Source organism: Lissotriton vulgaris, chromosome 12, assembly GCF_964263255.1.
Source record: "Lissotriton vulgaris chromosome 12, aLisVul1.2, whole genome shotgun sequence".
Taxonomy (NCBI): domain Eukaryota; kingdom Metazoa; phylum Chordata; class Amphibia; order Caudata; family Salamandridae; genus Lissotriton; species Lissotriton vulgaris.
This window is the reverse complement of record NC_141700.1, coordinates 80,410,483-80,554,661: the sequence shown is the minus strand read 5'-3', so window position 1 is coordinate 80,554,661 and position 144,179 is coordinate 80,410,483. Positions and strand designations below refer to the sequence as shown.

The window sequence follows — 144,179 nt, the reverse complement described above, 5'->3', positions numbered from 1 at the left end:
TCAGTTTCAAAGCTACCATATCGGGGCCACTGTAGAACACCATCTTTCCTGGTATACTTAATCCATACCTCATTATACGTGATAGGGCCCACACCGTGTTTTAAATAGAGCTCATAGGTCAGAGCTCCAATCGGAGGAACCGGACACGAGTCCTCCAATCGGGAATCCCTATTACAACCACAACAAAATATCTTTCCAGGTCTGCTAAGACCAGGCATCTTCGCTCACTAGTCTAGCTTCAAACTTCAAGGGAATATCAAAGACGATAGCCTCGCGAATACACGAGTCCCTCGTCTTTGGGGCTTGCAAGTCCCAAATCAAAGATCCCAAGGGGCTACCCAAAACAAAACTAAGGACTGGGAGACGCTCCACTCATACTTAACTGAAACGCCGATGGCATCACCAGAAGACCCGTCTATTGCCTCACACTACAAATCGTCAAAAGGCTACCAAGACAGGGCGACAGTCAGGGCAGCAGTCCTACATAGCCGTCGGAAAGCGGGGACCCTCGCAGCAAAGACTTTCGAACCACGACGACATACAGGGGTCAATGAAGTGGCAGGCCTTCCTCCGGAATTTTCACACGAAGCTCCTCACGATTTTCAGGCTTGGACCGGTACCGCTGAAGTCGCCCCACGTGGGGCACCAAATGAAGAACCGTGTTTTAGAACCCAGCGGCGCCAGGGAAAACGCCCGATGTCTTCGAGTTCCCCTGCCTTGGCAAACAGAGACACGGGACACTTCTCGGTGACGTCAAAGACCAAATTTAATGGCTGCAACTAAGCATGGGCGAATTTTGCAAATCTGGCATTCGCGAATTTGCGTATTTGCGAACTTGCAATCTGCAAAATCTGCGAATTCTCGCGAATTTGCGGATTTTTTTGTTTTTATAGTGTCCGCAAGGATTTCTGTCAGTTCGCGAGGATTTTGTACCAGTTCGCGATTGCGAACTTACTTGTCGGTACGCAACGGTCGCGACTATGTTGTTTCTACTTCTGGTTCATCATCACAGGTTCACAGCACCCTCTGTTTCAACACTGCCACCCTCTGTTTCACCCATGCCACCCTCTGGTACATCAATACCACCCTCTGGTTCATCATCATCACTGTAGATTATGGGGGGAAAAAGCAAGCACACCTGCCCTGCTTCAACTGACATGAATTAATTTGGGGTTGATTTATTAATGTGTCACTGTTTTAAAATTCCAGTCTGGCACCTGCTTCCTTATCTGTAATTTGCTTTCTGTTGCAGTGCAATTTTTTTTTCCAGGACCTTTTAGGCCTAATTGTAGCTATTCTATGATCCGGCTGTGAGGGTCAGAGCAGGGTCATACAATTGTTGCAACTAGCAACTGAACTCTGGAGGGGCCCCAGTCAGGAAGCACTACAGGGAATGGTTACTAATGATGAATTTGAACTTTTGCCCCTGCTGCTGAGTGCTTTCAGTTTAGCAAAACTCGTTTTTCTGCAGAACAGCAAATGTAATGCCCCCCAAAAAAAACGTACTTGTGAAAGTTTATTTCTAATCCAAAAGTGATCCAAAGAAAGTCAAAAGGCCTCAAATCCAAAAAAGGGCAGGCAAATGTCAACCTGAGGAGTTATTCTGATAAAAATCATCATTTTCAGAAGGTCTATGCTGCTTGCTAGTGGATTTCTTGTGCAGAATTGCAAATTTTGTAATTTCGCGAGTGCGAGATTGTTGCTGCCCGCCACATCTACAAGTTCGCAATTGCGAACTTACACCGCATGCCGCAAAATTGAATCACCAAAAAAAAAAAATCCGCTGCGTGCGAATTTGCGGATTTTCAGTAAATTTGCGAGCGTTCGCGGATCGCGAATTTAGTGAAAATCCGCAAAATCCACGAGCGTAACGGATTTTCCGCCCATGCTTAGCTGCAACCAGGAACAGAGGTCTACGAAGCACAACACGGGTGGTTCGCTAGAGACTGCACAAATACATAGAGCGAGACATTGTCTTTTATGCCAGAAATCACATTTCTGAATAGCATCAATTATTTACAAATGGACCAATCGAACAGTGACATTTCAAACGTATCGCATAACGACAAACCCACTTTCGGTTGTCCAGCCCACCAGAAATGACTAGGCAAAATCCAACATTCTTGCTCGGACAGGCCAGACGAACCCATAATAAAAGGACCTCAACCCAAACCATAATTAAGTCATAAAAAGGAAGGAACAGAAACAGATGAGAAGCAAGATAGAACGGTGTGTGCATGTACCATAAACTCAGCAATGTCCTGCTCTTTGATCTCTATCTGACCAGCTGCCTAACAAGGAACTGGCTCAACAAGGTCAGCTTCGGGCAAGGGAGTCAGCTCGTTCAGGTCACACAAAAGTCAGCTAAAGGTGTATGTGTCCCAAAGACTCGTTCGGCCGTGGTCATCGGCCTATGTGAGGGCAACCACAAAATGGCTGCCGTACACAAAATGGAACCTGAAGGTTTGAACGAAATCCCGGAATACGTAGTGTTCCCATTGATCCATTATGACGAAAACACTCATACATACCGCACTCGTCATTTGCGGTCCGCTGATACCAAAATAGTCTAGATACGACGACCTTTATTGAACGGGTTCAGAATCACAGAACCTCAGTAAGCAGACATGTATTGAAATATAGCACAGAATGTAAAGCTTTAATTCGTGCTGAGAAAGGAACACATTTTTTGAAGAGTGAAGAGGCAGTACCAATCATGCAGGATCTGAACAGTAGGTGCAACGTGGGTCCCGTGCTCACTACACCACTGGATTCAAGCTAGCCTGGCTGATAAAGGGTGATGCCCAGAAACCGGTCGCAGGATGCTTGTTTCCAGTCCAGGGAGGACCTGGCTTGGCAGTTCGGGCTGGACTGTTCCCATAAGGAACAGGGTCAAGACTGATTGGCATATGGTTGGGTCCAAACTGGGGTGGTGTGGTGAGCAAAAGAATGATGGATTTAACCCAGATCCTTGTGACTGGGGGTGAATGTTTGCATTGTTCAGCATTCCGTCCATCAATTGTCTCTTTTGCATATGTCTCCCTAAGTGGGAAGGGTATGCCCAGACTTGGGTCCCGTGCTCACTGCACCACTGGATTCAAGCTAGCATGGCTGATGAAGGGTGATGCCTAGAAACTGGTCCCAGGATGCTTGTTTCCGGTCCAGAGAGGACCTGGCTTGGCAGTTTGGGCTGGACTGTTCCCATAAGGAAAAGGGTCAAGACTGATTTGCATATTGCTAGGTTCAAACCGGAGTGGTGTGGTCAGCAAAAGAATGTTGGATTTAACTCAGATCCTTGTGACTGGGGGTGAATGTTTGCATTGTTCAGCATTCCGTCCATCAATTGTTTCTTTTGCAGTAGGTGCAAAGAGTCATGAAAATCTTGTGGTAAGAGGTATCCAGTCTCAATCGCAATAAGTAAATAGCCTATAGAAGGTTATGGAGGATAATCAAGGGGTACATACGTACATATGTACAACTGTTCCGAACTGAGAATAGGTCCACCTGACATGAAATAACTCAGAAGTTGAGAAAGAGATAATTGACAGGAGAGGAAGCGGATTGGCTGTCTCCTGCATAGACCCCTAGATCGTCAGCACCAGCCAAAAATGACACATTTATTAAGACTTCAAAAGCCGCCTCCTATGCCCTTCTCTCAGGCAGGTCTCAAGGCTCTCAGGAGCATTCCAGCTGCCAGCAGTTGATGATATCATCATGGAATAATGAAAGTGGCACCTTTAGGGTTTGAGAGTGCATCAATCGACCAGAAGAGGTGAGTAAACATCATAATAAAAATGAGTTAATACTTAATAACTAAAATAACAGGTACTGTACTGAAAGCTGCTGAGATCACCACCCCCAATACCACTAGCATTTTTTCGGTCATCCCAAAGGGGGAATAATGTGGACTCAGTTTGACGATGGGGTTCGAAACCATCTTTGGCATCTGACACGAGATCCTTCCCTTCAATGCACAGGACTAGTAGATGTTCCTCTTCCATTCTCCTTTTTCCTTAGGTCTATAGTTACCTGCTTTCAAGAGGTCTAGACTTCACCTTTCGAGCATACATCTGATGTAGGATGTTACGAGAACCCATGGGAAAAAGTCCCTTTCGAGCAGAGCTGCTGATAGTGGATATCTGATGCAGCAAGTAGAAAGACGGGTCCAGGAGGAGAAGGGTTTTCTAAGAATCTCAACTAACTTTAGGATGTTGTAGGGTATGCAAATTCAGCCACTGAGCAGAAGGAGAGAAAGGGAAGAGGACAACAGCCAGGTGTGTCGGTGCTAAGGCAGTTTGTGGCACCTGAGAAAAGTAGAACATAAAATGACATATCATACCCTGTATTTATAAGGTACTCGAGAACAACCGTGAATATAAATACTGCTTGTTTTCATTTAGGTTCACCAAACATATTAAAGTATTAGCTTTATATGCAATTTACAGTCCCAGCAAAACACCTGTTTTTTTTGCTAAATAGAGCAATATAAATAATAATTTGAAATCAATAAAAGTTTGAGAAAGTTATTGACAACAGAATGATAAAACTGAACAGCTTGTCTGGCTTCGAGGTTAAGCTGCTACCTGTCAAAACCATAGGATGTGGGTTCAAGTGCTAGACTCGATACATTTCAAAAATATTTTCCAAGCATCAAAAAAAGGATGTGGCAAATAAGCTACAAGTACGTTTTGACCCACTGAGAGGAGTAAAGCGGGGAAAAGAAGCCTCTGGGACAGCACGAGCAACAAAAGATGGCGTGCAGGACAGAGATGCTGCTGTGGCAACTTCAGCCACAGAAAATTGCAAGGATGTCGAGTAAGGTGAAAAACTTTTTTTTTTAAACATAAAAAAATTAAAAAGCAGAGAAAGAAAGGAGACCAGTCAAAAGAGAAAATGGAGTAAGTATCTATTTCTAGGTAGATGTGAACAAAAACGATGACATCAGTCAAAGTAAAGAGATCAAGTGACCAAAGTGGGTTGACTCATTGGCCCGTGCGGTATGTGGTGGTAGGCGGAAGTCATATGTGAATGTCAGTTTAATAGACCAGTGGATGAAGACCGAAGGCAATTCGGTGTATGTCTTTTTGCATTTTTATGTGTGAAGTGTTTGTTAAAAAAAACAGTGTGGTGTTGAAAAGCCCAGAACTAAAAGCAAAAATTCACCAGTATAAATAAAGCAGTGATGAGCATCATGAAGAGATAAGGCCCTGCAACTTATCTCACTGCCGCTTCATCTAGAGTTGTGTCTGCTTCCCAAACTATTCTCCTAACCTTCATCAAGGAGTTCTCATGGGTTTTAGATGCCATCAGGCACAGGCACACCACCTGCCAAGCAACTCCAGTGGCACAGTTCAGGAGGGTGCGCCCAGCTGCCATCTTCAGTGAAGTTTTGGGGTACCTTGGTGGACATCCTGGTTCCTGAGGCTGTTTCTAATGAACTTCAATTCCACCACAGCTATTTATCAGCAAAGTCAGCAATGGTTGTTTATGAACCCATGACAGTGGTCATGGTGATGTTATGGTGCTAGGCTGCGGTCAGGATCAGAGGGTCCACACTGTGGGTTCAAACTTCTCCACGCCTGAATTGGGGACCAATCTCTTAGATATAGGAAGAGAAAAATTGTAAAGAACAAAAATTTTAACTTCCTCTAAAATCATAGTTCAACTCAAGGACTATCCAAGTGACAAGCTGAGTGTTTGTATGCTTGATGGCATTTGCATCAATTTCTTAGGCTACACTTAAAATATGAACACAGACTGCTGTTAAAACCCATCTTCAAGGCCAAGGGGATAAGAACATGCAGGCAAGCAGTGAGAGTGTGTTATGAAGGTAGAGATATTCGGCTGATCTGCCATTTTGTGCGGTTCATGGACACAGTGGGAAAAATCCTAACTATCAGCATTTAATTGTTTATAATCTTCTGGTCCTGCAAGTGAAGGCTCTCAAAAGGTACTGATACAGAAACGACCTGCATCTAAGTGGGATGCCCCAGCCTCCTCATATATTGGCACAACCCTCTTGTTCACATTGCACATCCCACAGCTGAAACACTGCTCACACCCAGGGTTTATGAGTCTGCCGATACCATTTGTATGCATTGGCTCCTTCATTCTAAGCCTCATGAACACTTACTATGAACAGGAGTTAGAGACCCATTGAATTTGTGGTAGAACTCTCAGGTGTGCAGCTTATACGGAACACTATGGCCCATGGGCGCTAAACTACGACCAATCCATTAGGACGCTCCGTGAATATTTACTTATTTATTTTGAAAGTTTTATATAGCGCGAACAAGATTTTTGCAGATAACAGAGCGCTTTACATAGGCAAGGGGTAAGAGGTAGGGTGGGTACACGAGGGAGCATAGTTAGGAAGGTAGGTCATCAATGCAGGTAATACAAATAGGAGGGAGTATGAACAATCGGGTAAGGTCGATAATACAGGTAAAACACATGTGCAAATGGATCAAACAAGAGTACAGATCAACGCAAAGTCTTAAAAGATCAAAAGTAGTAGTTCAAGTGTATTTAGCCATGAGGATAGCTTTAACTTCTTTCTTAAAAAGAAAAGTGGAGGAGATGAGCCTGGTTTCAGGAGGGAGTGAGTTCCAGATCCTAGGCGCCATTCCTGAGAAGGAGCGTTTGTAAGTTCTTTCCTTCCGGAATCTTCGAGGCTTCAGCAGAAGATTCTTTGTGCTTCTGGTGGTTCTGGAGCCGCCGGAAATTATCACCTTCTGAGTGAGGTAGCCAGGTGAGTTCAGGTGAATAGCTTTGTGCGTCAAGCAGGCAATTTTCAAATGTATTCTGGCTTCAAAAGGCAGCCAGTTCAGGGATTTAAAGTCAGGGGAGATATGTGAGTGTTTTTTTCGATCCAGTGATGAGTCTCGCTGCCGCGTTTAGTGAAGCTCTTAGGGGTGCAGTTGTAGTTAGGGGGAGACCGCAGAGGGCGATGCTGTCGTAGTCTATGCAAGGGATGATTAGTGCTTGTACAGCAGTTTGGAAGTCTTTGGCTGGGAGGAAGGGTTTAAGTTTCCTCAAGGTATTCATTTGGAAGTTCGCTCCCTTGGTTGCCTTGCTGATATGCTGCTGCATGTTGAGATTGGCGTCAAGTGTTATGCCTAAAGATTTTGCTGAATCCACGATGGTCGGTTGGACATTGACTGCAGTTAGGTGTTTAAGCCAGGTTTGAGTGGTAGAGATTTTCGCGGGAGGTGAGATCAGAAGGAACTCAATTTTCATAGCATTGAGTTTGAGGTGGTTATCGGCCAGCCAGGATTGGGTGCTTCTGATCGTTAAGTTCAGATGCATGATATCTTTGGGGGATTGTAGTCTGAGATATAGTTGAGTGTCATCGGCGTACATGTGAAAGTGTACATTGGATGCTTGTAGCAAGGTGGTGAGAGGTTCCATAACTAGGTTGAACAAAGTAGGGGATAGGCAGGATCCTTGAGGGACACCTAACGATACAGGTACTGGGGAGGACATCAAGTTGTTGCTCTTGAATTTCTGAGACCTGTTGTGTAGAAAGGAGGTGAACCACTGAAGAACATCCCAGAAAGACCCATTCTTGTTTTTAAGAGTTCGAGTAAGTTCTCATGTTTCACAGTATCGAATGCTGAAGAGAGATCAAGAAGGATGAGGAGGCAGGTATCATTGTGATCTAAAATTTAGAGGGCGTCATCAATTATGTGAGTCATAGCCGTTTCGGTACTGCGCCCTGCTCGGAATCCTGGTTGATGAGGGTTGAGGAGATCAAACTGTTCTATGTGCTTTGTCAATTGTAGTTGAACGCATTTTTCGAACAGTTTGGCGAGAGTGGGAATGTTGGTAATAGGACGGTAGTTGTTTAGATCAGTGGGGTCTGCTGTTGGTTTCTTTAGTAAAGGTGTAACTTGTCCAACTTTGAGGGAGTCAGGGATGGTTTCTTGTTGAAGTGAGCTATTGATAATTTTAGTCCAGAGTGGGAGGAGCAAAGGGGTGCAGTCTTTTACTGCGTTAGCAGGAAGAGGGTCATTGAGGTGATTGGATGGTTTCAGGGTGCTGAGTAGACTGTCAATTTCTTCTTCAGAGTATGTGTCAAAGGATGACCATGTCGCATTGTTTTTTGGTTCATTGGGTGTTGTGCAGTGATGTTTGGAGTAGAGGCTTGCGTCAATGAGGAGATCGCTCCTTATGTTGTCAGTTTTTTGTTTAAAGAAAGCAGAGAAATCTTCACAGGAAGGTGCATTGCCCATAGTGTCGACTGCTTGGGGTTGTTCTTTGGATTGAGATCGAATTAGCTCGAACAGTTTTCTTGGACGGTTTTTTGCTTGGTTGAGCTGGAGTCTGAAGAAATCTGACTTTGAGCGTTTTATTTTCCTGAAGTATGCGTTTCTCTTTTTCTTCAGAGTTTTTAGGTGCAGTGCCGAGGGAACAGATCTCCAGGTGCGCTCTGCCATTCGCATGGCTCGTCTGTCTTCATTGAGAGTCCCGTCGTACCAAGGGTTGAGATCTTGGTGGAGTCTCTTTTCAGTTGCATCGGTGCAGCCTCATTGATTATTGAGGTCATAGCGTTGAGATAGTGGTCAGTTAAGCACTGAACGTCAGTAACGCCGGTAGGGGGAAGTAGGAGATTGCAGCTGTTAGGGGGTAAAGAGTTTGGATTGAGTTTCTTCAAGTCTCTTTTCCAAACTTTGGGCTTGGAGGATTGGACCGGGGTACGTTTAACTTTTTCATTGATGAAGAATGTGACAGTATGGTGATCAGACCAGTCACAGGGTTGGATAGAATCAAGTTGAATAGTGCCTTCTTTGGAGATGATAAGGTCGAGGATAGAGCCTTTGTCATGGGTCGGGCTGTTGCAAATTTGGGTGAGGTCAGAAGCGTTAAGGTAATTTTTGAGGCTATTGACCACTGTGTCACTACAATCATTCCAGTGCAGATTGTAATCGCCAAGGTAAATTTGTGTGTTTTGCCGTCCTGAGTTGATTGAGATTGTGTCCATGAGTTGTTGGGAGAAGGTGAGGTTGTCCCCAGGTGGGTGGTAGATGATGTGTAGTGAACAAACAGGTTTGTTTTCACTGATGACATCAAGGCAGATGTATTCACAGGAGGCAAGGGAGGGAGCGGAGACTTTATTAATTGAAAGGTTGCTCTTGTAAATGCATGCGATTCCACCGCCTGTCTTCCTGGGTCTGTCAAGTCTAATGATACAATAGTTGGGGGGGACTAGGATATCCATGATAGGAGTAGAAGATTCAGTTAACCATGTTTCAGTTAGGATGGCTAGGTCAAGGTTCAAAGAGATGATGAGATCAGCGACCTCCGAGGAGTGTCTTTGGGCCGATCTACAGTTGAGAAGTGTGCATTTGAGTCTGGGGGTGCAAAAGGAGGAGGGGGGATCTAGAGAGAGGGGGACTTTTGTGAGGTTGTGGGGGACGGAGCCTCTGTTGTTATGCGTGGGGTGTCTTAGAGGGTTGGAGAGAATCGTAGGAATGGACAGCTGTGTGGTGGCTAAGGGGTTTTGGCGAGCCGGGACATATGTGCGGAGCAGGGTGTGTATGTCGAGGTCCGAAAGAGTCTTGATGGTGTGTCAAGGGCGGTTGGAGGTATTGCGAGAGGGGATAGAGGTCCACTGTGGGGGGTGAGTAGGGTGTGAGGTTGTTAAGTTGTTAGTTGGAGAAGTGGAGGTGGGAGGGGGGTGTCTGGGGTGTGTGAGGAGAAACTCTTTGAGGGTGTGGAGTTCTTCTCTCACTTGGAGGAGGGTGGACATGATCGTGTCCAGCGTGGGGTTGGGTAAGGGGTTGGGGGTGGGGATTGATGGCGAGCAAGTGTCTAGATTACTGGAGAAGGGGGGAGAGGGGTGGGGGTGTTAGTGAAGTGGTTGGAGTTGTAGTTGGGAGTGCTAGTGAGTGTGTTGCTGTTCGGGTGGTAGGGTGGTTGGGGGGAGTGAGAGGATTAGTGATGGTGTTGGTGTTATTGGACAGGGAATCAATGATAGGGAGGGTGAGGCGATTGCGGGACGTGTGGAGGCTGGGCGTTGCGGGGGTGACAGTGTGGTAGAAGGGAGTGAGAGTGGGAGGCGAGAGGTTGAGGGAAAAGGGAGGGCTAGGAGTGGCGGGAGTGCAAAGAGTGGGGGGGTGATGGGTTGGGAGAGAGTCATGTTGTGTTGGGTGCTGTCAGGTGAGGTTGGTTGTTCTGAGAAGCTAGTCGGAAGAGTGGGGTTCTGGTTAAGTGGGAGTGGGGTAGAGGGGGTGGGGGTGTTGGTGGCGGAGGGGAGATCCGCGTCTGGGATAGAGGAGTGTGATGTGTAAGTAGCCGGGGGGTGATAGAGTAGAGTACTAGAGGGTGGGAGGAGGTGCGTGTTAATGGTAGGAGGTGCTGTGATGTCGAGGATGTTGGGATTGGGGGCCGGGTGGTGTGGGATCTGAGCGTTGGAGATGTATTCTTTGAAAGTGGGGAACAGGTTGTCAAATAGGTCGAGGTTTCTGTCTGTGGATTGAATTAAGATAGTACCGTTATTGTAGATAGTGATGGATGCTCTAGCTGGGTAGAGTTGGGATGGTGTGGTGGAAAGTGTTATGCCATGGGCAGTTTTCCTGGTGGTCGATATGGTGAGTAGGGTGAGGAATGCTTTTCTCCATTGTGCTCTGTGTGTAGTGTAAAGAATGATATCGGCGCTCTTAGCTCCATTGCTGAGGGAGTAGTAGATGTCTAAAAAGGGGCTTTCAGGGTGGGACTTTAAGAGGTTTTGCTTAAAACGTTTTGCGTTTTTTTTGGAGAGCTCTGGGGGGTAATTAATTTTATATGTGTGTTTGCCCGTGGGTTCCATGTTGGACAAAGGGGAAGAGGCAGGTGAGGGGCGCTGTGAGGGTAGGTGTAGGAAAAGAGCTATGGTGTGCGCAGGGGAGGTGTGGGAGAAGAAGTTAAGAAGTGTGTATGGAGGGGTGGAGGATTTGACTAGCCTAAGATGGCCGCATCGTTAGGCATAAATATAAATACTGCTTGCTTTATAAATACTGCTTGCTTTCATTTAGGTTCACCAAACACATTGAAATGATAGCTTTATATGCAATTTACAGTCCCAGCAAAACACCTGTTTTTTTGCTAAATAGAGCAAGATAAATAATAATTTGAAATGAATATCGCAATAAGTAAATAGCCTATAAAAGGTTATGCAGGATAATCATGGGGTACATACGTACATTTGTACAACTGTTCCGAACTGAGAATAGGCCCACCTGACATGAAATAACTCAGTAGTTGAGAAAGAGATAATGGACAGGAGAGGAAGCGGATTGGCTGTCTCCTGAATAGACCCCTAGATCCTCAGCACCAGCCAAAAATGACGCATTTATTAAGACTTCAAAAGCCGCCTCCTATGCCCTTCTCTCAGGCAGGTCTGAAGGCTCTCAGCAGCATTCCAGCTGCCAGCAGTTGATGATATCATCAGGGAATAATGAAAGTGACACCATCTGGGTTTGGGAGTGCATCAATCGACCAGAAGAGGTAAGTAAACAGCATAATAAAAATGAGTTAATACTTAATAACTATTATAACAGGTACTGTACTGAAAGCTGCTGAGATCACCACCCCCAATACCACCAGCATTTTTTCGGTCAACCCAAATGGGAATTAATGTGGACTCAGTTTGACGATCGGGTCCGAAACCATCTTTGGCATCTGACACGAGATCATTCCCTTCAATGCACAGGACTAGTAGATGTTCCTCTTCCATTCGCCTTTTTCCTTGGGTCTATAGTTACTTGCTTTCAAGAGGTCTAGGCTTCACCTTTTGAGTATACGTCTGATGTAGGATGTTACGAGAACCCATGGGAAAAAGTACCTATCGAGCAGAGCTGCTGATAGTGGATATCCGATGCAGCAAGTATAAAGACGGGTCCAGGAGGAGATGGGTTTTCCAAGAAGCTCAACTAACTTTAGGATGTTGCAGGGTATGCAAATTCAGCCACTGAGAAGAAGGAGAGAAAGGGAAGAGGACAACAGCCAGGTGTGTCGGTGCTAAGGCAGTTTGTCGCACCTGGGAAAGTAGAACATAAAATGACATATCATACCCTGTATTTATAAGGTACTCGAGAACAACCATGAATATAAATACTGCTTGCTTTCATTTAGGTTCACCAAACACATTAAAGTGAAAACTTTATATGCAATTTACAGTCCCAGCAAAACACCTGTTTGTTTGCTAAATAGAGCAATATAAATAATAATTTGAAATGAATAAAAGTTTGAAAAAGTTATTGACAACAGAATGATAAAACTGTACAGCTTGTCTGGCTTAGAGGTTAAGCTGCTACCTGTCAAAACCATAGGATGTGGGTTCAAGTGCTAGACTCGATACATTTAAAAAATATTTTCCAAGCATCAAAAAAAGGATATGGCAAATATGCTAAAAGTACTTTTTGACCCACTGAGAGGAGTAAAGCGGGGCAAAGAAGCCTCTGGGACAGCACGATCAACAAAAGATGACGTGCAGGACAGAGATGCTGCTGTGGCAACTTCAGCCACAGAAAATTGCAAGGATGTCGAGTAAGGTGAAAAACGTTTTTTTAAAACATAAAAAAATTAAAAAGCAGAGAAAGAAATGGGCCCAGTCAAAAGAGAAAATGGAGTAAGTATCTATTTCTAGTTAGATGTGAACAAAAAAGGGGACATCAGGCAAAGTAAAGAGATCAAGTTACCAAAGTGGGCTGACTCATTGGCCCGTGTGGTATGTGGTGGTAGGCGGAAGTCATATGTGAATGTCAGTTTAATAGACCAGTGGATGAAGACCGAAGGCAATTCGGTGTATGTCTTTATGCATTTTTATGTGTGAAGTGTTTTGTAAAAAAACAGTGTGGTGTTGAAAAGCCCAGAACTAAAAGCAAAAATTCCCCAGTATAAATAAAGCAGTGATGAGCATCATGAAGAGACAGGGCGCTGCAACTTATCTCACTGCCGCTTCATCTACAGTTGTGTCTGCTTCCCAAACTATTCTCCTAACCTTCATCAAGGAGTTCTCATGGGTTTTAGATGCCATCAGGCACAGGCACACCACCTGCCAAGCAACTCCAGTGGCACAGTTCAGGAGGGTGCGCCCAGCTGCCATCTTCAGTGAAGTATTGGGGTACCTCGTTGGACATCCTGGTTCCTGAGGCTGTTTCTAAAGAACTTCAATTCCACCAAAGCTATTTATCAGCAAAGTCAGCAATGGTTGTTTATTAGCCCATGACAGTGGTCATGGTCATGTTATGGTGCTGGGCTGCGGTCAGGATCAGAGGGTCCACACTGTGGGTTCACATTTCTCCACGCCGGAATTGGGGACCAATCTCCTAGATATAGGAAGATGAAAATTGTAAAAAACAAAAATTTAAACTTCCTCTAAAATCATAGTTCAGCTCAAGGACTATCCAAGAGACAAGCTGAGTGTCTGTATTCTTGATGGAATTCGCATTAATTTCTTAGGCTACACTTAACAGCCAGCCGGGAAGAGAGGAGAGCAAAGGAGTGCTGAGGGCCCTATATATGATACTGTGCATATGTGGAAAACTAAAATATGAACACAGACTGCTGTTAAAACCCATCTTCAAGGCCAAGGGGATAAGAACATGTAGGCAAGCAGTGAGAGTGTGTTATGAAGGTGGAGATATTCGGCTGATCTGCCATTTTGTGCGGTTCATGGACACAGTGGGAAAAATCCTATCAGCATTTAATTGTTTATAATCTTCTGGTCCTGCAAATGAAGGCTCTCAAAAGGTATTGATACGGAAACGACCAGCATCTAAGTGGGATGCCCCAACCTACTCATAAATTGGCACAACCCTCTTGTTCACATTGCACATCCCACAGCTGGAACACTGCCCACACCCAGGGTTTATGAGTCTGCCGATACCATTCGTATGCATTGGCTCCTTCTTTCTAAGCCTCATGAACACTTACTATGAACAGGAGTTGGAGACCCATTGAATTTGTGGTAGAACTCTCAGGTGTGCAGCTTATACGGAACACTATGGCCCATGGGCGCTCAACTACGACCAATCCATTAGGACGCTCAGGATGTATTTTTCTACTAATATTTGCCAGTCACCATCTCTCTGGTTATCTAGAGCACTATTTTGCACACTGGTAACTTTGCACAATGGTCCGCTGATCTTTAACCTCTTATGTCCCGGCATTCTGGGAACTTCCGTTTCTAATAAGCTTAATTACAATCTTTTTTTTTAATGAGGTTAAAACATCTTTTAAAAGCTTTCTTTTTTATGTGGTTAAAATACTGTATTGACTTTTGGCACAAAAGCAAATTGCTACTTTTTGTATATAATTATGGTCTTAGCTCCGGAGAATTTACAATATCACTGTTTTAGTATTGCAATGGTTTTAAGTAATTGTGCAAAGAAAGATATTTATTATTACTATAAGTGAGTAATTTGTGTTTAGCTCAGGAGGAATCGAAAAATAGAAACATTGCTCAAACAGATTGGTACTCTGAGTGCAAAGCACACAAAGTGGGCAGTGGTAAATGTACCCTTGTGCCTGCAATTGCCCCAGAACACAGCATCTTCCACCAGGGCAGCCCTGGACCTGCCTCAATAACAGCTTCCAGATCCCCCCTTTTCCTGCACCCTCAAGATCAACGTGAAGTTGTTCCAACACTTCTAGTCATTAATAAAGAGTTAACATAATCTATGAATGGTATTTACCTTAAGAAGCACTTCTTTTTTGTTGTTTTATCTAGATCACTATATTGAGGCTGAACCTTTTCCTGTACGCAAATGGTCATGTATTAACACATTTTCTGCTGCTGCTCACCTGTTGTACACTAAACCAACAATACAAATGCCAGTACTGGACTAACTTAATTTCTAATAGCCGAAGATCTGTTATGAATAAAGCATATCAGTCTGATGTAACATTTGTTACTAATTTATTCAAATAATTTTTCAAAAGTTTTCTTATTTTTTCAAAAAGAATTTCTTGTGCATATCACAAATATACACAAAATATACAAATAAGTACAAACTTTTTACACATTTTTACAATACAGATCATAAACCACTCTACAACACATCCACACTGATACTTTCACACCCCAAACATACCACTTATATTCCTATAAACAAAACAAATACCTCTGAGGTATGGGTCCGTGTCAATATAAACATTTCATTAAATCATATGATACAATATACATTGTCATTTATAATGTTGATAACACCAGTAATTGGACAAGACAGATCGTATTATATTTAGCTCAATACTTTGAATTTTTCGACTGACACTGGACCTACAAGGTCGATGCGTTTCGAACCCCCTAGTTACGGGGTTCTCCTCAGGACCAAACACGAATTCTACAAGACAAAAGACGTTTATACCAGATTAACCTATCTGCGGAACCAACTTGCGTTTAAAGAACAGCCACCAACCGGCTTCACACCACCTACCTTAATTCTCCTGTGTATGGTGTCACAGTCAGGTGTGGACAAGTCTACACATAAAAAAACGAAAGAGTAACATATATGACAATCTATGGTTGATAAGTAACTTTCATTGGGTGTGTACTATATCAGAAGATAAGCTCACCTTCACTCTTTTGGGTGTTGGCTTTAGGTACCTAAATAGAAGGATGGAGTCAGTGGTGTCTATTTGAGGTATAAGCTTAATGTGCTTACTTGTAAAAAACATTTCGAATCGCAAGTGCTTACCTGGTCTTGGCGTGGTTGTCGATAAGCCAGGATTTTGCATGGCGTGTGTGGAAATCAATCGTTGCTTCTATGTAATGGTGCACGGCGGAGCCTACAAATAAACTGCACAAAGTATCGGAGTTTAGATAGACTGTCACTAAGTTGTCGGCTTGTAAATGCGGTAAAGTAAAACGGGAGCATTCTCACTTGTACCGCCGAGCGTTCTCCTACACGAATGAAGACAGCGCGTCGTCAATAGGCAAACAAGCCTACTTCCTGGAACTGATCTTATGATCGCGTGACTTCTTAAAGGGCCCAGACCTTTTAGCAAATGTAATCACTTTGTGAACCGATTATATTGGACAAAAGTGTCTAGATGAGTGGTCTACCATTAAAACGGGTCGTCCTACTGATTCTCTTACAAAGTGCAATGTATTTCCGACAGAGATTGCATATATATAAACAAACCCTGCACAAAGCATTGTGGTTATGGTAGTGCTGGTACGCTAGCAAGGAATCATAGATATTAACAAAGTCCACACAAGCTTTATAGTTGTGATACTGTGAATGAAGCATAATGCATTGTTAAGCAAAAAGATATTAACCAGGGGTCCCCTGTAAATCTCAGAGATTTCATTAAGCCCTGTTGTGGCTGTATTGTATTTCATTATTAGAAATGATTCTCATTGAGCTAATTTCGATTCCATATCACCTCCTCGTGAATCATATTCAATTTTGGAGATGATTGTCCAGCGTAAGTCGCTTTCTTTGTGTTCATGTGTAGACCAATGATGAACCAAGGGTGCATTCGGTACCTGTTTTCTAGTTATTGACTTGTGCTGGGTAATTCTCTGTCTTGCCTCCTGTGTTGTTTTCCCAATATAACGTTTTGGGCATGGACACCAGATGCCATACACTATATTTTTTGTTAAACAATTAGTGAAAGTCGAATGTTTCCAGTAGATTCTGTCAAAACAGAAGGCAGTACCTTCTTCCGTTGATTCACAGCAGGTACAGTTCCTGCATTTATGGTGCCCGGTCACTGGAGGTAAACCCATCATGCCTTTTAATGTCAATTTCGGTTCTCGTGGCAAAGCTGCCCTTACGATATGATTGGCCACACTTTTTTCTTTTTTATATGCGAACAGAGGAGGATCCAATAATTCGCAATGGAGATCTTTCACCAGATGCCAGTTTTGCAATACCAACTTGCGTAATTGATGTGTGTTAGGGCCAAAGGTTGTGACGCAAACAATCCTTTTCAACTCATGTCGTGTTTTCTTTTGCAGCAATGTCTCTCGAGGGACCCACCAGGTTTTTTTCAAAGAGTGTTTTAAAAGTTTTTTAGGATAACCCCTATCTAGTAAGCGGTCCTTTAGGCTGTCGGCATGTTTGAAATATTCCTCCTTGTTGGAACAATTCCGCCGAATTCTTAAAAATTGGCCGAAGGGTAAGTTTTGCTTAAGGCTCCTGGGATGATGGCTGGTAAAATGTAATGCCTTATTTCTGTCAGTGGGTTTACGAAATAAAGTTGTGCCCAGTGTGCCCTCTGTAGAATATACTTGGACGTCCAGAAATGTGATGCTCTTATTAGAAGCGATATGGCTGAATTTTTTTGTCTTCTGTCCTCATATTGAGCCATGTCAGAAATTCTGTTAACCAATCCTGTGTTCCTGACCAAATAAAAAAGACATTGTCTATATAACGCATGTATGCTGTGATGTATTCAGCGAATGGGTTGTTATTATATATGAATTTATCTTCATAAATGCAAGTTGGTTCCGCAGATAGGTTAATCTGGTATAAACGTCTTTTGTCTTGTAGAATTTGTGTTTGGTCCTGAGGAGAACCCCGTAACTAGGGGGTTCAAAACGCGTCGACCTTGTAGGTCCAGTGTCAGTCGAAAAATTCAAAGTATTGAGCTAAATATAATACGATCTGTCTTGCCCAATTACTGGTGTTATCAACATTATAAGTGACAATGTATATTGTATCATATGATTTAATGAAATGTTTATATTGACACGGACCCATACCTCAGAGGTATTTGTTTTGTTTATAAGAATATAAGTGGTATGTTTGCCTATTGACGACGCGCTGTCTTCATTCGTGTAGGAGAACGCTCGGCGGTACAAGTGAGAATGCTCCCGTTTTACTTTACCACATTTGCATGCCGACAACTTAGTGACAGTCTGTCTAAACCCCGATACTTTGTGCAGTTTATTTGTAGGCTTCGCCGTGCACCATTACATAGAAGCAACGATTGATTTCCACACACGCCATGCAAAATCCCGGCTTATCGACAACCATGCCAAGACCAGGTAAGCACTTGCGATTCGAAATGTTTTTTACAAGTAAGCACATTAAGCTTATACCTCAAAAAGACACCACTGACTCCATCTTTCTATTTAGCGCCAAGATGCTCCTTTCAGAGCGAATGTCTGCGCTCTATAAATACCCATAAATATCAAATATCAAATTAAAATATCAAATATTTAGGTACCTAAAGCCAACACCCAAAAGAGTGAAGGTGAGCTTATCTTCTGATATAGTACACACCCAATGAAAGTTACTTATCAACCATAGATTGTCATATATGTTACTCTTTCGTTTTTAGGTCTCGCCTGTCGATGCGCATGCGCATCGAGCTTGCGAGACTATGGGGGCTTAAACAGACTTTAACCAACTTGCAAGGAATCGTGGCGATTCCTTGCAGTGCCCGTGAAATTCAAGCTCAATGCGCATGCGCATTGAGCTTAAAAGCGCGTGCACATGCCCCCAGCCGCCTGCGTTGCATGTATTTTCCCTCAGGCGCACTCCTCCCACACCCCCGCTCCGCCCCCTCCCCTGCCTGCCGTGTCGCATTTCTTCAGTTCCCTCAGCCGCACTCCAGGCCCCTGCTGCTTTCACACCCTCTCCCCGCTCCGCCCCTTCCCTCAGCCGCACTCCAGGCCCCTGCTGCTTTCACACCCTCTCCCCGCTCCGCCCCCTCCCCTGCCCGCCGTGTCGCATTTCTCCTCCCCCCTCCCCTTCTCTGCCTTCCCTCCGTCTTGTTTTTTTTTTACCCGCTCCGCCCCCTCCCCTGCCCACCGTGTCGCATTTCTCCTCCCCCCCCCCCGACTCGCATTTCTCCTTCATTGAAGGTGGGGATTTAATTCAATCGACTGCATGTTTGAAATTTCACTACAGGGGCTTAAAAGTGGAACATGCGTTGGGTGGAGCAAGAGGCATATAACTGTTGTTTGTCCTGTGTTAGCCAGGAAGGACGAGGAAAGGCTCTTCTATTTTCTTTAACATTTTGAACCAGCACTCTCCAAAACAGCTGTGATTTCGTGCTTTCAGTTTCAGGAGCGCTGCATGACTCGCATTTCTCCTTCATTGAAGGTGGGGATTTAATTCAATCGACTGCATGTTTGAAATTTCACTACAGGGGCTTAAAAGTGGAACATGCGTTGGGTGGAGCAAGAGGCATATAACTGTTGTTTGTCCTGTGTTAGCCAGGCAGGACGAGGAAAGGCTCTTCTATTTTCTTTAACATTTTGAACCAGCACTCTCCAAAACAGCTGTGATTTTGCAGGAAATGCTGACAAGCGCTCATGTGCTCTGTGATACCGCCCTGCTTTATGTGGAACTTTTTCATCGCTGCGTACATACTTTTAAATCTCTACCAAAAACTATACTTATGTCGCAATGCTAGCGTTGCAACCAAAAGGGGCATTTATATTTCTATAATTGGAATGCTTGTTTTTAAATTAAGTAGCTCTTGCCGCACAAAGCAACTACAATGGACAAATAAAAACACGAGGTAAATTCCGAAAAAGCTGCTCCTGTTCTCTCCGCTCTCCCACTTCTGAAGCTGTGGAGTTGTGCAATTGTACTAGTTCTCTTTGCTCTTGTGGTTGGTAAAGGGCGTGGCTGGCCTGCATGCTGGATCTTTGGTGTTCAAATGTTTCTCAGGAGCTGGAGGGAGCGGTACAGCCTTTGTGGTAGTGGATAATAGGGTTTAACATTCCGAGCAGCTTAATTTAATAAAAGATAGATTGTTGTTAATTTTTTTCTTCGTTCATGCCACCTATATTTCAGTATGCATGGAGCCTTGCTCCCGCCTATCTTTCACCCTCCCCGGCACCGACGCCAATCTCCCTTTCCCCTTCACCACTGACCCCCTCCCCACCCCCCTTGAGCACGGGTTCAGACTGTAGCCTTTCCTTTCTCCGGTAATGGTATTTTCTCCTCTCAATTTTTTTGCACTTACTTTGATTTTTTTTCTCTCGCCCTGTTCTTCGAGAACCTCCCCCCATCCTCCAGCACCACCCCCCTCCCACGCCCGCCATCCAGGAGTAGCTTGCTGTTTTTTCTCTCTTCCACATCTCCAACACCTCTATTCCCCCTCCAGCCACTCTCTCCAGCACTAGCTCGCGCTCCTTCACCCACCCTTCCCCTCTGTCACCACATCTCCAGCCCCCCTCACCCCGACCAGCACCTTGAGCACTGAGTCTCTCTCCAGCACGTATACTCTGTGCACCCTGCACTGCTCTAGCTTACCCTTTCTTCTCTTTTGAACAAATTGGCCACATGCCGCCCCCCGTCTCCCCTCAATCACTGTCAGTTATTTTCGGCCAAATCCCGGTACTGAACGATGTCATTGATGACCTGCAGGGTGGGGAGGAGACTGAAAAAATGCTGCAACTCCGGGCAGAATTATCCGACAGCGCTATTATGTGGCTTTGAAAAGCAAATTATATGGTACATTGTGAATGAAACAAATTATGCGCCATCTTTTCATCCACCACCACATCCACCACCACCACATCCACCACCACTTCCACCACATCCACCACCTCATCCACCACCATCACTACCACCACCACATCCACCACATCCACCACCACCACATCCATCACCACCTCCACCACATCCACCACATCCACCACCACCTCCACCACATCCACCACCACCACATCCACCACCACCACATCCACCCCCACATCCACCACCACCACATCCACCATCACCACCACCACCACATCCACCACCATCATATCCCCCAGATCCACCACCACCACATCTATGTGTGTGTGTGTGTGGCTCTGTGTGTAGGTGCAAATGCAATCTTCTTGGATTTTCGTCACAATAAAATACACTGAACATAATCTTCACAAAATGTATTGACAAACGTTTAAGCTATTGCCATTATAAATTACAATTTTTTTAATTTAAGTATTAATTATTTATAAAATTAAAAGCCATTGTTATTTGTAATATCAATACATGTAAGTCACGTAAATACAACACACATTGCATTACACATGCTATAGGTGTCACATTTGCGAAAGTTAAAACTATTGACATTGTAACTGACGAAGCTATTAAATTTGATATTTTCAAAACCAACACATAAATAAAAAAAAGTGTCATTTACAATACCAATCGCTCACACTTTCCTAATGCGAGACCTATTGCATTTCCATTGCTTGTTTTATGTGTAGACTTGTCCACACCTGACTGTGACACCATACACAGGAGAATTAAGGTAGGCGGTGTGAAGCCGGTTGGTGGCTGTTCTTTAAACGCAAGTTGGTTCCGCAGATAGGTTAATCTGGTATAAACGTCTTTTGTCTTGTAGAATTCGTGTTTGGTCCTGAGGAGAACCCCGTAACTAGGGGGTTCGAAACGCGTCGACCTTGTAGGTCCAGTGTCAGTCGAAAAATTCAAAGTATTGAGCTAATTATAATACGATCTGTCTTGTCCAATTACTGGTGTTATCAACATTATAAGTGACAATGTATATTGTATGATATGATTTAATGAAATGTTTATATTGACACGGACCCATACCTCAGAGGTATTTGTTTTGTTTATAGGAATGTAAGGGGTATGTTTGGGGTGTGAAAGTATCAGTGTGGATGTATTGTAGAGTGGTTTATGATCTGTATTGTAAAAATGTGTAAAAAGTTTGTACTTATTTGTATATTTTGTATATATTTGTGATATGCACAAGAAATTCTTTTTGAAAAAATAAGAAAACTTTTGAAAAATTATTTGAATAAATTAGTAACAAATGTTACATCAGACTGATATGCTTTATTCATAACAGATCTTCGGCTATTAGAAATTAAGTTAGTCCAGTACTGGCATTTGTATTGTTGGTTTAGTTTACATTTGACTTAGCCTTGCTGGTTAGGAGTCAAGACCCAGTTTTGTTCTCATGGCTCACCTGTTGTACAGCGCTCTGTAAACCTTCTATAAGGTTGGAATTCTACAACATTTTAAATAAAATAATAATAAATATGAATAGGCAACCTAAAACCAAAGAAATGCTACTGCCCATGTCTCACGCAGAGACACAGTTGATGAACGGCATCCTAGCGTCATTCTCATGTTTGTCTCAATCCACAACCTTTTCTACAGGAGGAGCTTGGGGTGGGGCCGCTGGGCAACCAGGGAATCTCATTACAGGCCCCTTCTTCTCTTCTATGACTATGTGACTTGGGAGGGGGCCAGGAGGCTCACCTCCATTGTAGCCCACAGCTCCTATTGTGTGATCTGATTGCTGTATATGCAGTCCTGATACTGTTGTAATGAACTTGGACTGGTTCCTTGACTATGGGGTATCAGTTGTATGTTGCTGCCTGTATCTCACCCAATGAGACACATGCCTGTACGTCCTTCTGCCCTCTAGGGGAAAAGGTTTGGGGGTACCTGGACAATCAGGTGCTTGCATTATCTGCCCTTTTCTGCCCTTCCTGGTGTTAGGTTACTTCCAGGGTTGGGTCAGGAGACTTAACCTCTATTTGAGAGTCTCAGCCTGAGCCGCTCTTCCTATCAGGAGATGGCTAATGTGCGTGCTCTTTGTTAATGGTAGGGTTCTTGTTGTAGGTACCACCACTAAATGGCACCCCAAATGCCTCTTGAGAGTCAGGGTACATGCAACATACAACACAATTGCACTAAAAGGAAACCCCTGTTGAACTTACTTCGAGAGGTTGTGAATGAATGAATCACATTGATAAATATCCTGGGCCACTTACCCTGCGAAGCACGTAATGGAGCAAACCAGTAAGTCTCTATGTATATGGACATATCGAGAAAAGTACACCATAACCCATAAATCATTTGTGAATTTAACAAAATGTATGTATAACGTACGATTTGGTGACAGTGACAAAGCTTCTCTGAAGCATCAAGGTCCTGACGAAAGCTAGGGAGTTTCTGCCCCGTAAGCTGAAACATGTCGACCATAAGAGAAGTGCCATATTTCAACTGTTCTTGATTTTTTTCCTTCACTGTTTTTAGATAGGAATACATATATGAGGCCACACTTTTTAGTAATATTGACACTTACGTCTCCGATGCGTATCCTTTTTAATTCACATTTCTGTTTTTCTCTTTTTGCACTGCACTATTTACTCAAAGGAGTCTTGTCCTCCTATACTATTCTCTTGTAAAAACAACTCTACAAAGAGGATACAACTATTTTCTTATATCCCCCTCCTGACTGGATGTATGGTGAAGTATAGTTATTTGGTAGCCCAAATGATGATACTGGACACGCAATGTGTAATGATGGGACACCAATGATCCCTGGCAGAGTTTTTTCCTGTTTTCTTGTTTTTTGAGGCCATCCAAATGTTGGTCGCCATTTCTGCAACTCTAACTTGAATCTGAAAAATTCTTTCTGTCTATCTTCTATGAATAGATGTGACAATTAATACTTTTGAACAAAACATTTCCCTCTGAGAAAATTAACACCTTCCATGCTCAGGACGGCTCCCGGACGTCATGAGTCACAGTAGGCGTGTGCTCATGCCGGCAGGGAGCCGTTGCTGCTCCGCCCACGTGTGATTAATTCCCCGCCTGCACATGCCTACTGTGACTCATGACGTCCAGAAGCCGTCCTGGGTACCCGAGCGCCCCTCCCAGCCCCGTCCCCCTTCGCACTGTGGCAGAATTTGCAGCGCGGTAAAGGGATTTATATTTACTTTGGGAGATTTGGTGCTGAAACAGGTTCAAGTGATCTTGCGATTCTGGACAAATTACTTAATCTGTGCATTTCTTTAAAAAAATAGGTGAAATGTAATCTTTTTTTCTATAAATCTTTTTATTAGCAGGGTAGGTAAGTACAAATGCAGGTGACACATCACTGTCATGAGTTCAGCATTCTGATATGTACACATATCTTCAGTATCAGTTTCAACAATTAGACATTTTCATTTTTATCCAAACAATTCCCTAGAAACCCCCCCCCCCCACCCCTTCCCTCCCTCTCCCGGCACTCATAGGCAATTGCATTCAGACTTCTTGATACATGGCTCTACCCGTCACAGCCGAATACCTCTGCTGGCCTCAACACAGATCTCACAGGGACCATATATACAATGGTTGCGTAAGGTTTCTATTCGCTGCACCTAGAATTGTCGTCTCTCATCTGAGTGTGGGGTAGCTCCATCTATATATTAATCTACATACACCACAAGCACATCACCCTTGTCTTAACCGTCAGTGGATGATGGGGCGGATTCGCTGCCCCCTTCTGCTTCGAATGCCCCTAGCGTAGTATACCAATCTAAGGAAATTGAGGTTTTCCTGAGTCCCTTGCGCTCTTCGCGTTGCAACATTGCACCTTCTGCCTTACCCCAGCGCACCACCTCAGCCCTCCATATCTCTGGGTCTGGCGGCCTAGCCGACTTCCAACGCATTGTTATTGTGCGTTTCACAAGTAGCAAGGCCAGGTCAGTGAATCCAGTAGCTACACTTTTTTTGCCCTCCACAGGCCCCAGCCCTAGTATGGCATATTATAGGTGTCAATCGGCTTGGAGGGAGCCAGGTTAATCAGCGCCTCATGCATTGTTTTCCAGTAGTATCCTAATTTTGGGCAGTCCCATATCATATGTAGTAGCCTTGCGTCATCCGCTCCGCACCGGGGGCAATTATCAGCTGTGTTAGGAAACATAGCATGTAGGCGGTGAGGTGTAAGGTATGCCCTATGTAGAATCATCAGTTGTATGAACTTAAACTTCGGGTTTCTTGACGCTTTCTTTGGAAATTTTAGTATACGTTCCCATTCCTTATCCCTGACCGGTCTGCCAATGTCACCCTCCCATTTTGCTCTTAGGGGTTGTAACGATGTCGCCTTCCCTGTTCTGATGCTATTTGTAAGTGGTTCAGGTGAAATGTAATCTTATGAATCATGTAAAGCCTGCTAATCACCTTGAGCCAAGTTTGCACTACATCAAACTCCCCCCCCCCAAAAAAATGAAAAAATATTTGGTACTACACAGAAGCTGGTCTATGGTTAAGTGGACTAATGGATCAACCTTAGGGATCTGTATTTGATCCCTTGATCACAGGGTTGAAACTGGTAGTCCACCCAGTCTTTCATCTATTTGAGGCCGATAATATGAGTACCATAGAATTAGGTAACCGTAAACATCTGTTACTACAGCAAAAAGCGGCCCAAGTGTGAATATGCACTTTGCAAATACATGTAATGTTACTCTTGCTGTGCTTCTGGTAGTGGTTAATCTTGTTCGCTATGTAGCACACACCACATACAGTTTTGTTGGCATTAAGTAACAGATTTTGTGTATATAATCACAGTAAACAACAATGACCAGTAACCTCTTTATAAACCGGTAACCTTAGATTCTCTCTCTCTCTCATTTCTCTCTCTCTCTCCCTCTCTCTCCTCTCTCTCCTCTCTCTCCTGATCAGTCCTTTACGAATTCATTCCTTTGAGACATCCTAAAGTTGTCTAAACCCTAATGTGACATCCTGAGCATGATTGAAACATAAAACACAATGCAATGCAACACAAGAGAACACAACACATAACAATAAAACCCATTATACCAATAACATCGCAGTTGCCACATAACATGGCTGGCGTATTTCGGGTGCAAGTGTTGCCTCCATTAGGTTGACCTGTGGCAATACTGTGGGGTGGCAAAACCTCTTAGACATCAGGAAATAGAAAGAATGAGACTGCCATATCTAAATCAGGAGAGTACTTCTCGGGGGAAAAAAATCATCTTTTGTACTCAGTAGATATAATGCCCCCTTCATCTCAAGCCCTGGTCAGAGGTGGTCCAGGCTGGGGGGTCAGTGGACATCTAATGCATTCCCTTCAGTAACCTGGGTTTCACCTCATGGCCACGGGTTTGCATCCCATAGGGTTCACTCAGCCCTTCATCCTTCTGAGGCCGATGAAAAGGGTACCACTGGCTGTCAGGCAGATATACAAACATTTTCGTAAATTGAAACAAATTTCTTGATCCTTATGTTTTTTTAGATTTGGGGTCTTTTTAGCAACCTGATGACTTTGGAAACGCAGAGGATTGCGCGTCAGTGGGCTTTACAAGACCGTCCGGAGAAGCTTCGAGTCTCTGGAATGATGTCCCCTGTGATTGTCGACGCAATAGTGCCCACACCGCCATCGCTCGCTCCACCTTGAGCCCCATACCACTTTCATACCAAGGAGACTCATGAGACAGAAATGTGGAAAACGGTGGTGCAGGTTTATTTTGCATAACAAGTAGCAGATAAGGTAGGTCATCTTACAGGCGATCCAATGCGGCAGCCCCTCGCTGACCCGCATGCCTAATTAGCCATCTTGCACGGTAAGTCGATGCTCTTGACGGTGCAATACGTTAACAATTTATTTCGTTCTACTCCCGCCCCCCTGTCAGGGCGGAGCGATGAGGCACACCCCCGGTAGGTTCAGGCCCCCCGACCGCCCGAAGGACTAACGGGGCACCGACGCTGTTTCCTGGAACCCCCTCGGCTCCAGGTTCTTGGCTCAGGCACCCCTACTGTGCCAGGCAGAGGTATTGACTGTATCCTTCTGCCGCAGAGGTACCCTTACTGTCCATATGCTTCCAGATCGCCCTGTGACTCCGCCTGCAACACAAAACAGACCATTAGTTGTTCACAACTCGCCTGCCGCTCTGCTGCTGGGTCAGGGCCAGGGTGGGAACAGCGCAGAGCAGCCCAGGAAACGCGGCAGGAAAAGACAGAGCACTGCTAGCTGTGCTAGATATAGGTCTCGTGAGTCCGCCTCCCGCTTGCTCAGTATCACCACTCATTGGCCGTTAGACAAAGGGGGCGGCTCCCGGGCCGGCGCGCTATCGTTCTGCTCGCGCGGCATGTGGCACTAAGACGCTGTCTCGCTTTAGCTCCCCTTCGCGTCGCGCGGCCAGCGGCATTTCATCTGCGAAAAAGAGGCGGAGGACAGGAAGATGGATTTCACCCCGTGAATTACAGAGCCAGACAATGGATCGCCTTTAGTAAAGCCCCTTTATGTTAACAAACAACAGGCCACATTTGCATACAGCGACTGAATGCACAATTCTCATGGGGCACCAGGGGTTACTTTGTAAAAATCTGAATATTAGTGACGCCTAATTGCCATGTATATGAGAAAGAGAAATATTTTTCTTAACTAGATTTCTAGAATGTTTTCTTTAGAATTTTGCGTTTGTAGAAACAGTGAATGCAATGTATTGTAAATAGATGAAAAAATGTTTAAAAGAAAAGTCTTCTAAAGGCCGGAACCGGTGATAGTGTAAATTATGAAGAAACGAGGTGGGAGTTGAAAGAAAAGGCCCACTTCAGTAAGTTAAATAATTTGCAACATTTTTGATCTGAAGGAGTGCTTCAGGAATTATTATGTAAAACAGTACAGTACAAGAAAGTGTGTTATCTTTGGAGTGGCATTCTCAATGTACATCTTCAGTGTATGTACTTGGGCCTCCTAAGCAATAATTTCACATTTCGCGAGAAAATGTACTGTGCTTTTACTACTTTTGAGGTCTAGCCTGGGCAGCGAATGCGCTGGTCTGCGGCATGCTGTATTAGAGTATTAGAGTATGGAATAGAAGCCCCGCCCAATCCCCGCCCATATTTGTCATTGGCTTGTGTCATTGCGCATCGTAAATGCTGGCTTCTGATTCGTTAATAGGCTTGTTAGTCCGCCTTGTCTTCATTTGTAACCTCCCATGAGGACTGGCCCTTTAACTTCAGTTGTTACACGGTACGTCTTATTTAGTCTGAAAGCACTAGAGTTTCTCCTACTGCAGGCACGACCTGCTTTCCTGCAGCATTCAGCGCGCCATGAGTGCGTTCAATTTCCATGCAGCCCAGGATCATGGCGGCCGCTTCTTTGAATAGGTCTCGCATTAACAAGAGTTTGAGCTATTGACATTGTAAATGACAGTGCCTTTTACCTACGTGTTAATTAGCAAAACAGATACATATAAGGCATTGTCGTTCACAATGCCAATAGCTTAAACTCTCATAAATGCGAGACCTATTGCATTGCAAATGCTTGTTCCCTTTGTAATGGAGAAGGTTTGTGGACGGCAATGGTACCTCGTCGATCTCCATGTGTAAATTCTGAATTCAGGACCATTTTCTGTGACTAATTCCAGTTTCGACCTCTTCTTGTATTAGAGCATGGAAAACTACTATATTACATGTCATTTGGAATCAAGTAGAAATCCTGTTGTGATCCAAATCGGCATAAGACTAGAGTGGATATTAGAACCAAGGCCTGAGTACCTGGCAGTGTGAATTAATTGTTTACATTGGTACAATTGGTCATTGTCAGCATTATGGCCGTATAACAGGCATCTTTGTTTGGACTGCAACTGGGCTGCGTCTCACGCAAAAAGATATAGGTTATGAACTGAGATATATTTATATAGCCGTGTGTCGATACTAAATACCTCTGACAATTTCTAAGTAACTGTTATCCAAAATAAACACAGGATACACTTTTAATATTTTCACTGTAAGGCAGAACCTATGGAAGAGAGAAGAACTTCATAGGTGATAAAGTCTCTATGGTGTAATGAGAATATTCTCAAAAACAGGCCTGACTAAATCATCAACTGGTTATACAGCAATCTGAAATATATGTCTCTTTGCTGCAGGGGAATTGCGTCCATGCCTCTTAAGAATGGGTCACACCTGAAAGTTACTCCCAACAGTGGTATTTTGATGTTGAATAAGTGAACACTGACCCTCTGATGCTTGAGAAGCGTGGCCAACGATTACGATGAGTTAGTACAAAAATAGAACTGGCATTAAAAATGTGTGGTAGAGCTGGGAAAGCTGGGATATTTTATGAAGCCAGTCCTCCATAGAAGCAACTGAGGCGAGGATTTGACCAGTTGAGAACATCTTTAGTGAAAAGATTGAACAAAGAAAAATACAGGACTTACTTGGTTTTCTGACTTGTAAAGAAAAGAAGGAAAACTGCAGTGTTGTGCTTTGCATATGTACAGCAGGAAGTTTTTAGGAAGGGGTGTAGCGTGTGCTGAGGCATGACATCTGGGAAATTAGTTCAGAGGCGGACATCATTCTGCTTGACAAAAAGACAATGTAGTGAAACACAAGAAGCACAAGGAAGAAAGGAAGAAAGTGAAGAAGAACAAAAGGAGGAAAGAGAGAGTGAGAAGCAGGAGGAAAAGAATGAAAATAAGGAGTGTGGGGCTAGTAAGAGACAGAGGTGAAGAAAATGGAGGAGATGAAGAGAGAGAGAGAGAGAAGAGGAAAAAGAAAATAGGGACGTTGTAGAAGGTGGAAAGGGAAATGGGGAGTGATGTGGAGTGGAAGCAGGGGGAGGAATAGATTGAGAGTCAGGGGGAGAAGTCCGAATTTGAGAATGAGATTGGGTTGGACAAGAATAAAGAGTATAGGGCAAAGGTAGAACAGTGAGAAAAAAATGAGGAGGAAAGTGAAAACAGCAGAAGGGGAGGGAGGGATAAGAAGGAACAAAAAGTAGAGTGGGAGAAAGAGGAAAGCAAGAAAGAGAGATACATTAGGAAGAACATGGCAAGGGAGAAGGAGGCACAGAATACTAAGAAAAAGAGAGGAAGAAAAAAGTGGGGGAAGGCAAATATTGAAGCAAGGATGAGAAATGGAGAGGGAATAGACGGAGGAGGGAAAGGAGAAAGGGAAGGATAAAGGAAAGAAGGCAGAAAAAGAAGAAGCCAAAGGAGAAAGTTGCGATTGAGGAAATACAGAAATGAGACTATGCAGAGTAGTAGAATGAAAGAAAGGAGTGAATGTAAGGGAAGCAAGAGATGGGTGGAAAAATAAGGGAATGGAGCAAAAGCAGCACAGTCGATCTGAACGCTGTTGTCCTCACAGCTACTCTAGCGGCCGCCATCGCCGCCGGGCTCGCTGGCCACGCCCCCACGAGGCCACGCCCCCCGCCCTGTTTATAAGGCGCTGAATACAAGCGTCCTTAGCATCCTTTGATCCCACTCCTGAGGCGGAAGCCGGGAGCTGGAGGTACGCATAGCACCTACGTTTTTAAATCTTTGATAGTCATCTTTCTTTGTGTAAATTTTAAAAAGGAAACGAAGCATACCTCATTGACTGTATCTTGAGGCAGAAGCCCTTTGACACTTAGCGCACAGCCGATCTGAACGCTGTTGCCCTCACAGCTACTCTAGCGGCCGCCATCGCCACCGGGCTCGCTGGCCACGCCCCCACAAGGCCACGCCCCACCGCCCTGTTTATAAGGCGCTGAATACAAGCGTCCATAGCATCCTTTGATCCCACTCCTGAGGCGGAAGCCGGGAGCTGGAGGTACGCATAGCACCTACGTTTTTAAATCTTTGATTGTCACCTTTCTTTGTGTAAAATTTAAAAAGGAAACGAAGCATACCTCATTGACTGTATCTTGAGGCAGAAGCCCTTTGACACTTAGCGCACAGCCGATCTGAACGCTGTTGCCCTCACAGCTACTCTAGCGGCCGCCATCGCCGCCGGGCTCGCTGGCCACGCCCCCACGAGGCCACACCCCCCCTACTACGTTAAATATGTGCTTAGGTAGGAAGCGCAGCGGACGAGCGCAGCGGGAGCGCCTAAGGCAAGCCCGTCTGCGCCCGTCCGTGCCAAGATCGCGCCACGCGCAGGAAGCTCTGGACATGAACCTTCCACTATAAGGTACCAGCCCGACTTCCTTCATAGTCTACGCATAGAAGATGGTGTGGTGATCTGTATTGCTGTGATGTCACTGATTAGATTCTTATGTATTGAACATTCCTCCCCGGTGTTCCCTGTTTCGGCAGTTGCTGCTGCTCTGCCTTTCCCTCAAGCTGGACGTCTCTTTTATCCTGAATAAACCTCCTGCTGCTGTAACTTGCTTCCGCCTCATCTTTACACTGGCGACGGAGGATGGGATGCGGTTCTTCAGCTGCTGTTCCTAAACAACTACGTTAAGAAAATTCAGGATTTTTTTTTTCTTTTCTCGACTTTCACGGCCATGTGAGTACTCTTACAATTACCTCTGCAAGAGCCGTCGCAGCGTTTGAACTCTTTCCACCTTTCTCTGCCTTACAATTTCTACCATTTGAACCTATTTGCGCATTTTCAAACGGAACCTACTTGCGCATTTTCTAACGGCGCTTCACCCGGCTCTGCTCTATCTACTCTGCTCCCTGCGCCAGCCCGCACTGTTCTTACATAACTCCCGCAAGACCTTTTTGCCACGTTTTGCCACCATTTGGAGACTTTCCTACCTCTTCCTTCGTCCTCTCCACGCTGTGTACTCTCCTTCCGCTGATTCTTCCGTTGATCCTTCCTCCTCGGGCTGCGCCTCTGAATGATGACGTGGTAGAATCTCCACGTCGAACGACGTCAAGCAATCCAGCGTCTTCACGCTGCTTGTCACCATGGATACTTAGACGCTCTTCTCTGCTTGTCCTCGACGTCCCACGTCTCTACGTCACAGAGCCTTCAATTTCTACATTCCAGCAGCCTTCATTATCTTTGCCGGGTTTCTTGTTTCAACACGTCACAAAGGTCTCCGTGTACAGCAGATCAACTATTAAGCCTCAGTCTCCTGCAACTTTATCCATTCACGCTGATGTGCACAGCTTGAGCACACAGCGGTCTCCTGCAACTTTATTCATTCACGCTGATGTGCACAGCTTGAGCACACAGCGGTCTGTACAGCGTTGAACCAAGCGTATTTTAAAGTATGCTAATGTGCTAATGTGCTAATGTGCTCAGTTCTTTTACATGAATAGAACTTCAACTTCGCGCTGATGCGCACAGCTTTTACTCCTCTTACCTTTACCAACGTTTGCACGCTGATGCGCACAGCATCCAATGCGCACAGCCTTTATTCCTTCTACCAACGTTTTCACGCTGATGTGCACAGCATCTGCACACTGACGTGCACAGTATCCACAACATCTGCACGCTGATGTGCACAGCATCTGCACGCTGATGTGCACAGCATCAACACACCACCTTTGCATAATAGTGTGCACATCATCGTTGTCTTACTAAAGTGCACAGTTCCTGCACCCCATTGTTTTTTTTGTGGATTCAAACTTTTCAATTTCAAGGGGAAAATAGAAGACATCACAATGCAAAGTGTTTCTCCTCCAGCTCCATTCCTTCAGACTCCCGGAGATCCTCCTCTTGAGTGGAAACTTTGGTTGAGATCTTTCATGGCCTACTTAGGTGCAATTGACGGCCTTAGGTACCGTGCAGAAAGAAAAAAGAGCTTAATGTATTACCATCTTGGTGTAGAAGGCCAGAACGTTTTCGACCATCTTCCTCCTTACGTTCCACCCACTGGTGAAGCTCCTGATGAGTTCGACATCGCTATAGCTAAATTGGACAAATACTTTGTCAAAACTAAAAACATGGTTGTACACCGTTACAAATTCTTCACCAGGGCTCAGAAACCTGAAGAAAGTATCGATACGTTTGTCACTGCTTTAAAAATACTTGTTTCTAAATGCGAATTTGACAATTTCACTTCCCAACTTATTAGGGATCAACTTGTTGCTCGTTGTTCTTGTAAACAAATTCAAGGGAAACTATTATCCTGCAAAGATCCTTCTCTTGATAAGGCTATTGATATAGCCAAAAGTATTGAAACATCTTTGGAGGATTCCAAACAATTAGAAGTTTCCCTCTCTAATACTTCTATTTCCAGTGCTGTTTCCACTAAAACTCCTACTCCTCTCAAGACTTCCAATTTTGTTCCTCGTGATTCACGTGGTTATTTTAGAAGAATGGGAAATCCCAGTACTAGAAGACCTTTCATGCCCAATAGACAATTCAGTCAAAGTACTTTTTGCTTTAGATGTGGTTCTTCTTACCATGTTTCTAATTTTAAAAATTGTCCTGCCGCCAATTCACAATGCAGTCAATGTGGCAAAAATGGCCATTTTTCTAAGGTTTGCATGAGAGGTAGAAGAGGTAACGTACGTTGTGTTATGAATGAAAATGAATCTTCCCCTGACCTAAATTCCCTTGAGCCTTCAACTGAATATTCGGAGTATGATGTGACCAGTCAGGAATATGTAGTTGTTGTGAAAGACAATGATGTTGTTAATCTTACTTTTCTTGTTCCTGATCCTGAAGTTGATGCCATTATTGAAAAACATCATGTCCAACTTCTCGTTGACACCGGTGCTCGCATCACTATTGTTTCACACGAAAAATATTCACACTTCTGGCAAGACAAGTATCTGCTTCCTCCTGATGTTCTTTCTGTAGCATTCAAAGGAAGTAGAATTAACCTCTTAGGTTATTTCTGGGCCGAAATTTCCATTTTTGGAAAATTTATTAAAGGGAAGGTTTACGTTGCCAAGCGAGGTATCAATGTTTTAGGTCTCATTCACCAAGCTGAATTTGGTATTACCATTAAACCTGGTTTGCCCAATCCTGTATTTATCGAAGAATGCAACATTCCTTGTTCTATGTCTTCCTCTTCTACTCCTATTTGCAACATTGTGGATGACAAACTGTGGGAGCATAAATATAAAAAAGTTTTTGAAGATCGCCTGGGCAAAATTACTAATTTTCAACACTTTATCAAAGTCAAGGATGGCATTCCCCCAGTTAAACACAGACTTAGGAATGTCCCACTCAGCATCAGAGAGGATCTGTCCAAACATTTAAAATCATTATGCGAACAAGGAATTATTGAGAAAGTAGAATCGACATTATGGCTTTCTCCCATTGTTCTTGCTAGAAAAAGGTCTGGTGACCTTAGGATGTGTGTGGATTTACGCAGTCTCAATCAGGCTATCTGGGTCGATGGCTTTCCCCTTCCTCGTATTGAAGACTTAATAGCACGAGTAGGGTCATCCACTTGGTTTTCTAAATTTGATCTAAAGGCGGCTTACCACCAAATTGAGTTGCATCCTCTCTCACGTCACTTCACTGCCTTCGTTACACCTGATGGTGTTTTCCAATTTCGTCGCCTCCCCTTCGGGTTGGCTTCTGCCGCTGCTGTCTTTCAGCGTATCATGTCTGAAATGTTTGAGGAACTTTCCAATGTAGTCGTCTTCCAAGATGATATTCTTATTTTCACTCAAACTGAGAGTGAACATGATAAAGTTATTGACCGAGTTTTCCATATTCTTGAACAAAGAGGCGTGACTTTACAGAAAAGTAAGTGTGTTTTCAAAACCAGAGAAGTAGAATATCTTGGTCATACCATTTCTGAAAATGGCATCAGGCCAAGATCAGGTCTAGTGAAAAGCATCGTTGAAGCTCCTGCTCCTTCCAACAGAGAGCAGCTCTTGTCCTTCCTTGGCCTTTGTGAGTTTTATTCAAAATTCATGAGAGATTATGCCAAGACCACTGAATGTTTCAGACTTTTATTGAAAAAGGGTGCTACTTTCAGCTGGTCTGAAGAGTGTCAAAAGGGCTTTCAACTGATTAAAGAGCACATTACTAACGCTCCTGCCCTTCAACCCTTTAATGGCAATAGAGAAACTGTTGTCACTGTTGATGCCTGTGAATATGGCTTAGGGGCTGTTCTTTCTCAGGTAGCCTATGGTAAAGAATTTACTGTTGGTTTTGCCTCCAGGACTCTCCGTCCTGTCGAAAGAAAATATTCCGTCATAGAGAAGGAACTACTTGCTTGCGCTTGGAGTGTTGAAAAATTCAAGTCTTACTTATGGGGTAGACCGTTCATTCTCCAAACTGACCATCGTCCCCTTGTTGATATCCTGTCAGGTAGAAACACCAATCGCACAACTGCGCATTTGGCTAGACTTTCCACCAAATTATTGGAATTCAACTTCCAAGCCACCTACATCCCGGGTGGTAAAAACAAGCGGGCTGACTGTTTGTCTAGGTTACCCTTGCAAGAACCTGATGAAAATGATTGTGAGACTGACATTGAGGAATGTTTTGTGGCCAATATTTCTCAGAGCTCTATTTCTTTTGCTGAGTGTGATTGGATCAAGGCTGTTGAAAATGATGATATTCTCAAAGATGTTATCTCCTTCATACAAAAGGGTTGGCCCAAAGAAAAATCCCTTTCTCCTGAACTTCAAATTTACTGGAAAATTAATTCTGAACTTTCTTTGGAAAATGGCAAAATTGTTAGGGGTGATAAATTCATTCCCCCTTCTGTGTACAGGGAAAAGATTATTGCTGATGCACACTCTGGACATCTAGGAGCCACCATTACCAAAAGAAATGTCAGATCGAATTTTTGGTGGCCAAGGATGGACAGCCAGATTGTTGAAACCATTAAACTCTGTTCGCGTTGCAACACCAGTGACAAAGTCCTAGTTTTAGAAGGTGTTTGTGACTCTGTTGTTCCTCCTCCCGCTAGAGCCTGGCAGAAAATTGGTCTGGACTTTTTGGGTCCGTTCCATGTCCTTCCCAATAACTCCAAATATTTCTTAGTTCTTGTAGATCATCTTTCCCGGTGGGTTGAGGTTGAACCCATCAATTTTCCCAATTCTAGGAGTGTCATTGATTGTCTAAACCGAATCTTCCTCAGGGAGGGTTGTCCGGAAGAAATTCTCACCGACAACGGGGTACAATTCATTTCCAAGGAAATGGGTGTTTTTCTGAACAATTGTTGTATTAAACACACTAGAACTCCGTTGTACCATCCCCAGAGCACTGGCAAAACCGAGAGATTTAATAGAGTTGTTGTTGAATGTGTGCAAGCTGCTTTCAGATCGAACAACTGTATTTTTCAAGCTGTAAAAGATCTTATATGGTCTTATCGGATTTCTCCCCATGTGGCCACGGGTTTTTCTCCTTTCGAATTGATGAGAGGAAGAAAAGCTTGCTCTCAAGCTTTCCCTTTTTGGATGGTCAAAAGTCTCCACCGTTGCTGTGATTTAGAAGAAGTGTGGGGGTGTGCCAACAAAAAATCTTCTAGCTCTCTGCCTTGCCATGTGGAGTCGGGAAAGAAGTCTTCCCACAACATCCATGCTGGCGACTGGGTCAGAATTAAGAATCCGGTCATTGTCAAGAAAGGTTTCTCAAAGTTTCTTGAATCCCAACAGGTTGTTGATGTTCGCAAAAATGCTGTCAAACTGTCTAACGGCAATTGGTGGAGCACTTCTCGGGTTGCCAAAGACCCCTCCCGTGCAACTGCTCCACCATCGAATTTAAATATTGGCAATGGCTCAGTTGAAGATTCAGATGCTAATTTCAGTAATTGTTTAAGGAAAAGTTCTAGGGCAATTGTTAAGCCTAACAGATATCGTGATTTCATCTGATTTACTTTTCCTTATTGTTTTCTTTGTTCTCTAAATTGTTTTTTTTTGTAAAAGGGGGGAGGTGTGTGGTGATCTGTATTGCTGTGATGTCACTGATTAGATTCTTATGTATTGAACATTCCTCCCCGGTGTTCCCTGTTTCGGCAGTTGCTGCTGCTCTGCCTTTCCCTCAAGCTGGACGGCTCTTTTATCCTGAATAAACCTCCTGCTGCTGTAACCTGCTTCCGCCTCATCTTTACAGATGGTTGTACTTGTAAGGTAGAAATGAGCAACATCAAAGGGCCCTTTAGCTGCAAACTCTGCAGGTGGAGCTCATCTGGGTCCCCAGCCACTACGAAGGGCCCCCCAATCGAATTAATCAACGATATGCCACACTTTAAAGGAGGGCTGATCAACGCTCGCTCCATGTGCAACCACAGCCAAGATATCAAGGATCTTATCCTCGATCTAGATCTTGACTGTCTCCTCATTACCGAAACCTGGCTCACTGATAACAGTAACCCAGACCTAGCCATAGCCCTCCCACAAGGCTATACCATTAAGCATGGGCGGAAAATCCGTTTCGCTCGCGGATTTTCGGTAAATTCGCAATCCGCGAGATTCGCGAATCTCCCGCAAAATCCGCAAATCCGCGAGCAGCGGATTTTGCTCGCACTGCTCGCACTGTTCGCGTGAGTTCGCGGCTTCCCAGTACAACTTCGCGCCCCGCGAATAAGTGCAAAATTGCAGAAATACGATCTTAGCAAAACTGAAACTACTTACCAGGTTCAAAAGTTCAGGCTCATCATTAGTAGCCATTTCCTGTAGTGCTTCCTGAGGGGCCCCTCCAGAGTTCAGTTGCCAGTTGCAACTATTATGTGACCCTGCTCTGAACCTCAGAATAGTTACACATATGCCACAAAGGTCCTGAATTACAGCTAAGGGAGACAAGCAGGAGCCAGGCTGGAGGTTCAAATCCATTAATCAGCCCCTAATTCATTATTGTCAGTTGGGGCAGGGCAGATGTTGTAACTAATTTTGCAACAATGAAAGCACTTAGCAAGTTCAAAAGATCACTAATCAGGAAGCACTAAGGAAGCAGGTGCCAGCTAAAAAAATATTCTGTGACACATTAATCAGCCCCAAATTAATTCAGGTCACTTGAGGCAGGGAAGGTGTGCTTGCGTTGCCACAATAATGTACACTGACTGGACAACCAGAGGGTGCTGTGATGAAACAGAGGGTGGCATGGGTGGGCCAGAGGGTGGCATGAGTAGTCTGAGAGTGGCAGTGGTGACAGAGAGTGGCAGTGATGAAGAAGAGTGTCCCAAACAGGCTGGACACGTAGAAACAACAAGTTCGCGAAACTTGCGACCCGACAGGTAAGTTCGCAATTTGCGACATTGTACAAACCCCTCGCGAACTGGCAGAAACGCGCGCAAACACACAAAAAAAAAATCCGCAAATTCGCGAGAATTCGCGGATTTTGCGGATTTTGAGTTCGCAAATCCGCAAAATTCGCGAACGCGAGATTCGCAAAATTCGCCCATGCTTATATACCATTCTCAGGCAGGACAGGCTGAAGGGGAGAGGCGGGGGAGTTGCATTGGTGTTAAGAAACCACCTTAAATGCCATACATTCAACCTAGACCCCCTCAAAGGTACAGAAGGACTCGGCTTTTCCATCAAACTGAACGAGACCTCCTCCTTCTCAGGAGGATTAATTTACCGCCCCCCGGGCAATGCAACCAGATTCCTTGATTCTCTTAGTGACTCTCTAGGTCAGCTCCTCATCCGATACCCACACTTTACTCTCCTAGGCGACTTTAATCTGCACCTTGACTCCATAGCAGATCCTCAGGCTCTTAACTTCCATCAAACCCTAGAAATTTTTAATCTTCAACAAATGGTTACACAGCCCACCCACCAAGCGGGACATATACTAGATGGGGTATGTACGAACTTTCCCCTCCTAGAAACGAAATCTCCTGTCCCCTTCATCTGGACCGACCATAGTTTGATCCCGTTCTGCATCAAAGCCCCACGCCCCCAGATCTCAATCAAACCAAATCCACTTTCTGACAACTACGTCAACTGGAAAAAGATAGAGGAAAATTTTAAGCTGAAACCTATCATCCAGACTCAGACCCTCAGTCTGACGGGTAACGTAGAACACGACTCAGATCTCTTCCAAATCTGGATACAACAAGAGATTAAAGTACGTGCACCTCCCATACGTCCCCGAAGAAGGGAGGAATGATGCAAGACAAATGCCCCCTGGTTTACCCAAGATTTAGCTAAAACCCATCTATTATGCAAAAAAGGCGAACGCAACTGGCGCAAAACTTACAACACGGCAGACAGAAACTCCTACATCCAGCTGAGGAAGATTTATCATACCAACATAAAAACTGCCAAGAAAGATTTCTATAACAATGCCATCAAAGAATCTAAACAAAAACAAAAAACCTTGTTTTCAATAGTTAAGTCTTTTACCCATCCTAGAGCGTTACAGCCAGAAATACCTCCATCCCAAGAATTCTGCAATCAAATAGCGGACTCCTTTGAGGAGAAAATTGACTCTATACCGAAAAATGTTCCCATACAACAAGTCTCTCATGCTGCTACCCTCTCCAATCAGGGAGAAATTACCATTGGAAGTCTGAAAACTCTCACTCCGGTCAGTCTACCCCTAACTCGTGAAGTAATCCTAGCCTGTAAGTCAGGAGCACCATCAGACCCCTGCCCCCCTAGAATCTTACATCAGTTAATTGATGTGGTGAATCCAATTATAAATAAGATCATAAATTCCTCCCTCAATACAGGCATTGTTCCACGAGAATGGAAACAAGGAATTGTTAAACCTCTGATGAAAAAACATAACAAATCTCCTTCAGACCTCTCCAAACTACGCCCAATATTTCTTCTTCCAGTTTTGGGAAAAATCACGGAACTGGTCTACAGAGAACTAAAAAGCCACATAGAGAAATACAACATCCTCCACCCCCAACAATCAGGATTTCCCCCTCACCACTCTACTGAAACAGCACTAATTGAACTGACGGACTCTATAAAGCTGCTTCAGGACCAAAGAAAGAACACCGTACTGATCCTGCTGGACCTCACAGCGGCGTTCGACACCATCTCCCACTCTATACTGCTGGGCAGATTAAAAGACATTGGTATTTCAGAAACGGCTCTTGCATGGATAACATCCTTCCTAACAGACAGATCCCAAACCATTGCCTTGGGCCCTTTCCTTTCCAAAGAGAAGAAAGTTCGCTCTGGAGTCCCCCAGGGATCCATCCTGAGTCCTCTACTTTTTAACGTCTACCTAATCCCACTCATCTCTCTGATTGAATCATTCGGCATACTCGTAACTTCGTATGCCGATGATACTCAACTCATTGTGCCACTAGAGGAAAACTCTACCAATGCCGAACTCAATCTTAAAAACTGTCTGGCAGAAGTTTTCCACTGGATGGAAGTAAATCACCTTAAATGTAACGCCAGCAAGACCGAAATCCTCCCAATGGGAAAAAATGTAAATTTCTGTCCCAGCCTATGGTGGCCAGAGGGCTCCACCGCTCCTCCCCAGACCGTAGCGACAGCAAGAAATCTCGGAGTCCTGTTCGACACCGAGCTATCTTTTGACAAACACGTCAGGAAAGTTGCTGGATGCTGCTTTGGCATCATTAAATCTCTTAAAAAATTCTTCGACTTCCTGCCCACTGACTCAAGAAAGACAGTAGCAGTGGCTCTTATCCTCGCCCGCCTAGACTACTGCAATAGCCTGATGGCAGGAGTTAAAAAATCCACACTGAAAAAACTGCAAAGTGTACAATACTCAGCAGCCAGACTAGTTCTAAAATTGCCCAGGAAATCCTCAGCATCTGCTGCCTTAAAAATTCTTCACTGGCTGCCTCTGCATAAAACAATACTCTTTAAAATTCTAATCGCTGCATTTCGGGCATTCCACTGCACAGGCCCTAAATATCTCAGCAGGCGCTACCCCCACCACAACCCTCCCAGGACTCTACGATCCTCTAACGACAATCAGATAAAGATAGCTAGGTTTAACCTCAAAACTAAAGGAGGCAAAACCTTGACTTATCTGTCCTCCAGAGCTTGGAACGCCATGCCTAAAAACCTCAGGTCCCTTACTCTAGAATCCCAGTTCAGGAAGCAACTGAAAACCTGGATTTTTAATCTTCCAGACGACTATGTCATGACCGCCATCTAACTCTGCCTACGTAACTGACTGCATACCTCCAGAACAGCGCCAGGATGCTCCTTCCTGAGCGACCGCTGCCGCGCTGCGCTCTACAAATGCAATTACAAATTACAAATTACAAAAGGAAGGGTGAAGACACAAGATGCTTTCAATTGATCACAGAAAGAGACAATATGCTTTGTTTAGTTTATCAACATTCATGTTTGTAATGAGCTGAATAGAAAAGATGGTAATGTTGAAAAGACAGTATCTGTGAATTATCAATAAGATATTGGGAGTTAACCCACCGATGAAATCATAAATATGTATTTCCATTTGATACATTTTGTGGTGTGACATGTCATGGTCAAATTATGCTGTTTATTTTTTAACTTTAAGAAAGCATCAAATTGCGCTTAAACATGTGTCATCAGATTAAGAATTAATTTCACTCTAAAAAGTTTGTAACTATTTGATTTTGGAAGCGGCTGGTCACCAAAGAGATTTACTTTAGAGCATTGATGCGAAAATCCTCTTGCGTTGCAAAGTTTACTTTGATGGTAAATCCATAATGGGGATATAACCCCCTCATGTAAACAAAATAATGTATCTCTCATAAATGTAAATCAATGTATCCTCATCTTCTGTTATATAATGTATGTGAACCTGAACTGAAATGGAAATTTGTCAATTAAAATGTAATACAATTGAAAAATATTTCTCAACCCCTACGGACCTGTGGATATCACTGTTTTAGTGTTGTAATAAAAAGATAAATGACTGAAAAAAGACAACCCCTCCATTTCTCATCTGTCTCCACTATGAGGTAAGAGGCGTCTATGTGTCAGAAGGGGCCCTTGAAGCCTGTGAAATAACCCGATCTGTCTTGAAGGTAAACTCTGACCTAGACATATATTGAATGTGGTTCAACCTTTCTAACCTGGAGCACACGACACTGGGCTTACAACTCCCCCTTTTACCCAACCTATGAACAGTAAACTCAAATTCAAATAGGCACAAATTATGTTTTGCTCTATTTAGCACTTGCGCCGCTTAGAAAGTCGGGGGATTATTGTGCTTATTGATCCATAATTCCACCACATTGACGCATGTTCTTAAGATGTTTGTATTGTGGTGAGGAGGGCATGACGGGTGTGTGAGAGGTAATCGGAGGATGGCGTATTGTAATTGGTTGTATACTCTCTGTGGTCATGAATCCCAAAAGCTATTTCCAGATTTGGCTGTGAGGAAAACATACATATTGCTCAAGTGCTAATCTGCAGAAGTATTTGCACTTGTTTGTTAACACTGTTCTCTTTGTCAAGCATCTGCCTTTGGTGCATAATGCGTGAGTGTGCAAGTGTTGAGAGTGGAAAGAGGTGGAACTCAGCTCGTTCCTCGTTCTTAGAAGGAAGGGCTAAAGTTTCCACCTGGTTGCACTGCACCTCCACCAGGGGAGGATTGAACAGGCACAAGGTGCTGAAAAGGAAGACACAAGTAGACACAGGGCAACAAAATGCCCTGTGTGTACATCATATTCCACTGCTCATGAATTACATGAACGGTGGAGGACAGTAATTTATTTATACTTTTGTATTTGTATGTGGTATTTCAATGGTGTGAACCTATCTGAAAGGCAGTGGATCTCTGTACGGCTTGTGTTTAACGAGTGATGGCGGGCGTTAATGCATTGAATTGTAGTGTTCTTTAAAGAGGTGCATCTTCAACTCTTTCCCAAATTGAGCAGCATTTGGGCATTCCTGATGTATATGGAGATATTATTCCAGATGCTGGGTGCATATGTTTAAAAGACTAACAGTCTAATGGTGTCCTGGCTCTGGGTGTGCCGACTACCACCAGAGAAAGCGAGCGTGTCTGCAAGATATGTGTGGTGCCGGTCTTGATGGCTTTGTAAACAATGCAGCTGGTTTTTAAAATGCGTTAGGCTGGCAAGGAGAGCCAATGGAATTCAATGAGGCTGGAGGTGATGCGATCCTTTTTTCGCCAGGTCCTGGATGACGTGCTGCACCATCGACGGTGACTCTAAGGGGGTGCCATAGTGGAGTCCTGGTGGCCATAGAGAGAGGGCGTTATCACTATCCAGATAGGAGAAGAAATTGTTTCACTTTCTTTAGAAGAGAGAGTCAGTACCAGGCAGACATTCTTTTTTGCCAATGTGTTCATTAAGGGTTAATTCAAGTGGCATTCAGTGAAAGATGGGGTTCAGTGAAAGATGGGGTTCATCCAGTTTTGTGCAGTTAATTGTTGGTTGTTCTTGGCAAATAACAGAAACTCTGGAGATTTAGAGCAAAGGTGTGACATGTGCATTCTTTTAAGTCCAAGCGTGTCCACCCTAGGAAGGCTGTAGGTGCATGGATGCAAGCCTACTGATATCAGCAGGCTCTGCTACCATGCCCATGTTGCTTAAGAGAGCCAGTGCATACTAATGCAGTAGACACATAAAAGGACAGGGCTGAGAATGCAAGCCTAGACTCTCCAATCGAAGCCTGGTCCTCCAACTGACTGTAAATCTCAATTATGAATGTTGTAGGGGAAGAGTGGTTTTTTAAAATGATATCCCTGGCATCAGACCACTCCATTGACATTTAGAGGTGCTGAACTGAGTAGGCTCAGACTGAATCGTATATTCTCTTCAGGTAAGAATTTTGAAGCATTGACTTTTAGATGGTTCCAGTATATCCAGTTTTATACTGTCAAAAAGCAGACACACAACAGGGTATGCTTGTTTTCTGATGTTTTCCCTCATTATACAATGACTTCAGCATTGTAACAAAAGTTGGGGCACGTGCATCCTCAAAATTACACTATCGTCAATAAGTAGTAATCAGAACAGGTCTTATCATGGGTCCTATTACACACTTAAGTGAATAAGCATCAATTGGAATGAAAATGTATCTGGGAGAGCATGCAAATTCACCCCAAAATAAAGGGCGGAAGAGATTCTTTCCTAGTATGGGATGGGATAGCGAAGAAACTACTTCAATGGGTAGAGAAAGTGTAGATCTATTTATTAATACTTTAAAAAGCCACCTCCTATGCTGTTCTCTCAGGCAGGTCTCCTCAAAGTTCTCTCATTGGGTTTCCAACTACCAACAGCCACTGACATTATCAGAGATTTAGAAAATGTGGCGTCAAAGGGTGTAAGTGAGTGCACCAAGAGGTAAGTACAGATAATAATAAAAATTACCTAATCATTAATAACCAATATAACACATCTTCCATTTTATGGAGTGTGAAACCATTAATACAAAGTGTTTTATATCAAAGTGACACAAATGAAGTAAGACTATTTAATGAGAGAGAAAAAACACATAACAAGGTATTGGAGGTTTTAGAAAGAACATTATTTCTAATATACAACACAATACATCATGGCTAATAATATTCATATTGTGCAGAATGTTTAACAAACATGAATAAACATGTCCAATGGAACTACATCATAGCTCATCACATAGTCCTTGGACCACTCAGAAGTTTGGCCTTGCCTAGAAGTTTTTGAAGGAAAAGTAGGAGATTTAGCATTTTCTCTTGATAAGTTGGAATGTCTGTCCCCATAAATGATAGGCCAATGCACCGATCTATCCATACTCCAGGTGCAGACTCTACCATCACAACTAGATTATGTTGTTTTTTTGACATTTTCATAGGATGAGATGAGATGAGACGAGACGAAGCAAGGCAAAATGAGATGAGATGAAATGAGATTGAGATGAGATGAGATATGATGAGATGAGCTGATTGATCATTTTGTTGGCTTGGACTTTTAAGAATCACCAATTCACCTACAGTTCAAAGTTGGTCCTTTAATCCTTGTTTAGAGTCATGACTTTCTTTTGTTTTTACTTTGATGTTGATGCTTTCCTTCATGGATTTTCTGTGAACCAACACAGGATCACCCCCATTGGGTTAATTGAGAGTGTGAATGGTACCTGGATGTCTACCATCTAATGGAAGAACAGGAGACTTCTCTGTTGCCAAGTTAACAGTAGCGGTTTCCAGGTACCAAGCCTACTCGTCGTTCTGGCCTCGTCAACTGAAATATGCAGTGTTATGGTACAGCGATTGAGGGCAATGGGCTCCATTGAGTCGAACAAGATATGAGGTATTTGAAACTATTAAATGAAGAGACTTATAGCAAACAACTTTAATGAATCCTTTCTGCACCATGTCGATAATGGCAGTTTCACATGAGTGGTAAACGATCACTATCTAGAAATAAAGGAGTGAGTGTAGAGCTTCAGTTTAGGCTGAAAAATTAACTAATGTCTTGAGGAGTGAAGAGGAAGCATCATTCATGCAGGAACTAAACGGTGGATACTATAAGACATAAAAATGTTGTGGGAATCCAGATCCAATCGTAATAAGTTAATAGTGGAGAGAAGGTTATGCATGATAATGAATTGGTAATTGAGTACATACCACCAGTGTGAATATACTGACTTAATAGGAAATAACTGGTCAGTTGAGGAAGGGATGAAGGCCCAGGAGAAAAGGTAGAACAGTTGTCTCCCACATAGACCGATTGATCCTCGTCACCGTTGAGAAACTACTCAAGTGGGTAGAGAAGATGAATTTATTCAGACTTTAAAGCTACCCCCTAAGATCTTCTCTCAGCAGGTCTCCTCGCACTTCTCTCAGCAGCATTCCAACTTCCAGCAGTCGATGACATCATCTGGGAATAATGAAAGTGGCAACATAGGGGGTATGGAATGTACCAATCAACCAGAGGGGGTAAGTAAAGGTGATAATAAAAATGAACAAATAATTAACAACCATTATAACAGAAATAAGTCACCCAATTTTAACCAGCATTTTTCAAGTCATCCCAAATGAGGATTAATGCGCACTCAGCTTCACGCTGGGGTCCGAAACCAACTTTGGCATCTGACAGAAGATAATTTCCTGCAAATCACTCTAATAGCAGGAGATCGGTTTCTCTTTCATCATCCTTTTTCTTTAGGTCTGTAGTTGCCAGTTTTCAAAGGTCTAGACTTTGCTTTTTGAGCATGTCTGGGATGTAAGATGTTATGAGCCCCACAGGGAACATCTGCTGATAGTGGATATCAGTTGGAGAAGATGGAGAGAAGGGTCCAGGAGGACAAGGCCTCTCTGGGAAGCGCAAATAGCTTCAGGATGTTACAGGTTCATCCAATTCAACCACTGAGAGAAATGAGGAAAGGGGAAAAGACAACACCAGGATTTGTCAGGTAATAAGGCAGTTTGTGAAACCTGTGGAAGCTAGAATATTAAATATCATAACATAACCTGTATTTGTAAGGTGCTCCAATACAACCTTTGAGGACAAATACTGCTTGCCTTCGTTTAGTTTCACAAAACACACAGAAGCAATAGGTGTATATATGATTTACATTGAAACAAATAGTTTGGTCAAAGGCTCACTCCCAGCAAAACACCTTTGAAAAGTCCAGAAATATAAAACAATACAATGTATTGAACAAACAATTTAAAAAGTTATTGGCCACATAGTGGTGCACCTGATGCAGCTTTTGTGGGCTAATGGTAAAGTTAATGTGGGCCAAAACCACAGGCTCCATGTTTGAGTAACAGAATATAAACCTTTTCTGCTCTTAACATAGCATGCGGGTGCTTTGTATGCTGTTTTCCAAGCATCACAAAAAGGGTGAGGAAGCTGCCAGGACTTACATGGGCCACGCAGAGGACAAGAGAAGAGTGAAGAGGCAGACTGAGACTGCATGAGAAATAGAGAGGGAGGGCAGGACAGAGAAGTGAGAGGTGAAAAAAATTAGATAAAACAATTTTAAAAACCAAGAAAAAAGTGGATCTGTCTAAAGAGAAAATGGGGGAGGGGGTCCATTGTTAGGTGGATGTGAACAAGCAAAATGCTGTCAAACAAAGTAAATAGAGTGAGTGACTGAAGTGAGCTGACCCACTGGCCCGTTCTGTGTGCTGTATTAGGCGGAAGTAAAATCTGAAGGACCGATTAATAGGGTATTGGATGAAGCCCGAGGGCCACTCTATGTATGTCTATGTGTATTTTTTATGTGTGATTTTTGGAGGAAAAGAACAAACAGTCTGGCTTTTAAAAAGTCCAGACCTAAAAGTGAAGTGCGCCCACTTCAAATATAAAGCATGCCAAGCAACACAAAGTGAGGGGCCTCTGCCAAGGCCGACCTGAGGAACCAAAATCCACTCCACTCATCTCCTTGTGCAATCTCTCTTTTCATCCTTCCATTCTCTATCTCTCCTCCTTTTCCTCTGCTCCTTCTCTTGTAGTGTAGTTCCTATATTCCCAATAGGCTCTGCGCATTGGAATAATATATCCTATAGATGTGACGTAGGACTGAGGTCAACTAGGTCTCTATCGAACATACTAAACTTAATTGTGAGTGCCAGCTAGCTCAGAGGTCACTAGACACTTTCTTGAATGCACAAGAAGGGATTTGTTTCTGACAACCGCATAAACATGACAACTTTGTTTCTCTAGGACTAGAACAAATATCTTCAGAGTCGTAGAAACAATAAATAACTATTTCACTCAGTCAGTCGTGCATGCTTCGTTTCTACAGAATTGCAGATAAATAGTGAGACAGGCGTTTTCAATAAAAAGGTTTATTGAACAGTCTTCTTTCTCATGCAAGAGAGGTGAACTGCTACAATCGTAAAACAGAATGCAAAGTATAATGCATACAGCGAGAAAAGTATTATAAAATAATACTGTAAGAGCATTGTATGGTGTCTAAGCCATATAAAAATACATACATAAATACACATGCTAAAATACTCAACTGGTGCTGTACGCCTACCCCAATGTACCTAACCTAGGTCTAGTACGAGGGAGGAAGAACGTATGGTCTTCAGCATAGGTTTAGTTTTGCCAAGAATCTACCCAAGGTTTCTCTAGGTTCTAATTAGCTCCGTACCTTAGAATTAAGGAGGTCTTGTATCTCTATCTCGGGACTCGATTTCCCAACACCTTGCAAGGGGAGTCAGAAACACTGGAGCTGGATTCTCAGCAGAGTAGGGCAGCTTCCTGATCAGTGCGTCAGCTGGAGAGTCGGCTTCCTTCGGAACTTGCTGTAGCGAGCTGCGTCGGGCAAGTAGGTCGTCGAACTGCTCCGAACCACAGTGCTTTGCCATAGCAAGTGAAGGTATATTTATACCTTGAAGGTGCTTAGGAATGGAATGGGGAATAGTTGTTCATTGTAAAACTAACTGAGTTCTTGGAGAAATCAATATTCAAGCAAGGGAAAGTCCCTAACGGCTTAAGCTGGTTTTCCAAGAAATCGTTGTGACATTTGGTGAACAGATGGAAGTAGCCATGCCTGTATTTGGGTAGCATGAGCTATGCTTAAATAAGGTCTGGATTTCTATGCCTATTTAAGGGAAACGCGAAATGTACCTACATAAGGGCATGAATTGGGAAAATCAATTCGGAATCTAAAACGACATACAACACTCTGATTGCTTTCTCTCTACCTTCCCCCACCTCTCTCTCTTTCTCTTGAAGCTTCCCCATGCCAGCTGCAATAAACCCCGAGGACCTTGGGGAAGTGACAGTAACACTAGAAGTTGGCTACTGCTCGTGTGTCGCACAGGGAAGCAGTGTTAACAGGCAGCAGCTGAGCTGTGCATACTATGCCTTTATCTCCGTAACCCTCTATTTTCTATAGAGAGGAGCTTGTGGACCTGGGAAATAAGAGAAGCACACTATATGGCCATTATGCAGTCAGGATACTTAGCTTCCATTGGAGCCTTCAATCTGACCTCTTTTTCCTATTTGTGAGTCCAGCGTTTACTTCACGTTCCCAGCCACTGAGCTGATCAGCTGTCCTTGCTGAAACTCTGGTCTAGCAGTAATTTAGCAGTGGCTGGACTTGATTCTAGTACTTATTTAATGCAAATAATTTTGTGTCTTTCTCCTTGATTGCATCATCAGATTGCATGTAATTTCAAAAAGGGGGAGCGCTTGTCTTCCTCCCCAAATCCTGGAGATTTCACCTGCCCTTTAAAAAATAATCAAGATTGCGCTGTCGGTATAATACTGACATGGCTTTGCAGTTCGGGCTGGACTGTTCCCATGAGGCACAGGGTCAGACTGATTTGCATATGGCCATGTCTGAACTGGGGTGGCGGAGTGAGCTAAAGAATGATGATGGATTAAACCCAGACCAGTTGACTGGGGTGAGTGCTTGCAATGTTTAACACTCCGTCCATCATCCTCTTTGGTTTTGCGTTGTCGGTATAATACCAGCAGCACCATCTTGAATTTCTTTTAATACTGCGGACGCCCACGTCCGTTTTATATTCCTTAAACTCTGCAATTAAAAATTGGCCTTGACTTAAAACTTCTGATTGTTGACTCTCTTCTAAATCCTGTCCTCTAAATCCTGCCATAGGTTCTTTTCCATTGTATGTAAGACAGGCACTGCCGGCACAGGTAACAGCTTTGGGGCGGGAGGGGTGGAAATGGACAGATGACGGGATAGGGAAAGTTAAAAAAAGAAAGGAAACCACTTGCCTTGCGCTCGCCACATCGCCGAGCTATGCCAGATTTTTAAAAGAACCACTGAATAGAAGGGAAGCAAACCATCGCTAAAATTAGTAGTAGTTCCTAGAACAAGCATATTTTTATCCAGTGGAGAAAAAAAAGAGAAAGGAAATTGCATCATTGATTAAAGGAGCTGTCATTTCACAATGACTAGTCGTACAATATGCACAAATACACATTGTAGAAAAGACAGAAGAGCAGAGTTTGTGTGGTGCACAGGAACAAAAGAAAAAATAGCAGAAAATAAAGCATTACAAGTAAGTGCCCTACTAGGAATTTGGTAAAATGTATATTGAATTGAATTGTTATCAATGTATTAGTTCCTGGCACTAACGTACCACCTTTATTCGTTCGCCAAATTAAGTGTTTGATTTGGAGCAAGCAAGGGTTGCATAGACATTTTCAGTGTAAGCTGGAAGTGCACACATATCTAAATATGTACTTAGAACTAGTGTGGTCTAAATAGTAAAACTTGGTGTTGCGTGTGATCTTCAGAGGGCCCTGAGTGAGTAGTTTCACACAATCAGATTAGCTGCTTTCAAGTAAAAGAAAATATGTTGATGCAGAAAATGCAACTTTAAAGTCTGTATGAATGCCAGTCTGTATGAATGCCAGTAGTAAATAAAAGTGATTGCTAGACCTGTTGATTAATACTGGTATTTGGAAACAGGTTTGCTGTCACTGGTGTGGCTTTAGTATTGTAGAGTCTTTGTCTGATTTGGTGCAAGTCAGAGCTTTACTTCTAGGATCACCTTGACTGCTTCAATTCAAGTCAGATCTTGCATGAGAATAAGGTAGAGTGCACGGATGTAGTAAGGCATACGAAGGAAGTATTGTTGTTAGGTGTAAGGTCCTAAGAGGTGCTCCCAATGTTTAATTGAGACTGCATGTATACACGATTGTGCCATGAAGAATTGCTAAGGATGGCATCGTATTGCTTGAATTCACAATACCACTGTTTCTTTTCACATGTTCCACACTGGTGCAAATATGGTTGTTTTGTCTGACGCTCTGCAAGACAGAGCCTGCATGCTTGGTTGCCTTATTGGAATATGTGACGAATTGAGCTACTGTGCGTAGTTTCCACCACTCCTTTAGTGGCAGTTGGGTTGTAGAATTTGTTTTTTATTTGTATATGATATAACCAATCCCACACATGTGCATGATCATGGTTCAAACAGATTGCGTTGTCTTGCCCGCAATGGTATGGCATTGATGCACAAGCTATATACCCTATCCTAATGAAGAAGTTTAATTAAATTGTGCAGTGAGGTCATAATTCTTCAGAAGTAACTGTGAGAACATAATTCAATATAAATTACAGTATAGTAATTACGACGTTGGTTCAAAGCAACATAAAGGACACCCAATTTGTTTTGCTTTCTTGAATATATAAGTTAGTGTGTTTCCTCATCAGTCGGCTGTTGCAATGTCTAGCGGTCTGAACCGTAGAAACAGCCCGAGTCACGGCATTTCCTGAAACTTGAATCAACAAATATGGCTTCTTTAGATCTAAGAATATTTAGTGAGTAGAGAGAGAGCTTTGTTAAAGGACGGAGAGGTCTTCACCATTGAATGTCCCATGTGTAAAGCTGAGCAAAATAAAAGAGATTTACTCGGCTACTGGGATCTAGCCTCATGTATGGAAGGAGGAGATATAGTCCTAATCTCAATCGAAGAGGAGTTGTTTTGTGGCCGTGCTCCTTATCCATTCCATTTGCTCAAGATCATATATATTCAGGATTACCTAAATAGATACCATTGGCTTGGTCTACCTGGAGAAGAAGAGGGCAAGGAATCCTTTACCTTCGAGAGGAGGCCCATTAAGGAGAAAATGCCTTTTAGGTTATAAGTGAGAGGAATTATCATTTAACACATATGGCAAAGTGTGAGGCAGAGTGACGAAAACTGTTATCTGACTCACCCCTGTCTATGTATTTAGGCACCTCTGTCACAGGTGGGACCCTACATAAATTGGTCATGACCTGCATATGACTTATGAAATAATTAGGAATTCAAAAAAGAAATAACGCAATTCTTTTTTAAAGTGTCAGTCTATAGAGCTTTAATGTATTTACACTTTAGATGAAAACCGTTTAAAAATATAATACAAATTTGGATTGGCTGAAAGTAGAAAAGCCATTGACATCACTGGCCATTGAATCCATTATGGATGTCCTTGGTTTATCATGGTGACAGATGGATGGTGAGGATAGTATACCCAGAGAGTGTTTTGCCTCCATTCCAGTGGTTGGAGGGGGTGGAAATCCAGTCACTGGAGTAAGGAGGATGGTAACAGGGCTACCTTTAAAAATTCTGCAACTGCTGATTAGTTCTTCCCGAACCTAGAACTCTGCCTAGGAGGAGACACAGTCCAGGAGGAGAAGCACACTATGGTTCCAGGGTGTGGGATGACCAGAAGGCTACTGAAGGTCGTTTAGCTGGTCCTGACCAAATGACTATTGTGGTTTTCTAGTCTCCAGTGGCAGCTCCTGATGCGAGCTGCACAGAGAAATATTCACCACTTTGTCCCCATAGATATGCGCCAACTGCATCGGCCTCCGTGGCACCTGCAGTGCACCAGCCTCCGCCTGCATTGGCCTCTTGGACAGCAACAAGCAGAGGTTTGCATCTGCCTGCTGTGGCCTCCAGGGCCACACTCAAATTCTCCAGAGCCACACTCAAATACTCCCAGGCCACACTCAAATACTCCCAGGCCACACTCAAATATTCCCAGGCCACACTCACATACTCCCGGGACACACTCAAATACTCCCAGGCCACACTCAAATACTCCCAGGCCACACTCACATACTCCTGGGCCACACTCAAATACTCCCAGGCCACACTCACATACTCCCGGGCCACACTCAAATACTCCCGGGCCACACTGAAATATTCCTGGGCCACACTCAAATACTCCCAGGCCACATACCCCCGGGCCACACTCAAATACTCACGGGCCACCTCTGCTGAAAGCGGCTATTCACCTGCATCGGCCTAAAGGGATTCAACTGCCAAAAAGTGGACCTACCTGCATTAGCCTCTGGGACCGCAACTTCCAGTGTCGAACTTCTAGATGTGCTGGCCCTAGTGCTTAATGTGTAAAATAATGAGTGCGAATACCCAAATCTCTGCTCAGAAAGCCTGCATCCGATGCAATTCAATGTTTAGATAATGGAATAGATTATGTATAGGATATCCAGCTCTGTAACTGAACCCCCTTTTGCAATGTGTAATATTTTGCAATACTGTGCAATATAAAGTACTTTTTTAAGTATAAAAGATGAGCTCTGGACTGAATATTAGTTTGGTTGTCTTTGAGTTCTGAGCTCTTGTCCCCTACTCTACCGGCCTGAGAAGTGTTAACTGCTCATCCCCGGCCCCCCACCCTGTGAGTCAAGTGCAGAAAAGGTTATACTTGGCCCGGTGTCCACAGCCATAGTAGAACAGACCCCAGGACAGCAGTGGTGAATGACTTCAGCCACCACAGTTCGGGTCCAGTAGCCGCTTTGTGCTCAGTGGTCGCGCAAATGTGGTCCGACAACATGATAGTTAAACAAGTACTGGAATAAGTACTCAAGAAGGCACCACAATGGGAGTATTCATACTCACTGATCCTTTCCTAGGTCAGTTCTGCTATCACCGACACCAGCAGTCGAACACTCCATCTGAACACTATGGCCCCCATTAGGATGGCGGGCGGACTTTGCCCGCCCGCCACCCTTGCGGAAAACGGGACTGCCCGCCTTAAGGGCGGGGGTCACGATGTTAGCATTAGGATGCGCCCGCCACAGTGGCGGGCGCATCCCTCATTTCTAACATTGTGGCGGGCGGTGCTCACTGCACCGCCCGCCACAATGTCAGAAATGCATGCATACATTTGCATACACGAAGCGGCAGGCACCGCGCGGTGCCTGCTGCTTCGTGTATGCAAATGTTGGAGGGTACCCCTCGTGTGCACCCCCCACCCCTTCTTCACTCTGGGGGCTCGCAGGGGGCCCCCAGAGTGAAGACCGCGTGCCTTTCCGTGGCGGCATCGCCGCCACAGAAAGGCATCTGAATTGGCCCATCATAATATGGCTGGCGGTCTCTAATAGACACCACCACCATATTAATCCTCTTCCGCCCCGGCCGCAAGGCGACCGAGGCGGAAAAGCGGCAGACGGTCTTTCTGTCCGCCGGGGCCCCCCCGCCATACTAATATGGCGGGGGGAATTCACTTGCGGATGTCGGGAGGATTGCCCCTCCCCCCGACATCCAAGCGGGGGCAATCCGCCCGACATCCTATTGGGCCTCTATATCTCATGGCACCTTCGCTGCACGCACACCTGGCCCACTGATATCAGTCTGTGGAACAGCAAGAGTATCATTGGTCAAAGGGCAAGCAAGGATTATGGCCTCCCCTCTGGTAGCAAAAAACTTCCAGAATTCCACAACAGTGGGTCCTGACACACAGGGACCCAGTGCCACTGCACCAGCTGCACAATTTATAGCTACGATCTCAACCACAGTTTGTCGGAGCTACTTTGTATCAATGTTCACATGAACTCCTTGGGACTCTTTGCATCCATGCTTACATTTGCACAGAGACTGCGATGAGTTGTGGCAATATTCACTGTTCCTTCCTGGGCTGAGTAACTATGTATCAGTGCCACATTCCTTATTCAGGGTGGATTGTTTGTATCCATATTTACACTTTCTGAAAAGCTGAGTCACTTTACATGGGTGTTCACATTTCTGAGTTACTTTGTTATAAATGTTCAGATCGCTTCGCCAAGTTATCTTCTTTGTAACAAGCTCCAAGCCTTAATGGCAGCCTTTACATTTACAAAGCTCAGTGACTTTGTGCTTGTTCTTGTCTTAATTTAAACTAAACTAAACCTTAGAAGGATGATAACTTCAGGCTGGGGCTGAACGTTTAATAAGCTGCCAACATGCATTTGTATGATACGAACACAAACTTGTACTAAGTTTTAAATGTGTCTAAAACATTAATCCATGACAACAGAGAATATCAGGCAGCCGCCCTCTCTCTGGACTCTAACTCTCCACCACCCCAGTTCCTTTCCTAGCGCTCTGATATCATTGTGAGCTTTCATTGATGCACCGAGCTTGGAAGAGCACGCCCAGCGCTCGGTTCCAATTGGTCCACTTTTATATATTACACCGAGCATACCTGACCCCGGAGAAGATACGAAAGTACTTCGCCTCTGACACAGCGGCCTGCCCTAGATGCCGGAGAATTGGAGCGGACCTAGCCCACATGTTATGGTCCTGCCCCGCCTTGTCCTCCTACTGGACAATGATAGGGGACACCCTCAATGAGGTTACGGAGCGGACCCTACATTTCGACATCGCAGTAGGGATCCTACATTGGTTTCCACATACCCCCAAGACAAAAGTGACCAGCAAATTTGTTGACATGGGACTGCTCTTGGCGAAACGGGAAATAACACGGCACTGGAAGGCACGAGTTGGTCCAACGGGCGCTAAATGGCGCAACGAGTTCCTCAAGTGGGCTGAGGGTGAGAGCACCCTGCGATACCAACTAGCGAGGCGGCAGCAGAATGAGAGGGCATTGAAATCAGCGCAGGCATGGGAAGCATTGGTGCAGGCCCTACGCGATCATAGCACCCCTAGCGACACGGAAAGGGATGCCAATGAGCTGCCTGCGTCCCCGTAATGCGACAGGTTTACTGCATTTTCTTACAAACTGCGGAAAGTTTCCTGCCATATGCTCTCTGATGATCTAACTATACAACGATGGCGTGGGGGGGAGGGGGGAGGTGGACAGAGGGAGGAAGGAGCATTACAAGCTTCCTAATAAACTCTTGATATTTTGACCCTGTTGTTTAGCCACTGGACCTCTGGGTGAGTTTTGTTGGGTTGGGGGGAGGGGTTCTTTTCTTTAAAAAAAAGCAGATCTGAAATTTTGCATTATGACTGGTCGTTTCTGGATGACCGCAGGACCCACGCTCAAAGTTTATTTCCAAATTGCCGCCCGACCTCTGGGTTGTGGGCTGAATGGCTGTGTAACAGTGCTACCTCACCACCGGCGTTACCATCACCGATTGCTTTATCATTGACCGATGTACAACTGTAACTTTTCTCTGCAATAAAAATATATTTACAAAAAAAAAAAATCATCGTGAGCTTTCATGCAGCGCTGTACAAAACTCCCTAACAAGTAATTAAATATGCGAACTTATTTTATTTTCATTAGTTCTTAATTTTACCCCATTTACCCATGGACTCCTCTCCTCTGATCGTAGAAAATTCAGATTATTTACACCCATTTGTTGGAAATTAAAACAAATACTGATTACTGGTAGACTTTCTTTTTTAGTTTTATATAGTGGAACTAGACCAGAAGGTATCAGAGCGCTTTACAGGAGTACCAATTGTGCTACAGATGGACACATTCATTTTTTTGTTGTTAGGCACAAGGAGATTAAGTGATTTGCTCAGAATCACAGGATGTTGAACGTCCATGCCCAGACTCGAAGATGGTTCCCCGGCTTCCAGGTCGACCTCTCCAGCCCTTAGGCCCCTTAGACTAAACCGGGGAACCCGGTTCCCTGGCTTCCAGGTCGACCTCTCCAGCCCTTAGGCTCCTTAGACTAAACCGGGGCGTTCGCACGGAGCATGCTTATTTTGCAGTACTACACACTACACACAGCACAGTGCCAAAACTGTGCAATAAGAGGTAGCGTAGCAGCAATTTCAACAATACTCACAAATGCTTTAATAAAGCAATTTTACATGCTAAAAAGCATATTACCAATTCACAAAAATGTACTGTGAATGAAATTATAAGGCATTGAGAGAGGGGATGATTTTGGAGTCCCCCCTAACCTAGGGGGAGGACCAAGCAGATGCCATGAACACAAAGAGCATATCATGCTGGTGATTGATTCAGTGGTGGTCCTTTCCTCCTAGGACCACCCCAAGCACAGTTATGGGCAAAAATACAATCCCAACCAAAGGCCCTGCAAAGCATTATGGGATGAGATTAGCAGTGGGCAGTAAATATTATAGTGTCCAATATCAAAATAATTATTCAAAGAGCAGCAGCTCAACTAGTCGTACCTTGATGTCACTCACAAGTCAAATGCAAAAGCATTGAAATTATTATTTCATCAAGCTGCAGTTCCACTAGTTGTTACTAGATGTCCCTCACGAGTCAAATGTAAAAGCATTGAAACCCTTTCATGAAGCGTTTGCATTTGACTCGTGAGGGACATCTAGTAACGACTAGTGGAACTGCAGCTTGATGTAATAATAATTTCAATACTTTTGCATTTGACTAGTGAGGGACATCTAGTAACAACTAGTTGAACTGCAGCTCTTTGTAGAATTATTTTGATATTGGATACTATAATATTCACTGCCCACTGCAATCTCGTCCCATGGTGCTTTGCAGGGCCTTTGGTTGGGATTGTATTTTTGCCAATAACTGTGCTTGGGGTGGTCCTAAGAGGATGAGACCATCACCGAATCGTTCAAGAAGATGTGCTTTTTGTTTTCAAGGCATCTGCTTGGTTCTCTCCTAGGTTAGGGAGGAACCCAAATTCATCACCTCGCTCACTGCTTGCTAATTTATCATTTTCACTTTGGAAAAATTACTATATGTGTTTTAGCATATAAAGACATAAATACTTATTTTATCAAAACTTGCCCTGTGCAAGATGCTGTTAGCAACTGTTGCTCACACAGTGCTAACAGCTACGCTACGGAGCTGAGCATAGTTCTGAGTGTACTTTGCATAGCTACATGCACGCAAACTAAGCCCATTGCTCTTAAACAGAGTCTGAGGTTCTGCAATTCTCGAGTCTGACTCCATTTTGTTCTGTGCCACCAGTTTGTGTTGCCCTCACGCAGGCCTGTGAAGGTAGCCTGGAGAATAAAGTGGCCTGGCCTTTTTAGTTCATGTATACATTAACTAAGGTTTCTTTTTGACTCTGAAATGAACTGTAAGAAACTGACCTCTTCACCTGAAACTGACCTCGCAAAGCCAATTTCCCTGATCGATCTTTGTCTGAGATTGACAATCAATGTTCAGGACATCGTTAACTTTTAGTTTCTTTGCACATGCCTTATCTTGTTTATCATCTGTTACTGTTTCTTTTTATGTTTCTTCATTACATGGGTTATGCTTTCAATTATAGGTTTGTCCGGCTTTTGGAGGTTGAATTTGGGACACTCTTAATGATTGACTTTTGGGTTGGGATACTGTACATGTAATCATGCCATCTAAATCAGATTAACCTTTGTGAACTATGTAATTATAATGTTTTGCCGATATCCTGCTAAAACCCCTAAGGCTACTCACCTGCTGACACTCCAGATTTTCCATTTGTTTAGGAATGTAATTGGTACAACTCCCTTACATGCCTGGGGCAGGATAAACAGTATATAAGACGTGAAGTAAGACCATTCTAGCAGACTGCCTCATTCAGTTGCTAAGGCTTCTGTGTGACTTAGTCTCACTCATTTGAGTTTAATAAAAATGTTATTTTATATTTCCAGCTTCTGTGTCAACTTCTTTGTATTAGTGGAACCCCTGAGAAGTGGATTTTTGATTTCTACAAATGGCGCGGCCAACGCGGGCCTCATCAGAGAAGTGGCTATCTGAGGGAGTGATCTTGTCAGAAGACAGAAATCTACTGAGGAGGACAGGACAGGACTCTACTAAGGAGGTACTCTGTGCACGGAGGTTCTGGGGATTCTTTGTCTCTGCAGCCCAGTATATTTCTGATCTTCCTGATTTTGATCCTCCACATGATGTCACTCTTGACTGAGAACCTTTTTGGCGTGAGTATTTTAAAAAACAGACCGTTAGGTCATTTAGAACTTGGCAGTTAGAATTTGGACAACCATTTGTTTGGTATAGCTTTGGAATTTTGGACTTTGTGTTGGCCAACTTTGGATTTGTATAGGTTTGTATATGTGAATTGCAATTTGTGTAGGCAGGTAATGAGGAGATTTTTCTCTATCTGGTTTTGTTGAACGGTGCAACGTACGAAGAGTACTTTAAGCACTACTTTGGGTATAATATTGTATATTCTGCAATATTTTGGCATGCCTGTTTTCAAGCTCACATCAAAGAATGTGTTGCTTTTTGGAAGGTACCTTAGTGAGATGTGAATTAAAATTAGCTAGCTCCCCTAGAGGGAATATCTAAATAGGTTTAGGTATAAAAACATCTTTCTTCCTTGGTGATTCTGTATCCCCAGGGAAGTCAAATATGACAAAACAACCATTTTGTATCCCCAGGGAATTAAAATATGACATAATACAAAACAAGGATCCTTTTTCTGCGCAATTTTATGAATGGAGATATGCAGAGCAAATTTTTTTTTGGTGTTCTGCCAGACAAAGCTAGTGAATTGAGTGTATTTTGGCTTCTTGGAAATAAAACAGTCTGATGGGCTGTTTTTGCAGTCTTTTGGAATACTATTGAGAAGCGTTTCTTGTAAATATGACTTACAACTAGTATTTACAAATGGTTTGGTTTAAGTACAGTCTGTCGGCTGTCCTTTGTTTCAGTCCTATGTGTTGATCTGTGGGTTAAATGTGTGTTTAAATGTCTATGTGGTTTGTGGTGTTTCCCATTAGTGTAACTTCTGTAAGTAAATAGTGATGGCGCTATTTATGAAATGAATGGCTAAAGCGCGCCGTATTGTGTGTCCTGAGTGTTTGACCCTTTTCTGTTTATGTCTGAAAAGAGCTCAATATGTGTTTGTGGTCTTTCTTGTTGTCTTCAGTCTGTTATGCAAAATGTTAGTTAATTAATATTAATTAGAATTTAAATAAAAATTCTGAAATGAACCATGTGATATGCTAAAATCGCTATATATTGCTATTCAATTTATAAGACTAAGTAAAAACGTATATGTACAAACTGTTAAATGCTTAAAAAATAGATAAAATTAAAATTTACATTCACTAGGAATATGAAAGGCCTCAAAAATAAATTGTGTGTTTTGTAGAAACACAAATTTATAGCATTTTTTACTTACATTCATTGTATTACATGTAAACAGGCAAACACTTCAGCTAAAGTGAATTTTTGCTAAAATTTAAATGCATCTTATTGCACACGTATTTTAAAACTTGAAATGTCTGTTTTAAGTAAGACTGCCACTGTGCTCAGGCTTCAACACTGTGCAGGGCTCTTACTACCTTTAAGGAAGCAGATGTTGTTTTTTGTAGGCCACAAATAACATGGGAATGTTTATTTAGCCAGGACTTAGCCGTTAGTTAATCACGGTTGGAAATTTGCATTTCAGAATAGTGTTTTAGAGGGTTACAAAAATAAGGTTCATTATTTTGTATCACAGGAAGACATTTCAATTGCGGTTTTCCTGTCTTTAAGCATTTTTGTAAGCATAATTCTTGGTTCTGTTGCTAAATGATAATTGTCCCTTTAAAAAAGTGGCGCGAAAATCGGTCAGGTTTTAAGTTAGGCTTCTGTTCTTAGGCTCATAAATGAATGCGTCTAAAAATGATAGGCAAGGGATTCAGCTTGCTTTTATATGTAGAATTATCAAAAATGATTGGGTTTAGTAAAAATATTATTAATTATGAAAAATAATTATTACAAATAAGTGTTTCTAAAGTAGTTTGTTAATATTTATAAAGCTTAATACTCATACTATGACCTCCTAGCATTAGAATTTAATTTAAGTTTTGTGTTACTGCATAATCAGGACATTTGCATGTGGGTTTTCACTTGGCGCAGGCGTAAAAACTCATTTTTCTAAGGAATTACATGAGAGATGTCTAATGTCCAATCTCTACAATCTGTAAAGAACATTCTGAGGATGATTAATAAGTAATGCAATTGTAGGATCTTTATTTTTAAGTGCCCCAGAGATCAAAGTCGAAATTGAGTTAAATAGACTTTTAAACAGCATTCTTGTCATTTACAGTAGCTTTAAAGTGTCTCAGGCTTCAGTAAATGTATACATTTGTGTATAATGCAAACTTGCAGGTTGTTACCATTTGAGGTTGCTTTTCATAGCCCGGTGCAGAGGTTTGTGTTTAATATCAGGGTTGAAGGTTCTAACTTTAGCTGGACCTATTGAGACGTTCATCCATTTAAGGTTGGTGAAATGAGTACCATTGCATAGGGTGGTGGCAAACATTTGTTCTAAAGCTGGTATGTTATGTTATTATGTTCTGCAAATTATTCACAGTAAATATTTTAATAATCTAAGAATAAATACATTTTAGCCCCTAAAAGAAGTCATTTATATAACATGTTTTTTTCAATAGGGTTGATTATTGCAGGTTAGAAAGAGTTAGGAAGGCTTTTTGTCTTTGTCAGCATCGGAGTGAAGGAAAAGAGAGGGGGGCTGAGGAGCGCGGAGCGCGCCAGGCAGATTTTGACCTTAAGGTCAGTGAGATGGGGGTTTAGAAGTAAGTGAAAACAGATGGAGAAATTACTGCTTGAAAAAGCTTCTCTGACAAACAGAAATTAAAGCTTGCACATTGCGAGGCTTTCACGTCGACATCTGCAGCCTATTACATTAGGGCAGAGGTATTCAAACTTTTCCAGGTTGAGCCCCCCCAGCTGAATTCCCCTAGATGTTGGGCCCCCCCACCACCCAACCGAAACCTCGGGAATCCGGCACACCACATGATCGACTGCAACGCGCACACCACGGGCCATATCCGGCAAACAATGCTCAACACAACAAGAGTGCCTAGCAAACTGCAGGCCTGTGAGTGGGTGTGGCGAAACGACAGAGGCGTACCACACAGCTCTAAACACAATCCTCCATGGCAAAGGAAGTCATCACAACCCTCCCCATCCATCATGTACACCTTGTCATCCACCAACTCCCCCACCATTCATTCCTTCCCTCCATCTGTGCCCCATCCACATTCAAACCCCTTCAACCACTTGCAAACCCATCCACCATCCATCCCTCCATCCATCATCTCACCCATCCATCCCTCCATCCACCCCCATCCATCCATCCCTTCACCCAATCCATCCCCTCACCAATCCATCCACTCTTCCACCCATCCATCCACCCACTCATCGATCCAACCACTCACCCCTTCACCCAAGCTATCCTCCCACTCATCCATCCACTCCTCCATTCATTCATCCATCCACTCCTCCATTCATCCATCCATCCACTCCTCTATTCATCCATCCACTCTTCCACCCATCCACTCACTCACTCATCCATCCAACCACCCACCCTCTCACCCATCCAGCCATCCCACCACCCACTCATCCATCCACCCAGTCACTCATCGGTCCACCCAATCAACCCCCCACTCATCCATCCACCCACCCATCCATCCCTCCCGCTCTCCACCCTCCCTCCACTCATGCATGCACTCTCTGACCCATCCATCTCCATGCTCCTCTCCTATCTATGCACACACCTGCCCATCCACTCTGCCAATCATTCATCCATGTCCTCACTCATCCATTCATCCATCCTCCCCTTTCTCTCCATTCCCCCTCACCCAGCCACCCATCCCTCCATCCACCCTTCACCCATCCACCCACTCATCCATCCACTCACCCACTCATGAATCCATCCATTGACCTCTCACTCACCCCTTCACTCCTCCATCCATCCCCCCGTCCATCCACCCTCCTCAATCACCCATCCATCCCCACATCCACCCCTTCACTCATCCATCCATCCATCCATCCATCCATTCATTCACCCCTTCACCCATCAATACATCAATACATCCATCCATCACCTCTTTCATCCATCCACCCACCGACTCGTCCACCATCCACCCCCCCCATCGATCCATCCACCATTTCACTGATCCATCCATCCCTCCACCCATCCATCTACCCTTCCAACCATACACACATCCATCCATTCCCATCCATCCCTCCACTCATGCATCCATCCTCTCTCCCACCATCCATCCACCCCTTCACCTATCCATCCATCCCCTCACTCATCCATCCACCCCCCACCCATACATCCACCATGTCACCCACACATCCACCATTCCACCCATCACTCCACCCATACATCCACCACTCCACCCATACATCTATTCACCCACATGGCAACATAACGGACGTCTGGTGGCCGGCTCCACCCGACATCCCTCGCTCTCTCTCTAGCTGCCTCTGTCTCCCTCGCTATGCCTCCCTCGCTCTCCCTCTGTTTCCCTCGCTCTCCCTCTGTCTCCCTCGCTCTCTCTCACTCTGCCTCCCTCGCTCTCGATCTGTCTACCTCGCTCTCCCTCACTCTGCCTCCCTCGCTCTCCCTCTGTCTGCCTGTCTCCCTCCCTCACTCTCCCTCTGTCTGCCTGTCTCCCTCCCTCGCTCTCCCTCTGTCTGCATGTCTCCCTCCCTCCCTCACTCTCCCTCGCTCTCCCTTTCTGCCTCTGTCTCCCTTGCTCTCCCTCTGTCTGCCTCTGTCTCCCTCCCTCGCTCTCCCTCTGTCTGCCTGTCTCCCTCCCTCGCTCTCCCTCTAACTGCCTCTGTCTCCCTCGCTCTCCCTATGTCTCCATCGCTATGCCTCCCTCGCTCTCCCTCTTGTCTCCCTCGCTCTCCCTCTGTCTCCTTCGCTCTCCCTCTGTCTCCCTCGCTCTCTCTCACTCTGTCTCCCTCGCTCTCCATCGCTCTCCCTCTCTGCCTCCCTCGCTCTCCCTCTGTCTCCATCGCTCTCCCTCTGTCTCCCTCGCTCTCCCTGTCTCCCTCGCTCTCTGTCTCCCTCGCTCTCCCTCGCTCTCCCTCACTCTGCCTCACTCGCTCTCCCTCTGTCTGCCTGTCTCCCTCCCTCGCTCTCCCTCTGTCTGCATGTCTCCCTCCCTCACTCTCCCTCGATCTCCCTGTCTGCCTCAGTCTCCCTCTCTCTCCCTCGCGCTGCCTCCCTCGCTCTCGCTCTGTCAGCCTCTGTCTCCCTCCCTCGCTCCCCCTCACTCTGCCTCCCTCGCTCTCCCTCTGTCTGCCTGTCTCCCTCCTCAGCAGCCAATGGCCAACACTTATAGGATATGTAGTGCTCTTCCATTCAAACCTGCTTCACACGCAATGTATCATACTCTATTGCCAATACTTAGCACATTTTTTTGTGTTGTAATTCTTTGTTGAGAACAAAATCATGTTACATAGCAATTTTTTATGTTTTTTTTACTAAATTATTTTGGAAATACAAATCGAAGCATGATTGTGGCCATTCATGTTAAGGTGCATCTAAAGACAAATACATATCCAGGAGAGTGAAGGCGTGAAAATAAAAAATATCATGGACTTATAAAGCAGCCACTTGTAATGAAACCAGTGTTCAACTGGTAACACACACAAGCTAACTCTAGAGTTATATACATATACTCCGCCATTCTACCATCGTTTTTAAAGCCGCCAAAGTGAACATTTCATATGTTAGTGATTATTATAAAGAATCCTTTGATATGGGTCCAAATGAAATTCTAATTGCAGCTCTGTCTGTCTGTCTCTGTCTCCTTCCTCCCTCTCCCTCTTCATCTCACCATGCCTGTGTGTGCCCGGGCTGACACAGCTTCTGGGGACGCACACACTCTGCCAGGCAGCCGCACCCGAGCACTTCACACCTCTTTAAGAGACCATTCGCATGCTAATGAGCTTTGTTCAGCTCTTAGGCCCCTGCAGCCCCACTCGGACGGAAATCGCCTGCCCTCACAGAGTCTCTACAAAGGGAAGATCGGAGTAAAGCTGCGCCCCCCCTGGGATGGTGCCGCGCCCCCCCAGGGGGGCGCGCCCCACAGTTTGAAGAACCCTGCATTAGGGCTTTGTCTCCGAGAAGTGCATTTCTGACCAGCCTTGCAAAAATAGCAGGGCCTTAAAGGCGGTTGGCGCATGGGACACGCAGCATGTCTGTGAAAGAGTTTTATTTTTGGACAGTCAAAATTAAGGTGGTTTAGCATGTTTACAAAAGATGGTTGGTTACAGTTGATATTTTGTGTGTTATGTGCAGTGTCAGCAGTATGTTGAAAATAAGATGTGTTTTTCATTATGATTTCTTTGAAAAGAAATGTTTGTGCATTTTTTCATGCTTTTGCATTTTATCCTTTTATGAAATGTTCCTGCTGGTCCAGTGTGTCAGAAGCGACACGGTAAGTTGTATTTGACAGCTGATCTCCACTGACTGGGGATCTGCTGTCAAAAGTGGGGAAAGTAAAAGAAAGTAATTTTGGTGTAATTTCGATTTTAAGCCTGACAAATTAAGCAGGCAAGAATATTGGGCGCGTATATCTGATGGCTTGGCATGTGTGTTCTTTTTTTATCTTATGCATGTTTTTGTTTTATGTTGCTGCTTTTGATACTATTACAAGTTCCCCTATGTTGTTAAGGGATTTTTCATGACGATGCAAATCGCTGCACAACAGTTGGGTAAATTTGCGCTGATACTAAATTTCACAGATATGATTTTTCATGCTGTGAGCAAGACAGACAACACTTCACCAGTGTATGTCAAATGTGGCTATATAATATTGAAGAAAAATAAAAGAGATATGCAGGATCAAATTGTGTCACCTGCAGTTAGTCACGTTACTGCCCTTTCCCTTAAGGAACAGGCAGCCCTAGATTTATGTTTCCTTGATTGGACCTGAGGATGAAATTATAGATTTGATGCTCTTGCTAAAGGTGACCAAAACTTTTCATTTTTTTCCCTTGAAGAAGGAACTGGACCATTAGCTGAGATTACCGTATATGGTGTAGGGGCCAGCGGTAATTGGTGTATTGTTCAGGTCCACACTTCCAGACTGCAGTGATGTACCAGGGACCCCCATATTATGTACAATTCCCTTTTGTATGACCAGACTGGTTTTCAAGAGTTTTCTTTAGGCCTACTTCGATGTTTTCCAGTCTGACTGTCAGGGTAGTGATAGACTGGTTAACTGACTTAATATTATAGTAAGACAAGTTTTCCATCTCAATAGGAGATACCTTATGTGTATTATTTTTTGAATATGACAAATTAAATGCCTATTCTAATTTGGTTTTCAGCTCCTTTCTTTTTTTTCTGCTGCTTTAATTTTTGATAGACCAGATGTGTTTTAATAATGGAAACACCAGGACTCTCTAGTTCTTGTCTTTTGTTTCCACATTTTGATCATTAGCCTTTGTATTGCATAGTGCGCCTGATGCACAATTATTAAAAGGGAGGTATCTATATGTCCCTGATAATCTGTATTAAGTGATTTCTCTTTTGAGGAGTTCTAGATAAGGAATTTAGGAACACTTAGACTTAATCATTGAGGAAAAATGTTTACCCCATTAGACAATGCCTCTGTGTGAGGACATACATTTAGATAGAATTCCCATGGCGTATGGCCACTCCCTCGCAGATTACAGGCCACCTGCTTGCAGTCCCCTTGTTAAACACAATTAACTGTTTTTGTACTGAATTGAAGGAAACTAACAACTGTGTCACATTTCCTACGTCACTAGGTTCTGCGGGATCGAGTCATGACCTGCAGAACACTGATTAAAGCCTAATTCCCATGAGTCAGAAAAGGATTCAAGCAAGCCGGGCCGACGACGGCTGAAATGCCAGAAACCGGTCCCCGGAAGCTTGTCTCCTTTCTGGTGAAGAATTGGCTTGGTAGTTTGGTCTGCCCTGTTCCCATGATGCACTGGGCCAGGGACAGACTGATTTGCATATAGCCAAGTTCTGAGCTGGGATGGGGCAGTGAGTTAAATAACGGTGATGGATCAAGCCCTGACCTTTGGACTGGGTAAGAGTGGTCTGCTTAATTCAGACACTCTGTTCATCACCACCCCCTTTTCTGAATCGTTTTTGGCCACTATAGGTGTGGCAGGGTATACTCAGACATGAGTCCCTTACTCACTGCTCCATCAGGATTCAAGCAAGCCGGGCCGACGACGGCTGAAATGCCAGAAACCGGTCCCCGGAAGCTTGTCTCCTTTCTGGTGAAGAATTGGCTTGGTAGTTTGGTCTGCCCTGTTCCCATGATGCACTGGGCCAGGGACAGACTGATTTGCATATAGCCAAGTTCTGAGCTGGGATGGGGCAGTGAGTTAAATAACGGTGATGGATCAAGCCCTGATCTTTGGACTGGGTAAGAGTGGTCTGCTTAATTCAGACACTCTGTTCATCACCACCCCCTTTTCTGAATCGTTTTTGGCCACTATAGGTGTGGAAGGGTATACTCAGACATGAGTCCCTTACTCACTGCTCCATCAGGATTCAAGCAAGCCGGGCCGACGACGGCTGAAATGCCAGAAACCGGTCCCCGGAAGCTTGTCTCCTTTCTGGTGAAGAATTGGCTTGGTAGTTTGGTCTGCCCTGTTCCCATGATGCACTGGGCCAGGGACAGACTGATTTGCATATAGCCAGGTTCTGAGTTGGGATGGGGCAGTGATTTAAATAACGGTGATGGATCAAGCCCTGATCTTTGGACTGGGTAAGAGTGGTCTGCTTAATTCAGACACTCTGTTCATCACCACCCCCTTTTCTGAATCGTTTTTGGCCACTATAGGTGTGGCAGGGTATACTCAGACATGAGTCCCTTACTCACTGCTCCATCAGGATTCAAGCAAGCCGGGCCCACGACGGCTGAAATGCCAGAAGCCGGTCCCCGGAAGCTTGTCTCCTTTCTGGTGAAGAATTGGCTTGGTAGTTTGGTCTGCCCTGTTCCCATGATGCACTGGGCCAGGGACAGACTGATTTGCATATAGCCAGGTTCTGAGCTGGGATGGGGCAGTGAGTTAAATAACGGTGATGGATCAAGCCCTGATCTTTGGACTGGGTAAGAGTGGTCTGCTTAATTCAGACACTCTGTTCATCACCACCCCCTTTTCTGAATCGTTTTTGGCCACTATAGGTGTGACAGGGTATACTCAGACATGAGTCCCTTACTCACTGCTCCATCAGGATTCAAGCAAGCCGGGCCGACGACGGCTGAAATGCCAGAAACCGGTCCCCGGAAGCTTGCCTCCTTTCTGGTGAAGAATTGGCTTGGTAGTTTGGTCTGCCCTGTTCCCATGATGCACTGGGCCAGGGACAGACTGATTTGCATATAGCCAGGTTCTGAGCTGGGATGGGGCAGTGAGTTAAATAACGGTGATGGATCAAGCCCTGATCTTTGGACTGGGTAAGAGTGGTCTGCTTAATTCAGACACTCTGTTCATCACCACCCCCTTTTCTGAATCGTTTTTGGCCACTATAGGTGTGGCAGGGTATACTCAGACATGAGTCCCTTACTCACTGCTCCATCAGGATTCAAGCAAGCCGGGCCGACGACGGCTGAAATGCCAGAAACCGGTCCCCGGAAGCTTGTCTCCTTTCTGGTGAAGAATTGGCTTGGTAGTTTGGTCTGCCCTGTTCCCATGATGCACTGGGCCAGGGACAGACTGATTTGCATATAGCCAGGTTCTGAGCTGGGATGGGGCAGTGAGTTAAATAACGGTGATGGATCAAGCCCTGATCTTTGGACTGGGTAAGAGTGGTCTGCTTAATTCAGACACTCCGTTCATCACCACCCCCTTTTCTGAATCGTTTTTGGCCACTATAGGTGTGGCAGGGTATACTCAGACATGAGTCCCTTACTCACTGCTCCATCAGGATTCAAGCAAGCCGGGCCGACGACGGCTGAAATGCCAGAAACCGGTCCCCGGAAGCTTGTCTCCTTTCTGGTGAAGAATTGGCTTGGTAGTTTGGTCTGCCCTGTTCCCATGATGCACTGGGCCAGGGACAGACTGATTAGCATAGAGCCAGGTTCTGAGCTGGGATGGGGCAGTGAGTTAAAAAACGGTGATGGATCAAGCCCTGATCTTTGGACTGGGTAAGAGTGGTCTGCTTAATTCAGACACTCTGTTCATCACCACCCCCTTTTCTGATTCGTTTTTGGCCACTATAGGTGTGGCAGGGTATACTCAGACATGAGTCCCTTACTCACTGCTCCATCAGGATTCAAGCAAGCCGGGCCGACGGCGGCTGAAATGCCAGAAACCGGTCCCCGGAAGCTTGTCTCCTTTCTGGTGAAGAATTGGCTTGGTAGTTTGGTCTGCCCTGTTCCCATGATGCACTGGGCCAGGGACAGACTGATTAGCATAGAGCCAGGTTCTGAGCTGGGATGGGGCAGTGAGTTAAATAACGGTGATGGATCAAGCCCTGATCTTTGGACTGGGTAAGAGTGGTCTGCTTAATTCAGACACTCTGTTCATCACCACCCCCTTTTCTGAATCGTTTTTGGCCACTATAGGTGTGGCAGGGTATACTCAGACATGAGTCCCTTACTCACTGCTCCATCAGGATTCAAGCAAGCCGGGCCGACGACGGCTGAAATGCCAGAAACCGGTCCCCGGAAGCTTGTCTCCTTTCTGGTGAAGAATTGGCTTGGTAGTTTGGTCTGCCCTGTTCCCATGATGCACTGGGCCAGGGACAGACTGATTTGCATATAGCCAGGTTCTGAGTTGGGATGGGGCAGTGAGTTAAATAACGGTGATGGATCAAGCCCTGATCTTTGGACTGGGTAAGAGTGGTCTGCTTAATTCAGACACTCTTTTCATCACCACCCCCTTTTCTGAATCGTTTTTGGCCACTATAGGTGTGGCAGGGTATACTCAGACATGAGTCCCTTACTCACTGCTCCATCAGGATTCAAGCAAGCCGGGCCGACGATGGCTGAAATGCCAGAAACCGGTCCCCGGAAGCTTGTCTCCTTTCTGGTAAAGAATTGGCTTGGTAGTTTGGTCTGCCCTGTTCCCATGATGCACTGGGCCAGGGACAGACTGATTTGCATATAGCCAGGTTCTGAGTTGGGATGGGGCAGTGAGTTAAATAACGGTGATGGATCAAGCCCTGATCTTTGGACTGGGTAAGAGTGGTCTGCTTAATTCAGACACTCTGTTCATCACCACCCCCTTTTCTGAATCGTTTTTGGCCACTATAGGTGTGGCAGGGTATACTCAGACATGAGTCCCTTACTCACTGCTCCATCAGGATTCAAGCAAGCCGGGCCGACGACGGCTGAAATGCCAGAAACCGGTCCCCGGAAGCTTGTCTCCTTTCTGGTGAAGAATTGGCTTGGTAGTTTGGTCTGCCCTGTTCCCATGATGCACTGGGCCAGGGACAGACTGATTAGCATAGAGCTAGGTTCTGAGCTGGGATGGGGCAGTGAGTTAAATAACGGTGATGGATCAAGCCCTCATCTTTGGACTGGGTAAGAGTGGTCTGCTTAATTCAGACACTCTGTTCATCACCATCCCCTTTTCTGAATCGTTTTTGGCCACTATAGGTGTGGCAGGGTATACTCAGACATGAGTCCCTTACTCACTGCTCCATCAGGATTCAAGCAAGCCGGGCCGACGACGGCTGAAATGCCAGAAACCGGTCCCCGGAAGATTGTCTCCTTTCTGGTGAAGAATTGGCTTGGTAGTTTGGTCTGCCCTGTTCCCATGATGCGCTGGGCCAGGGACAGACTGATTTGCATATAGCCAGGTTCTGAGCTGGGATGGGGCAGTGAGTTAAATAACGGTGATGGATCAAGCCCTGATCTTTGGACTGGGTAAGAGTGGTCTGCTTAATTCAGACACTCTGTTCATCACCACCCCCTTTTCTGAATCGTTTTTGGCCACTATAGGTGTGGCAGGGTATACTCAGACATGAGTCCCTTACTCACTGCTCCATCAGGATTCAAGCAAGCCGGGCCGACGACGGCTGAAATGCCAGAAACCGGTCCCCGGAAGCTTGTCTCCTTTCTGGTGAAGAATTGGCTTGGTAGTTTGGTCTGCCCTGTTCCCATGATGCACTGGGCCAGGGACAGACTGATTTGCATATAGCCAGGTTCTGAGCTGGGATGGGGCAGTGAGTTAAATAACGGTGATGGATCAAGCCCTGATCTTTGGACTGGGTAAGAGTGGTCTGCTTAATTCAGACACTCTGTTCATCACCACCCCCTTTTCTGAATCGTTTTTGGCCACTATAGGTGTGGCAGGGTATACTCAGACATGAGTCCCTTACTCACTGCTCCATCAGGATTCAAGCAAGCTGGGCCGACGACGGCTGAAATGACAGAAACCGGTCCCCGGAAGCTTGTCTCCTTTCTGGTGAAGAATTGGCTTGGTAGTTTGGTCTGCCCTGTTCCCATGATGCGCTGGGCCAGGGACAGACTGATTTGCATATAGCCAGGTTCTGAGCTGGGATGGGGCAGTGAGTTAAATAACGGTGATGGATCAAGCCCTGATCTTTGGACTGGGTAAGAGTGGTCTGCTTAATTCAGACACTCTGTTCATCACCACCCCCTTTTCTGAATCGTTTTTGGCCACTATAGGTGTGACAGGGTATACTCAGACATGAGTCCCTTACTCACTGCTCCATCAGGATTCAAGCAAGCCGGGCCGACGACGGCTGAAATGCCAGAAACCGGTCCCCGGAAGCTTGTCTCCTTTCTGGTGAAGAATTGGCTTGGTAGTTTGGTCTGCCCTGTTCCCATGATGCACTGGGCCAGGGACAGACTGATTTGCATATAGCCAGGTTCTGAGCTGGGATGGGGCAGTGAGTTAAATAACGGTGATGGATCAAGCCCTGATCTTTGGACTGGGTAAGAGTGGTCTGCTTAATTCAGACACTCTGTTCATCACCACCCCCTTTTCTGAATCGTTTTTGGCCACTATAGGTGTGGCAGGGTATACTCAGACATGAGTCCCTTACTCACTGCTCCATCAGGATTCAAGCAAGCCGGGCCGACGACGGCTGAAATGCCAGAAACCGGTCCCCGTAAGCTTGTCTCCTTTCTGGTGAAGAATTGGCTTGGTAGTTTGGTCTACCCTGTTCCCATGATGCACTGGGCCAGGGACAGACTGATTTGCATATAGCCAGGTTCTGAGCTGGGATGGGGCAGTGAGTTAAATAACGGTGATGGATCAAGCCCTGATCTTTGGACTGGGTAAGAGTGGTCTGCTTAATTCAGACACTCTGTTCATCACCACCCCCTTTTCTGAATCGTTTTTGGCCACTATAGGTGTGGCAGGGTATACTCAGACATGAGTCCCTTACTCACTGCTCCATCAGGATTCAAGCAAGCCGGGCCGACGACGGCTGAAATGCCAGAAACCGGTCCCCGGAAGCTTGTCTCCTTTCTGGTGAAGAATTGGCTTGGTAGTTTGGTCTGCCCTGTTCCCATGATGCACTGGGCCAGGGACAGACTGATTAGCATAGAGCCAGGTTCTGAGCTGGGATGGGGCAGTGAGTTAAAAAACGGTGATGGATCAAGCCCTGATCTTTGGACTGGGTAAGAGTGGTCTGCTTAATTCAGACACTCTGTTCATCACCACCCCCTTTTCTGATTCGTTTTTGGCCACTATAGGTGTGGCAGGGAATACTCAGACATGAGTCCCTTACTCACTGCTCCATCAGGATTCAAGCAAGCCGGGCCGACGACGGCTGAAATGCCAGAAACCGGTCCCCGGAAGCTTGTCTCCTTTCTGGTGAAGAATTGGCTTGGTAGTTTGGTCTGCCCTGTTCCCATGATGCACTGGGCCAGGGACAGACTGATTAGCATAGAGCCAGGTTCTATGCTGGGATGGGGCAGTGAGTTAAATAACGGTGATGGATCAAGCCCTCATCTTTGGACTGGGTAAGAGTGGTCTGCTTAATTCAGACACTCTGTTCATCACCACCCCCTTTTCTGATTCGTTTTTGGCCACTATAGGTGTGGCAGGGTATACTCAGACATGAGTCCCTTACTCACTGCTCCATCAGGATTCAAGCAAGCCGGGCCGACGACGGCTGAAATGCCAGAAACCGGTCCCCGGAAACTTGTCTCCTTTCTGGTGAAGAATTGGCTTGGTAGTTTGGTCTGCCCTGTTCCCATGATGCGCTGGGCCAGGGACAGACTGATTTGCATATAGCCAGGTTCTGAGCTGGGATGGGGCAGTGAGTTAAATAACGGTGATGGATCAAGCCCTGATCTTTGGACTGGGTAAGAGTGGTCTGCTTAATTCAGACACTCTGTTCATCACCACCCCCTTTTCTGAATCGTTTTTGGCCACTATAGGTGTGGCAGGGTATACTCAGACATGAGTCCCTTACTCACTGCTCCATCAGGATTCAAGCAAGCCGGGCCGACGACGGCTGAAATGCCAGAAACCGGTCCCCGGAAGCTTGTCTCCTTTCTGGTGAAGAATTGGCTTGGTAGTTTGGTCTGCCCTGTTCCCATGATGCACTGGGCCAGGGACAGACTGATTTGCATATAGCCAGGTTCTGAGCTGGGATGGGGCAGTGAGTTAAATAACGGTGATGGATCAAGCCCTGATCTTTGGACTGGGTAAGAGTGGTCTGCTTAATTCAGACACTCCGTTCATCACCACCCCCTTTTCTGAATCGTTTTTGGCCACTATAGGTGTGGCAGGGTATACTCAGACATGAGTCCCTTACTCACTGCTCCATCAGGATTCAAGCAAGCCGGGCCGACGACGGCTGAAATGCCAGAAACCGGTCCCCGGAAGCTTGTCTCCTTTCTGGTGAAGAATTGGCTTGGTAGTTTGGTCTGCCCTGTTCCCATGATGCACTGGGCCAGGGACAGACTGATTAGCATAGAGCCAGGTTCTGAGCTGGGATGGGGCAGTGAGTTAAAAAACGGTGATGGATCAAGCCCTGATCTTTGGACTGGGTAAGAGTGGTCTGCTTAATTCAGACACTCTGTTCATCACCACCCCCTTTTCTGATTCGTTTTTGGCCACTATAGGTGTGGCAGGGTATACTCAGACATGAGTCCCTTACTCACTGCTCCATCAGGATTCAAGCAAGCCGGGCCGACGACGGCTGAAATGCCAGAAACCGGTCCCCGGAAGCTTGTCTCCTTTCTGGTGAAGAATTGGCTTGGTAGTTTGGTCTGCCCTGTTCCCATGATGCACTGGGCCAGGGACAGACTGATTAGCATAGAGCCAGGTTCTGAGCTGGGATGGGGCAGTGAGTTAAATAACGGTGATGGATCAAGCCCTCATCTTTGGACTGGGTAAGAGTGGTCTGCTTAATTCAGACACTCTGTTTATCACCACCCCCTTTTCTGAATCGTTTTTGGCCACTATAGGTGTGGCAGGGTATACTCAGACATGAGTCCCTTACTCACTGCTCCATCAGGATTCAAGCAAGCCGGGCCGACGACGGCTGAAATGCCAGAAACCGGTCCCCGGAAGCTTGTCTCCTTTCTGGTGAAGAATTGGCTTGGTAGTTTGGTCTGCCCTGTTCCCATGATGCGCTGGGCCAGGGACAGACTGATTTGCATATAGCCAGGTTCTGAGCTGGGATGGGGCAGTGAGTTAAATAACGGTGATGGATCAAGCCCTGATCTTTGGACTGGGTAAGAGTGGTCTGCTTAATTCAGACACTCTGTTCATCACCACCCCCTTTTCTGAATCGTTTTTGGCCACTATAGGTGTGGCAGGGTATACTCAGACATGAGTCCCTTACTCACTGCTCCATCAGGATTCAAGCAAGCCGGGCCGACGACGGCTGAAATGCCAGAAACCGGTCCCCGGAAGCTTGTCTCCTTTCTGGTGAAGAATTGGCTTGGTAGTTTGGTCTGCCCTGTTCCCATGATGCACTGGGCCAGGGACAGACTGATTTGCATATGGCCAGGTTCTGAGTTGGGATGGGGCAGTGAGTTAAATAACGGTGATGGATCAAGCCCTGATCTTTGGACTGGGTAAGAGTGGTCTGCTTAATTCAGACACTCTTTTCATCACCACCCCCTTTTCTGAATCGTTTTTGGCCACTATAGGTGTGGCAGGGTATACTCAGACATGAGTCCCTTACTCACTGCTCCATCAGGATTCAAGCAAGCCGGGCCGACGACGGCTGAAATGCCAGAAACCGGTCCCCGGAAGCTTGTCTCCTTTCTGGTAAAGAATTGGCTTGGTAGTTTGGTCTGCCCTGTTCCCATGATGCACTGGGCCAGGGACAGACTGATTTGCATATAGCCAGGTTCTGAGTTGGGATGGGGCAGTGAGTTAAATAACGGTGATGGATCAAGCCCTGATCTTTGGACTGGGTAAGAGTGGTCTGCTTAATTCAGAAACTCTGTTCATCACCACCCCCTTTTCTGAATCGTTTTTGGCCACTATAGGTGTGCAGGGTATACTCAGACATGAGTCCCTTACTCACTGCTCCATCAGGATTCAAGCAAGCCGGGCCGACGACGGCTGAAATGCCAGAAACCGGTCCCCGGAAGCTTGTCTCCTTTCTGGTGAAGAATTGGCTTGGTAGTTTGGTCTGCCCTGTTCCCATGATGCACTGGGCCAGGGACAGACTGATTAGCATAGAGCTAGGTTCTGAGCTGGGATGGGGCAGTGAGTTAAATAACGGTGATGGATCAAGCCCTCATCTTTGGACTGGGTAAGAGTGGTCTGCTTAATTCAGACACTCTGTTCATCACCACCCCCTTTTCTGAATCGTTTTTGGCCACTATAGGTGTGGCAGGGTATACTCAGACATGAGTCCCTTACTCACTGCTCCATCAGGATTCAAGCAAGCCGGGCCGACGACGGCTGAAATGCCAGAAACCGGTCCCCGGAAGATTGTCTCCTTTCTGGTGAAGAATTGGCTTGGTAGTTTGGTCTGCCCTGTTCCCATGATGCGCTGGGCCAGGGACAGACTGATTTGCATATAGCCAGGTTCTGAGCTGGGATGGGGCAGTGAGTTAAATAACGGTGATGGATCAAGCCCTGATCTTTGGACTGGGTAAGAGTGGTCTGCTTAATTCAGACACTCTGTTCATCACCACCCCCTTTTCTGAATCGTTTTTGGCCACTATAGGTGTGGCAGGGTATACTCAGACATGAGTCCCTTACTCACTGCTCCATCAGGATTCAAGCAAGCCGGGCCGACGACGGCTGAAATGCCAGAAACCGGTCCCCGGAAGCTTGTCTCCTTTCTGGTGAAGAATTGGCTTGGTAGTTTGGTCTGCCCTGTTCCCATGATGCACTGGGCCAGGGACAGACTGATTTGCATATAGCCAGGTTCTGAGCTGGGATGGGGCAGTGAGTTAAATAACGGTGATGGATCAAGCCCTGATCTTTGGACTGGGTAAGAGTGGTCTGCTTAATTCAGACACTCTGTTCATCACCACCCCCTTTTCTGAATCGTTTTTGGCCACTATAGGTGTGGCAGGGTATACTCAGACATGAGTCCCTTACTCACTGCTCCATCAGGATTCAAGCAAGCTGGGCCGACGACGGCTGAAATGACAGAAACCGGTCCCCGGAAGCTTGTCTCCTTTCTGGTGAAGAATTGGCTTGGTAGTTTGGTCTGCCCTGTTCCCATGATGCGCTGGGCCTGGGACAGACTGATTTGCATATAGCCAGGTTCTGAGCTGGGATGGGGCAGTGAGTTAAATAACGGTGATGGATCAAGCCCTGATCTTTGGACTGGGTAAGAGTGGTCTGCTTAATTCAGACACTCTGTTCATCACCACCCCCTTTTCTGAATCGTTTTTGGCCACTATAGGTGTGACAGGGTATACTCAGACATGAGTCCCTTACTCACTGCTCCATCAGGATTCAAGCAAGCCGGGCCGACGACGGCTGAAATGCCAGAAACCGGTCCCCGGAAGCTTGTCTCCTTTCTGGTGAAGAATTGGCTTGGTAGTTTGGTCTGCCCTGTTCCCATGATGCACTGGGCCAGGGACAGACTGATTTGCATATAGCCAGGTTCTGAGCTGGGATGGGGCAGTGAGTTAAATAACGGTGATGGATCAAGCCCTGATCTTTGGACTGGGTAAGAGTGGTCTGCTTAATTCAGACACTCTGTTCATCACCACCCCCTTTTCTGAATCGTTTTTGGCCACTATAGGTGTGGCAGGGTATACTCAGACATGAGTCCCTTACTCACTGCTCCATCAGGATTCAAGCAAGCCGGGCCGACGACGGCTGAAATGCCAGAAACCGGTCCCCGTAAGCTTGTCTCCTTTCTGGTGAAGAATTGGCTTGGTAGTTTGGTCTACCCTGTTCCCATGATGCACTGGGCCAGGGACAGACTGATTTGCATATAGCCAGGTTCTGAGCTGGGATGGGGCAGTGAGTTAAATAACGGTGATGGATCAAGCCCTGATCTTTGGACTGGGTAAGAGTGGTCTGCTTAATTCAGACACTCTGTTCATCACCACCCCCTTTTCTGAATCGTTTTTGGCCACTATAGGTGTGGCAGGGTATACTCAGACATGAGTCCCTTACTCACTGCTCCATCAGGATTCAAGCAAGCCGGGCCGACGACGGCTGAAATGCCAGAAACCGGTCCCCGGAAGCTTGTCTCCTTTCTGGTGAAGAATTGGCTTGGTAGTTTGGTCTGCCCTGTTCCCATGATGCACTGGGCCAGGGACAGACTGATTAGCATAGAGCCAGGTTCTGAGCTGGGATGGGGCAGTGAGTTAAAAAACGGTGATGGATCAAGCCCTGATCTTTGGACTGGGTAAGAGTGGTCTGCTTAATTCAGACACTCTGTTCATCACCACCCCCTTTTCTGATTCGTTTTTGGCCACTATAGGTGTGGCAGGGAATACTCAGACATGAGTCCCTTACTCACTGCTCCATCAGGATTCAAGCAAGCCGGGCCGACGACGGCTGAAATGCCAGAAACCGGTCCCCGGAAGCTTGTCTCCTTTCTGGTGAAGAATTGGCTTGGTAGTTTGGTCTGCCCTGTTCCCATGATGCACTGGGCCAGGGACAGACTGATTAGCATAGAGCCAGGTTCTGAGCTGGGATGGGGCAGTGAGTTAAATAACGGTGATGGATCAAGCCCTCATCTTTGGACTGGGTAAGAGTGGTCTGCTTAATTCAGACACTCTGTTCATCACCACCCCCTTTTCTGATTCGTTTTTGGCCACTATAGGTGTGGCAGGGTATACTCAGACATGAGTCCCTTACTCACTGCTCCATCAGGATTCAAGCAAGCCGGGCCGACGACGGCTGAAATGCCAGAAACCGGTCCCCGGAAACTTGTCTCCTTTCTGGTGAAGAATTGGCTTGGTAGTTTGGTCTGCCCTGTTCCCATGATGCGCTGGGCCAGGGACAGACTGATTTGCATATAGCCAGGTTCTGAGCTGGGATGGGGCAGTGAGTTAAATAACGGTGATGGATCAAGCCCTGATCTTTGGACTGGGTAAGAGTGGTCTGCTTAATTCAGACACTCTGTTCATCACCACCCCCTTTTCTGAATCGTTTTTGGCCACTATAGGTGTGGCAGGGTATACTCAGACATGAGTCCCTTACTCACTGCTCCATCAGGATTCAAGCAAGCTGGGCCGACGACGGCTGAAATGCCAGAAACCGGTCCCCGGAAGCTTGTCTCCTTTCTGGTGAAGAATTGGCTTGGTAGTTTGGTCTGCCCTGTTCCCATGATGCGCTGGGCCAGGGACAGACTGATTTGCATATAGCCAGGTTCTGAGCTGGGATGGGGCAGTGAGTTAAATAACGGTGATGGATCAAGCCCTGATCTTTGGACTGGGTAAGAGTGGTCTGCTTAATTCAGACACTCTGTTCATCACCACCCCCTTTTCTGAATCGTTTTTGGCCACTATAGGTGTGACAGGGTATACTCAGACATGAGTCCCTTACTCACTGCTCCATCAGGATTCAAGCAAGCCGGGCCGACGACGGCTGAAATGCCAGAAACCGGTCCCCGGAAGCTTGTCTCCTTTCTGGTGAAGAATTGGCTTGGTAGTTTGGTCTGCCCTGTTCCCATGATGCACTGGGCCAGGGACAGACTGATTTGCATATAGCCAGGTTCTGAGCTGGGATGGGGCAGTGAGTTAAATAACGGTGATGGATCAAGCCCTGATCTTTGAACTGGGTAAGAGTGGTCTGCTTAATTCAGACACTCTGTTCATCACCACCCCCTTTTCTGAATCGTTTTTGGCCACTATAGGTGTGGCAGGGTATACTCAGACATGAGTCCCTTACTCACTGCTCCCTCAGGATTCAAGCAAGCTGGGCCGACGACGGCTGAAATGCCAGAAACCGGTCCCCGGAAGCTTGTCTCCTTTCTGGTGAAGAATTGGCTTGGTAGTTTGGTCTGCCCTGTTCCCATGATGCACTGGGCCAGGGACAGACTGATTTGCATATAGCCAGGTTCTGAGCTGGGATGGGGCAGTGAGTTAAATAACGGTGATGGATCAAGCCCTGATCTTTGGATTGGGTAAGAGTGGTCTGCTTAATTCAGACACTCTGTTCATCACCACCCCCTTTTCTGAATAATTCCCATGAGTGACAGCTACAGACGAATGGCAGACGTCTTGGCCCTACAGTCCCAGCACCCAGAAAGTAGCAAGGCTGGACAGTGATCGCCAGCGCGCCATCAATGGTATCTCCAAAGCATCGTGCTTGCTTCATCAGAAGGCGTTGAACATCAGAAAAGAAGGAGGAGCTGTTGATTGCAGGGTTGATTTGAGCCTTGAGTTTTCTACCTGTCATGTGCTGGTAACCTCTGACAATGTGGTACCTTGAGCCCCTTGGCCTGAGTTTTGGCCATTTCCCTTTTTCTTTGCTCCAATGGAAGGGCAGTGCACTGGAGGATCCAAGATTGGCAAAAGGCACTACATTATGGTGCCCATGAAAGAGCAGCCTGAGCGTCCTCTGACACTGAATAATGAGTGTTGGAGCTTGGTTCGTGAAGTAATCGCGAAATTAGCCGAGGAGCACGGTCACAGTAATATTTATGTTTTCGGCAGCAAACCGCTTTACAGCCATAATAGCTGCCTGCCTCCTCTTGTTGCATTAGGAATTACAGAAGCGATCTTGTCTGTGGGCCCTGTGAGGATCAGGTTCATAGCTTGCATTCTGTGACGTGTAGATTCAGAGCTGTGCGCGCCTCACCGAAGGAAGGGAAAAGCAATACCTGTTGAAAGAAAGACAATAAAACAAAAGTAGCACTTCATTGGCAAACTCTGTAAAGTGACACTAATGTGTTTGAATGTGAATAAAACCAATGTGGCCACTTTGTCTTGTTTTATTTCTTCTGACAAATTTTGGAGATACAAAGTCATCCTTTTTTTCTCTGTCCTGAGGCTGCACTCTGGAAGAGTAAAATATCCAAAAAAGATGACATTTGCAGCAATGTGGTTATTTTTGTCTCTTTTGGTTCCATTTTACAGGGAAACAAATGAAGGAAAGGAGAGAAAAAGAGGGTAAGACCTGTTTCTTGACATCACGGTTTTGAGGAGAGAGAGAGAGAGAGATAGAGAGAGAGAGAGAGCTGCCAGCTGCCTCAGTGACAAGCTGCCAAATGTAAGCTGCAAGGGACTTGTATAACAGTAAAATGGAGGCTTGGTTTTGTGTCAGTGCCAAGCAGTCCGTAGGGTGCCCCTAAAATACACAGGCGATACACCACCTTCCCAAGACACCTGACCGCTCTGTCTCTTAACCACTCTGTGTGCATGTCTGTCGTCATGTCTCCTGAAGCCCTCCGCACAGTAGTAAAAAGTTAAAAGCCTACATTTAGATGGGTCTGTTGTCTATTGCACCCTTCTGTTTCAATATCAACAATTTAAAGCCTGCAGCAAAAGCATTAGATGAACTTGGCACAAAACAGAGAAACAACCTTAGTTTTTTCTCCAAATCATCACAGTTGACAATTTGGATAAGAACACAGGCAGCTAGCCTCTGCTGTGACTCGCATATTCCTTTAATATTATCTAGGTTTGCTGAAGTCACACAGTGACAAACTCCCACTAAAAGACCCCTCGGCTGCAGAAGTTGACCCACTCCTGCAGAAGATTTACCTACCTGGCTAGATATTCTAAAACATTTTGAGGCACTTCAGAAGATGTATCTAACCGCTCACCCAAAATAGAAATAGGTTTAGTGAAGGACCCTGAAACCTCCAACTATTGAAATCATCCTGTCTTTGCCACATCATTGGATGGTCAGTACATGGCAGACTCCAGAATTAGTCTGGAAAGCAGATGGGATATCATTGGAGTAGCAAATTTAGGCTCCATCATGGCACTTTACAGGATCTATTTTTTTTTTTTTTTAGAGGTGTGCTGCAGCGGCCAGGGCGACTGATGCCGGATGCTGGGGATCACGGTTCGATCCCGGCACAAGCGGCAGGGGTCTGCCCAGCACCATGTGACTCTGGGCAATAGCTTGCTTAATCTTCCCGATGGCCCCCAGTGCCAGTAAACCTACGGGTAGCTGTGCGCTTTACAAATACAGGATCTATTTTACAACTTTTTGTGGTCCGTCCTGTATTTTGGCCATCATTGAGTCCACTGAGAGTGCTTCATGTTTTCCTTGACACACATTTCCAATCAGAGCAACAGGCCCTGCCTGCAAGGACGTGGGTCCCAACTGAACCAGTAACCACGGATGAACTGCACTATCCACTTTCTAATCACAATATATGGAGAACTGTTTTGGACTTGGACAGAAAATAAGCCAAGGCACCAAAATAAAAGTGCCCGTATTAATGCATCAGACAGCTAAAAAAAAAGAGGCCCACGTCGGTAAATAAGGCTATTTTGAACTTTTGGAGACACTATAGGTGTTTTGTAATGTATGAATGCATTTTTGTCTCCTACAAGCAATGTTTGTAGTAATATCAGTAAAATCAACAGTAAAGACCAGCAAACAAGACAATAAAACAGACTCACGAACCTCCAAAAGACTGGTACACACACTATCTAATCAGACCAGCACCTCGGGCACTGCATGATGGTCTTATGGGCCAGTCAACCCTAATGGATACTGATATTCAGTCAAACTAACTTGATATTTTAGGAGCACAAATCATTTTTCCTGCACCACTTGTGAGAAAAAAGTCAACAGCACCCTGAAGTCTGCTACGCACCTCGTAAATGGGTTCCTTTATGTGACATATTTATGTGTTGCGTGTTTAGGTCCATGTCTGTTGTTCATGGTAACTGGGTGAGGAATGTCTTTTATGTCCTTCAAGGTTCTTGCATACAGCACACAATGGTGGTCCCATGCCAGTTATCCTGTCCCTGGAGTCACAATTCGTGTGTATGGAGCTATTCGCAAACTGCAATTTGTAGTACATAAAATAGTAATACAGTAGTACTACTCATGGACTACAAAATGCTATTCACAAACCTATGTGCGTAGACCACCGAAGAGAGCACCGACTAAGCCTCTGTAGTTTTTTCTGTGCAAAGATCTTCATTCATGTATGTGTGCATTTCAGTAGTAAATTAGAAAGAAGCAAAAGAGAGAGAGGTTGGAAACTGGACAATTCTTAGTCCAAATTAGGAGGGGTTTAGGAATATTTAAAAGCTTTAGAGAGGGACGGGCTAATACAAACACAAATCCAGAATTGAGTGCTGTTCACTAACTACACTTATGAATTTACTAAAGTCCTAAATCTAGCAAAACATTAGACCAGGCTTGGAGTAAGTGAACCACTATACATAGTATATATATATATATTTATAATATATATATATATATATATATATATATATATATATATATATATATATATATATATATATATATATATATATATATATATATATATATATATATATATATATATATATATATATATATATATGAATCCACGATCCTGAAGCGCCGCAACCAGCAAACGGACACAGCCAGGTACAGACCACAAACCAAGGATTTTAGAGAAAAATGATGTGCTTTATTCCATCAATGGGGATATATATGTCGCGCAATCTTCAAACCTCCACTTACAAGCGGCGAAAGAAGAGGCAGACCCCACGTTATCCAGGCAAGTTATATTTATTCACGTGCCTTCCAAAAAATGTAACGTTTCGAGTACTAGCGTACTCTTGTTCACATATATATATATATATATATATATATATATATAGGCAAGTATATAAAGTATATAAAATCCAGAAAAACACTGAAATTCTCCAGTTATAATTTACTGAGTAAAATATAGCTTGTGCCCATGATATGCACTGCTTTTAGTCCCATATTACATCACTCATGGCATGTTAGATGATATCATATGTTTTTCTGTTTTTTATATACTTGTTTTTATACCCTTAACTATAATGGCACTTTAAACTTTGTTCTTTCGGTGAATTTCAGTTTTTTTCCCAATCATATTCACCCAAATCCATTACAGAGTATAGCTTTTTGTCATGAATGCCGTGGGGTTTGCCAATGGGCCAAGCCTGTGGTCAGGCCCTGAGCCCAACCTTCTACGGAATTCCACTGCCTTGCTGCGCACGGCCAATGCCTGTGACCAGGCTATTTGCACAGACCCACAAGGACAGCCAACCCCGTGCCACACACAGCGTTCGGCTCTGGGCCGAGTGTGGGACCGAGTGTGGTCGGGCACCCCACACAGGAGTCCAATTCACCACCACGCACAGCAGTGGGTATGACGAAGAGCTAGCCTTATGGCCAAGCCCTGCACCCAACCCCCAGCTGGAGGCTAACCACCAACAGACCCCACCCCACATTTTTCTTGTGTATTATATTTCCATTTTTCTTTTTGTACGGTACAGAGGAACCACAGCTGAAGGCCCACCTGCAGTACTGCAACATGGTAAATGCTTTACTTGTTGAAGATAGTGTGTTCTCACATGACCATAGCTCCCATAGGAGCCCTGCAACACTATAAGGGGGCTTCCCTTGGTCCCACAGGAGTTCCACAGGATATGCTGAACACATTTGTTTTTTTTGGGCTACTGTAGTGTTCCCTTTGGCACTCCCACAGAAGTGCCAAGTGATAAAGGTACCTCTACCTGGCTCCCTTATATGTTTTCTAAGCTTTTGCTTCTGGCCATGGGACAGAGTCCTAAGAATGTAATGGCAGCGGCAACATTATTCTTCAAGTTGTTGCCAGTTCATGTTGTTGCCAGTCAGTCAGATCACTTGGTCCTGCGGGGTCGGTCCCTCTGGACCAAACCAACCAACAGGAAAAAAGCCCTATCGCCCGATCAGATCACTCTGTTTTTCAAATTATGGTTCAACGAGACTCCCACAGGACGAACTGCCAGATATCACTGTAGTTTGATCCCTTTATCACCACCAAAAATCATGCAAATTTATCAAAAACGCTTGCATGGATTTACACAAAAGAATTAAAAAGCATGCTTCCTGAGTAAAGCATAACCTTTATGCAAAATTTGTTGTGATTCTGTTCAGCCATTCTTTCGTATGGGTGAATTTTGCGGATCTGTGGTCCACGAATTCGCGTGAAATCGCAAAACAATCCGCAAGTTCGCGGAAAAATCCACGAACTCGTGGATTTGCAGAAATATATACTGGAGTACTTTCTACTGGCTAATCAGTAAGTGCTAGCTCGTTGGGTAAATGTATAGTGCTTTTCCTACACTGCAGCTGCGTAAAGGGCCTGAAGAGTTGTCTCCAGTGACCATGTGTGTGCTACTATGCCATCGCGCCGAAGGGCGCAGGGGTCCCTTGAGTGAGCTGTCCATCGTAGTGGGTAAATGGCGGGAAGATGGTGCACACCGCTAGTGTGTGCGGCGGGGCCAAAGGGCGGGGCTTCTATGCGAGTTCACATGCCTCTTGTATGTATAAAAGGTCAGAGACCGATCAGAGCAGTAGACGAGGAGAAAGAAGCTCCTGGTCACAGGAACTGCACAGGGATTGCGCTCATGAAAGTGAAGGATGCAAAGGACTCCATCCAGCATCACAGCTAATTTTCAATGGTAGATATGGGGAGAAAGCACTCCTGCCCATCCTCGACAAAGCTCACAATTGTTTTTGGGCTGATGAATGCGTTACTGAATTTGATCTTCAACTCGGGCACCTGCTTTATTTATATCTGTAAGTGGTTTAATTTTTGTGACAGGAGCATCGTGCCAGAAGAACCCTGCCCTTGATATTTATCCAAGAAGACGCCACCGGTTTGTGCGATACCTCTACTCAACTGCCAAACTTGCGGGTCTTCTAAAAAAAATCTGCCCGCGACCAGATTTGCAAATTATTTGTCAATTTCGCGAGATTTGCAGATTGCGAAATTGCAGAAAATCTGCATAATCCGCTGAAGAGCCGGGTCTAAACCCAGCGGCGTCAGGGGCACGCCTAAGATCTTCGAGTTCACCTGTCTTGGTATACAGAGACACAGAATACTTCTGGATGGCATCAGAGACCAAGTTTATTAGCTGCAGCTAGTAACAGTAATCCTAGAAATACATCACAGTGTAAATTCTCAGGAGACTGTTCACTCTACTAAGGTGAGGCGTCTCTTTTTATACACAATATTCTCATTATAAATGCACACCCACTGCACAAAATTCAAGCCAATGAGGTACATTTTTAAACAAAGTATCACATAGCAAAAACTCAATTTGCAGTAACCCAACCCAAAATTTAATTATTAGGAATGTCCCAAATTCAATCTCCACAAGCCGGACAAACCTATAATTGAAAGCATAACCCATGTAATGAAGAAACATAAAAAAGAAACAGTAACAGATGATGAACAAGATAAGGCATGTGTAAGGAAACTAAAAGTTAACGATGTCCTGAACATTGATTGGCAATCTCAGACAAAGATCGATCAGGGAAATTGGCTTTGCGAGGTCAGTTTCAGGTGAGGAGGTCAGTTTCTTACAGTTCATTCCAGAGTCAGAAAAAAACCTAGTTAATGTAGATATGAACTAAGAAGGCCATGCCATTTTGTTAGCCAGGCTACCTTCACAGGCCTACGTGAGGGCAACACAAAATGGTGGCACAGTACAAAATGGAGTCAGACTCGAGAATTACAGAACCTCAGACCCTCTTTTTGCCATTACGTAGGCAATAACCTAAGACTCATGTTAATCTGAATCTAGGTCTATATCGATATTCATTAGGTCGTCAAGGTGTTGCTGTAGCATCATCTTATTACTCTCTACTTCTCTCGTAACGGGTCTCCTTACACACATAGTAGCACAAAGACTACAAATGGCGGGAACACACTAGATGCAAAGACAACAAGAGAAAAGGATGGCTAAAACGATACCAAGGAATGTCAGAATCTTCCATCCCCATTTGGACAGTTGTCCCCAAAATCATCCTGTCAATGACCAGTCTCCTTCATCTACATGAATAGATTCAGAGATCTTATGCAATCTAGAGATGGCTTGGTACACTGTAGGGGCATTGTCTGGTATGTAAACACAGCAACTGGATCCGATCAGTTTACATACCCCTCCTCGATCTGTAAGTATAATATCTAATACCATACGGTTCTGCAAAGTCATAAGGCGGTCCGCTTGAAGCTCGGCTGTAACATTACTAAGAGCACCTGCTGTCTCATTAATAGTAGCTTCAACAACGCGGACAAGCTGTCGAATATGCCTACTATTGACCATAGGACCCCAAAAGGGCAGGAAGCCCTTGAAGAAATCTCCTATTTCGTATGCTGCAGTATCTTCCTGGTCGAAGATACCTCTACCATATCTCGTTCTATGATAATCTGAAGCAGTAGTGTATGTAGGGGGAAGCAGAAACGCCACATAACACGTTCCTGAAAAATCAGGTGGCAACCATGTGTAGGCTCTGTCATGACAAACAAAATATGTGCTTTAGCTGGAACACACGGTGGAGAAGTCCCAGATGAATAGACATAGGTTTGAGCACACACACTCTTACCTAGCTGAGCTTTCGGATTTCGACCATTACCTTGCAAACAAAAATGGCCTCGGTGGGGTACAATCCAAATAGGGGGAGACCTTTTTCGTCTCTCCTTCTCTGTCAAGCTGGTACTATATACAGTCACGTTCCAACCAACGTAAGCCTGCACCTCAACCTTAGGGATAGCGTTATATGCATCAATATCTCGGATCATAGCTACTATTCCCTTTATTAGAGCACTATTGTTCGAGTTATCTTTAAGAGAACGTAAGGGGTGTACCTCATTTGCATAGATACACATAGTCTGAAAAGCCCACACTGATCCATTAGAAGAAAAGGACAAAACCAGATATGGCATACCTCTATCTGTCGTATGAGGCATGAGGCCACAAACCTAACAATTAGTGGTATTTACTACTAACTGATGCTGATGCAACAACTGTATGAACGAGTTGTTGACAAATTCTGATCTCCTTATCTGTTCATGTTCAGGCAAAGTATAAAACTGGTGCAAAGAAACAGTAGTGAAAGAAAGCATAGGTTGGGAGGTGGGTGCAGATGTCTGTTGTGTAGCATAAACAATCCAACCCGCACAAGCTAATGTGATACTTAAAAACATCAAAAAGCACAATATTATAAAACATTTGCTATGTATCAATGTACAAAATCTCATTCTAAGATTCATTTTCTCAACACTTCTTTCAGTTACAACAGACTCCATCCTCTAACGTGCTGCTCGTGGCATTCTTCCTTCTTCACTTAAGTCTGTGTCTAGGCGTCCTACGACATTACTAGTACCGCAGACCTTTCGTCAATACGCGGGCCACCCCTTAAGCCTTATACCCCGACCCTGCATCTGAACCCGGATGGTGGTTCGAAAAATAAAAATAAAAATAGTCTCTTGTCTGAAAGAGTGTAATTCATAAAAAAAAATCAGATTTTATTTGTCCTTTTTAGACCTTAAGTTGTAACGTTCTTTGCCAGGCACAGTTTGATCCTGGAAGAGTGTCTCTGGGTGCGTAGTATCAAGTCTCAAATACGGCGACACAGCTTCTTGCAAGACTTCATCATCCGCACGTTCTGACTGAGTCCATTCCAGATGTGCATCGCTAAAAGGTACAAATCTCGGAACCCTTTCACTCTCGGAATCGGCAACACCTTCCCGGACCCACTTATCGTATGGTAAGGGCAAAGGTATCTTCTTGCAATGGATTCCATGTACCCAGTTTTTCTTGCCAAACACCTTATGGCAGTCCGAGTTGATAACAGGACTTGGTACGGACCGGTCCATCTTGGTTCCAAGTTCTTCGACCTCTGAAAATTCCTGGTTAGTATCCGTTCCCCAGGTTGAATCGTGTGGCCTGCATCTACAGAAGCTGAAGGCAAAGTGTCATGGACCTGTTGGTGAAGAACACGCAATTTAGCAGTCAAATCATGTAAGTAGTCAACCAACATAGGGTACTCGATATCACTGTACTTCTTAGGCCTTGGCACACCCCAAACATTCGCCGGGCGACCAAAAACAATCTCGAATGGGCTAAGTCCCACACGAGAATGTACTGTCGTTCTTGTGGACAAAAGTGCTAGCGGCAAAGCATCGGGCCATGTAAGACCAGTGCTTGCTTGAATCTTCGCTAACTTCAGCTTCAGAGTGCCATTGTACCACTCACCCAGGCCTGCTGACTGGGTATGATTTGCAGCGTGAAATTTCTGTTTAATACCCAAACCCGCACATACTTTCTGCATAATCTGACCCACAAATTAACTTCCATTATCACTCCATACCATCCTCGGCAAGCCATATCTAGGAAAAAATTCTTTGAGCAAAACCTTGGCTGTAGACAAGGCAGTATTATCCTTTAGGGGGTAGGCCTCTATCCATCTGGAAAAGGCACAAACAACAACAAGGACATACTTCAAGTTATTGCATCTTTCCATATGAATGTAGTCTATCTGCAGCACCTCGAACGGATACGTTGGAGGAGCAAAATGACCCGCTGGAGTTGGGGTTCCCTTTCCAGGATTATGCATCAAGCAAATCATGCAGTGTTTAACCAAATTCTCAGCACACTTAGGAATTCCACCATTCTGCCATACCGGAGCCAACAACTTACATATCCCTTTTAAACTAATGTGAGCCAACCCATGAGCCATAGTAACCACCGGAAGCACATACGCATCTGGTAACAACCATCGTTGGTGCTCTGACAACTCAACCCAACAGCCTGTTGAATCCAACATTCCTGTACTCTCTCTCCACGTACTCAATTCTTTCTCAGTAGCTTCTGCCTGAATCATCTTCACACTTTCTATTGTGTCTTCACACATTCCTCCTTCCACAACCCATCTGGCAGGACCTGCAACATACATCCGACTCGTCATGTCTTTCGCCGTTTCTCTTGCTACTTCATCGGCAAACGCATTCCCTCGACCCACATCATCCATAACCTTCTTATGCGCACTACACTTCACGATCGCAATTTGGGTCGGTAAAGTAAGCGATTCAAGAAGTTCACTCACTAATTGTCCGTGCTGAATTTTCGTACCGTGAGAAGTAAGAAATCCTCTCTCTTTCCACAAGCAACCAAAACTTTGAGCCACGCCAAATGCGTATTGGCTATCAGTATAAACATTCACTCTCTTTCCTTTTGACAACACACACGCTCTAGTCAATGCTATCAACTCCGCTGCTTGCGCTGAATTCTGTGCAATACGTGCTGTTTCAACAATCGTATGCAAAGTTGTGACAGCATATGCTGCAGTCGTCTCTCCATTCGGAAGCTTAAAGCACGAACCATCTACCCATAGGGTACCATCAGGATTCGAAAGAGGAATATCTTTCAGATCAACTCTACCCTTCGTTTCCTCCTCTGTCCGGAGAAAACAGTCATGCTGTTCCTGAGCATCTGTCTCTACAGAAATCGGCAGCAATGTAGCTGGATTCAATGTGTTGCACCGCTTAATGTGCACATGGCTAGCCAAAAGCGTCAACTCATAACCTGACAAACGTGCACTAGTAAGATGTTGAGTCTTTGTTTTATTCAATAGGGTATCCACTGCATGTGGGACCATCACAATCAATGTATTGTCTAATACCAAACCAGCAGACTGTCGGATAGAAACAGCCGCTGCCGCTGTAGCTCTTAGACAACTAGACAATGCCCTAGCTACTGGATCTAAAGTAGCTGAAAGATACGCACATGGGCGCTGCTTGTCTCCAAATTGTTGTGTCAACACTGACAACGCACAACCTTCTCTCTCGTGTACATAAAGTGTAAAAGGTTTACTGTAGTCGGGGGTACCCAACACCGGAGCAGAACACAATGCATCACGCAGTTCAGAAAAACTCTTCTGACATTCGTCAGACCAAGGAAGAGGGTGTGGTGTGTCCTTAAGAGTAAGTGCCAACAAAGGTTTCGCTAGCAAAGAAAAATTCGGAATCCACTGTCTACAATACGAGGTGATACCTAAGAAGGCACGCACCTCTCTCTGTGTGCGTGGCACAGTCATCTGAGCAATCGCTTGAATACGCTCTGGGGTCAATCGTCTTCCCTCCTTCGACAAGAGATGACCTAAGTAGGTCACTTCTTGGCGACAATACTGCAACTTCGAAGGTGACACTTTGTGATGAAGGTCAGACAGGTGTCGCAACAAAGAAAGAGTAACTTCTTTACAAATCTCTTCATGATCAGCAGCAACCAACAGATCATCAACTTACTGGATAAGAGTAGCACCAGAAGGCAAGGAAAAAGTATCAAGCTGAGTTTTGAAACCCTGACTATAGATGGAGGGACTCTCACAATAACCTTGAGGAGCGCGCTTAAACCGGAAACTTCTGCCTCCTAAAGAGAAGCCAAAAATATCCCTACTCTCTTCGGCAATCGGAATACTGAAGAAAGCGTTCTTCAGATCAATAACAGAAAACCAAGCAGCTGAGGCAGGGATCATAGTCAGTAAAGCAGTAATGTCCGGGACAACAGAAAACTGTGGCACAACAATCTTATTGACCTCACGAAGGTCAATCACAAACCGATACACAGGTGGCTGGGAAGAGTCAGTATGCTTAAGGACAGGCAGAACAGGACTGTTACACACATTACCTCTCGTTTCTTCAACCACACCTTTCTCAACCAAATCATAGATAATCGCTAAAAGAGCTCTTTCACCATCACTGGAAATGTTGTACTGAGGAATGCGAGGTAACTTAGTATTCGACTTAAGGGTAACAACGTAGGGTGGAATCTACAAGAGACCCACATCATTGGGACCTGTAGCCCAAAGTGTAGCAGGAAGAGAATGTAGTTCCAGTGGAAGTCGATCTTTAGACAAGTACATTGGGGAAATCACTTTCTTACCCACCGTATGATGTACTCCCGAAGGAGAACAATGCAATGTCGCATGCAATCTTTTCAACAAATCCAAACCCAACAGATTCTCGCCACAGCCAATCGTTAGAATAAGGGGAGCTTCCAATTCACAAGGACCAATAGAAAACGGCAAAGGACAAGAAACCGGGTTACGAACTGGGGCGCCAGAAAATCCTACTGAAACATTGGTCAAGCCGGACAAAGGTGCGCCAAGGAGTTTAGAGTGCATAATAGAACTTTTTGCCGCACCAGTATCCACTATAAAAGGCTCTGCCACACCTGATGTAATCACTTCAACATTAGGTCCACTTTGGTCTACTGGAACTGACACTACTCCCTCCCTTTGTCCATGGCTGTCCTAACTATCATTAAAACCAGCACTCTCACTTCCAACATAATAATCATCAGTGTAGTACTGAGCGGACTGAACGGTCGGAACATTCTGTTGGTCAAAATAATTCATAGAATTCTGAGGGGAAACGCACCACGTCCCCTACCCCTAGGTACTTGTTGGAAACTACCACGACCTCTCAGACCAGACATACCATTCGCACGCTCTAGCAGGATCGGGCAACTATTCTTGAAGTGACCTTCCTCTTTACAATAAGCACACTGATTAGGGCCTAGCGGGAGTCACGGAGCAAAAGACTCAGGCTTCTGCAACAGTTTCTGAAACTGTGGGGGTTGCTGAAACTGGGAAGGTTGCTGAAACTGACACTGATTAGGGCGAGGCGGATAAGCCTGCTGCAGAAGAACTTTCGTTTTCAATTCTCTATTCTTCTTCTCTACGTTATCCTTCTCATCTTTATCCCTATTATAGTATTGTGCAGTAGCCAGTATCTGGGCCGAAGAAAAAACAGCCCATGAACTCTCAGAGTCCTTTAACTTATTAGAAAGTTTAGGAAGTAAATTAAAAACAAACTTATCTACAAACAACCTCTGACCACCTTCTGTACTCATATCCTGACCACTATGATCAATGAATGTTTCCTCAAACCTAGTGAAGAAATCAGACACACTCTCGTCTTTCTTTTGTTTGCATGCTGCTAACTTGTCCCAATTCACCCGCAGAGGAGGCATCATAGTTTTCATTAAATTAATAATCCTACCAGGTAGTTCTGCAACTAAGGGTTCAGGTTTGGCACCTCCTACCTGTCGACCATCTGCAGCAGTAATATTAACCCACGTATCTCCTAACTCTGCCGCATGATCCTCATGACGGATCTTCGCTCACAAGGGTTGAGGAACTACATTACCCAGCAACATATCTATGTCAGCTAAATTCATAACACACGCATCAACTGTCTGAGACAACTCCTTGTAATAACCAGCAGGATTTTTACGGGGGTCAGGCAAGGTCTGCTTAAGAGCCAGGACCTCAGCTCTCTTCCAAGGGACATGCACCTATACTCACTGAAAATGAGCCGGTGCAGCCACAATGCCATGAGCAACAATTAAACAGGTGTCCCTGAAGGAATTATTTCAATTCTATTCAATAAATTAATACTATTGCCACAAGAGTGGTCAATCATTTAAACTTGAGCAAGGAAAGAAACAGATTTAAACTGTTTTTTATTACGCAAAATTATTTCTTTTTTGTTTTTTGGATCTTTTTTCTTTTTTGATACACAAATCTAAAATATGGCAACAGAAATACTACTATACAAGTAACAAAAAAATATATTTTCACAGTAGTATCTATTGTATTTAACAATGCCATGAGCGGCATCAGCCACAACTGCCTCTCTCCATACAGGGGGAACCTCTCTCATAGGATACTGCTTCACTTTTCTCCTAACAGAAGGGTCAGGTTCAAACAATGACTGAGGAGGAAGTCTAGACCTAAAAGTGAGTAGTGTCTCTACCGCTTCCTCAACATCGGAACCCACTATCGTCCCTTTAGCAAATTCAGACTGAACATTAAGTAATTCCAGTGGAATTGAACCCAACTCATTATCTTCCCACTCCTGACGGAGAAAGGTACACATGACATCAAAAACATACCTTTGTTTTGGTGCCTCCCACTGTAGGAAGACATCCATAACCACTTGTGGACTGTACTTGAGGGCATTCAAAACCCATCTAGGAGCAAGGAGATCTAACACTGCCCGCTCTTCGGGACCAGGGAGCTGACTACGTGTTTGTTTACGTGCAGAAACAGGGGTCATATTCAGTGACCCAAAGAAAGGAGACAAAAGACAGTCTCAGTCATTTGTTGCCGAGCAGAAGGAGAAGATATTGACATGAGGACAGGAGACAAAGTGTTTTGAGGCGACAGAGACGTAGGGACAGAAATAAGAGTAGTCAAAGATAAAGGAGTGTGAGGCAAAGGAGTGTGAGGCAAGGCTGGTGGCAAGGCTGGCGGCCCTGGAGGGTGCTGCGCCGGGGGAGGAAGGACCACCTGTGGAGCAACGCGTGGCTGAACAACAAGGGGTGCAACAACTGGAGGTAACGGAGGTGCAGTAGCACCCTGCACATAAGGGGGTGGTAATCTCAGTAAATGTGACATCAAAGGATCCTTTTCAGGGTCTTCAGTCACATTTGAAAGGGGACGTGGCAAAGCCGGATAACATTTGTCAATGGCCATGCAATGTTGTCTATCTGACACTTCAATCGCAGGATCTTCTTTATCTTCCTTAAACTGCCTAGCAGCTTGCATTACCGATATATTCCTTTCCTTCCTATCTCTCTTAGCTTGCTTAATTTCTCGCTGTTTGGCTTCCTTACGCCAAAGGCGGAAAGAGTCAAACATCGCCGGCCGGGCTTTCTTCTTAAATAGCGCAACTTCTAGGTTATCTAAAACATCTGATTCAAAACTACCATGTTGGGGCCATCGTAAAACACCATCTTTCCTCATATAACTGACCCATACTTCATTAAAGCTAATGGGACCCACACCATGCTTTGAATAGAGCTCATAAGTCGGAGTTCCATTCGGAGGTATCGGACACGAGTCCTCGAAACGGGAATCCTTATTACAACTACAACAAAACCATTTCCTAAATTTGCTAAAACCAGGCATCTTTAGCTCACTAGTCTTGCTTCAAACTTCAAGGGGTTATCAAAAATGATACACTCACAAATATATGAGCCCTTCTGCTTCGACTATTGCAATGGCCGAATCAAAACCAAGAAACCAAACAAAGTCGTGGGAGCGACCCACTTATACTTAACCAAGATGTCTGTCATGCCACCAGAAGACCGTCTAACGTCTCGCTTTACAAATCATCACAAGAGGGTGCAAGACAGGGTGACATTCAGGGCAGCAGTCCTTCGCAGCCGTCGGAAAGGGGGAGCCGCGCAGAAAAAACCTTCAGTCCACGTCGACATGCAGGGGTCAATGAAGTGGCGACCGTCCTCCAGAATTTCCACACGGGGCTCCTCACAATCTTCGGGCTTGGACCAGTACCGCTGAAGTTGCCCCACGTTTGGTCGCCAATTGAAGAACCAAGTTTAAACACAGCGGCGTCAGGGGCATGCCTAAGATCTTCGAGTTCACCTGTCTTGGTATACAGAGACACGGAATACTTCTGGATGGCGTCAGAGACCAAGTTTATTAGCTGCAGCTAGTAACAGTAATCCTAGAAATACATCACGGTGTAAATTCTCAGGAGACTGCTCACTCTACTAAGGTGAGGCGTCTCTTTTTATACACAATATTCTCATTATAAATGCACACCCACTGCACAAAATTCTAGCCAATGAGGTACATTTTTAAACAAAGTATCACATAGCAAAAACTCAATTTGCAGTAACCCAACCCAAAAGTTAATTATTAGGAATGTCCCAAATTCAATCTCCACAAGCCGGACAAACCTATAATTGAAAGCATAACCCATGTAATGAAGAAACATAAAAAAGAAACAGTAACAGATGATGAACAAGATAAGGCATGTGCAAGGAAACTAAAAGTTAACGTAGTCCTGAACATTGATTGGCAATCTCAGACAAAGATCGATCAGGGAAATTGGCTTTGCGAGGTCAGTTTCAGGTGAAAAGGTCAGTTTCTTACAGTTCATTCCAGAGTCAGAAAGAAACCTAGTTAATGTATATATGAACTAAGAAGGCCAGGCCACTTTGTTAGCCAGGCTACCTTCACAGGCCTAGGTGAGGGCAACACAAAATGGTGGCACAGTACAAAATGGAGTCAGACTCGAGAATTACAGAAACCTCACCGCGAGCGGAACGGATTTTGCGCCCATATATCCCTCCCTAAAATCTTCATTGGGAAATAATATGGGAAAATTATGTTTTTGGAATGTTAATTTTTCCCTGCCCCTGCTTGACCGATCATCCTGAAGCTTTCCACAGAAAGAGCTGAGGTGGATGAACTTTTTTGGGGAAAGTTTTGGGAAGGTTAATAACACAGCAACAAAGTTATTAGCAAAACAAAAAAAACTGTTCCTATGGAATATCTGCCCTAACAGTACTTGTTGTAACTTTACACTCATAAATCCTGATGTAGGAAGCTCCACTGCTGGATTACAGGGGGTGGAGTCATGGAGTTTACAATTAAGTGTAAATCTACACTTGGAAATTGTGAATAGTAAAAAGTGTTGAATTACATCTATGTTTAGTTGTAAGATATACGTGACTAAGTATACAGGTATATATATTAATATTTGAGAATAGTCCTCACAATTATTAAATTTTTGGTCAATGCTCATTATGTTCTCAACACTTACTTGCTTGCAGCACAACCACCAACATGTTTCGACCCTTCCAAAGACATTGTCAAGTCAGAAAATGTTGTTTTGAAGAACCTTAGCCATAGCTGCGGTATGAACTAGTGTATCATCATATCCCCAGTGGTTTTAGGGATAGTTGTGATGTATCCAGGGTCTCTCTGTTACTTGTGGTAATGTAGTAGAACCCTGTGGTTAATACTTAAAATTGTGGAGTGTTCCATTGTCTAAATGCTAACGGAATGATATTGTTGTTAATAAATGGGCATGGATACTCAGATGAAATTGGCAGATCTGCCAGAATAAATATATTAGAAGTCACTGAGGTTTATGATAGGGACTCGATTAAAAGATATTTAATGGGAAGCTATCAAAATGGATCATTTCTGTTTTGAGAAATTCTGTGTCTTTAGACTGTGTCTCATAAAATGCCTTCAAAATTTGCTTTTGGGAAAGTTTAGTGTTTTTTATCCTCTGAAAGAAAATATATGTTTCTTGCTTTAGAACAGTAATAATGTTTTGCATGAGGCAAAACTAAAATCCCCTGAAAAACGTCAGATTGGTCAAGCCTCTGGTATGTGTGTTTATGTACACACACATATACACACACACACACACACAGAAAATTTTGATCTGCAGTATTAATGCAATTGTTCTCAATCTTATTACTAGTCATTGAGAATGGTCATGCTACTACCTGCAGATGAGAACAACACATGGCAATGTTACTGCTTTTCAATGTTTTTTATGTTATCGCCCTTCTTTAAATGAATGACGCTAGGATGCTATCTCCAATCCAGCAAAGCAGCTCAGGTTGGATACATCTCAGTGAACATGTCTGTTTGGCCGTCCTAAAAAGGCCAGCTAAACTGACTTGTGAACTGACAGCAATGCCCTCCACTCCCCCTCCGTCACTGTCATCGCGATGGCCCCGCCCCCAAGTCTCAGCCCTTAGAAGAAAAGTAAAACAATAATACTGTTTTAAAATAGTTTTATTTTTCAAGTTTTGCGTCCAGACCTGCTGGAACAGGTTCGAATGATCTTGTGATTCTGGGCGAATGACTTAATCTTTGCATTTCTTACAAAGACACGTGTAATGTAATCTTGTTTTCATGTTAAACCCGCTAATGACCTTGGGCCAAGTTTGCACTATATCAAACTCCCAAAAAGAAAAAGAAAAAAATATTTGACACTACACAGAAGCCCATATATGTTTACGTAAGTAATTCTTTATTGCTTGATTAGTAAAAATCTTAGCAAACAGCTGCATAATAAAAACACTTATATTACTAAAACAGCACTTGTTCTGATAAAAGTTACAGTAATTCTATAAAATACAGAAGGATACAAACTTACATATAATACAAAAAGGTAAAAATATGATTATGTGTTTTATACTAGGCGCTCAATGTCTGCTGGGAGACCGTCTTACTTTGAGTTCGCCACAATTCAGATGTCTATGATATTAGATGTAAAATCCATATCAGTTTAGTGGTGAGTCTAAAATTGGTCATTCCCAGTGAGTAAATGACAGTAAATTACCAACAGTCTAGATTACTAGTCAGTTTGTTGGGAGGTTGCTAAAATTAATTTTGCTTTTACTACGTTCATGAATCGAACAAAGCTGCAGGCTAACCGGACGTTGCTCCCCTCAAAGCAGGTCTTCACCACCTGTCTGCATGATCCTATCTGATTTTCATTCAGACGTGGCTTTAGAAGCTATCTTCTTTCCAGATCTAAACTTTTGCAAAGGCAAAGTAGATATAAAACGTCCTCTTTGGGGTTGCCGCATAATCTGCAGTGGGTAGTTGGTTGTGTGTGTTTCCACGGCGGTAAGTGCAGTTTTGCCGGTAAAATTCCCAGCCTCATCGCCAAAAGGCTTTCCTTCATACTTCTCGAGAAGCTTGTACCAAAATATGACTGTGGTGCGCATTTAGAATAGCTCTGAATCACAAACCAACTGAGAGCCCTCTTGTTTAAGTCTCTTTTATCTTCTTCTAAGGAAACAATCTTTACCGATTTGTTTACCAAGGACTTAAAACTGTTATAAGGAAGGCCGGATTACCACAAGTACTGCAAAGTAAGCAACCTTATAACTGACTGAAGATAAACCATAACAGGGCAATTGTTTTTCTTGTCATCTCTTTCCACAAGTATGAGTTTAATGAACCAGACTATGGGGCCGATCAGGATCGCGGACGGACTTGCGTCCGTCCGCGACCCCAGAGCAGGAGGGAACCTCCGCATGGGCATGCGGAGTTCCCTCCTGTGCAATTAGGATGTGACCGCCACCCTGGCGGTCACATCCTCAATTTTTAACATTGCGGCGGGTGCAGCTTCAAGCTGCACCCGCGGCAATGTTAAAAATGCACGCATTGCTTTTGCATGGAGAAAGAGGCAGGCACCGTGCGGTGCCTGCCGCTTTCTGCATGCAAATGCAGGGGGGTACCATAGGTACCCCCCATGTGCACCCCCCACCCCCCCTTCACCTAGGGGGCCCGCAACGGGCCCCCGCAGTGAAGTTCCGTATGCTTTTCCACGGCGGGAAACGCGCCGCGGAAAAGCATAATTCACTGCCCATCCTAATATGGTGGACGGTGTCTGAGAGACACCGTCACCATATTAGAGCTTTTCCGCCGCGGTTGTAAGCCAACCGCGGCGGAAAAGCTGCGGACGGAAACCAGGACCCACCAGCCATCCTAATGTGGCGGTGGGTCCTTGGTCAGTCCGCTGCGGTTTTTCCGCATCCTCGGGGCCGGCGGTGGCTTCCGCCGGCCCCGAGGATGCGGAAAAACCGCTATCCTGATCGGCCCCTTAGCACTGTTTATTTTATACCAACATTTGGCATAAACGCCCTTCCGTGCTACTTGTTGCTTTTGTAGGCCTAGCTCAAGCGTTATTTGTGCTGGAGAGGTGTATTGTGGAAGATTAAATATTATTTTAGCAGCTTTGGCAACCACCTTATCCATAATATTTAATCTTTCCCTCTCATTGATTCGCTACCATACGTAATTGTTTGTAGAAGCTTTGCTCGAAGTACTTCCAATAGAGGGATAAGATTAGGACCAGTTATTTGATGCGTGATGTTTTTTAGCATAACAGCCAGTAGGTTTCCTCTTCCTTGGATGGCCACTTTTTGCTTGGGATACGTACCCATACTGTCAAAAATTATTCTCAGGTATTTGTAACTTTTAACTGTCTCCAGCTGCCTACCCCCCAGCAGCCATTTGAATTGAATCTTGATGCTTCGCTGATTGAATACCATCATTTTAGACTTCTCATGGTTTATTCTTAATGCGTTCTTTTAGGTGAAATTGCTTGTGAAGTTCATCAGATGCTGTAGGCAGACTGGGGTTCGGCTGATCAGTATCAGGTCGTCGGCATATATAAAGTTTGAAAGTGTCAGACCAGCCAAGTTTGGGCGTGGTGATGACAATTATCCAGCTCAGTTGAGAGGTCTGACACAAAAAGGTTAAACAAGGCTGGGGCAAGAACACAGCCCTGTTTTAGCCCCTTAGTGGTTGGAATCCTTCTTGACACTATCACCGCTAACCAGCTTGATATGGGCCCATGTCTTAGAGGGAAGTAAGATTAGCTGGTTCAGACAGGTTGGGGCTATTTTCCACCCAGCTAGCTTATCCCACAGTTTCCCTCTATTAACGCTATCAAAAGAAGCTTTGTAGTCCATAACACAGACAAATAGTGGTTTGTTGATTGTTTTTGTGGCATCTATTAAAAGTGAAAGAGTGAGAATGTTTGTAGTTGTTCCAAAGTTTTTTAAAAAACCTGTTTGATTGATTGGGATTAGTTTGTTTTTCTCTGCCCACTCGGTAAGTTCAACCAGTAGTAGGCCGGCGTAATATTTGGTCTCAATGTTAATGAGTGCTATGAGCCTATAGTTGTTTGGTTATTTCTTGCTGCCTTTCTTATGGATAGGCGAGATGATCGATCCATTCCAAGAATCAGGGATTCTTCCGGTTTCCAAAATGTTGTTAAAAAGTGGTAGGAATGCTCCTTCCCAGTAGGCTGGGTCTTGCTTCTATATAATTGGGGGAAGGACGTTTGGCCCGGGTGCTCCTTCTTTTTGGCCTTTTGAAATTCTATTCTCAATCATTTTAATTGAGAAGAAGGATGTGGGCTCTGGACCTTGATGTTTTAAGGACTACCGTTCACTCTGGCATACTTCTACGTCTTGTGTGTTTTCACTAGCTTCCAGGTTAAAATGGCTCTGTAAATATTTTACCAAGACATCCTCCGTTATGTGTGAATTAATTCCTGGTGCAGTTGGGTTCTCTATACTCTTGACTGTATGCCAAAACCTGGTGCTGTTATTTGATTTCGCTTTGTATAACAATTTTGCCCATTGTGTTTCAGCTGCTTCCTTTTTTGTTAGCCAAATGATTTTATTTTTCTGGGCCCTGAGCTTCCTTAGTTCCAGCTCTGTGTTGTCGACGGTGCAATTCTGAGGAAGGCTACGCATTGCTCTGGTTATTTCGCCCCTTATTTGTCTTAATTCGGCATGATGGATTGCTGATATATGGATTTTTGATTATTTGCTGGCCTGCTAAATGGTTCCTGTTGGATATTTTGCTCAGCTTTCATTTAAATTTGCTTTAGGGCTGGGTGGGCCAAAGCTTTCAGTAAAGCTTTCCCAGGTTGTAAATATGATGTCATACAGGAGTTTGTTATCCTCCCACCCTTTTTTGATACAGCCAAGAGTTTTCCTGGGTCATGTGTATTACATTTTATTGTCCTGTGGTTAAATGTGACATTGGAGCATGAGTCAGCAGTTGAGTAAGTGAGCGCATTTCCTTGCGTAGCAAGTATGAACTCTTGTGGTTCATGGTCACTGTAATCTAGCATGCCGATCCAGAAATCGTTTATCAAGAAGTAAAACTGTAGGGATGAAAAAGTATAATCTATTGCGGTGTCGGCAAACGCATTATGGAAAGTTTTAGCTTGGGGTCGAAGCCCCATCAATCGACCATTTAATGCTACCAAGGACAAGCTTTCTAGATCCTTCAGCAGTTCTTTGGAGATTTTAGTTGGCTTGCCCCACTTACACTTACCCTGAAGTGGAATCCCCCATGCTGTTTGTTGGTCTTCTGCCGGCCTGTCTAAATCTCCACTCCCTGTAAGGAACATATTAAAGTCACCTGAGACAATGTAGTTTAATAATAATAATAATAATAAGGAGGTTTATAAAGCGCCTGGTAACGCCCAACGGTGTGTCCCCGCACTGTAGTAAGTGAGAGATTCAGAGCCCCATATCCAGACTGAAGTACCTAGGTCTATTAGTGAAGGAACAAGTGTGTTTTAAGCTCTCTTCTGAACCTCATCTCAGAAGGTTCTAACTGGAGCTCAAAAGGGAGTTTGTTCCAACTCCTGGCCGCCAAGAGCCGGAATGATCTACCACCCATACGGGCCTTCCTGACTTTAGGAATCATCACCAGGCCAGTCACGGTAGATCTAAGAGACCGGACGGGCCTGTAGCAAGTGATGAGATTCTGCAAGTGCCTCGGCCCAGTGCCTTGAGTGATACGGTGGCACATGCAAAAGGCCTTAAACACTATCCTCTTCCTGACAGGAAGCCAGTGAAGAGCGTCCAAGGTCTTTTTAGAAGCGGCCCTTCTAGGAAGCCTAAGGACCAGCCGAGCCACCGCATTTCGCAGCACCTGAAGCCGATCAAGACTCTTAACTGTGGCACCTAAATACAATATTTTGCCATAGTCTAGTCGTGAGGTGACAAGTGCGTGGACCAACGTCCTCTTAGCTTCAGTAGGAAGAAGGTTCATAGTCTTGTGTAGGCCCTTGAGGACGCCGAAGCACATTCCCACCACACGTCTAATCGCGGGTTCAAATGAGAGGTCCGAGTCTACCCATACACCCAGGTTCTTAGCCTGGGGGCACGGAATAGGGACTGGGCTTAAGCAAGGTGGCCACCATGCCGATGACCACACAGACGGGCTCCCCCCCAGCACGAGCACCTCTGTCTTGCTACCGTTCAACTTCAGGCAGTTGTTGGCCATCCAGGAGGTGAGGAGCTTAAGGTTAACTTCTCAGTAATTAATTTCATTAGTTCAGTTACCAGTTCTTTCGCCCCATTTCTTTTATTCTGGGGGTGTAAGTAGGTGTTAACAAGTATTAGCTGCTGTTTATCTTTAGGACCAGCTATGTCCAGCTGAATAGTTTTTATCTTGTTTGTTGGAGTACTTTTGCTTGTTAGTTCCTTGACAGTCGTGATGGATTTGATTGAGGTGTAAGTCATGAGGCCTCCTTTAAAATGGCCAAAGTTTGAGTTTCTGGTTGCTGGGAGGTGATATGATTTGAAACCTAGTAGGTGGAACGAATGCACCAGCCCCTTTTCTTGAAGGAGAATTAGGTCAAATTATTGCAAATACGTCAGCAGTAAGCATGGGCGGAAAATCCGTTTCGCTCGCGGATTTTGCAGATTTTCGGTAAATTCGCAATCCGCGAGATCCGCGAATCTCCCGCAAAATCCGCAAATCCGCGAGCAGCGGATTTTATGGCTTGCTCGCACTGTTCGCGTGAGTTCGCGGCTTGCCAGTACAACTTCGCACCCCGCGAGTAAGTGCTAAATTGCAGAAATACGATCTTAGCAAAACTGAAACTACTTACCAGGTTCAAAAGTTCAGGCTCATCATTAGTAGCCATTTCCTGTAGTGCTTCCTGAGGGGCCCCTCCAGAGTTCAGTTGCCAGTTGCAACTATTATGTGACCCTGCTCTGAACCTCAGAATAGTTACACATATGCCACAAAGGTCCTGAATTACAGCTAAGGGAGACAAGCAGGAGCCAGGCTGGAAGTTAAAATCCATTAATCAGCCCCTAATTCATTATTGTCAGTTGGGGCAGGGCAGGTGTTGTAACTAATTTTGCAACAATGAAAGCACTTAGCAAGTGCAAAAGATCATTAATCAGGAAGCACTAAGGAAGCAGGTGCCAGCTAAAAAAATATTCTGTGACACATTAATCAGCCCCAAATTAATTCAGGTCACTTGAGGCAGGGAAGGTGTGCTTTGCTTTGCCGAAAATAATGTACACTGGACAACCAGAGGGTGTGGTGATGAAACAGAGGGTGGCATGGGTGGGCCAGAGGGTGGCATGAGTAGTCAGAGAGTGGCAGTGGTGACAGAGAGTGGCAGTGATGAAGAAGAGTGTCCCAAACAGGCTGGACACGTAGAAACAACAAGTTCGCAAAACTTGCGACCCGACAGGTAAGTTCGCAAATTGCGAAATTGTAAAAACCCTCGCGAACTGGCAGAAACACGCGCGAACACAAAAAAAAATAAAAAATCCGCAAATTCGCGGGATTTCGCGGATTTTGCGGATTGCGAGTTCGCAAATCCGCAAAATTCGCGAACGCGAGATTCGCAAAATTCGCCCATGCTTAGTCAGCAGAGCACTGTCCATTGTTTTAGTTCCAAGGCCATGCATATTACAGAAGCAGAATTTTAGATCTGAAATGTTTGCTTCCTGTTCTGATCTCCGTCAAGGGAACTCCCTTTTTATGTTTATAGTTTTTTCTATCCAAGACCAATCCTGTAGTGTATCGGTCTTGGGTTCTTGATGTTGGTGGAGTAGTGGGTCTGGATACCCGACTGCTTGACGGAGATGCAGTTGAATCCCCCAAGTTTCTAGTTGATGCTTTTCCTTGAGGATTTTCTCCACTATTTCTCCAGTTGCCCAGACTGTCTTGGTTGCTTCTTGTTCTGAGAGGTGTTTCAAATTCTACTGATTCCAGATCTTGTGAGCCGATTTCTGCCAGACTGCTAATAGCAGTTTGTGTTCGGAGAATATCACCTCTGTTTATGGTATCTCCTCGACCTTTGGATTTGTATTCCAGAATGAACAGGATTGCCTTGGGTGTGTCTCTTCGAGGATCGTTCGGGAGAGGTCCACTGCATACGTATTTGCCACTTCATCCTGCGCTGAAGGGTGTCACGTTTTGTTTTTCTACCCTTTCTGCGGTGTCCGAACTTCGTTCTTTTTCCGTGCACCACTCACTGATGCCTTGCTGTTTCACTGGCCTCGTTCTATTTGGTCTTTTTGGATCTGATTTGCCATCCCTTGGATTTAATTGTTTGGTATGAACTATTAAGGATGTCGTGTTTTGTTGTTCTGCCCTTCCTGCGGGGTATGGGTTTTGCTCTTTTTCCGAGCACCGTCCACTAACACTTCGCTGTTCCGCTGTCCTTGTTCTATTTGCTGTTTACCCTTTCAATTTGGCGGTCCTTGTTTTTAGTAGATCTGTATGTGCCATTGCAACAGCTGTTACCGAAGGGGCAGCTCCACTTTCTGCTATGGTTTCCAATCGATTTTCTCTCTGCTCATTTGAGTTGGTGAGTCCAAGGGAATTATGCTTGCTTATATTAACCTCTCCTGCTTGTTCCGTCCCTGATGGGCAGGGGGCATTGTTGGCATTTTGCTCAAAATGCAAGTTAGTTGGTCCTCTGCTTGCACTTCGTACTCGCTTCTGATCACTCGTGGATTTTGATGCAACTTGAAAGAAGTATTTTATTGATGGAGTCTTTTTCCTTCCTTTTCTCCTCTGTTTCTGACGCTGTTTGGAGGTTTGCCATTTGCTCGGCTGGGTGTCCCCCTCGTCTGATTGACCTATCTGCTTTTTGACATTGCGGATGGTCTGTTCCAGCGATTCCAGTGATTGGCGTTCAGGGGCGACTAAAGGCCATGAGGAGTCGGTGCTCGAAATCTTGTTTACTTTGGCTGATCCATGGGTTCCCAGTGCCTTGTGTTGTTTTGACTCTGAGATCGCACCTCCTACTGGCCCTGTGTCTTTCCTGGCTGCCATGGGAATGGTGACCAGAGTATTTCCGTATTTTTGAGGCTCAGATCGCTCTTTTAGCTCCTGAACGGGCAATTTAATTGTAGCAGTCTTGTTCTAGTTTAATCTTGCTAGTTTGGGGCTTGCCAATTTTTGGGTATGTACTTTTTAGAACCGTGAGAAGATCACCCATCAATGTGGGCAGTGTTTCTAGTTTTTCGGCAATTATATGGCAGGTGTAGCTTGGAGGGATTATTGCCATTTCAGATTGGACTCTTTTTTATAAATTTGTTCATTTCCGAAATTCCGACAACTTGCTGTCAATGCTTGTGACATGCAGGGCTAGGCAGTTAAGGAGAGTAAGTTGAATGTCCATCTTATCCGAGTGATATTCCAGAGCCTTTGTTCAAAGCTGCATGGTGTTTAGGAGGGAGGCCCATATTTTGTTGTCTCCTATGGGTGTTTCCTCCTGAGTCCCCTTCGTTGCCATTCCTGTGCCTTGAGGAGCTGTTTCTCGTTTGTTCTCTGTGGAATATGTAGTGACCAAATTTTCCCATTCTTCAGTCATGAGGAAAGACGTGTTGCTGGCCACGTAGTTCCGGGATCTTCAGTTCGCTCCCTGTCTTTGCTCCTCTTCCCCCTGATGTAAGCTGGGCGAGATCTAACTGCGGTCCAAGGAGAGATGGGTTTGGTGACTTGGCTTTTGCTTTAATGCCAATATTGTTGTTATTTACTGTCCTTTCAAGGATCTCACTGAACCGAGTCTTTGCTTTCATCGCCGTGGTCTTCGCTGTGGTGTTCCCGTCAGTGTTGTTCATATCTTCGGGATCTTCGAAATCAGGGTCTGTGACATCCAGATACAGTTGTGGGAGACTGTCACCCGTGCTTTAATTAAAACTTCATCTAGAGTAAAGGTGGCCGGAGTGCCCACGATTGCAGAAGCTTCTGGTACTAAGAGTGTTGAAGGTACTGCATCTCCGTGGGTCATTGCGTTCTGGCACGTTCATATTTTAACCCTTTCGCTGCGGTGGCTATTCCGCCGCAGTGCTAAGGGGCAGGGGGGCCGCGCGGCACTCAGACGCTGGTGACGGACCCGCTCCGTCACGCCCCTCGGGTGAGCTGTGCTTGTGATGGAACGGTTCCGTCACGGCCCGCCCGCTCAATTGAACGCGCCGCGCAGGCGCGAAATCAGCGCTGCGCAGGCGCAGCGAGCGGTGCGTGACGGAACTGTTCCGTCACCAGCACAGCCCACCCAAGGGGTGTGACGGAGCGGTTCCGTCACCAGCGTGGGAGGGGTTAATATTTGGCTCCAATGGTATTCTTAATGGTGATCTTGAAACCTCCAAAATAAGGGGGAAAGGCAGATTTCCTGTGCTTTGCAGGTTTCTTCATTCTCCTCCTCGGTGTTTGTATCAGTGTATTTTACATTTTGCTGAGCTACATATACTACCGGTGGATCTTCTGCCTCTTTTGCTGCCCCTTCAGTTGTCCAACTGGGTTGAGCCGTGCCGCATCCTCCTGGTTTGGCCAATTTGGCCGATGGGCTTTGCCTGTTAAGTCTTCTGGGTGTAGTGGGGAAGGGTGGTCCAGATTTGACACTGCACCACCGTCTTTCACAAAAAAGAATTTGGAGTATATTTTAGGTGGAAAATGCTTTTTTCCCAAGATTGCTGGTAGGTGCGCTGGTCTGTCTACTGCTCCGCTCCATCTATATCTGCCAGCATATTCACTAGGATTACGGAGCCCTTGTAGGCAGTTGCATCTGCAATTGCCGCTGGCGTTGTTAGTGTGGAAAGGCGACTTTCGGTTGAATCGGTTGTTTCTCTTAGGATCTTGTTTTCCTTTTTCCTGTTGTTGATAACATTTGTTACAGACCGCCTCTCCTTCCCAGACCTCATGGTCACCTATATGCTGTCAGTGTCGGTGTTGGAGATTGTTTGTTTTTGTCGATATTGTTGTTGTTACTGTTGTTGTTACTGCTGTTGTTGTTGTTGCTCTTTATTGTTTTTTATTGTTTTATAGTTGTTATTATTTGTTTATTTGATGTTGTTGGTTATTTGACGTTGTTGTTGTCTGATTAACTTTTAATTTACTTTGATTAACAGTTCTGAACAGTTCTTAATGATGATAGGATAGTTTACTGGTTGATCCGCAGTCCCTGCGGTCCCCACGTTCCGTTGCTCCAATGTGCAGCTTCACAGGCTCGGGCTGCGCAGCTGGGGTAGTGGTGAAGAGTAGTGGAGAGGGAGACGATGAAAGGCTGGGGCTCTCACCACCTCTCTGCCACTCTCCGCTCTCACCTCTCACTGTTCTGTTCCATATCGTTCTGTTACGTTTTGCCCTGCTCCTCCTCCGCTCGCTAGGTCCTGAAGCTCAGCACAGCCGTCAAAGACTGCTTGCTCTCCCGCTGTGGGCTCCGTGTTCTGCGCTGTGGCCCTCAGGGTGAAACGCACCATCTGGCAATTTGGCAAATCTGTCAGGGCCGGGGCCGGAATGCTGCGAGTGCCGTGGATGGAGCGCGGGGGCCGCAGCTCACCGTCGGGACAGTATTAACAGGCAGGCGGCGATGCGGCAGTATCGGTGCGGCGTCCTCCCCTCATTCTGCTACCAGAGGCTGGCTGACTGGCGGGAAGCATGAAAGCAGTCTATGGACTGGTGCCTCTCAGTCTCCACGACCTGTTTGATAGCCAGAGTTGGGAAATTTATACACCAGGTAAAAATGGCACTCGACTCCCACTTAACGGCATTGTCTGCAAAGTAACCGGAAGCATTCTGCCCCAGTTATCTAACCTGGGCTGGTATAAAGATCCACGAAGAATCCATCTTTCGTCAACAGCCCTTGGTACATGAATTGACTCTACCGAACTTTCATGTGCCCCCTTTTATCAGCTGGGAAACACTTGTATAACCTATGTATCATTCCTTTTAAAAGAACCCTGTTTTGGACAGCTAATCAGGACTAATATGTTAGTATTTTAACTTAAAGTCACTCTCACTTTTATGTTTGGATGGGACATGAGAGTGGGGGAGTCGGGACGTTCATAAAGCTTTTTATTCTTTTTTTTTCATTTTTATACTGTAAAGATTTTAAGTAATCATGCAGTCTATTAATAAAATTGTCAAAAAAAAATATTGTCAGTCTATGGTTATGTGGACTAATAGATCCACGTTAGGGATCTGTATTTGATCACTTGATCACAAGTTTGAAACTAGTAGGCCCACTCAGCCTTTCATCTATTTGAGGTCGATAATATGAGTACCGTAGAGTTAGGTAACAATATACTTTTATTATTACAGCAACAAGAGGCCCAAGGGTGAACATGCACTTTGCAAACACATGTAATGTTACGCTTGCTGTGCTTCTGGTAGTGGTTAACCTTATTCGCTGTGTAGCCCACTAGTCTTGCCTTACACCACATACAGTGTTGCTGGCATTCTTTAACAGATTTAGTGTACAGTGTTCCTATAGCTTAAAAAGCAGCTGATGGGAGCTTTGGCATGCCGGGTAAAGATCATGTGAGGGGGCTTGAGAGGAAATGCAGAAAGAGATGAAGCTTGGAAGGAGAAGGGCTTAGTAAAGATGGCAATGTTATTGTTATTGGGACAGGCCTTAGGGTTCTGGGTCTAAGATGGCCTGTCCCATGATCAAACATTTGGGGCAACCCTGACAATAGATGAAGTAGATAGGGCTTTAACCCAGACAGTGAGGAATAAGGCCTCTGGCCCTGACGGAATCCTGGCGGATCTGTTCTTAGCGAACACACACACCCCTGTGCCTCCCGCTCCTAACAAATATTTTAAATTGCTATGTAGCTCAAGGACCGCCTGCTTCTTGGAGATTCGTGACAATAGTTCCCATCTTTAAAAAAGGTGACAGGGCGGATCCCAAATGTTATCGGCCAATATCTTTAATTGACTGCACCTGTAAGATCATGGGTAGAGTAATCCTAGAAAGATTCGAGGCCTGGGTAACAGAGATCGGGATATTGTCTGATATCCAATATGGCTTCAGGAGAGGCCTGGGCACAGTAGAAAAGTGCCTCAATCTGCACCTGGTCATCTGTAAATATGCTTTAGCTAAGGCGGGATCCCTTTATTTAGGGTTTATGGATCTGACGTCTGCCTTTGACTGGGTGCAGAGAGGAAAACTCTGGGAGAAGATGCTGCTAATAGGCATCGAACCAGCAGTGGTGCATTTTTTAGCAGCTATGTACATGGATGTCACCGGGAGAGTTTGCTAAGGAACAGGTGGGGAACTCACTGCCCCCCTTAAAATGAATCGCGGGGTTCGCCAGGGCTGTGTGCTTGCCCCATTTTTATTTTGTCTGTATATAAATGATTTAGAAACTTTTATTGCTAATGGGTACGTGGATGCCCCCAAGATAGGCAGAAGGTTGTTACCAGCCTTATTATATGCAGACGATTGTGCTTTATGTCCAGAACTGGGGTGGGGCTGCAACGGCTTATAATTAGTTTTAATAATTTTATGAATGACCTTGGCCTTAAGACAAATGTAGCTAAATCCCATGACATTGTGGTGGGTAAGCAACCTACAAGTGTAAAGGCATGTTTTATAGGCAGTAAGAAATTGCTTCATGTGCCTACCTTTTCTTATTTAGGAATTATTTTTAATTCAAAAAGTACTTGGCTTCATTTGCTGGAGGCCAAGACTAAGGGTTTTAATCAAAGTCTGGAGGCTATTTTAGATTTGCTAAAAAAACTAGGCTCACGTCCACTTAAAGTAATCATTGAAATTTATAAGGCACGCACGTGTGCTGCTAGACTGCATGGGGATGGAGTCTGGGGTGTTTGTAATACCCTAGCCATACAGAGAGCTGAGAATTTGTTCTTGAAAGGTTTGCTGACTGTGCCTACAAGCATCCCTGCTACATTGTGTCATAGTGAACTTGGCCTGACCCCCTTGTCCTTCCGTGTACACTTAGCGCCCTTAATACTCTGGTATAATATTTGGGCCATGGAGGAAACAGTCTTGAATTGTGCCATTATCACAGATTGCTTAAAACTAGACCGGGTGAACAAAATCTCCTGGATCTCTTATGTCAAAACCCAGTTAAAGAACTTGGGCTTGTCGGATAGCTTCGACAATCCTGAGAATATCGTTAAAACATCAAGGGCAAAGTTGAAAAGAGATTTTTTGGCGTACTCCTATATGGAAAGAGACATCCAGGAGTGGGCGGAAAAAAGGGTTATTGAGCATTCCCTACTAGTTTGTTCGACAGGCATTGAGCCCTATCTTTCCTTTTACTTTAGCCATGCTAAATGTATTATCTTATAAGGTTTAGGTTTGGAACCTCCCATTTACTGGTCGCATACCCGCAGAATGCATTTTCCGAGGCTAGCTTGGATGCATGCTCATGCGATTCAATATCCATACAGAGCACGTTGCACTTTAAGTTTTTTTGCAAACTTTATACGAACCCACAGCGTCTCTTCTTAATACCTCTTTTAAAATTCCTAAATATAAGAAAATGTCAGGCTGCCTTGCACTATCTCCAGCTTTTAAAGGATGAATTTATTTGTTTAATGGTTTACAAATATATTTCCTCTGCAGTTCGTCTTCGGAATATAGTTGGGAAATGATTTTCTATGTTTTACAATTAATTGGTTCTCATGACTTAAGCATTTATAAATGATGATGTCTGAACTTGTCGCTTATAAGTATCATGTATGTAGATCCTCTCCTAGTCTCCTCACTACTTTCAACACAAATATTGTTGTGCCCCGATTTGTGATATTCATATTCATCTGAAGAATCTGTTTTTTTTGGACATCTGCTAATTTGTTTCTTATTTTGAAAACTTCTTTTTGATATCCGTACTTCTTTTTTTCTTAATTTTATTGTGTTTTTTAATCAGAAATGTCTTTTCATTAAGTATTCTTTTATGGCTTGCAATATAGCCGAATAAAGATATCTGACTGACTGACTGATCAAACATTGATGAGGAGACAACTAGAGGTGTGCAAAATTATAATTCACAAATTCAATTTTTTGGCAACTTCATAAACTGTACAGTATTAAAAGTATATTGACTACATTTTTGAGGAAATGCTCACATTTATTTTTGCAGGAAAAGTTTTCTAAACATGTAAATTTGCAGGGTGTTTTATGTGGAAAAACTGCCAAAAATGTCTGCAGAAGACTGCCAAATCAGTTTGCAAATGTTTGGTGTGGACTTCTAAGTTATTCTGTCTGCCACTTAAACACCAGGCAAAGTATACCACGGAATGTGGATATTACAAGGGACTAGGGACAGGAGCAGTTGCTTGAGCTCTGACGAAGGAGCAAGGACTCAGAAGAAAGGAGGTGTACCGGAGTTTGGGGTGTGGTCTCAGGATGGAGGGAGTGGGGCACTGACGTGGGAAGTGGAAGTGCTGGTAATGGGATCTTCAATATGGTACTGATGCTGAGTAGCAGGAGCTCCCCACTGCTTCTTTCAGCCCCATGTGGCAATGGAAGAGGATTCTTGCTGCAGTGATGGGCCAAATGAGGAGCCACTATTTGCAAATCTTGAAAGAGCAGGCCTGGCCCAGACACTTCCTCACCTTGAACTAATGAAACTGCAGTCACATTGGTATCCCTGCAGTCCACCAAATAGCGGTGCTCAGAATTGGCTAATATGCAGTCTGTAGCTAACAATGCTTTCATGGAATTTCTAAAGACAGCCCTGTCTCCATCCTGATGATGAGTGATTCCCCAAAACCGGTCCCAGGATGCTTGTTTCTGGTCAAGGGAGGACCTGGCTTGGCAGTTCAGGCTGGACTGTTCTCATGAGGAACAGGGTCAAGAAGACCGATTTGCATATGGCTGGGTCCAAACCTGGGTGGCGTGGTGAGCAAACGAACAATGGATTAAACCCATATCTTTGTGACTGGGGGTGAATGTTTGCATTGCTCAGCATTCAGTCAATCGATTGTTCTTTTTACATCGTAGCCACTTTAATGTATGGGTCTCCATTCTCCATAGGAGGGACTTGAGAAGTAGATGGTGAAAGATTTTAGAGGTAGTTGTCATGGGGAAGTTGAGAAATAGGGTGTTGGCTGACTCAGAAGCCATGAGACATTAAATCTGTAAAATACAAAATGTACAACTACAAAATGCTAGTACTTTTTAAACTTTGCTCCCATTGTAAACCAAAATACATAAAAAAGAGTGAAAAAGGCTCAACACTGATTTGCATATAGCTTGGTCTGAACTGAGGTGGCAAAGGAGTCAACCCAGATCTGTGACTGGGCGTAAGTGTCTGAAAAGTTTCAGCACTTGGTCCATCATCTCCTTGTGTTTGCATAAAAAAGAGTGAGCCAGGTCCTTTCTGAACCGGAATACAAGCAACCTAAGGTCAGTTTCACCCTAGGTTTTGGGTCCTTGGCTGCTCGTGTTCTGGTCGGAATGGACCTGCCGTGGCCGTTCGGGCTGGGCTGTTCCTATTGAAGAAGGATCAAGGCTGATATGAATATGGTTGGGTCTAATCTGATGCGGCATGGTGAGCAAAAAAAATGATGGACTGCAATGGAACTCAGAGTAATATCCAATGGATGAGATTAATTCAAGCATTCCATTCATCACTGTTTTGTATTTTCCTTGTGACCACTCAAGTGTGATGAGTCTGCCCAGATGTGAGTCCTGTGCTCACTATCCCACTGGAACCAAGCTGCATTCCACTGTAGATGCCAAATTAGGTATGTCCAGACATGTGTCCTGTGCTCACTATCTGACTTGAGCCAATCTTCACCCCACTGAATGACCCAATTTAAATTTGGATTTGAAAAACATTTCGAGTGATTTTATAATGAATTCCTGGAGCAGCAAAAGAATATTGATGTACAATTCGAGATGATTTGTGACTTTTACTCCTCTACGTTAGACCTTTCAACCTTAGGGTGGTCTTTCCCCAAATGTTTTGCCTGCTTATCTAATCTTGTTGCTGGATCTTTTTGTGGGCCTTAGGACTCTGAGCACTTTACCATGCTAACCAGTTCTAAGGTACATGTGCTTCTCCCCTTAACTTGGCAACATTGCTTCCTACACAGTCTGCATATTTTATTTACTTGTAAGTCCATTGCAAAGTGTTATACCACATACCCCGGGCCTGTAAATTAAATGCTACAAGTGGGCCTGCAGCACTGATTGTGCCTCTCACACAAGTATCATTTCAAACCTGCCCAAGGCCTGCCACTGAAGTGTATGCATTTAAAACCCCTTGCCAAGCCTTAAAATCCCCTTTCTTTACACATAAGCCACCCCTTGGGTAGGCCCTGGGTAGCACATAGAGCAGGGTGCTGTGTAAGTAAAAGGTAGTATATGTACTTTTAAGTTTTGCTTATCCTGGTAGTGACACATAGCTAAATGTGTTTTTACTACTGGTAGGCCTACTCTTCTCATAGGTTAACATTTGGAATTAATACACTTTTAAGTTGTAATTTCTGATTAGAAAAGAGTAGCTGTGTCATGTTTTCTATCTTTTGAATGGTAATGATAAATCCTATTGACAGTTAAAGTTGGATTTAGCATTACTATTTTTAAAAAGGCCACTTTAAGAAAGTTGACATTTCTCTGCTCTTACAGATCTGTATGCCTGCAGCCGGTCTTCAATGCACATCTAGGGTGGGTGACAGCTACACTTGGTACATTCCCTCTAGACAGCCAAAACACAGGATGGTTAGGAGTGTCTGAGCACTCCTCTACATTCTGATGGCTCATCCTGGGCAGGATGGGATCGAGAAGGCTCCACTTACTCATGTATCGGCAGTGTCCTGTCCCCACGCAAAGGTCTGATTACCCCCTACAGATAGTCTGGACCCAGGGCTGGGAAGAAAGGACTTCTGTGCACTTCAAAGGCACTTCTTTGAAGTCTTCCCTACTTCAAAGGCAGAATTGGCAATAAATACTGGTTCGCTGACCTCCCCAATTCAGACACTTATGGATCTGCAACTGGGCTTGGTCAGAAGAATTGCTTTGCTGCATCAAGGACTGCCACTCTGCTGGACTGCTGATCTGGAAGTATTGCTTTCTGCTGTGCTGATCAGCTGCTCTCTGACCCTGCTGAGGGAGAGCTGAACTCTGCCTTTCAACCCAAGTATTCGCCAATTGATGGCTTGCCTCCTATTGTTGAAACTCAGGAAAATAAAAAAAGTCTCTGTCCCTGCTCTTTTGCCTGGTTCACAGGAAAGGGGACCCAACTACTTGCCTCAGAGGTACCTACGCATCCACTGATTGTGTGAGCAGAGTTCAACACATAATGCCTGTGGAAGGAGCATAACCGGGCGCGATGCATCAGAACCAGTGCAGCTCCTACAGAAATCAACGCACAAAACTGTGCATTGCCACCACAGCAGTCTACAGAGATCGATGCATCCCTCGACTGTGTGGAGAAAATCAGCACATCTCACTTGGAACCAATGCATCTCGGCTTTGGCGCCTTGCCTTCGGAACTGACCCATCACCACCACTGCGTGAAGGAAATCGCCGCATCACCTTGACATCAACGCATCGCTCATCTGCACCCCGCATCTCACTGTTGTGACCAGTATGAAAGTACTTTGTTCACTGGGCCTGTGTAAGTCCTATAGATGGCCTGTGCTCCATTGTGTGTGGCCTGAACTTTTGACTTCGCCCTGGTCCAGCTCCACCAGATTACGTCCATTGGGGCTTATTGCTACCAAGTGCTACATACACTTTTATTCTTTGAAAATTCACATCTCGACTTCTACTTATTGGATTTTTCTCATTTGCCTTGATTCATTTATAAAATGATTGTCTATTTTTCTAACCCTGTGTGGAGTCTTTTTGTGGTGTTTTCATTGTGTTACTGTGTGTTGTGTTATAAATATTTTACACATTGCCTCTTTAATTTAGCCCGAATTGTGCCAAGCTACCAGAGTGCGAACAAAGGTAAACGTTTAGTGTATATGTAGCTTACCCTGACTAGAGTGGTGGTCCCTACTTGGGCAGGGTGCATGCCTTTTCAAACTAGAGACATTTTTGTAACACTCTGGGTACAGTGACCAAATGGGAACTGTTCTTTCTTACAGAATGACTAACTGCATAAGATATTTCTTCTATGTTTAATGTGATGATGGATATGGTCTTTCTTGACTGTTCACTTCACATATGAACAAGGCATATGCTGGAACACATGGAGTTCTTCTTATCAGCCAGCACAGTCTTCTTTAATACATCTGTCATTGTCATTTAAAGTCAATTAAAAGAATATTGGTTTGACATTATTTAGTTAAGATAAAAAAGGCATTTTTTTCAATAGTTAAAAATAATAGCAGCCTGATAAATTGGACCACTTAAAACAGCATTTTACAAAACAATGACAATCCTAATGGTTGGTAAAGAACCCATGTTCATAACTCATATCTATTCACAAGTATGCTTTGCTAGTGAAAATAAATATGATCTGAAAATCACATTTTGCAGCCAGTGTACTAATAAATGTATGTTCACCCATTTAGAACTGCAGTGAAGATTTCAGACCATGGTACAGTGCAAATAATGTGAGAAAACATGCTTACTGAACTACAGATTGCATGAAGGAATGACTTTACAGAGAACACTACAGAGGGCGTCCCTTCCTAATAGCGAGTCTTCCAGGCATGTATGACTCTTTTGCAACCGCAATTGCGGTCGCAAAACAGTCGGAGTTTACCACCCTTCTCAGAAGGGTGGTAAAGCACTTGCAACCGGTAAGGGCTACCTATGGGACCCCTTCCGCTTTGTGAATGCACTGGAAAATACTTATTAAGGGCAGGCAGTGGTCCCAAGGACCACTACCTACCCTTAAACAATGAAACGAGAACCTTACAATTTTTCTTTTTTGAATGCATCCTGTTTTACTTTAAGGAAAATGGTCTGCATTTAAAAAACAAAAACTGCTTTATTGAAAAGCAGTCTCAGACATGGTGGTCTGCTGACCCCAGCAGGCCACCATCCTTGTGAGGCTGGCCATTCCCAATTGGGTCGCAAATTGCAACTGGTTCATGAATATTGATGAGCCTCACATTTTGCGACTCCATTGGGAATCGCTAACAGTATCTCTGACACTGTTGTACATTGGATTTAGTGCCTCACAATTTGCGACTCACAATTTGTTGCAAATTGCGAGGCACTAAATCCAATGGTGGTACATCTGCCCCAAAATCTTTTATTGTTATTTTACTACAGTTCCTATTTTTAAACCCGTGAATTCTGCTTCTGATTAAATACCTGTATTTATAACTGATACATGTGATAAATAACGTGGTCAAAACGTTACATGCAGATCCCCTGCGGGTAATATGCTATTGATCGCCATTGCTGGCGAAACAGAGGGGCTCCTGGAACCAATCAAGTATTTATTTTACCTGAGCCATGGCCCCTCTCCCACACTCAACAATGGCCATTCACATCACATTAGACTCTACAAAAAAACTTTAGCAGGCAAACAGTGAAAGGGTACCTGATGTATGTGTAAGGTACGGTTCTGAAATGGATGCAAGAAAACAAATGCAAAGCATCCCTTTTGGGGAATTTGGCCTTTAGTAACCAACTAATAGACACATTGTTTTGTTTCCTAGCCATGAGAAAGACCTCACAAGCAGAGGACAAGAAGATGGACTCAACAAATAATCTGGTAGACTTAGGGCTGGGGATCAGCCTTCTGCTGCTTGCTACATTGATTGCCCGCATAATACTCTGTAAGTAAGATTTGCTATCTTTGAACACTTTCAAAGAGATGTGATGAGGTATTAGGAAATTAGAATTTCTCAAAGTCTCCTCTGATTCTACTGTTCGACAAATGTGATCAAATTAGCATCATCAAATGGCATTTTCTGCCCATTTTGTCACTGCACTCACTGGACTGTTTTCAATACCATTCTATATGTAAGAGAACAACGTGAAACTTTAAGTGAATAGTACTATTTTCACCCTATTCCTAATTCAATAAATGACAGTGTGTGCCTGTACTTCCATTTTAAGTACCAGAAATTATTTGATATGAAATAATATGCCTTTAAATACAATTTAGTTGAAGTCACTCTTACTCCTTTCTCCAATTTTCTTAGATTCAACAGTTACTGCCAGAGCCCAGCTTACCCAGGAAAAGTTGGCACAACTGGAAAGCAATCTCAGCCTGGCAAGGAAGTACATCGAGTGCAAAGAGAGAACTTCCGGCACCGATTGTGGACGTAAGTACTCTAGCATGGGCAGGTGTTGATACTGTGCTACAGGCAGACGAGACACACAAGCAGGCCTGGAAATGTCTAATGCCAGATCCATATTGAATGTGCAAGAGAGCATCATGGGGACTCTTCAATAAAGAACCTTCTTTATAAAATGGGACCATTGTTATTTTTTATAGCACATATTCTATAAATATTGAAGAACAATCCACAGTTTTTTAGGTAGGTCTGAAAAGGAATTCATGAAATACCCAATACTGTTTCAGTAAAGCTGTAAAAATGTCTCCAAATGAATATTTGTCAGGAGTAACAGTGCTATTCTGAGTGTTCTGCTTCCAATAGATCAAGATACCTTTAAGTGAATGTGGTGCTCTGTAAATCCCTTTACAGATAAAAATACCAAAAATGGTTTCAATACACAGCACACTAACCAAGTGCATTTTTTTGCTGCATGACAAATTATGTAATTACCTACAAGAAAATTGTGCCCCATTTACAGAGCTGCAATTGAGGCTAAATGGTCTGAGGTGGAGTGGGGAAGGCTCACTGATTGAGACAAGAAGCAAAGACTGGACACGAGTATTTGCAGCAAAGCATACAGCCATCAGATAACTGTGTACCTTCTAAGGCACTCCTTTCAATAGTCCTGGTGGATGCTGGGATCATGTGCCAGGATGAAATTGTGGTTTGAACCACTATTTAGAGCGCCTTGAGGCTTCACTTCTGACCCAACAGAAGGGTTCTTGCTGGTTCTCATTGTGTGTTCTTACTCCATGGACTGTCCTTTCTCTTTCAGAGGTCTTCTACAAGGATTGTCCCATAAATTGGCAGCTGCACAATGAAAAATGCTACTTCTTTTCACAAATCCCACTGTCATGGGAAGTAAGCAGATACATCTGCCAGTCAAGTCAGGCAGACCTGGTCATCATCACTGACCGGGAGGAGCAGGTCAGTTAAGGATTTGTTGAATGCTTTGATGTGATTGCTATGAAGCATCTTCCCTGGTGTAATTCTACTTAGAAAGTGTTGTATTCTGCACCATTGTAATCTTAGTTATATTCAAAAAAGATTTTTCAATCAATATCAATATATAGATCAATTGTCAATCTATATGTTTCTCTATAAGCCTATGTGTCTATCTATATGTTTTCAGTTCAGTTCTATCTATATAGTGATCCACATACAAACACTGTTGGAATAGAAGATCTCAAGTCAACTAGTGGTCAGAGATGACTGAGGCAAGGCTATGGGAGTGAAAACATGAAAAAGAACCATTGCCCGAGCCAATTGCTTTGACATTATACAGGTACAATATAGGCAGGGCCACTCGAATTATGCCACAGGGTGTAGAAATCAAAAATCCACTTCTCAGGGGTTCCACTTAGTCCTTTTAAACTCACAAGGAAGAACTTGACAAAGAAGCTGAAATATAAAAGTACATTTTTATTAACCTCAAATGAGTGAGACTACGTCACACAGAAGCCTTAGCAACTGAATGAGGCAGTCTGTTAGAATGGTCTTACTTCATGTGTTATATACTCTTTATCCTGCCCCAGGCATGTAAGGGAGTTGTACCAATTACATTCCTAAACAAATGCAAAATCTGGAGGGTCAGCAGGTGAGTAGCCTTTGGGGTTTTAGCAGGATATCGGCAAAACATTATAATTACATAGTTCACAAAGGTTAATCTAATTTGGATGGCACTGCAGGGCATGGCATGATTACATGTACAGTATCCCAACCCAAAAGCTAATCATTAAGAATGTCCCAAATTCAACCTCCAAAAGCAGGACAAACCTATAATTGAAAGCATAACCCATGTAATGAAGAAACATAAAAAGAAACAGTAGCAGATGATGAACAAGATAAGGCATGTGCAAGGAAACTAAAAGTTAACGACGTCCTGAACATTGATTGGCAATCTCAGACAAAGATCGGTCAGGGAAATTGGCTTTGTGAGGTCAGTTTCAGGTGAAGAGGTCAGTTTCTTACAGTTCATTTCAGAGTCAAAAAGAAACCTTAGTTAATGTATACATGAACAAAGAAGGCCAGGCCACTTTATTCGTCAGGCTACCTTCACAGGCCTACGTGAGGGCAACACAAAATGGTGGCACAGAACAAAATGGAGTCAGACTCGAGAATTACAGAACCTCAGACCCTTCTTTTGCCATTACGTAGGCAATAACCTAAGACTCATGTTAATCTGAATCTAGGTCTATATTGTTTTTCATTAGGTCGGCAAGGTGTTGCTGTAACATCATCTTATTATTCTCTACTTCTCTTGGGACAGGTCTCCGAACACACATAGTAGCACAAAGACTCACTTCTGGTGTACCATTTTTGGATGCTAGAGACGGAGCCACTTCCTCTTCCATGGCAATTCAGTCAAATGAGAACTTAATTAACATTTACTTTATACATTTGCACTGGAACCGCTTGTGCAGCTGTGCCCAAAGTCCATTCAAAGCCTCTCTGGCAGGCTTCTATCATCCAACAAATCAGCTTCACTTGTCTTCTTCCGCATTGGGCCTCTCGATTCAGGCCTCTTCATGAAAATAGTACTGCTTAGTTGGAGTGCCCTCCTGGCAAACACTCACAGCTCACTCGAAAGTCTCAATGTCTCAAGGCAGTGCACCATTGACAGACACTACAAATAATGTGCTCTTCATTGGTCATGGGCACAGATCATCTCATGCAGACCCGGGTCTACATTCTCAGGCTCTAACACTCATTATTCAGTGTCAGAGGACGCTCAGGCTGCTCTTTCATGGGCACCATAATGTAGTGCCTTTTGTCAATCTTGGATCCTCCGGTGCACTGCCCTTCCATTGGAGCAAAGAAAAGGGGGGGGTGGCCAAAACTCAGGCCAAGGGGTTCAAGGGACTGCACACTGTCAGAGGTTATCAGCACATGACAGGTAGAAAACTCAAGGCTCAAATCAACCTTGCCATCAATAGCTCCTCCTTCTTTTCTGATGTTCAACGCCTTCTGATGAAGCAAGCACAATGCTTTGGAGATACCATTGATGGCACGCTGGCGATCACTGTCCAGCCTTGCTACTTTTCTGGATGCTGGGACTGTAGGGCCAAGACCTCCGGCCCTCATCTGTAGCTGTCACTGATGGGAATTAGGCTTACATCAGCGTTCTGCAGGTTATTATGACTTGATACTGCAGAACCTAGTGACGTAGGAAATGTGACACAGTTGTTAGTTTCCTTCAAATTCAGTACAAAAACATTTAATTGTATTTAACAAGGGGACTGCAAGCAGGTGGCCTGCAATCTTCAAAGGAGTGGCCATACGCCATGGGACTATTGTGATCTAAAATACACTGTCATTCTCATAGAATACAAAGACAAAGGCAATAGGCAAAACAGTGCCTCTAGCCTCTTCAATTGGGTTTCCATATGAGAGCATATCCTCTACCATCTAAGGGTAGATAACTACATGGGAATTCTATATGAATGGATGTCCTCATACATGGTGACATCGTCTAATGGGGTAAACATTTTTCCTCAATGATAAAGGCTAGGTGTTCCTAAATTCCTTATCTAGAACACCTCAAAAGAGAAATCACATAATACAGATTATCAGGGACATATAGATACCTCCCTTTTAATAATTGTGCATCAGGCGCACTATGCAATACAAAGGCTAATGATCAAAATGTGGAAACAAAAAGACAAGAACTAGAGAGTCCTGGTATTTCCATTATTAAAACACATCTGGTCCATCAAAAATTAAAGCAATAGAAAAAAGGAACTGAAAACCAAATTAGAATAGGCATTGAATTTGTCATATTCAAAAAATAAACGTAAGGTGTCTCCTATTGAGGTGGAAAACTTGTCTTACTATAATATTAAGTCAGTTAACCAGTCTATCACTACCCTGACAGTCAGACAATAAAAAAAAACATCCAAGTGGGCATGAAGTAAAATTCTTGAAAAACCCATCTGGTCATACAAAAGGGAATTATACATAATATGGGGGTCCCTGGTACATCACTGCAGTCTGGAAGTGTGAACCTGAACAATACACCAATTATAATAAATGGGCTGACTGGTGAAAGGAATACAGAAAAGGGAAATGGGACTAGGACACAACTAAAATCCCCAATAGCTAGGCACAATGCAACATCAGTCAAGGGGAGAAGCGGCAAAATAAAAATCTATAGGAAGAACAAGAAATGACTCGGGTGATAGTCAAGTTTGTGACATAATACCAAGAGTAAGGGTGATACACAAAAATCAAAATAGGTTCACAAATTTTAACTCTACCGCTGGTCGCTACACCATATACGGTAATCTCAGCTAATGTTCCAGTTCCTTCTTCAAGGAAAATGAAACCTGGTACTTAGGAAGCAGAACATGATTAACTAATGCAATATAGAAATTAAGCCACCTTGTACAAGAGTCACAGATCTATAATTTCATCCTTAGGTCCAATCAAGGAAACATAAATTTAGGGCTGCCTGTTCCTTGAGGGAAGGGGCAGTAACGTGACCAACTGCAGGTGACACACTTTGATCCTGTATATTTCTTTTATTTTTCTTTAATACCATTATAGCCAAATAGACATGATGCACTGGTGAAGTATTGTCTGTCTTGTTCACAGTATGAAAATATCATATCTGTGAAATTTAGTATCAGAGCAAGTTCAACCAACTGTTGCTCAAAGATGTACATCGTCATGACATCCCCTCACAACACAGGAAAACATGTAATAGTATCAGAAGCAACAACATAAAACAAAAACATACATAAAATAAAAAAAACACACATGTCAAGCCATCAGATATACGTGCTGTATACCAAGCACAAAAAGCATAGACAAATTAAAATAGCACATGTAAATAAGCGGTGACACACAACACCATTGCATGCATTTTATGCACTGTGAACCTGCAGCCCAAAACCCAATATTCTGGCCTGCTTAATTTGTCAGGCTTAAAATCGAAATTACACCAAAATTACTTTCTTTTACTTTCCTCACCCTCCTTTTGACAACTGGTCACCAGTTAGTGGTGATCAGCTGTCAAATACAACTTACTGTAACAGAGGACAATAATCGGTGGAATTGGCTGCATAGTGCCTTATCTACTAAGACCACAGATAACCCCAAATTGTTTCACCATCTTTAACAATCAATTGAAAATCATTTCTTGGAATGCAGCTGGGATACATAGTAGTCCAGAGAAACTCGAGTTCCTATTTTCGTTGGGTGCAAATGTGATTTGCATCCAAGAAACATGGTGCACTGATAATATTGATGGTGGGAAGGATCACTATGTGTTGGAAGCGCCAGCTGCCCCATCCAAGAAAGGTCATGCCAAAGGGGGAATTGCTTGTTTATTATCTAATACATTGGACTGGAGATTCTCCCACTATATTGACCCTAGTAACCTCTTTCAAGCTATAACAATAGCAAATCTTCCCATTTCTTTAAAGAAGTCCTCTGTTGTAATTATTAATGTGTACATTCCTCCAGAAGAGTGTTTTAACGTTTTATTGAAGCAAGTCTTTCAGTATATTGGTCAGATTAAAAATGCTGCATTCCCACCAGAAGTTATCCTAGTAGGAGATCTGAACTGTAAAATTTCTAATGCTAGTCTGAATCTTTTTAGAAATAAATTTAAAGAAGAGGCGCATTTTATACCACAATCCCTCCTTCCAGACAAAATAGTAACTAATAAAAGAGGGAAGATTCTGCTGGAAGAATTATCGGCAGTTTATGGGCTTATTCTAAATGGGAGATTTCCCTCCGATGCGCCTGCGGAATTTACTCATAAGTCCCCTTTTAGCGCCTCTATACTTGATTATGCAATCTCGGACTATGACATTTTTCCTTGTATTCAGGACCTTATGATAGTCCCTACAACTTTGAGTGATCATAGCATAATTCTTATAACTATTTCCTTAAAACCTCAGCCCACTGTGTCATGGTCTCTTAACAGTAATGATGTTACCTTCCATGCATCTTCGGGCAGATGTTTTTGGAACCCTACTGCCATTATAGGTGTGCACGCTCATCTATGTAAAACTATATTAGAACTAAATGACTGGCATGGTTCGGAAACTGTTAATTTTGAAAAATGTATGCGGAACATCATCTTAGATGTAAAAAAGGCTAGCTGTCGCAGGAAAAGGGTAGTTTTTCCCTGTGCATTGTGTATCCTGAATAGGGAAATAAATAAATTAGTACGAGAGCAATTCTTAGGTAGATCAGGTGTACTGGAAAAAGAAATATCAAGGTTAAAAAGAAAGAGAGTTAGACTTAAAGCGAGAATAAAAAGGGAAAAGGAAGATACAGTTTGGATCAACCTGAGGGAAGCAGTTACAAATGGCAGGACTAGAGAATTTTGTTCCATAATTGGGAAAGGATGTGGTACTAGAATGAGTCCGTGTCCCATCCCTATAGCTGAAGAAGTATGGACCTCTTATATCCGGGAGCTTTATGCAGGGAATGGCATTTCGGCTGAAGACAGTGACCCGGATTTAACATCTGAAGGTCTGATTAATTATCCCTCAGAGGAAATAATTGAAATGGCCATAAAGAATATGCGCTCCTCCGGCACTATGGGTCCTGACGAACTCCCCATGACGGTTCTGAAGCAGGATCCTGCTCTGTGGAGTAAAATCCTTTGTCCATTGTTTAAATCCTGCTTTGACTCTAAAACGGTACCCGCATCCTGGAGGGGAAGTATTCTGGTCCCTATTTTTAAGAAGGGAACTAGGGATAGCCCCAGTAATTATCGTTTGATAGCTCTCCTTGACTCAATCGGAAAGGTTTTTGCGAAATGTCTTTTGAATTTACTTTCCGACTGGGTTGAGGAGAACAATATCCTGCCATTCGAACAAACTGGATTTCGTAGGGGGCACGGCACCTTAGACAACCTCACCACCCTGCATGTGATATCGGATAAATATACGCAGGTGAGAGGGGGGGTGGTGTACGCTGCTTTTATCGATTTCTCCACAGCGTTCGATAAAGTGGATCGTTGAACGCTGTGGAGAAAATTAGCAGCTCTTGGTCTACCATCTTACCTATTAGATCTTGTTCGTACACTTCATACGGAAACTTGGTGCAGTGTTCTCCAAGGGGGCGAAAGGGGTCTCTCTCATCGAATTCCATCTTTGAATGGCCTTAAACAGGGCTGTCTCCTGGCGCCTCTTTTATTTTCATTATACACTGTAGACCTTCCAGTTGCCTTGACTGGTTGTGAGGGTACTGCTCCAGTGATAGGAGGGACCCCTATCTGTTGCTTGATGTATGCAGATGATATTCTTGTTTTAGATTTAACTCCCAAAGGTCTCGCTAATCGGCTGCAAGTTCTTCATGCTTTTGCTACTTCCCATTTCATGAAGATTAATATAACTAAAAGTAAAATTATGTGCATAGCCGGGAAAAAGAAGTGCCGCTCTGAAAATTTTGGATGGTATATCGGTGGCCAAAAACTAGAGGTTGTTAAATCTTACACTTTCTTGGGGAAAATCATTGCGGCCAATCTGAGTGAGAGGCCCCACATCGAGCATAGTTCACGCAAAGCCCTCGCCCATGCAAAAGGTTTAAATGCCATCTATCTTGCTACCGGAAAAAGGCACTTCTCCTATTTACTGGAAGTGTATAGGGCTAAGATTCCCCCCACGATACTATACGGTATCGAGCTCATAGAGTTGAAGCATTGGGACTTTTGTCATAAAATTGAAGGGAAACTCTTAAGATCCCTATCTTCCCTGAATACCGTGTGCTCTTTGGCCGCTTGTAGGCTTGATTTTGGTCTTAGGAGCTGCTGGGTACAGGGTGTATGCGCCTTGGTAAGATGGGTGGCTTGCATGGCTAGAGCTGAACCAGGGACAATGAGAGCCCTCCTTAAAAATGAATTATTGGGAATTTTAAAGAGTTTTCGCAACTTGTAAGGAACTTTAGAAGAGCTGTGACTCTCTTAAAGTTAGATGAAAGTGTTTTGTTCCTGCACTCACCAACACAGCTAAAACTCCTGCTAAAACAGGCGTCGTGGGAACTATGCTTTCAGACAGATATGAATACAATACAAGGAAAAGGGGGTTGCGATTTTCTCCTTAACTCTTATTCTATTAAGTTGGCCCAACCCTATGCTACTTGGAATTTGCCACATGGCATACGTAGATTATGGTTCCTCTTACGTTATGATTTACTACCTTTAAATCTACTTTTAGCCAAAAGGTACGTATCGTCTCCATTGTGTAATCTCTGTAATCTGAGTATTCAGGATCGTATGCATGTCTTGCTGATTTGCCCGGCACTTCGTTTATTGCGGCTTAAATGGTTAAAACCAATATGCCTTCGTCTTGGCATCTCTAATGTGAATATCTTTTTGCAATCTTTATACTGGCCTCCTAATGAAATGTTTTGCTTCTATATTTTTAATTTTTTTTAAAGGTTTCTTAGCTATTTATTAACATGTTATTGGAGAGGTCTGACATTGCTTTGGTTTGTATTTCTGTCAATGGATGCTATTTGATCTATATGAGTCTTTTGAATGCTATCTTTTTTGGTATGTATTTGTTTTGTATTTGAAATTGTGAATTTTATGTGGCCCTCGTTGAGAGCCAAAACATAATAAAATAAATTGAATGTACAACTTACTGTGTCGCTTCTGACACACAGGACCAGCAGGAACAATTCATAGAAGGACAAAATGCAAAACGTGAAAAACACACAAACATTTTTTCTTCAAAGAAGTCATAAAAAAACTCATCTTGTTTCAACATACTGCTAACCCCCACCTTACTGACCTCAAGGTCAAAATCTGCCTCTCCTCAGCCCTCTCTCTCTTCACCCTGAAGCTGTCAAAGACAAAAAGCTTTCCTAACTCTTTCTAACTTGCAATAACCAACCCTATCCAAAACCACATACCAAATATATTATTCCCTTTAGGGGCCACAATCCACTTCTATTCCCAGACTCAAAAACATCTACTGTGAATAATTCACAGAACACAACAACACAACATACCAACTTTAGAACAAATGCTTGTTACCACCCTATGCAATGGTACTCATTTCATCAACCTTAAATGGATGAATGTCTCAGTAGGTCCAGCTAGAGGTAAAACCTTCAAACCTGATATTAAACTCAAACCTCTGCACCGGGCACATTGGCTCACTGAGCCACTAAAAGCAACCCCAAATGAGAACAACCTGCAAATTTGTATTATACCTAAATGTATGCATTTACTGAAGCCTAAGGCACTTTAAAAGCTACTCTAAATGAAAAAAAATGCTGCCTAAATAGTGCCCTCACCCAATTTCGACTTTGCCACCTGGGGCACTTAAAAATAAATATCCTATAATTGTGCTACATAATAATCATCCTCAGAATATTCTTTACAGATTGCAGAGATTGGACAATAGACATATCTCATGTAATTCCTTAGAAAAATGAGTTTTTACGCCTGCGCCAAGTGAAATTCCACATACAAATGTCCTCATTATGCAGTAAAACACAACTTAAATTAAATTTTAATGCTAGGAGGTCATATTATGAGTATTAAGCTTTATAAATATTAAAAAACGAATTTAGAAGCACTTATTTTTAATAATTATTTTTCATAATTAATAATTATTTTTAATAAACTCAATAGTTTTTGATAATTCCACTTATAAACGCAAGCTGCATCTCTTGCCTATCATTTTTAGACGCATTGTTTTATGAGCCTAAGCACAGAAGCCTAACTTAAAACATGACAGATTTTCGCGCCACTTTTTTTTAAAAAGGACAATTATTATTTAGCAACAGAACCAAGAATATGCTTACAAAAAAATGCTTAAAGAGAGGAAAACCACAATTGAAATGTCTTCCTGTGATACAAAATAATGAACCTTATTTTGTAACCTTTTAAAACACTATTCTGAAATGCAAAGTTCCAACCGTGATTAACTAACGGCGAAGTCCCGGCTAAATAAACATTCCTATGTTATTCGTGGCCTTCAAAAAACAACATCTGCTTCCTTAACGGCAGTAAGAGCCCTTCACAGTGTTGAAACCTGAGCACGTTGGCAGTCTTACTTAAAACAGACATTTCAAGTTTTAAAATGCGTGTGCAATAATATGCATTTGAATTTAGCAAAAATTCACTTTAGCTGAAGTGTTTGCCTGTTTACATGTAATACAATGTATGTAAGTAAAAAAATGCTATAAGTTTGTTTTTCTACAAAACACACAATTTGTTTTTGAGGCCTTTTATATTCCTAGTGAATGTGAATTTTAATTTTATCTTTTTTTAAGCATTTAACAGTTTGTACATATGCGTTTTTACTTAGTCTATAAATTAAATAGCAACATATAGCTATTTTAGCATATCACATGGTAAATTGCTGGATTTTTATTTAACTTCTACTTAATATTAATTAATCTGACATTTTACTTAACAGACTGAAAACAAAGAAAAAGCACAAACACACATTGAGCTCATTTCAGACATAAACAGAAAGGGTTCAAACACTCAGGACACACAATACAGCGCTTTAGCCATTTGTTTCATAACTAGCGCCATCGCTATTTACTTACAGAAGTTACACTAATGGGAAAAACCACATAGACATTTAAACACACATTTAACCCACAGATCAACACATAGGACTGAAACAAAGGACAGCCCACAGACTGTACTTAAACCAAACCATTTGTAAATACTAGTTGTAAGTCATATTTACAAGAAGCGCTTCTCAATAGTATTCCAAAAGACTGCAAAAACAGCCCATCAGACTGTTTTATTTCCAAGAAGCCAAAATACACTCAATTCACTAGCTTTGTCTGGCAGAACACCCCCCCAAAAAATCGCTCTGCATATCTCCATTCATAAAATTGCACAGAAAATGGATCCTTGTATGGTTGTTTTGTCATATTTGAATTCCCTGGGGATACAGAATCACAGAGGAAGAAATATGTTTTTATACCTAAACCTATTTAGATATTCCCTCAAGGGAGCCTGCTTATTTAATTCACATCTCACTATGGTACCTCCAAAAAAAGCAACACATTCTTCGATGTGTGCTTGCAACAGGCATGCCAAAAATATTGCAGAATATGCAATATTATATCCAAAGTAGTGCTTAAAGTACTCTTCGTACGTGCACCGTTCAACAAAATCAGATAGAGAAAAATCTCCTCATTACCTACCTACACAAATTGCAATTCACATATACAAACCTATACAAATCCAAAGTTGGCCAACACAAATTCCAAAATTCCAAAGCTATACCAAACAAATGGTTGTCCAAATTCTAACTGCCAAGTTCTAAATGACCTAACGGTCTTTTTTTTTTTAAATACTTACGCCAAAAAGGTTCTCAGTCAGGAGTGACATCATGTGGAGGATCAAAATCAGGAAGATCAGAAATATACTGGGCTGCAGAGACAAAGAATCCCCAGAACCTCCGTGCACAGAGTACCTCCTTAGTAGAGTCCTGTCCTGTCCTCCTCAGTAGATTTCTGTCTTCTGACAAGATCACTCCCTCAGATAGCCACTTCTCTGATGAGGCCCGTGTTGGCCGCACCATTTGTAGAAATCAAAAATCCACTTCTCAGGGGTTCCACTGATACTTAGTCCTTTTAAACTCACAAGGAAGAACTTGACACAGAAGCTGGAATATAAAAGTAAATTTTATTAACCTCAAATGAGTGAGACTACGTCACACAGAAGCCTTAGCAACTGAATGAGGCAGTCTGCTAGAATGGTCTTACTTCAAGTCTTATATACTCTTTATCCTGCCCCAGGCATGTAAGGGAGTTGTACCAATTACATTCCTAAACAAATGGAAAATCAGGAGTGTCAGCAGGTGAGTAGCCTTTGCGGTTTTAGCAGGATATCGGCAAAACATTATAATTACATAGTTCACAAAGGTTAATCTGATTTAGAAGGCACTGCAGGGCATGGCATGATTACATGTACAGTACCCCAACCCAAAAGTTAATCATTAAGAATGTCCCAAATTCAACCTCCAAAAGCCAGACAAACCTATAATTGAAAGCATAACCCATGTAATGAAGAAACATGATAAAGAAACAGTAGCAGATGATGAACAAGATAAGGCATGTGCAAGGAAACTAAAAGTTAACGATGTCTTTGCGAGGTCATTTTCAGGTGAAGAAACGAACAAATCTGAGCATGCATGTCTAAAGCTGTCGAAAAAAAAAAGAGTGTCTGACAGAAGAGTGCTTGACACAATGAAATATCATCGTGAGAACTACGTGGTGAATGTGAATTGAATAAGAAAACAATACGCAAAACGAAAAGAAAGAAAGGTTAAATGTGCATGCTGTGGTTATGAAAAATACATGAAATGATAATTCCTGCGTCCCACCTTGATTCATGAATTATAAGACCGTTGATCTTCTGATAAGCTTTATAAAATCATTTCATGTATTTTTCATAACCACAGCATGCACATTTAACCTTTCTTTCTTTTCGTTTTGAATTAATTCAGTTTGTTTATCTTTCCCGCTTTATGCATGTTCATATTTGGTTTTTCACTCGCGCAACTTTATTGTTCCTAAGCCGTCTCTTTTGTTTTGAAGCGGACATACTCATATCACATGGTGCTGACCTCTCTTATTATCTTGGCTCCCATTGGTTAACACATGCCGTTCACGTGACTAGGTGTTTCCATATGTTGACCTATCGCGTTCAGTGTATCACACTTCCTGAATTTTTACTGAGACGCGGCGGTGTCCGGTCCAAAGTAAGTTTCTGAGGATCTTGGAGCCGAATTCATTCTTTGCACATAATGCATGTTTTCACTTTGTATGTACTCGTTTGAGTTTGGCACACCACTATGCGCGTCCTACCATTTTTATAAACCTTTCGGTTTCCATACGCTGGGTTCTATTAATTCGAACTCTTCATCCACTGCGTATTGTTTTCTTATTCAATTCACATTCACCACGTAGTTCTCACAATGATATTTCATTGTGTCAAGCACTCTTCTGTCAGACACTCGTTTTTTTTCGACAGCTTTAGACATGCATGCTCACATTTGTTATTTTCTATATGTGTTTCATCTAAAGTGGAGTTTCTGATTTGGTCCTGTTTAACCTTTATTTCAGACCCCTGATGAAGCGTCCTCGTTTGGTGACCTGAAATGCATTGGGTATACGCAAGCATTGAAACAAAATGAGACTTGCATCATAAGATTGTCATTATGCATGCTACTAGCTTGTGGATGAAACATTGAAGTTGAAAGAATCATGTGAAAAAGTTGAAATTTCAAGAAAATAAATCGAAATTTGTGAAGAAACCTGTTTCAACGTATATTGTGCGCACATTTTGGTGGGAAGACGATTCTCCCCACACCACTTCCTGTTATTCAAAGGCACGGTCAGACTACGTGCGACAAATGTGGCGCAAACCAGATCACAACTTAAAAACTCATTAAGAACATTATTTGACATAAATTGAGTGCACGGGGATAACACAGTTTCTCAGTATTACTTATTTTGTCATTTTCCTCACGTTGGCACTGTTGGGAAATTAGTTCACCTCATTAACACCATTTTAACAACAAGCAATAAGGAAGATAACAATGACTAGTCAGTCTTTGCAAAGGGCCTTCGACTGCATGGGAACCTGTGTTGTTGTTTTTTTTTATCTATTTGAGCTAGCTCCATTTCTTTGTTAAAATCTGCAGGTTTTACACCAGTTGATGGATTATGTGGCAAATCCTGGCATATCAAGTATTATTCAAAAACTGCCATGGCAGTAGAATCGCATAATTCTGGTTGCCCAGAGTATAAGCAGCAGCAGAATATAACTGGTCGTTATGCTAAAAAATGCTCAATCAAGAGGCCATAGTACAGGTTTCAGTCCAGTGCAGAAGAAGTGTAGCCAGCAAAACAAGATCAAGATTCTCTCTCAAAAGTATAAAAAAAATGTGTTATATGTCACTTCTCAGTACATATATGTAATTTCTGATATGTGCAATTCACATGATTTTGTATTATTCGATTAATGCTAGGTATTGTTCAGATACCAGCACATGCACCATCCACAAACGTAATATATACAGAAGTGAATTCAGTTCTGCAAGCCTCCCTGACACAGATCAGTTATACCTTTTTTTATTATTGTGCCTTCATGGAGAGGTGTTCATTGACTGTAAGTGTGGTGCAGTGGCGATGGGTTACAATGAGACACCAGCCAGGATATTTTCTATCTGCTGACACCCTCTACCCTTCTGCCCGGCATCCTAAATTCTAATGCTAATGTGAAGCCTGCTTCAGCAACAACTGTCCGTAGGACTATTGGAGTTGAAAGACGCAATGAGAGTCTCACACTTCTGTCTCAGGAACAGCCTTTCATCAGGGGTCATGTACCATCTCACTGGTAGATTCTCGCCTGGCTCTAGAAGAACCTGAAGCGCAGGTGTACCATCCACTCGATTGCTTTGGTCTGGCAGTCATCACAACAGAGATACCCCCTAGGCTGGACCTAGCAATATTAGAGAAAACGTGCACCAGCATGGGTCATGCAGCCTGAAGCCAAGTCCTTTGCACTTTCATGGGCAGTAGGTTCCGGGCTGCATCTACATCTCCTCACAGTCTACCGTCCTGACATAGATGAAAGAGGACAAGAACAGCTGTTTCACTTTTAGTGTTAAAAAAAATGGAGTGCCTTCAGATGCACGCTGGTAAAGTATCACTCTGTATAGAGAGGATCACTACGCCACACTTACACTCAATGAGCACACTCATCATGCAGGCTCAGGAGAGTAAGAATTTCTTTGGCAATTGAAACATATGTGAAGCTATCACTTGCCTCCTAACCTGCGCCATATTTACTTTTAGAATTGATTCTGAAGTTACCAGGGTGGGACTGGAAGACCTTCAGGTTGGAAATCATAAATGTGAATCCACAAGTGTAAAATGTGCATACCTGCAATGTACATTAATTACAAAAAAGTCAACATGCACACCCAGGAGTTTAAGGGATAGAGTGTGCAACATTTACAAACTGTTTATGTGCACATGGATAAAGGAGATGGTGTAGGGGGAGCATTGACCGTGGGAGCAAATCCATGATTGACGACGATGGGATAAAGGACAATGGAGTAGTGTTGGTCAATGAATTGCTGCATCTGTGTGCAACCAGTGAATGGATATTTATGAGATAAAGCACAAAAATCCAGAGTATTCTGGTCTTAATGCTCTTTTACCTCACCTGGTCCCTTTATTCTCCTGCAGCTTTTTATCAGAAATGCAAATAAGGCGGGCTTCCACTGGATCGGCTTGACGGATAAGGATGAGGAAGGTGCCTGGAAGTGGGTGAATGGCTCCAATGTACAGCCAGAGACGTAAGTCATCCGCAAAGCACTATACGTTCATAGTTTATATGTTCATAATTTATATTTCAGAGATTTAATTTTTCTATTTATTTATTTAATTTGTCAGCATGTTTTCCAAAGCAGCAAATTATAAATACATCGGCAACGCTAGTCAAACCACTATGTAAATGAGTTAGTGTTGTGCTATAGGACAGAAATATTGAGGCTGAAAAACAGATGTGGGTTTGAGAATTTGACATCAGTGGAATAATAGTGTGAAAAAAGATGGGCATCATGGAGAAAAACTTTCCTATAAAAAAATGTAGAATAGAGAGAGTGAATGTCTCATAGGCCCTTATAATGAAATCATAGGTTTATGATGAGGTGATACAGGAGTACCAGAATTCCCAATTTATCCCAATATTCAATCGTGCTTACAATTTTTCTCCCTGAAATGGGGAATGACCTCATAGATCAGACTTACCAGGTCCTTTACTGAAGGTTTTTCCATGACTTCAGTGATAAAACTGCAGGTTTTGAGCAGGCAGAAACATTCACTAGAGGGCCTGGTGGGGAGTGTGTGGTGGGTGGATGTTGTGTAGAATGTCGGGAAGTGCTTGGGTCTGTCTGGGGCGAGCATTGCCAGTTCCCCCACTCTGAGCAATATCTGTGGATACCTTCAGCCCATGCCTATACTGTCTCCAATAACTTTGAGCCTGAAGACATTGCAATTGTAATTGCATTTATATAGCGCTTACTACCCCTGACGGGGCATCAAAAGGCTTTTTCAGTGAGTAGCACGCTACTCTGGAACCCCAAAAGGATTAGTTGTGAATTAGTATAGTGAAATATGAAATTAGTTTGAGCAGTGGATACTTTAGCCTGTTATTTGGATTGAAAAGGATAGTGGAGGGCTAGAAAAGGGAAGGGTTTGCAAATGTATATTGCACTTGCTTTCCCTGATGGGGTGCTGAAGCGCTTTTCGGCGAGTATGAGTGTCCGAATTACACTGGGAGAAGCTATTGCTCCAGGTGAAATTGTGCCACTTGTATTGAGGACCTAAGTAAAGAACAAACAGCTTAAGGGGGCAAGTAACAAAATGGAAAGAAGAACAAAGAGAAGGAAATAAAGTGTAGGGAGGAAATTAGTGGCATTGGTGGAGAAGCAGTGTGAACAGATTTAGGTACAATGCAATAATACACTGAGAAAATGGGAAGGCGAAGACTGGAGATATGAGCGAAAAAGAAGAATGTTGAAAACAAAACACACTGAAGGATTCTCTTGAAATTGGGAGTGAAAAGATGCAAATATCAGGGAGCCCATCAAAAAATGAACAAAAGCCTAACATAGCATACAATATCCTTATAGTGACCAAAAAACACAATGTAATGTGACACACTTCAACAAAACAAAACACAATATAACAAAGCACAGCAGTTTGAATTGCAACACAACACATAACAAACCACAACATCACAAATAAGAAAACCTGGTTGGTCTACGAAGTTGCATGTGTTAACGCAGTTAGATTGACCTGGAGCAATCATGTGGGGGAATCACCATGGGAATTAATTCTTATGCATTATACAACAGGAAAAGAAAGACTGACTTACCTAACTTAGGGGTGTGTACTCCTCAAAAGCACTATCTTGTGGACATAGCGGAGGTAATAGTCATTGCATCTCAATTCCGCATCAAATAAGGTCTAGTCTTGGGGCTCGGTGGACAAATGCATTTTCTGCAGAAACCTGTTTTTGATCTCATGGATATGAGTTTGAATCTCCATGGTTCCACTCTGCCCTTCATGCTTCTGAGGTCAATGAAATGAGTTACTTGAGTTAAGTAATCATGAACACCTGTTATTCAACCCCAAACGTTACAAATATATGTTATGTTCAGAAGCTGCCAGGCAGTGTAATACAAACATTTTAGTTAATTGTGGCTCATTTCTTGATCCTTATTTTTTTAGATTTTGGATCTGTAAACAACCTGATAACTATGAAGGAGCAGAACATTGTGCCACAGTTGGTTCTTATGAGGACTGTGGAGATCTGATGGACTGGAATGATGACAGCTGTGAAAAGGCACACAAGTTCATCTGTGAAAAAGAGGCTGAAGATAGAAAGATGGATTTCATCCCACGAAATACAGAGCCAGAAAATGGATCACTTCTAATGTAGCCCTTTTATGTTTAAAAAAGACAACATTCATTTGGATGCAACAGAATGCACAGTTCACAGGAGTTCGTTTGTGAAAACCTGAATGAAAATAGTTCAAGTTTATTGCTTGTAGTTATTAATAACCATCACAATTTAATCAATCAGTTATAATAAATCCAGGTATAAAGACAAAGCATTTGTAGGTCAACTGGTTCAGTTTTGGCCATAAAAAAACAATGAATAAAACATCTTTTCCAGGAAAAATATTAATAAATAAAATTACTATGCACTGTATGACAGCATCCCAACAACTCTTCTTCACCAACTTCAAACCACCTAAAATGCCACTGCAAGACTCGTTGTTGACATACCGCACCCAACTCACACCACACCACTCCTCAGAGAGCTCCACTGGATCCCCACCCAGACATGCTGCCAGTTCAAATTTCTCACACATGCATCAAAGTCACTACTCAAGATGGGATCTGCATTCCTCAATCACAAGCTTCACTTCCACCAACCCACAAGATAACTTACCCCAGTATCACTCTCACTCGCACATACACCCCGAATCCTCGGAAGTAGAATGGGAGGTTGATCATTCTGTTACCAAGCAGCCAAATTCTGGAATGACATTGAGACTGCCTGTATACTTTGTGTGGTGCGGAAAAAAAAGTGAATCCAGGGACATTCCTTCTAAAAGAAGCCCAAGCATCGATCAAACCATGAAGATTGATCATTTGTCGTAGAGCCCTATAGACCTTAGGTTTTCTACCAGTATATACTACCCCTGATTGATGGAGAAGTTCAGACTCGATATTTATGTTAAAATCACCACATATTGTAAACGGAGCTGGCCAACCGACCAGCTCCATATTTAACCACTTATATAGTTCTGGGTCATCTAATACCGGACCATATACTGAGCATAATGTAAGGGTTTTATTCTGAAATTTGTCATGTATAATAACCCAGCAACCATAAACATCAGCAGAGGAGCGAATTATATTGACCTTTCCCCGTCGAACTAGAATGGCAACTCCTTTAATTTTTGCCTCTAATTTAGTCCATAAAGCTAGCTGAAAACCCTCAAACTCCAGAAGTTTATACCGACTGGCTTCGATGTGAGTTTCTTGGAGGCAAATTATATCTGCCCGCAAAAACCGCACATCTTCTCTAATCCAACGCCGCTTAACTGGGTCATTTAGCCCGCATATATTAATGGATGCTAGCCTAATGTTATCCATGCCATTAAAAAAACATTCCTAAAAAATAACCAACTAAATAATTGTGCCCATCCTGGCTGAATTAGTCTGTTCCCAAAAACACCCCCCAATCCATGCCTTCCTTTCCCCTGTAGCGTAACCCCCACCCTGACCCCCACAACCCAACAAGCTGGCAAAAAAGGTCCTCAGACCCTTGTGATGCTTCCCACTTCCCGAGTGTCCCCTGGTCACTCCCTGTCCATGTAAACAACCTAAAGAAAAGAGAAAAAGAAAATAGGAAAAAGATCTAAGCAAAAAAAGAGGAGAAAATACAGAGAACAACTTGAAGGCATATAAGAAAACCTCCACAAGCATATTTCCAGGCTAAAACTAAAGTCCATTAACCATCGGTAAGTTCCTTCAGGTAGTTTTCAGCCTGGATTTCTGAAGAAAGACCCATATCTTGCCACAAAAGATAACCTTTAACCGTGCAGGGTTCATCAAAAAAACCTCACACTCCTTTTTAGGGCTCGCCTATTATATCCCGCAGGGATTAATAGGCGAGACTATAGGGCCTAAACTAAGAGCTAAACTAAGCTCTAAAAAAAGTGGATTTCCAGAAGTGTATGTGCTCGTGCACGAGATTGCCCGCCCCCTGCTTCACACTTTTCACGACTTTTCCCCCACAGGCTTTTTAATACCATTTGCTCCTGCCTCCAAGAGCTTCAAAGGGATCCACTCCTCCGCCCACTGCTTCACACTTCACGGCCGCCAGGCCGTGTCTCGCATTTCTCCTCCCCCCTCCCCACAGCAATGCCAAGAGCTTGTTAGGGCTTTTGACGGACCCCGAACGCTAGGGGGCTGAGTGATAACTACAATCAGCACTCACTTCACCAGCCAACATCACCCTTGAGTCTGATCATATATAACTTTATGATTCCCTTGTATTGCACCCACACACATCTGAGTCTGCCTGTAGCTGTGGAAATAACTTCCACTCAACTCCACATCACCGCTCAACTCCACATCACCGCTTAACTCCACATCACCGCTCAATTCCACATCACCGCTCAACTCCACATCACCACTCAACTCCACATCACCGCTCAACTCCACATCACCGCTCAACTCCACATCACTGCTCAATTCCACATCACCGCTCAACTCCACATCACCGCTCAACTCCACACCACTGCTCAACTCCACACCACGGCTGAACTCCACACCACCGCTCACCTCCACACCACCGCTCAACTCCACATCACCGCTCAACTCCACACCACCGCTCAACTCCACATCACCGCTCAACTCCAAATCACCGCTCAACTCCACATCACCGCTCAATTCCACATCACCGCTCAACTCCACATCACCGCTCAACTCCACATCACCGGTCAACTCCACACCACCGCTCAACTCCACATCACCGCTCAACTCCACACCACCGCTCAACTCCACATCACCGCTCAACTCCAAATCACCGCTCAACTCCACATCACCGCTCAATTCCACATCACCGCTCAACTCCATATCACCGCTCAACTCCACATCACCGGTCAACTCCATATCACCGCTCAACTCCACATCACTGCTCAATTCCACATCACCACTCAACTCCACACCACCGCTCAACTCCACACCACCGCTCAACTCCACATCACCGCTCAACTCCACATCACCGCTCAACTCCACACCGCCGCTCAACTCCACATCACCGCTCAACTCCACACCACCACTCAACTCCACATCACCGCTCAACTCCACACCAACGCTCAACTCCACACCACCGCTCAACTCCACACAACCGCTCAACTCCACATCACCGCTCAACTCCACACCACCGCTCAACTCCACACCACCGCTCAACTCCACACCACCGCTCAACTCCACATCACCGCTCAACTCCACACCATCGCTCGACTCAACACCACCGCTATCGCTCAACTCCACACCACAGCTCAACTCCACACCACCGCTCAACTCCACACCACCGCTCAACTCCACACCACCGCTCAACTCCACATCACCGCTCAACTCCACACCACCGCTCAACTTCACACCACTGCTCAACTCAACACCATCGCTACCGCTCAACTCCACACCACCGCTCAACTCCACACCACCGCTCATCTCCACAACTCCACAACTCATAATCACCTTCAGCCCCTTCAGCCCCTTCTGTGCCAGCACATACTATGGGTAGGACCTCAGGTGACACAGTAAGATTGTTCCCAGTCTTAACACCACAATCTATTTTGGGCTTCACAGCCCCACCAATATCCATTTCTCCCCCATCACTTTCTTTTTCTGTCACCTTGCTATTTTTAAGGATGCCGGTAGCATTGATACCACCAAGCAAGGCTTGAGTTGATGTTTTATTCGCTGCAGCTTTCCCAGTAAACATCCCTGGGACAGTAACTGTTTTCCCCCGCCCAGAGCCAGCGATCATCTGCGGAGCAGTCCCCGACCTTCCAGAGTCTTTACTCCTAATCTCGTCATTTGTAACACATGGGGGCTGCACTTTCTCTGTGAATTTTCCCTTTGCCATGCTCGCCTTCTTAGCACTCATCGCCGTGACTTTAGCTGCGGGTTTCTCCGCTCTGTCCGACTTCGGCGCTTTCTCAGGCTTCTCCTGCACGGGTGGGATCTTCCTCATCACTGAGGTTAGTACGTCCCTGGCAGCTTTAGAATTCATTACGGGTACACTCCCGTTCTTACGAGGCGGCATGGAGCTTCGCAAACCGCCGTACACAGTCAGATCTCGCTGGAGTCTCTCTGCAAGCCACACCCGCCACGTCCACAGGTGTGCTCGACTACGGAGGGCTGTTGCTGCAAGCTGCGCGGACTGCAGCCAAAGTTTCTGTTTCTCCCGGTCTAACAGCATAGGGTCCCTTCTGCCAAACGACAATCTGTGTTAACTCCTCAATACCGCCGACAAAAGGTATTATTTAATAACCCTCCTTCATTTGTTCCAAAGTTCTCTTTCTCCTTTGGATTAACTTTTTTTTTCCGCACCACACAAAACACACTCTAGGCTCGATTATTTTTGTATTTCTCCCCGATTCTGGCTCAAGGTTTTAGCATTACTAGATATCCGAGAGTAATGTCGGATCACAATCCGCTAGTACTCGAGGTCAACACACAATCTAAAATTAGTAAACCAGATGCATAGACGTTTAAACCTGGCCTGTTAGGAGACAGCAAGTATATTGAATCTATGACTTTATGGATAACAAGATTTCTAAATGAAAATATAGGTAGCACTTGTATACAGAATGTGTGGGATACACTTAAAGCCCGGATAAGAGGAGAGACTACCCCGTTTGGCTGGGAAAGTCAGAAAAAGGAAAAAGTGAAATTACAGGCACTATATAGAGATCTAGAAGAGGCTGAGATTAATCTGGCCAGGGTTGTATTGGGTGGTGGCGATAGTGACCCTGCTCAAACACAGATTATAATTGCTATGTCAGCCATAACAGAAATATCACAGGCTAAGGCAGCAAGTAAATTTTTAGCTTGGCGGTCGAAAATATTTGAGAATAGTGAAAGAGCGGGACATATGTTAGCCTCCAGAATTAGAGAAAGAGAATCTACCACGCGTATTAAAAGTATTCTTGATCCAGAAGTAGGGGTAGTTCAAGAAGAAGGTGCTATAGCTCTAGCTTTTCAGAAGTTTTATCAAAATCTTTATATAGAAGATATTAGTGAGAATGCGGTAGTCCAGGCTGAAATCCAAAGATATCTTAAGGAAATCAAAGGAAGGGGGTCTATCGTCAGAAGAGAAAATAGAAGAGCTCTGGCTAGCTATAGACTTGCTCCCTAATGCAGTGCTTTCTAAATTGTGCGTCGCGACACAGTAGCGTGTCGCCTCGCATTTGTGGGTGTGTCGCGTGACAATGATGTCTCCGGACGTCTCCGGGCAGATTAGGGCGAATGCTCTCTTGGGCCGAACGTATTCAGTGACGCAGGAGGAAGGAGAAGTGTAAGGCAAGCATGTGGCCGTGTTCATTTTGCGACGCAGTGACGAGGAACTGGAACTGCCTCTGCACCCCATCCCAGGCGCTCTGTAAGGGAAATTGTCGAAATTGTAAAACTCTGTTGGCACCCCTCTCTACTTTTCTCATCTTTCGCTGCTCCTGCTCGCTGTCTCCCATCGTCTCTTTTTACTCGTTCTTTCATTCTGCTTATGCCCACGCTGCGCTCTGTAAGGGAAATTGGCGAAATTGAAAAACTATGTTGGCATTCCTCTCTACTTTTCTCCTCCTTCGCTGCACCTGCTCGCTGTCTTCCATCGTCTTCTCCCCTCTTCACTTCTGTTGTATAAACATCTGACCAAGTTCATTAAGTGATTGCCGCTGGCCTGAAGCAGTCATTACAGAGGGCCATTTGGGCAGCGTGTTGTTCAGGAAGGCCCCGAACACCGGCCCTCAGCGGGGGAGGGGGTGGTGCAATATTCAGTGTGTAAAGCGGGGCATACGGCCATCAAAGGCAGCCCCCTCTGTGTGCGGCTTTCTCTGCATCTGTTATATGGGCTTGGAAGAAACACTCATGAATGTAAGTGTGTACCTAGCACTCTGCGAAAGAAGTTGACTCTGACGTGAATCATATCTTGTCCCGGGACTGCACAGGTAGCTGTTGGAAATAGTATGGGCTACAAAACAAAAGTCCCAGACTTTGTAAGGCCCCGTTCCGGCACAAAGCGGCACAGAGTGGTGCATGGTATTTACTCTCAAGCACAAAAGGTATTTTGCGCTGGAAACTGTCTGAATTCTCACCGCAAAAAGCACTTTGTGCGGCTTTGTAGCACCTTATTTCAAGAGATAGTGCTACGTGGGCAGATCTGCACAGACACCCATAGATGTTGATGCAAACCCTGATCCATTAAGGTAGCCAGATTGGGTGTTGCTTCAAGAAAGAATGGAAAGGGGCGACCACTCGGTCCCCCCGAACGTATGGTGGAGTACCCCGATCCTCCCGGGAGGCCATCTTGGGCGGGAGGCGAGTCTCGGCTGGTATGCCCAAAGCGGCGTAGCCGGGGCGCGCCTTTTCCCGCCCTGGAGTGGGTTGTCCTAGACGCTGACGCCGCCGGCCACGCCCCCGGGGGGCAGCCGGAGGCGGGTTTACGCCCGCCCGAAGACAGATAAAAGGAGCAACAAGCCAAGAAAGCATCCTCTTGTTCCTGTGCTCTGAAGCTGCACCTCCCCGCTGCACGTGAGCTCGAGACGGAACGAAGAGCCAATTTGGAGCGTTGTAATTTTGTTCTTGTTTTACAGATATCTGCATAGGAGAATGCCGGGCAAGAAGGTCGGAAAGCGGGTCGGTACCGATCAGATGCTCCGCATGCTCATAAAGGAGGTTGCCGATTTAAAGAAACAGATGGCGGAGAAGAACGGGGAGGGAGGCCCGAAGCGAATCGTCGGACCAGCTTTGCCGGGAGTAGTCCCTAGCGGGAGAGGCAAGAGGTCCAAGAGGGGGGCACCTGGGGGGGAGACCCCGGTTCCCGATACACCGATAGAGGAGCCGATCCTGGTTCCGAAGGAGGGGCATCCGATTCCCGTGGTAGTCACCCCCGTGAACGGAGAAGATATGCCTCCTGAGTTGGCTGCACAACTGGCAGCGTGGTTGGGAAAGGATAGCGAGGGCGTGATGAGGCAATTGCAGGAATCTAGACAGGCTGCGAAGGCACCATCTCTTGTTCCCCCGCAGGCTCCGATGGCTGAGATCGCGGCAGGCGCAAGTTCGGCAGCAAGTACAGCACCTAGTTCAGGTAAGCGGCTACTGCCGATTGCGGGGGAGGGGTCTGTACCCTCGCGAAGGGAGAAAGTGGCCCAGCATGTTCCACTTGAAATTAAGGAAAAGATTTGGGCTAATAAGTATGTGAACATGTTTTCTTTGCTTACTGACCATTACGAGATCGAGCATGTGAAGGCCCAAAAAGAGCTTATGCATCCGAGTGTTTGGCGCGCAAAAATGGCCGCCTTTAAAGTCGATGAGAACATAGGTACTTGGGGCAGAGCATTTGGCATTTTCACCTCCATTATGGGTGAGCGAAGGCCTGAGTTGTTGACGGAATTGCCTATTTATCAGACACGTATTATGGAGTATTCTCTAGCCCATGAGGGCAATCAGTGGTTTTGTTATGACAATATTTTTAGGAAGGCTAAGGAGCACGACCCAGCTCTAACTTGGGATTGTTATGACTCCATTTCTTGGCAAAAAATGGAGAAATCGGGCATGCTAAAGGTACCATTGTCGGGGGGTAGCGGGGGTGAGTCTTCCCGCCAAACCTCTGGGACACCCTTTCGGACGGGTGCAGGTAACGAGCACCACTCGAAGTCGAGTGGCAACACAGGGAAAAAGGGGATTTGTTGGAATTTTAACAGGGGAAAATGTACAAGGCCTCAGGGGTCATGCAAATTTAGACACGAGTGTGGGGGTTGTGGACAGTCCTCTCATCCCGAGACCATGTGCAGAGCCAAAACGGGTGATAACGGAGGTAGGGGAAGCGCCAAACAGGTCTGAAATAGTCCGAGGGGCGCCTTTACCTACCCCGGTTGATACCATGGCAATGATTCCTTGGCTCAATGAATACCCGGATCATGTTTCCGCAGGGGTGTTGCGAGACGGGTTCTCGTATGGTTTCCGGATTCCAGTGGGGGACTTTCAGGGTAAAACAAGTTGTAAGAACCAACTGTCGGTCCTGCAGCATACGGCGGTGGTACAGGTAAAGATTGGGAAAGAGGTGACTCGAGGGCTGGTTGCCGGTCCATTCGATCAACCGCCGGTTGCTAACTTTGTTTGTTCCCCCTTAGGGGTGGTCCCCAAGAAGGACCCGGGGGAGTTTAGGCTAATACATAATTTGTCAGCTCCACGAGGTCTTTCCGTGAATGATGCGATAGACCCGGAAGTGTGTTCGGTGCGGTACGCATCCTTCGATGAAGCCGTCGCCATGTTGAATCGCCTGGGGCCCGGAGCGCTGATGGCCAAATCAGACATCGAGTCAGCGTTCCGGTTGCTCCCGGTACACCCAGACGATCAGCGTCTCCTTGGTTTCACGTTTCAGGGTCGCTATTACATGGATAAATGTATGCCAATGGGTTGCTCCATATCTTGTGCTTATTTTGAAATGTTCAGTTGTTTTCTGCAATGGGTATTCACAAGAAAGACGGGTTTTCAGCATGTGATGCATTATCTCGATGACTTTCTGTTCCTGGGGGCAGCCGGGGATCCAGAATGTGGGCAGGCTTTATCAGAGTTTTGTGTCTTAATGAATCACTTCGGCGTGCCATTGGCACCAGGTAAGACTGTGGGTCCCTCGACATCACTCGAGTTTCTGGGGATCGAGCTCGACTCGGAGGAAGGCTGTTTTCGGTTGCCCAAAGAGAAGGTGTTGAAATTCAGGGCATCCCTTGAAACATGTATTCGAGAGACTAAGGTGAACCTGCATCAATTGCAACAAACGGTGGGCCAATTGAATTTTGCCCTTAGAGTAATCCCAATGGCCCGCCCCTTTTCCCGCTCGATTGCACAAGCCATGGTCGGCCTTAAAGAGGGACATCACCGCACGAGGCTCTCGGCAGAGATTCGCCAGGACATGCGCATTTGGTTGGCATTCCTGGCGGATTTCAATGGTCGAATTGTCTGGAACAAGCCGGCGGTGTCCTCCGAGGAGCTGGGGCTGTGGACAGATTCGGCGGGGAGTATAGGTTTTGGCGCCATATTCGGTACGCAATGGTCGGCTCAAAGATGGCCGTCATGGTGGCACGAGTGCGGGTTGACGAGTAACATTGCTTTTCTCGAACTCTTCCCCATTTTGGTGGCCCTGAAAACATGGCCTGAGGGGTTCCGGGATCACTCTGCGGTGTTCTGGTCTGATAACATGACCGTGGTTGAGTGTATCAACAGTCAGGCAGCACGTTGCAAATGGATTCTGAGACTGCTCAAAGAAATTGTGTTATTGTGTATGCAGTTGAATGTGCTCTTTAGGGCGAGACATGTCCCGGGGGTGCTGAACCAAGCGGCTGATGCGCTTTCTCGTTTCCGTATGCAGGCCTTCTGGGGTTTTCTGCCCACAGCGGACCCGGTGGCGGCACCCTTTCCCGAAGCTCTCTGGTCTCTCGGTGCCCCGAACTACAAAACCTCGTGGGAGAGAGTTTAGCACCCAGGACAAGGAAGGCATATCAAGGGGCGTTCCGTTCCTATTGGTCCTTTTTGGGTTCTGCCAGGGGGGAGCTTTGGGGCCAGGAAGAGCTTGTCGTAAAATTTTTGCTGTCCTTACATCAGGCAGGCAAGTCAGTAGCTACGGCTCAGAGGCATCGGGCCGCCATTTCCTTTATGGCAAGGGCTCATGGGATCCAGGACCCGACAGCGTCTTTCGTGGTCCAGAAAGCGCTACGTGGGTGGCAACGCCTTGAGGGTCGCAGAGTAGATGAGAGGCACCCGATAGGTCTGGATAGATTGGCCCTGTTATTTTCTGTACTCCCTGCGACATGTTCATCCCGGTATGAAACAGTGTTATTCCGGGCCGCCTTTGCGTTAGCATTCCATGGGGCAATGCGGGTAAGCGAACTAGTGGCGAAGAACAAGCAGGATACGGTGGGGGGATTGTGCCGAGAGCACATTCAGGTTAAGGGGGAGACGATGACTGTCTCGTTTGTCAGGTCCAAGGCCGATCAGGGTGCGGTTGGGGACTGCGTAGTAATACATAGGATGCCCGGATCTCCCATGTGCCCTGTTGTTTGCGTAGAGGAATATTTAGCGCAGAGGGTGGCATCATGGGAGGGGACCTTGTTGAGACACGCTGACGCCACCCCACTGACGAGGTTTCAGTTCCAGCGGGTGCTTACAATGGCAATTTCGGCCGCGGGCTTGAACCCCGGCGAGTTTGGGACCCATTCCTTTCGGATGGTGGCTGCTACTGAGGCTACAGCCAGGGGTCTGAGTGTAGAAAAAGTGAAACGTTTGGGGCGTTGGTCCTCGAATTGTTACAAAAGGTATGTGCGGTTGCACATGTTGTGAAGCGGCTATCATGTACTCACGCTTCTTGTTTTTGTTTGGTTTACAGTTTCGCAAGCTTACGAGGCGGGGCGGACTGTGCAGTCGACCCGACACCTGGGAACCAGCGGTCAAACATCACCGGCTGCGGAAAAAGTGGTGTGGGTCGTGGGCCACTCATACGTGAGGTGTGCCGCGGACGTATTCGAAGCAGGTGACATGATTCACATAGCTGGGGAATACGGGTACAGGGTGACCTTCTACGGAAGGGGCGGGCTCTGTATTGACCAGTTTCAATCCTTTTTCGAGGGTTTGTTAGGGCGGACAAGGTCACCGCCGTCTATAATCATAGTCCATCTTGGGGGTAATGATTTGGTGACCACTGGTAGACGACTGCTTCTCGAGGCAATGCTTTCCACTGTAAGTTGGTTGGCGAGAAGAGTTCCAGGGTGCACAATTGCATGGTCCCATATGATTCCACGAAAAGTGTGGCGGGGGGCGATTTCGGTTTCTGCTCTGAATCACTCAGTGAAGAAGGTAAATAACAAGTTGGGTAGATTGTTTCGTTCAAGTACACTGCATTCTATTCCGCATGGTTGCATCAAGGGGGACAGTATGTATTTGGGAGATGGGGTCCATTTGTCCCGGGTGGGGAATGAGTTACTCATAGGAGACCTCATAGCTTGGCTAAAGAGTTTAAAACATGACCTTTAGGCAGGAGTTGTTGTGGGGGGTCCGGATAGCCGGTCAACTATCCGGCCTGTGGCGGTAAGGTCATGATCGGTGAGCAGTAATTGGAAGATCCCTATGGGGGGGCGTCACCCATTACGGATGGGAGCGCCCGGGGGAGGTGGCCATTGGCCCCTCAACGGGGAGGCGGTCCCTTCTAAGGATGGGCCGCCGAAAGTAAAGGAAAGGCGGTCAAGGCCCCTTCCTTGATAGGAGGGGCTACGGGCCCCTCCTGGGGAATTTCCCGGGGCCAGGACACCTGCGACGGCAGATGTGGTAAGTTGTGTGGGGTGGGGAGGGGGTT

General features: G+C 44.4%; 1 protein-coding gene across 1 annotated transcript; it reads left to right on the top strand.

The window, feature by feature from the left end:
* The first annotated feature begins 49,095 nt into the window (after positions 1–49,095).
* Positions 49,096–133,240, top strand: LOC147673379 (perlucin-like). Its single transcript, XM_086946350.1, has 6 exons — positions 49,096–49,175; positions 114,884–115,003; positions 115,373–115,495; positions 116,286–116,437; positions 130,709–130,818; positions 132,758–133,240. Exons 2-6 carry the CDS (start codon positions 114,886–114,888, stop codon positions 132,966–132,968), a joined length of 714 nt encoding a protein of 237 aa, XP_086802476.1. The 5' UTR covers positions 49,096–49,175; positions 114,884–114,885; the 3' UTR covers positions 132,969–133,240.
* The last annotated feature ends 10,939 nt before the right edge of the window (positions 133,241–144,179 follow it).

What these genes read in the sequence shown, in the direction of transcription:
- LOC147673379 (XM_086946350.1), top strand. Translation starts at nt 114,886, where the DNA reads ATGAGAAAGACCTCACAAGCAGAGGACAAGAAGATGGACTCAACAAAT. An exon ending in TTCCGGCACCGATTGTGGAC is followed by an intron (nt 115,496 to 116,285) that starts GTAAGTACTCTA and finishes TTTCTCTTTCAG; the next exon opens with AGGTCTTCTACAAGGATTGT. An exon ending in TCCAATGTACAGCCAGAGAC is followed by an intron (nt 130,819 to 132,757) that starts GTAAGTCATCCG and finishes TTATTTTTTTAG; the next exon opens with ATTTTGGATCTGTAAACAAC.